At 42.4% G+C, this 121,896-nt stretch overlaps 3 protein-coding genes and 1 pseudogene across 11 annotated transcripts; 1 reads left to right on the plus strand and 3 right to left on the minus strand.

Annotated features, from left to right (window-relative positions):
- The first annotated feature begins 34,965 nt into the window (after window positions 1-34,965).
- Window positions 34,966-35,674, plus strand: LOC101967089 (U2 small nuclear ribonucleoprotein B'' pseudogene; annotated as a pseudogene).
- On the minus strand, window positions 35,630-77,730 carry Wbp2nl (WBP2 N-terminal like). Its single transcript, XM_078052651.1, has 9 exons — window positions 77,669-77,730; window positions 59,971-60,079; window positions 59,586-59,727; window positions 59,288-59,380; window positions 52,806-52,913; window positions 40,819-41,369; window positions 39,692-39,772; window positions 39,274-39,379; window positions 35,630-38,374 (listed from the first exon to the last, which is right to left on the minus strand). The coding sequence occupies exons 1-6, from the start codon at window positions 77,728-77,730 to the stop codon at window positions 40,930-40,932; spliced, it is 954 nt and encodes a 317-aa protein (XP_077908777.1). The 3' UTR covers window positions 35,630-38,374; window positions 39,274-39,379; window positions 39,692-39,772; window positions 40,819-40,929.
- A 2,082-nt stretch (window positions 77,731-79,812) lies between these two features.
- On the minus strand, window positions 79,813-104,291 carry Septin3 (septin 3). Of its 4 annotated transcripts, none has more exons than XM_021724377.3 (11): window positions 102,980-104,291; window positions 95,040-95,231; window positions 91,447-91,575; window positions 90,992-91,073; window positions 90,287-90,424; window positions 88,825-88,942; window positions 87,835-87,930; window positions 85,764-85,860; window positions 83,763-83,814; window positions 83,380-83,473; window positions 79,813-81,129 (listed from the first exon to the last, which is right to left on the minus strand). In XM_021724377.3, exons 1-11 carry the CDS (start codon window positions 104,289-104,291, stop codon window positions 81,064-81,066), a joined length of 2,376 nt encoding a protein of 791 aa, XP_021580052.3. In that variant the 3' UTR covers window positions 79,813-81,063. The 4 variants fall into 4 exon arrangements, with proteins under 4 accessions (XP_021580052.3, XP_021580051.3, XP_040133190.1 ...); XM_021724376.3 differs by having other exon boundaries at window positions 85,764-85,863; XM_040277256.2 differs by lacking the exon at window positions 102,980-104,291 and adding an exon at window positions 99,566-99,749.
- Window positions 104,292-104,294: 3 nt separating this feature from the next.
- Window positions 104,295-117,414, minus strand: Smim45 (small integral membrane protein 45). Of its 6 annotated transcripts, none has more exons than XM_078052656.1 (4): window positions 117,110-117,413; window positions 116,885-116,939; window positions 114,425-114,668; window positions 104,295-104,311 (listed from the first exon to the last, which is right to left on the minus strand). In XM_078052656.1, the coding sequence occupies exon 3, from the start codon at window positions 114,652-114,654 to the stop codon at window positions 114,448-114,450; it is 207 nt and encodes a 68-aa protein (XP_077908782.1). In that variant the 5' UTR covers window positions 114,655-114,668; window positions 116,885-116,939; window positions 117,110-117,413; the 3' UTR covers window positions 104,295-104,311; window positions 114,425-114,447. The 6 variants fall into 6 exon arrangements, with proteins under 6 accessions (XP_077908782.1, XP_077908779.1, XP_077908781.1 ...); XM_078052653.1 differs by lacking the exon at window positions 104,295-104,311 and adding an exon at window positions 110,409-112,187; XM_078052655.1 differs by lacking the exon at window positions 104,295-104,311 and adding an exon at window positions 113,472-113,651.
- Window positions 117,415-121,896: the final 4,482 nt, after the last annotated feature.

Consider the following 121,896-nt stretch of genomic DNA (forward strand, 5'->3'; position numbering starts at 1 on the left):
CAATGGTACCAACCTAAGACAGGAGGCTGATGCCCTGAGATCAGCTCATCGGAAGACAGGTAAGGACCATATGTAGTATTGGACAACCTAAGGCAGGCACGGTCCCTAAGCCACATGCTTGTTGTTTAAACAGAGAGGGGGAGATGTTGAGAGCCACAGCCGAAGAGGCCCCAGCAAACTTCCAGCTGCCAGCTGATGATTGGCTCACAGCGGCCCCAGCAACATCTAGCTGATTGGCTCCTCTGCAGTGATGTTCATTGGGCTGTTTCCCTGCCCTTCAGACTGCCAGCTGATGATTGGCTCACAGCGGCCCCAGCAACATCTAGCTGATTGGCTCCTCCACAGAGCTGCTCATTGGGGGACTTCTTTGGCTCCGCCCAAGCAACCCAGCCAATCGGCCTCAAGAGTAGGAGGATTGTGGGAGGTGGAGAGGTTGGTGTGGGTGAGAGGCTTGTTGAAGCCGGTGGTGGCAGTTGGGCTCTGAGGGTTTTTTCCTGAGGAGCTGTTTTGTTTGGCGTTTGTAGTTCTAAAAATAAAGTTACTTTCTTTTTTGACACGTGGCTCCTGAATTGTGCCTAGCCAGACTGCGGCACAATTCTTTAAATTTTCATCGAGATTTTTTTTCTCTGTTTAATTGTGACATTAATGGTTCATGGACATTTATTCATATTCATATTTTTTCTCATTTCTAACATTTTTAAAGCCAGTTATTTTTCATGGATCAGTATTTTGAGGACTAGGAGGTTTGATTAGTATATTTCAGTTTTGTATTCTTTTATTTTTAATTTTTAAAATTCTTACTTTATATATATATATATATTTTTTTCTCTCTCTCACTTATCTGTTTCCATTGATTCTCTCTCTTTTCTTCTGCTAACAGCCAGTTTCTATTGTTCTCTCTTTCACTCTTTAATTTTTTACTTCTATCTTCCCTCCTCCTCCCTCATAATTATCACATACTACATTTCTGTTCTCTCCCTGTCCACCATTTGAAATTATAAAAACTTTTGCAAACTTACTGTTTTTATTATAGGCAATAACTGATCATATCGTTTCTGTTTATTGGGACAATTAACACTGTAGACATCATAGCAGGAACTATTTGGTTTAATGCAGTATATTGTTTGTGTTGGTTGTTGTTATCATTTCTTTCCCCCTAAATGGTGAGGTACTGGAAACATTCAGGGACACTGTAAGCCCAGACAGTAGATCCTCTACTGCCTCAAATCTATGCTGTTAGATGGGTAGACACACAAACAACATGAAAAAGCTAGGAATCAAACTAGTCCAAACAAAACAAGACACTTCAATAACATTGACACCACACTGCAAGAAATGTCAAAGAAGGAGTTTAGAATGCATATAGTTCAACTGATCTGTGAGGTGAAATCAGAGATAAAATACAAGTTAAAGATCACTTCAATAAAGACACAGAGATTCTTAAAAAAAAATCAAGCAGAAATCCTCAAATTGAAGGAACCAATAAATCAAAAAATTCAATGGAAAGCATCCCCAACAGACTAGACCAATTGAAATGGAGAGTTTCAGGCAATGGAGACAAAATATATAATCTTGAAAATAAAGTGGACCACAGAGAAAAGATGGTAAGAGATCATGAATAGAAATTCCAAGAAATATGGGATAAACAGAAAAGACCAAATTTAAGATTTATCAGGATAGATGAAGGCTTAAAGATACAAACCAAAGGAATGCATAATCTTTTCAATGATATAATATCAGAAAATTTACCAATCCTAGAGAATGAGGTGGAAAATAAAATACAGGAGGCTAATAGGACCCCAAGTATACAAAATTACAACAGACCCACACCAAGGCGTATTATTATGAAAATGACAAACATACAGAATTAAAAATAGAATTTTAAAGGCTACCGGAGAAAAATGATAGGTCAAATTTAGAGGGAAACCAATCTGGATCTCAGCTGATTTCCTTACCCAGATCCTCAAAGCCAAGGTCTAATATATACCAAGCTCTAAAAGAAAATGGATGCCAGCCAAGAATACTATATCCAGGCAAAATTAAGCTTCAGAATTGAAAATGATATAAAAACTTCCATGAGAAACAAAAGTCAAAAAATCACAACTAGAAAGCCTGCACTACAAAACATTCTCAATAAAAATTTCATGAAAAAATGAAAAATAAAAGTGAAAAACAATTCAAAAAAACTCACCAGAAAACTTCTACAATTAATAAATGAATTCAGCAAAGTAACAAGATATAAAATCAACACCCATAAATCAAATGCATTTCTATACATCAGTGATGAACCCTTAGAAAGAAATTAGGAAAACACCCCATTCACAATAGCCTCAAGAAAATAAAAAATTTGGGAATCAATTTAACAAAAGAGCTGAAAAACCTATACAATGAAAACTACAGAAAACTAAAGAAAGACATTGAAGAAGACCTTAGAAGATAGAAAGATCTTCCATGTACTTGGATAGGAAGAATTAATATTGTCAAAATGGCTGTACTACCAAAAGCATTACACAGATTTAATGCAATTCCAATTAAAATCCCAAAAACATTCCTCATAGAAATAGAAAAAGCAATCATGAAATTCATTTGAAAAAAATAAGAGACTCAGAATAGCCAAAGCAATTTTTTAGCAAGAAGAGTGAAGCAGGAGGCATTATAATACAAGACCTTAAACTATACTATAGAGCTATAGTAACAAAAACAGCAGGTATTGGGACCAAAATAGACATGTATACCAATGGTACAGAATAGAAGACATAGAGACAAATCCATATAAATACAGTTATTTATACTAGACAAAGGCACCAAAAACATATTTTGGCAAAAAGATAGCCTTTTCAACAAATAATGCTGGGAACACTGGAAACCCATATGTAGCAAAATGAAATTAAACCACTATCTCTCACCATGCACCAAGCTCAACTCAAAGTGGATCAAGAACCTAGGAATTATACCAGAGACCCTGCACCTAATAGAAGAAAAAGTAGGCCTAAATCTTTATCATGTTGGATTAGGTCCTGACTTTTTTAATCAGACTCCCAAAGCACAAGGAATTAAATCAATAATTAATAAATGGGATGGATTCAAACCAAAAAGCTTCTTCTCAGCCAAGAAAACAATCAATAATGTGAAGAGAGTGTCCACAGAGTAGGAGAAAAGCATCTTAACTACACGCACATCAGATAGAACACTAATCTCCAGGATATATATAAAGAATAAAAAAACTTACACCAAAAAAGTAATCCAATCAATAAATCAGCTAAGGAACTGAACAGACATTTCTCAGAAGAAGATATACAATCAATCAACAAATATATGAAAAAATGTTCAACTTCTCTAGTAATTAGAGAAATACAAACCAAAACTACTCTAAGATTTCATTTAACTCCAGTTAGAATGTCAATTATCAAGAATACAAGCAATAATAAGTGTTGGTGAGGATGTGGAGAAAAAGGTACACTCATACATTGCTGGTGGCACTGCAAATTGGTGCAGCCAATTTGGAAAACAGTAAGGAGATCTCTTAGAAAACGTGGAATGGAACCACCATTTGAGCTAGCTATCCCACTCCTCAGTCTATACCCAAAGGACTTAAAATCAGCATACTATAGTGACAAAGCTACATTAATGTTTGTTACAGCTCATTTCACAATAGCTAAATTGTTGAGCCAATCTAGATGCCCTTCAACAGATGAACAGATGATGAAACTATAGTATACATACACAATGGAATATTACTCAGCATTAAAAGAAAATAAAATTATGGCATTTGCAGGTAAATGGATGGAGTTATGGAGTATATCATGCTAAGCAAAGTAAGCCAATCAGAAAAAAACTAAAGACTAAATGTTCTCTCTGATAAGTGGATGCTGATCCATAATAGGGGGAACTTTGATTGAGCAAAGAAGAGGGAGGGGAAGGGTGAGATAGGGGCAGGAACAATGGTGGAATGAGATGAACATCATTCCCCTAGGTACACTCCCCTAGGTACACATGTGGTGCAACTCTACATTGTATACAACAAGAGAAATGAAAAGTTGTACTCCATTTGTGTACAATGAATTGAAATGCCCTCTTCTATGATGTATAACCAATTAGAACAAATTAAAAAATACAAATAAAAAATTTTAAAAGTGAAAATCAGCAAATGGAGGAATTATACTAGAAGAATAGTCAATCAAAGGAGAAACAAATTCAAATTAAAAGTCAGATGGGCTGGGTTTACAGGTGGTAGTAGAGTACTTGTCAAGTATATGTGGGACACTAGATTCAATCCTCAGCACTATATAAAAAAATTTTTTTAAAAAAAGTATTGTGTTCATCTACAACAAAAAATATATTTTTTTTAAATATTAAAAGCCAAGGGGCTGGAGTTGTGGCTCAGTGGTAGAGCGCTTATGTGAGGCACTGGGTGTGATCCTCAGCCTCACATAAACATAAACAAAATAAAAGTAATGTGTCCGTTTACAACTAAAAAACTTTAAAAAAAATTAAAAGCCAAAAATAAATCAAAATAACAGGGATAAAAATCATTTGTCAGCAATAACATTAACTGTAAAGGGCCTAATCTCATCAACAGAAAGACATAAACTTGCATACTGAATTTTAAAAAAAAGACCCAACAATATGCTGTCTCTAAGAGACTCACCTCAAAGGCAAAGACATCCATAGACTGAAGATAAAAGGATGGAAAAAAAATATTGTTCATATGGATCTCATAAATAAGCAGGAGTTTCTATCCTTACATCAGATAAAGTGTACTTCAGGCCAAAGGTAATCAGAATGGACAAAAAGGACATTTCAAACTGCTTAAGGGAATTACACATCAACAAGACGTAACAATCATAAATATTTATGCCCCAAATTGTGGGAGACCAACCTCACACGTGACTGAGTTAACTACCCTGCTGGGCCAGGTGGTATCAGGCACCCATGCTGCTAGACTGCCCTGCTCTTCTAGGGTTTGAGTGACTATGTCTTCATGCCTGGGCATGGCTTCCTACAGCCCCATAGGTGGAGCTATGCTCACCTGTTCCTTTGTAATATAACCCCTTGCCCTGTTTAGGATAGAATGTTCCATGGAAGTGCCTTGTGTGTGTTCCTTTATCTTACTGTGACCTTGGGTGTGGCCTACATAGATGTCAGTCAACCTGCTGACAGTGGACATCATGAAGATAGACTCAGCTCCCTGAAACCTGACCCCTTGCCTCATTTGAATAGTTTCTCCTCAATAAAAGGGGTCAGCACCATGCTCTCTCTCTCTCTCCCTGCAGACCCTTAAGGTCAGAGGTGCCGTCACAGAGACCCCAAAGAAAAAGGTGTTTGTGTCTCTAGTGTGGTTATTTTGCTCAGCCCAGTTAGCCCAGTTTACCTGGAATGACCCCTGAGCCTTTTAGTTTCGAAAACAGAAACCCGGCAATAAAGTGTATTTCAGGTCAAAGGTAATCAGAATGGACAAAAAAGACATTTCACACTGCTTAAGGGAATTATACATAAACAAGACATAACAATCATAAATATTTATGCCCCAAACAATGAAGCTTCTATGTACATCAAACAAACCCTTCTCAATTTCAAGAACCAAATAAACTACAACACATTAATATTGAGTGACTTTAACACAACTCTTTCACTACTGGATAAATCCTCCAAACAAAAACTAAATAAAGAAACTATAGAATTCAATAATACAAACAATAACTTAGACTTAATAGAAACATATAGAATATTCATCCATTGTGGGAAGCCATTCTAACACGTGATTGGGTGACTCCTGTTAAAGGTCTGAGGCACTTTGGCAAAAGTCGATGTTTTTCCTGGCCCTTTCCTGATGAGAGAGTCCATCTGTGTGGGGGTGTGCCTGACCACTGACCCCGGGGACCCAATCACTGACCCTGACCTTGGAGTGCAGCCCCCCCTCAACCTTCATTGGATGGAATTCTCCCCTGAATCTCTTGTTCCCCAATAAAAGGCTGATCCCGGGCGTGCTCGCCCTCTCTCTCCTGCTAGCCCTGAGTAATCCCTGCTGCCCTGCTGGGCGGTTGGAGGAGGGAACCAGAGGGGAGCCATCTCGGACCTAGCAATAGAAATAAGGTAATTGAGTCTTGTGTTTTTATTTTGATCTCTTCTAACTAACTTTATGCCTAGAACCTCATTAATGAAACCACTGCACAGGCCGCATGGTAGAATCCATCAATGAATGAATACATTTTCTTCTCAGTAGCATGTAAATCCTTCTCTAAAATAGACCATATTTAGGCCACAAAGCAAATCTTAGCAAACATAAAAAAAACAGAGATAATACCTTGCATTCTATTAGATCATAAGAGAATGAAATTAGAAACCAATGATAACAAAAAAAAAACAACAAAAGCTACTCTAACACCTGGAGACTAAATAATACACTATTGAATGACTAATGTATAGAAGAAGAAATCAGAGATGAAATTTTAAAAAATACTTCAAGGTAAATGAGAATAATGATAAAAACATATAAAAATCTCTGGGAAACTATTAAGGGAGTGCTAAGAGGAAAGTTCATTACCATGAGCTCATTCATTAAAAGAATAGAAAGTCAGCAAATAAGTAACCTAATATTACATCTCAAAGTCTGAGGAAAAGAAAAACAAATCAACACCAAAACCAGTAGAATACAGCCAATAGTGAAAATCAGAGCTGAAATTAATCAATTAAAAAGAATCCAAAAAACTGTCAAACTAAAAGTTGGTTCTTTGTTTAATATTTATTTTTCAGTTTTTGGTGGACACAACATCTTTATTTTATTTTTATGTGGTGCTGAGGATGGAACCCAGTGCCCTGCGCATGTCAGGTGAGCACGTTACCGCTTGAGCCACATCCCCAGCCCTAAAAGTTGGTTCTTTGAATAAATAAATAAAATTGATAAACCCTTAGCCAAGATGATGAAGTGGAAGAGAGAGAAAACTCAAATTACTAAAATTCATGACAACAAAGGAAACACCACAATAGACAATATTGAAATACAGATGATCAGAAACTATTTTGGAAATTTATAATCTAATAAAATTGAAAATCTTGAAGACATCAACAAATTTCTAGAGACATATAACCTACTCAAATTGAATCAGGAGGACACAGAAATTTATACAGATCAATTTCAAGCCATTAAAAGCCAACCAACAGGGGCTGGGGATGTGGCTCAAGTGGTAGCACGCTCGCCTGGCATGCGTGCCACCCGGGTTCGATCCTCAGCACAACATACAAACAAAGATGTTGTGTCTGCTGAAAACTAAAAAATAAATATTAAAAATTCTCTCTCTCTCTTTAAAAATAAAAAAGCCAACCAACAAAAAAGTCTATGGCCAGATGGATTCTCAGCTGAGTTCTACTAGACCTTCAAAGAAGAACTAATTCCAATCCTCCTCAAATTATTCCATAATAATTTATGAACCTAGTATCACCCTGATACCAAACCAAAGATACATCAAAGAAAGAAAACTTAAGACCAATATCCCTGATGAACATAAATGTAAAAAATCTTAATAAAATACTTCAAGTCATATTCAGAAACATATTAAAAAGATAGTGCACCATGATCAAGTTGGGTTCATCTCAGGGATACAAGGTTGGTTTAACATTGAAAATTTAAAAAACATAATTCATCACATTAAAAGGGTTAAAGACAAGAATCACATGATTATCTCAATAGATGCAGAAAAAGGCATTTGAAAAAATACAGCATCCATTCATGTTCAAAACACTAGAAAAACTAAGGATAGTAGGAACAGACCTCAATATTGTAAAAGCTATATATATTAAACCTAAGGCCAACATCATTCTAAATGAAGAATAATTGAAAGCATTGCCTCTAAAAACTGGAACAAGACAAGAATGCCCTTTTATCCCATTTATATTCAACATAGTCCTTGAAACTCTAGCCAGAGCAATTAGATAGAAGAAATAAATTAAATGGATATAAATAGGAAAAGAAGAAACCAAACTATCCCTACTTGTTGAGTACATGATTCTATATTTAGAAGACACAAAAAACTCAACCAGAAAGCTTCTAGAACTCATAAATGAATTCAGCAAAGTAGCAGGATATAAAATTAACATTCATAAATCAATTGCATTCCTATATATCAGTGATGAATCAACTGAAAGAGAAATTAGGAAAACTACCACGTTCACAATAACCTCAAAGAAAATATTTGGGAATAATCTAACAGAAGAGGTGAAAGATCTCTGCAATGAAATCTACAGAACACTAAAGAAAGAAATTGGAGAAGATCTCAGAAGATGGAAAGATCTCCCATGTTCTTAGATAGGCAGAATTAATACTGTCAAAATGGCCATACTACCCAAAGTGCTATACAGATTTAAAGCAATTCCTATTAAAATTCCAATGACATTCTTCAAAGAAATAGAAAAAGCAGTTGTCAAATTCATTTGGAAAAATAAGTAAAAATACTTACCAAGAAAATTGAAGCAGGAGGCATCATAATACCAGAACTTAAATTATACTATGGAGATGGGCTTCAGTTGTAGTTCAGTGGTATAACGCTTTCCTAGCATGAGTGAGGCACTTGGTTTGATCCTCAGCTCCATATAAAATAAATAAATAACATAAAGGTATTATGTCTATCTACAACTAAAACTTAAAAAAAAAATACTACAGAGCTATATTTACAAAAATGGCATGGTATTGGCACCAAAACAGACATGAAGACCAATGGTACAGAAAGAAGACACAGAGTAAAACCCACATAAATACAATTATCTCATACTAGACAATGGTGCCATAAACATACACTGGAGAAAGATATCCTCTTCAACAATCCATGCTTAGAAAACTGGAAATCCAGATGTAGAAAAATGAAATTAAACCCCTATTTCTCACTCTGCATAAAACTCAACTCAAAATGGATCAAAAATCTAGGAATTAGACAAGAAACCCTGTACTACCAGAAAAAAAAGTAGGCCCAAATCTCCATCGTGTTGGTTTAGGAACCAAATTCCTGAACAAAACTCCTAAAGTGCAAGAAGTAAAATCAAGAATCAATAAATGGGACAGTATCAAACTAAAAAGCTTCTTTGTGGCAAAGAAAATAATCATGAATGTGAAGAGAGAGTCTACAGAATGGGATAAAATCTTTGCCACCTTCACCTGAGATAGAGCATTAATCTCCAGGATATATAAAGAACTCAAAAAACTTAAACATTCAGACAGTATTACAGAAAGGGAGATACATAACTATAAACAAACTATATACGAACTCTGGGACAACATTAAGAGGCCCAATTTAAGAATCATTGGAATTGAAGAGAGTTATAAGATTCAGGATAATGGAATAGATAACCATATCCAGGAAATAATAACAGAAAAATTTTCAAACATTGAAAATGAGATGGCTATCTGGATACAGGAATCATTCAGAACCCCAAATAAATAAGATCAAAACATAACTTTTCTATGACAAAGTATAATTGAAATGCCTAACATACAGAGAAAAAAGGATAGAATTTTAAAAGCCTCAAGAGAAAAATGTCAGGTCACATTTAGAGGCAAGCTAATCAGAATTATTGCTGATTTCATAGTACAAACTCTCAAATCAAGGAGGGCTTGGAATGATGTGTTCCAAGACCTGAAAGAAAATAAATTATTAACCAAGATTACTACATCCAGCAAAGCAATCCTGCAGAATTGAAAAAATTAAAACCTTCCCAGGTAAGCAAAAACTAGAAGAATTTGTGACTACTAAGCCAGTACTACCAAAAATTAAAGAATACTTCACACAGAAGAAATTAAAAATAAACTCCAGAGGCTCACAAACAAGTATCACTTGAAGAGTAGTGGGATAGGGATATAGCTCAGTTGGTAGAGTGCTTGCTGCAATCAGTTGATAGGCTCTCTCTTCACGTTCATGATTGTTTCCTTTGCCATGAAGAGTACTTATCTCGCATGCACAAGAACCTAGGTTCAATCCTCAGAACCACACACACACACGAAAAAAAAGAGTAGTTAAGCAAATGAGAAACAGGACCAAATTAATCATTAGAAATAAGTAAAAATGTCAGGAATTAATAAAAATATATGTATAACAACCTTGAATGTAAAAGTTCTCAACTCTCCAATTAAAAAACATAGGCTGGCAGAATTAATTTAAAAACAAGACCCCCATGATATGCTGTTTGCAAGAGTTCCACTTTACAGGCAAAGACAGCCAAAGGCTAAAATTCAAAATATGGACATTTTTTATACCTTGCAAATATAGCCTAAAAATAAGCAGGAGTAGTTACTCTCATTGACAAAGCAAATTTTGAGCCAAAATTAATCAGGAGAGACAAAGAAGGTCACTTCATGCTACAAAAGAGAAAAATCTCACAAAAGACATAAGGATAGTAAATATTTATGCCCCAAACATCGGTGCACCTAATTACATAACTGCACCAAATTCCTTCTCTTTCAATTCTGCATGATAGCTTTACTGGTTATAACAATCTTGGTCACTACTTGACTTAAAGGCTCAGACAGACCTTTTTACAATAATATTGGCTGATTTCAACACATCTCTCTCAGCAAAATATAGATCATCCAGACATAAGCTCAATAATTAAGACTCTACAGAAATAAAAAAAATCATCAATAAAATGGACTTAACAGACATCTATAGAATATTTCATCAACAACAGTTGAATACACTTTCTTCTCATCTGTTCATGAAACTATATCTAAAACAGACCATATTTTAGGTCACAAAGCAACTCTTAGCAAATAAAAGAATTATGTAATTCCTTGCATCTTATTAGATCATAAAAGAATAAAATTATAAGAACACCAAAAAACCCTACCAAAAATTATATAGATGCATGAAGATTGAACAATGTACTTTCATTTTTTTATTATTTTTAATTTTTAAAAATAACTTTATTTACTTATTTTTATGTGGTGCTGAGGATTGAACCCAGGGCCTTGCATGTGCTAGGTGAATGCTCTGCTGCTGAGCCACACTGTACTTTTAAATGATGGATGGATTCCAAAAAAACTTGGGAGAAAATTTAAAATTCTCAGAATCAAATAAATATAGTGTTACAATATACCAGAACATCTGGGACACCATGAAAATGGTTCCATAAAGAAATTTTGTAGATATGGGTGCCTACATAAGAAAAACCAGAAAAAATCCAAAATAAACAATCTAATGATGCGCGTCATGATCCTTGAAAATAGAACAAACCAATTCCCAAACCATAGAAGAAAAGAAATAATTAAGATCAGAAATGAAATCAATGAAATAGAGAATTAAAAAAACAACACAAAGGATCAATAAAACTGAGTTCTTTGGGGCTGGGGATGTGGCTCAAGTGGTAACGTGCTCGCCCGGCATGAGCAGGGCACTGGGTTAGATCCTCAGCACCACATAAAAATAAAATAAAGATGTTGTGTCCACCGAAAACTGAAAAATAAATATTAAAAAAATTCTCTCTCGCGCTGCTGGGGATGTGGCTCAGGCGGTGGTGTGCTCGCCTGGCATGCGTTCGGCTGGCATGCATGCAGCCCAGGTTCCATCCTCAGCACCGCATACAAACAGGGATGTTGTGTCCGCCGATAACTAAAAAATGAATATTAAAAATTCTCTCTCTCTCACTCTCACTCTCTTTAAAAAAAATTCTCTCTCTCTCTCTCTCTCTCTCTCTCTCTCTCTCTCTCTCTCTTTTTCTCTAAAAAAAAAAGAAACTGAGTTCTTTGAAAGGATAAACAAGATTAATAAAACCTTAACCAAACTAACCAAAATAAAAAAGAGAGACAATCAAAATTAATAAAATTGGGATGAAAAGGGAGAAATCACCACAGACATCACAGAAATACAGAAGATCATTAGGGACTATTTTGAAAACATATATATACTCAAATAAATTGGAAAACATAGAAAAATGGATATATTTCTAGATACATATGATCTGCCAAAATTGAATCAAGAGGACATAGAAAACCTAAACAGGCCAATAAATAGCAAGGTTATAAAAGCAGTAATAAAATGCCTTCCAGCAAAGAAAATCCCAGGTCCACATGGATTCTCGGCTGAATTCTAGCAGATCTTTAAATAAGAACTAATGTATTTCTAGATACATATGATCTGCCAAAATTGAATCAAGAGGACATAGAAAACCTAAACAGGCCAATAAATAGCAAGGATATAAAAGCAGTAATAAAATGCCTTCCAGCAAAGAAAATCCCAGGTCCACATGGATTCTTGGCTGAATTCTAGCAGATCTTTAAATAAGAACTAATGTCTATGCTCCTCAAATTATCACATGAAATAGAAAGGGATGGAACACTTCCAAATTTATTCTATGAAGTCAGTATCACATCTGTACAAAACCAGGCAAGGACACACCAAAAAATAAAACTACATCAATATCTCTGATGAACTTAGATTTTTAAAAATCCTTAATAAAATATTAGTAAATCATATTCAATAACATATTCAGTAGACAGACTACATCATGACCACATTGCCATCATGATGTTGAGGAAATTTCCTTCTATTCCTAGTTTCTTCAGTGTTTTGTTTTGTTTTTAACATATTTTTAGTTGAATATGGACATAATATCTTTCTTTTTTATTTTTTTTAAAGAGAGAGAGAATTTTTTTAATATTCATTTTTCAGTTTTTGGCTGACACAACATCTTTGTATGTGGTGCTGAGGATCGAACCCGGGCCGCACGCATGCCAGGCGAGCATGCTACTGCTTGAGCCACATCCCCAGCCCCACATAATATCTTTCTTTATTTTTATATGGTGCTGAGGATCAAGCCCAGTGCCTCACTCATGCAAGGCAGACGCTCTACCACTGAGCTACTCAGCCTCTCTTCAGTGTTTTTTATCATGAATGGTGCTGAATTTTGTAAAATCATCTATTGAAATGCCTAAGCAACTCTATTTATGTGATGAATTACATTTATTTATGTGTGTATTAAACTACCAGTGCATCTCTCGGATAAAGGCAATGTACAAAAATCAATAGCATTCCTACACACCAATAATGAATCTGCTGAGAAAGGATAGAAAAAGAATCCCATTCACAAATGCCTCAAAACAAAACAAAACAAAACAAAACAAAACTTTGAATAAATCTAACCAAAGAGGTGAAAGACTTCTACAATTTGAAATAATAAATATTATAGAATACCAATGGAAGAAATTGAAGAAGATGCAATGTGGAAAGACCTCCCATGTTCATGAAGAGGCAGAATAATGTTAAAAATTGTCATACTACCAAAATCAACATACAGTCACTGCAATCCCCATCAAAATGACATTCCTCACAGAACTTGAAAAAAGTCCTAAAATTCATCTGGAAGAATAAAAGACCAAGAATACTGTTATGAGGTGCCACCAAAGCTCATGTGTGAGACAATGCAAGAAAGTCTAGAAGTAAAATGACTGGTTATGAGAGTTTTAACCTAATCAGTGCATTAATCCCCTAATAGGAATTAACTGGATGGTAACTGTAAGCAGGTAGGGTGTGGCTGGAGGAGGGAGGGTCTTTGGGGGATGTGCCTTTGGGGTATATGTTTTATTCTTGGTGATCCAGGTGTGTGTGTGTGTGTGTGTGTGTGTGTGTATCCTTCCTAGCACCATGTCCTGAGCTGCTTTCCTCCACCACACTCTTACCATGATGTTCTGCTTCACCTCAGGCCCAGAGCAAAGAAGCAGGCTGTCTATGGATTGAGACCTCTGAAACCATGAGCACCAAATAAACTTCTTCCTATAAAATTGTTCTCATCATGTCTTTTTGTCACAGCAGCAAAAAAAAAAAAAACTGACTGAAACAAACAGTTAGCAATTCTAAGCCATAAGAGCAATGCTGGGGGCACCATAATACCTGACTTCAAATTATACTACAGAGCTACAGTAACAAAAACTGCATGACACTGACATAAAAACAGACACACAGACTAACCATACAGAATAGAAGACAGAGAGACACACCACACATCTAAAGTCATCTGGTCCAACAATTGACAAAGATACCAAACTCTGGAGAAAAGACAGCCTTTAAACAAATGCTAGGAAAACTGATTATCCATATGTAGAATAATGAGAGTAGATACTTATCTCTTACCCTGCACAAAAGTCAATTCAAAATGGGTCAAAGAGCAGTAGTGTATACCTGTAATCCCAGCAGCTGGGGAGGCTGAGGCAGGCATCATGAGTTCAAAGCCAGACTCGGCAAAAGTGAGGCAATAATCAACTCAGTGAGACCCTGTCTTTAAATAAAATTAAAAAAAAATAGGTTGGAGGGCGGGGGCGCTGGGGTTGTGGCTCAGTGGTAGAGTGCTGGCCTAGCATGCGTGAGGCACTGGGTTCCATCCTCAGCACCACATAAAAATAAATAAAATAAATATCTATCAACAACTAAAAACATAGGGTTGGGTATGTGGTTCAGTGGTTGAGTGCCCCTGAGTTCAATCCCTGGCACCTCTCCCCCAAAAAAACTGGAACAAGGACCTAAGAATTAGACCAGAAACTATGAAAATTCTAGAAGAAAGTATAGGCACAGCAATGACTTTCTCAATAGAACCCCTAAAGCTCAGAAAATAATGCCAAGAGTTATTAATAAGTGGGATGGTATCAAATTAAAAAGCTGCTGCAGAGCAAATGAAACAATTAGGAATGTGAAGAGAGAACCCACAGGATGGGAGAAGATCTTTGCTGGCTATTCTTCCCCCTTTACAGAGGATTAATATCCAAAATATATAAAGAACTCAAAAAAACTTAACACCAAAAAACAAATAACCAAATTAAAGGGGAAAATGAACAGACAGTTCTTAAAAGAAGAAATACAAATGGCCAACATACACTTGAAAAAAAATGTATAGCAACTAGGGAAATGTAAACCAAAACTACACTGAATGTTATAGGGGAGATGCCTCAGAAAGCACCCTAAGTCCGAATTCAAATCAAGAGAGCTTTATTTACCTGGCCAGGGACTGTCACCCACCACAGAGACTCAAACTCTGTGGGAGGACACAGCTTCCTGGTCCAGCCAAAGAGTGACAGCAGCTTCCTGGTCCAGCCACAACTTGGTGACTTGCTTATCATCATGTAAGCTAGCCAATCATAGAAATTAAAATATTGATAGAGGGACCTGTGGGATCTAGGCAGGACTGGAATTTTCCAGTCAGCAAGCAAGCAATGAACAGAAGCAAAAAAAAAAAAAAAAAAAAGCATTAGCTTTGCAGTTCAATTGACCTCAGTCCTGGATTCAAGCAGGTGCTAGACAGTTGTATCTGAATTTGGGCAGGGATCAGCGGGGCAAGAATCTACTTCAAAGTCATGTAGACCCACAAGGGCACTCAAACCCAGGATGTAGTCCACCATGACCACTGCTGCATCCTAAGAAGGGTACAATTTTTGGGATACAAAGTACAGAAAGACAATTTTTTATAAGAAAACAGCTTTCATTTCAGTTTCTCAGAAACAGCTCTTGTAACAGACGGCAGCAAAATGGAGTCTTAGGCCCGTCTATGACAGTTCTTGCTTTATAATTGCCTTATCTCACTTATCAAAGTCTTATACTTATAATCTATATTTTTTGCTAATCTATAACCTATAACTTACACTCTTATTGATTGTATTATCAGTTCACACCACAACATGAGACTTCATCTTTGTACAGTTAGAATGGCAATCATCAATAAATGCTGGGCAGAACGTGGAGACAAAGGAACACTTTTCCACTGTGGATGGGACGGTAAATTATTACCACCACTATGGAAATCAGTATGGAGGTTCCTCAAAAGACTAGGAATGAAACCACTATATGACCCAGCTATACCACTCTTTGGCATTTGTCCCAAAGAATTAAAGTCAGCATATGATAGCAACACATGCATACCTATGTTCACAGCAGCACAATTCACAATAGCCAAACTATGGAACTGGCCTAGTTGTGTTTAAATGGATGAATGGACAAAGAAAATGCAATACACATACACAATGGAGTTTTATTCAGCCATAAAGAAAAATGAAATCATGTCATTTGCAGGAAAGTGAATGGAACTTAAGAACATTGTCAAGAAAAATAAGCCAAACTCAGGACAAGGGCCTTATGTTGTCTCCCATATGTGGGGACTTGAGAAGAAAAAGAAAGGTGGGGAGCATGTCTCATGAAAATCAAAGAGAGATTGGTAGAGGAAAGACACCATGGGAGGAAGGGAGGGGGAAAGAAGAATTACTGGGGAATGATATTGGCTAAATATTGTTTATATGTACAAAACATTTTAAACATATAATTATAATGCACCAATAAAAACATGAAAATAAAAAACTAACAAAAAATAGTTCTTACCTTATAGGACTGGTCCTCAGTAATTAAGTGAGCTAGTTTATGTAAATCACTTAAAATGACACTTGAATAAATCAACTATCCAAGCCTGGCTCTTCTATATGGCAGGTTGTTTTGTTTTTTGTTTCTGTTTTTGTTTGTTTTGCTTTTTTGTCTTTTCTTTTTTGGAGCTGGGGGTCAAACCCTGGGCTTCATGCATGTATATGGCAGTTTTTACCGCTAAGCATAGGGGCCTTCTGGCATCTAAAAGCTGTGAGAAGTAACAAGCTCTCCTCCTAAAAGGACTTCCAATCCCTCACCACCCTTACCAATGCCATTTAAAGAGAAGTTTTAGGTCTTCTGGAAAATTGATACATATCAATTGAATATTGAATATCATACAAAGTTCCCACCTACCTCTCTCCCCAGAGGCTCTTGCCACTCTTTCTACTTTATTAGCATCTTACATTAATGTTGTATATTTGTTATAATTGATCACAGTACTGATACATTACTATTAGCTAAAGTTCATAATTTACATTAGTGTTCACTCTTTGTGTTGAGCATCCATGGGTTTTAACGAATGTTTGGCTTGTATCCACTGTTAAAGTATTATGAAATAGTTTCACTGTCCTAAAAAAAATATCCCCTGTGCCTGTTTCACCTATTATTGCTCCCTCCTCCCTGCCCAACCATAGTTTTTGCCTCTTCCACAGTGTCAGAGAGGTAGAATCGCAGAGTAAGTAGCTTTTTTCAGATTGGCTTCTTTAACTTAGTAATATGCCTTAAGGTTCTGCCATGTGTTTTCATGGCTTGATAGCTCATTTCTTTGCAGTGCCGAATAATACCTCCTTGTATGGATATACCACTGTTTATCCACTCAACTATTAAAGGACCTCTTTGTTGATTCCAAGTTTGGGCAATTATGAGTAAAGCTGCTTTAAATATTTGAGTGCATATTTTTATGTGGACACAGATTTCCAACTCATTTGGAAAAATGCCAAGGAGCATTATTGCTGGAACATATGGTAAGAATATGTATAGTTTTATAAGAAGCTGCCAAAAGACTTAAATCTGTCATGTTGCTATTTGTTTTCTATTTGCATTATAGCTTTTTTTGTTCCTTATTTCCTGCATTACTCTTTGTGCTCAGCTGTTTTTTTATAGTGAAATTTTTCAATTCCTTTCTCATTTTTTGTGTATATTTTACATATATTTTCTTTGTTATTACTATGGGATTTACATTAACATCCTAAAATTATAACATTTTAATTTGAATTTATACCACTCAGCTCCAATGACATACAAAAACTCTGAGGCCCCTTTAGCTCCATTTCTATATCTTTGGTTGTTGATGTCACAAATTACATTTTTATACATTGCCCCCCAAATAAAAACTAATACTTCCTTTAAATTATGTAGAAAACAAAAAGTGGAGTTCTAAACCATCCTTACAACAATGCTAACTTTTATAATTGCCTCTGTATTTGCATTTGTTGAAATCTTTATTTCTTCATGTGACATCAAGTTGCTTCTGTCTAATGTCTCCCATTTCATCCTGCAGAACTCCCTTAGCGTTTCTTTCTCCTCCCCTTCCCCTCTTCTCCCTCTTCTTTATCCCTTGGCCATTTCTTGAAAGGTAGATCTAGTAGTAACAGACTCTCTCCACTTTGGTTTATCTGAAAATATCTTACTTTTCTCCTCACTCTTCAAGGAAATTTTTGCTGGATATAGGATTCTTGGTTTGACAATATTTTTAGCACATTGAATATGAAGGTCTATTGCCTCTGGCCTTCAAGCTTCTGATCAGTAATTCTGCTGATAATTTTATTGAAGAGACTTTCTCTCCCTTCTCTGTGACTCCTACAATGCATGTTGGCCCACTTGATGGTGTCCTACAAGCCCCTTGATCTTTATTCCTGTTTCTCAATCTTTTTTTTTTAATTTCTATTCCTCAGATCCAATACTTTCCACTGTTATATCTTCAAGTTCACTGATTCTTTCCTTTATCTGCTCAAATGTGCTTTTGAACCCCTGAAATTTTTCATTTCAGTTATTGTAATTTTCAGCTCTAACTTTATTTTTGGTTTGTTTTCTCTTTATTGATATTTCCATTTTGTTCATGTTGCTTTCATGACTGTACCACATCATGAATATAACATGATGTGGTACAGTCATGAAATAAAGATATAACAAAGCCTTCAGTACTGCTCACTCGCATCATTAGACAGCTCTTTAAAGTCTTTGTCTAGTAGATCTGCCATCAGGGATAATCTATTTCAGAGACAGTCTCTCTTGATTTTCCCCCCTCTGAATGGGCCATACTTTCCTGTTTCTTTTGTATGCTTTGTGATTTTTATTGAAAACTGAACATTTGAAGCAAATACTATGGTAACTCTGAAACTCAGATTCTCCTTCTTCCCCAGAGTTCCCTGGATTTTGTTATTGTTTTTAATAATTTTTTGTTTGTTTTGATTGTTATAGACTCTCTCTTTGCTAAGGATCTGGATAAAGTATAAACATAGGACTTCTCAGATTTTTTCTGAGCCTATACCTCTCCTAAATATGCATAATTTTCCTTGTATGCTCAGTTGTTTCAAATGCCCAGTCTTATATCAAAAAGGCAAAAATGTGAAAAATGAAGAGGGAAGAATGAAGACCCTTTAATCCCCTGGAAGTCACTACAGCCGTAGGAGGAAGGGCTTGCAAAAGGAGGGGGAGATACAACAATGGCCTTCTGCTCTTTGTCTGAACTTCAATGATCAGAAATAGAAATTACCAATCAGAACATGCACATGTGCACACATGCCACTCTATTGTTATTTTTATTATTATTGTTATTTTTAATATTTTGCAGTGCTAGGGATCAAATCCAGGGTCTCACACATGCTTAGAAAGCTCTCTACCACTGAGCCTCATCCCCAGCCCTCATTTCACTATATTCTTGTATGTTTCCTAATAAAATATTATTATTGTCCTTACTTTTCTTTTTTTAAAAAAATTTGTTCTTGGGATCTGCAGTTGTGGCTTAGCAGTAGAGTGCTCGCCTAGCATGTGTGTGAGATTTTATATATATATATATATATATACACATACACACAGACACATACATACAGATATATATACATGTATATATAAATATATAGGCATATATATACAAGTATATATATGCCTACATTATATAAATATATATATATATGTGTGTGTGAGTGTGTGTGTGTGTGTGTGTATGTGTATATATATAATATTTTCTTTATCCACTCATCTGTTGAAGGACACCTAGGTTGTTTCCATAGCTTGATTATTGTGAGTTGAGTTGCTATAAACATTGATGTGGCTAAGTCACTGCCAATATAGTGTTTTTAAGTCCTTTGGGTAAAGATCAGGGAATGGGATAATTGGGTCAAATGGTAGTTCCATTCCAAGTTTTCTAAGGAATCTCCACACTGCTTTCCATAGTGGTTGTACAAATTTTCAGTCCCACTAACAATGTATGAGAGTACATTTATTGTCATTTTTATTCTTTATAATTGCCACTCTAACCCTAACCCCAGGATCAGAAGAGCAGCCTGCCCTAGGCAGACCCAAAGGCTCTTTGGCCCAATAAACTCTGGAGCCAACCTGGGCTCATGTCCTGCCTCCACCACATAGCCACTATGGCTTCTCTGGTTTCTCACAGTTCCCAAGCTTCGGTACTCTTAGCTGTACAATAAAGATATTCACAGTGCCCATCTCACTGGACTGAGAGAGATGATAGCTTAGCATATTTCCTGGCACCCACCTATAGCAATATCACTTTCAATGGCCTTTAAACACCAGATGAATTCCATGGGAACTCCTTGCTAACAGTGGGTTTGGCCAGGCAAACCACATAAACCATGGGGAAAGGGGAGATATAACAAAGCCTTCAGTACTGCTCACTCAACCAACCAGAGCAGACAGCTTCAAAATATGAAAATTTTATTTGTAATCTTTGACAGCCTGCCAGATAAAACTGCTTCTGCAAATTATGACCTTCAGAGGGTGAGGAGAAGTCAGTAGTGTATATGTGTTGTGTGTATGTGCAATAAATCACACACAATTTTTTTTGGTACTGGGAATTGAACCCTAGGGGCACACTACCACTGAACTGCATCCTCAGTCCTTTCTTTCTTTCTTTCTTTTAAGATAGAGTTTCCCTAAATTGTGGAGGCTTCTTGAATTCACCATCTTCTTGCTTCAGTCTCTGAAATCAATGGGACTACAGATGTGCACCACTGCACCTGGCATGAAATATAATTTGTAATTTTTTTTCACTCAACAAATACTTAATAAGACACCAACTCTGTGCCAACCCTGAGATCCCTCCACTGGCATACAGCCTCTGTCCCCCAAATGACAGATTATAGGGGAGAGAACACATAAATTATCCCTACAGGATCAGCACAGTAATTTGTCAAAAGCATACAACAGATATAAACAAGCTCAGCAGGGCTTTTACCCCAAGGAAGAGCTTAGAAAAAGCTTCTCTGAAGAAAAAACTGTGTGATGTTTTGAAAGTTGGGCAGAGGGTAGTAAGTAGGGAGGAAGGCCCAGAAGCAAAGGCCATGCCCACTGCAGCTTCTGCTCATACTTGAGCAGAGTCGGATCACACAGCTGAGGAAGTCACTGCAGGGGCAGATGTGACCCAAATATTAAGGAGTATAATGAGATCCTTATTTATGTGAGAACTATGATTCTACCTTTACCATGAAAGGTGAGTGGTGCCAGTGTGTAATTTTTAAGTAAGGTAGAACCTGGAAAATTATTATTTTTTAAATCATTCATTTCCAAAAACAGATTTTGCATGAACATAAAACAAAATTCAAAAGATTCAAAAAGGAGATTCCCAAGATGGCCCTGAATAGAGTGCATCACATCCCGTGTACCACGCCACTGTGCGGGTGAATAACAAGTTAGAACGACAAAAAACTATCTTGTTAGGAACTTACAGCAAAATGGGGGTGCACCGAAACCTAGAGGAAGGATTTCCAGCACCAAGGTCCAGTAATTGAATCTCATACACTAGCCAACTGTGTGACCGGAGATCCAGGCTGACTGATCCGGCCCGGCTCCGGGGGAGCCGCCAAGAAGCGACCAGCAAGCAGGGAGAAACGTTGCTGCAGATTCTGTGGAATCCTGCCACCTGAGCACTCACGGAGACCTGGGCTGAGTTTGGGATTTCAGACGGGGAAGGAAGCGGTACAGTTCTATCCCCCACAACAGAAACTCCACCAAGGAAACCAGCGGCCACCATCTTGGAGAGCTGAAGTAACCACCACCACTCTCCGACAAATTGCAACGATAAAACAGGTCCGTGCTACTCAGCTCATCTCCCATATAGTGGGGAATTCACATAAACTCTCTCCTAGGCTCTCCGGGGGAGGGATTATCAGAGCAAGCCTGCATAAAGACGCGGGGGGGGGAAAACTAGAGACAGCAGACCGTCAACTCCCCCTCCCATCAATGGGGAAAACGAAACCTGTATTGCTAGCGAGGGCGGAGGGGCAATCAGAAAAAATCAAAACAATAGAGTGCCGGGGTTCTCAATAGCCACCCTCCACGCCCAACAAACGGCAGGCCCAGAGTACAGTTTGAACTGCCGAGAGGCATCACTCAGGGGAAATATGGTCTAGCAGGAGAAACCAGGAGATTAGAGGCCAGGCCCTCGAGACTGGGCGGCTGGAGAACACACGCCCTCCGGCGAAACTCTACCCGCTGCCCGCACGACTGGGTGGCTAGAGATTGCCCGCCCACCAGCGACAGCCAGCCCATTGCCCCTGCGACTGAGCAGCTGGAAACTGCTCGCCCACCCGACTGGGCAGCTGGAGACCGCCTGCCTGCAGGCGACCAACTGCACGACTGGGCGGCTAGAGATCACCCACCCACCAACGACAGCCGGCTTGTTGCTGCTGCGACTGGGCAGCTGGAGACCGCACGCCCGCTGGAGACCGCACGCCCGCCAGCGACCGATCGCCCACTGGCTGCCCGCACGACTGGGCACGCCCGCCGGTGACCGACTGCGCAACTGGGCGGCTAGAGATCGCCCGCTCACCAGCAACAGCCAGCCTGCTGCCTGTGCAACTAGGCGGCTGGAGACCGCCTGCCCACTGGTGACTGACCCTGCGACTGAGCGGCTAGAGATCACCCGCCCACCAGCGACAGCCCACCCGCTGTTCGCGCGACTGGGCGGCTGGAGATCGCCCGGCCACCGGCGTCCAGGAGCTGAAACCAACCAGAGACAGTCCAGTCCCACCCCCATATTCGGACACCCCAGCAAAGAGCTTGGGGCCCGCCATAGCAGAGAGGTGACGTCACTGGAGCTCAGCCGTCGGAATTCCTTCCCAGCAAAATCCACTTTAGCAGGCATAGTCTACCAACACAAAGGAGAGACAACAGAGATATAAAAAACCAAAACAAATTTATAGAAGAGAGCAGAAACACAGCAATCAAATAAAGCTGGAAAGTAGCGTGAACATCATGAAAAAACAAGGAAAAAAAGGAGTACAAACAATGCAGGACAACTTAAATCTACAGGAGGACCTAGAAGCATCAGAAACATGGATAGGGAAAGAACTCAAAGCATACCTAACTCAGATGGAAAGGAATATTAGAGAAGACATGAGACATCAAGTCCAAGCAATAAAAGTATATTTTGAAAATGAATTAAACAAACAAATTCAAATGGCAAAGAAAGAGCTTTACCAGGAGATAGAGATCTTAAAAAAGCATCAAACAGTAATCCTAGAAATGCAGGAAACTATAAACCAAATTAAAAACTCAAACGAGAATATTACAAATAGACTAGATCAAGTAGAAGTCAGAACATCAGATAATGAAGACAAAGTTTATCAACTTGAAAAGAATATAGTCAACACAGAAAAGATGCTTAAATCCCACAAGCAATCCATTCAAGAGATATGGGATGTCATAAAAAAACCAAACTTGAGAGTCATCGGGATAGAAGAAGGCATAGAGAATCAAACCAAAGGAATGGACAACCTATTAAATGAAATAATTCTAGAAAACTTCCCAGAGATGAAAGATGGAATGGATTGCCAAATCCTGGAAGCCTACAGGACCCCAAACATTCAAAACCATAATAGACCAACTCCAAGACATATAATTATGAAGATAGCCAACATACAGAACAAGGAGAGAATATTAAAAGCTACGAGAGAAAGGAGGCAGATTACATTCAGGGGTAAACCAATTAGGTTAACGACTGATTTTTCATCACAGACTTTGAAAGCGAGAAGATCCTGGAACAATGTATTTCAAATGCTGAAAAATAATGGATTCCAACCAAGAATACTGTATCCAGCAAAATTAAGCTTCAGATTTGACAATGAAATTAAAATCTTTCATGATAAACAAAAGCTAAAAGAATTCACAGCCAGAAAACCAGCACTGCAAAGCATTTTGAGCAAAATACTACAAGAAGAGGAATTGAAAAATAGTGCCCAAAACTAACAGCAGGTGGTATCTCAGTAAAGGGGGAGGAAAATAACCAAAAAGTAAAAACTAGCCAAACTAAAATAAATAAATAAATAAATAAACATGACTGGAAGTACAAATCATATTTCAATTGTAACCTTAAATGTTAATGGCCTAAACTCACCAATCAAGAGACATAGGCTAGTATCCTGGATCAAAAAAAAAAAATCCAACAATATGCTGCCTTCAGGAGACTCATATGATAGGAAAAGACATACACAGGCTGAAGGTAAAAGATTGGGAAAAATCATACCACTCACATGGCCCTCAGAAGCAAGCAGGAGTGGCCATACTCATATCGAATAAAATCAACTTCAAACCTAAGTTAATCAAAAGGGATAAAGAAGGACACTATATACTGTTAAAAGGAACCATCCACCAACAAGACATAATAATTATCAATTTGTATGCACCAAACAATGGAGCTACAATGTTCATAAAACAAACTCTCCTCAAGTTCAAGAGTCAAATAGACTACAACACAATAATTATGGGTGACTTCAACACACCGCTCTCACCATTAGACAGATCCTCTAGACAAAAGCTGAATAAAGAAACTATAGAACTCAATAGCACAATCAATAACCTAGACTTAACCGACATATATAGAATATATCAACCATCATCAAGTGGATACACGTTCTTCTCAGCAGCACATGGATCCTACTCAAAGACAGACCATATATTATGCCATAGGGCAACTCTTAGTAAATACAAAGGTGTGGAGATAATACCATGCACCATATCTGATCATAATGGAATGAAACTGGAAATCAATGATAAAAGAAGGAAAGAAAAATCCTACATCACATGGAAAATAAACAATATGTTACTGAACGATCAATGGGTTACAGAAGACATAAAGGAGGAGATAAAAAAATTCTTAGAGACAAATGACAATACAGACACAACATACCGGAATCTATGGGACACAATGAAAGTAGTTTTAAGAGGGAAATTCATTTCTTAGAGTTATTTCTTCAAAAAAAGAAAAAACCAACAAATAAATGAACTCACACTACACCTCAAAAACCTAGAAAAGGAAGAGCAAAACAACAGCAAATGTAGTAGAAGACAAGAAATAATTAAAATTAGAGCAGAAATCAACGAAATTGAAATAAAAAAAAATTGAAAAAAACTAAAAGTTGGTTCTTTGAAAAAATAAATAAGATCAACAGGCCCTTAGCCATGCTAACGAAGAGAAGAAGAGAGAGAACTCAAATTACTAACATTCGGGATGAAAAAGGCAATATCACAACAGACACTACAGAAATACAGAAGATAATTAGAAAGTACTTTGAAACCCTACATTCCAATAAAATAGAAGATAGTGAAGATATCGTTAAATTTCTTAAGTCATACAATCTGCCCAGATTGAGTCAGGAAGACACACACAATTTAAACAGACCAATAACAAAGAAAGAAATTGAAGAAGCCATCAAAAGACTACCAACCAAAAAAAGCCCTGGATCGGATGGGTATACAGTGGAGTTTTACAAAACCTTCAAAGAAGAATTAATAACAATACTTTTCAAGCTATTTCAAGAAATAGAAAAAGAAGGAGCTCTTCCAAATTCATTCTATGAGGCCAACATCACCCTGATTCTGAAACCAGACAAAGACACTTCAAAGAAAGAAAACTACAGACCAATATCTCTAATGAACTTGGATGCAAAAATTCTCAATAAAATCCTGGCGAATCGAATACAAAAGCATATCAAAAAAATTGTGCACCATGATCAAGTAGGATTCATCCCTGGGATGCAAGGCTGGTTCAATATATGGAAATCAATAAATACTATTCACCACATCAATAGACTTAAAGACAAGAACCATATGGTCATCTCGATAGATGCAGAAAAAGCATTTGACAAAGTACAGCATTCCTTTATGTTCAAAACACTAGAAAAACTAGGGATAACAGGAACTTACCTCAACATTGTAAAAGCTATATATGCTAAACCTCAGGCTAGCATCATCCTAAATGGAGAAAAACTAAAGACATTCCCTCTAAAATCTGGAACAAGACAGGGATGCCCTCTATCACCACTTCAATTTAGTTCTTGAAATACTAGCCAGAGCAATTAGACAGACAAAAGAAATTAAAGGCATAAAAATAGGAAAAGAAGAACTTAAATTATCGCTATTTGCGGATGACACGATAATATATTTAACAGACCCAAAAGGGTCTACAAAGAAACTGCTGGAGTTAATAAATGAATTCAACAAAGTGGCAGGATATAAAATCAACACGCATAAATCAAAGGCATTCCTGTATATCAGCAACAAAACTTCTGAAATGGAAATGAGGAAAACCACTCCATTCACAATATCCTCAAAGAAAATAAAATACTTGGGAATCAACCTAACAAAAGAGGTGAAAGATTTATACAATGAAAACTACAGAACCCTAAAGAGAGAGATAGAAGAAGATCTTAGAAGATGGAAAAATATACCCTGTTCATGGATAGGCAGAACTAACATCATCAAAATGGTGATATTACCCAAAGTTCTCTACAGGTTTAATGCGATGCTGATTAAAATCCCAACAGCATTTCTTGTAGAAATAGATAAAGCAATCATGAAATTCATATGGAAAAACAAAAGACCCAGAATAGCAAAAGCAATTCTAAGCAGGAAGTGTGAATCTGGAGGTATAGTGATACCAGAGTTCAAACTGTACTACAAAGCAATAGTAACAAAAACAACATGGTACTGGTACCAAAACAGGCAGGTGGACCAATGGTACAGAATAGAGGACACAGAGACCAATCCACAAAATTACAACTTTCTTATATTTGATAAAGGAGCTAAAAGCATGCAATGGAGGAAGGATAGCATCTTCAACAAATGGTGCTGGGAAAATTGGAAATTCATATGCAACAAAATGAAACTGAATCCCTTTCTCTTGCCATGCACAAAAGTTAACTCAAAATGGATCAAGGAGCTAGATATCAAATCAGAGACACTACGTCTGATAGAAGAAAAAGTTGGCTACGATCTACATACTGTGGGGTCGGGCTCTAAATTCCTTAATAGTACGCCCATAGCCCAAGAGTTAATAACAAGAATAAATAAATGGGACTTACTTAAACTAAAAAGTTTTTTCTCAGCAAGAGAAACAATAAGAGAGGTAAATAGAGAGCCTACATCCTGGGAACAAATTTTTACCCCTCACACTTCAGATAGAGCCCTAATATCCAGAATATACAAAGAACTCAAAAAATTAAACAATAAGATAACAAATAACCCAATCAACAAATGGGCCAAGGACCTGAACAGACACTTCACAGAGGAGGACATACAACCAATCAACAACATGAAAAAATGTTTACCATCTCTAGCAGTCAGAGAAATGCAAATCAAAACCACCCTAAGATACCATCTCACTCCAGTAAGATTGGCAGCCATTATGAAGTCAAACAACAATAAGTGTTGGCGAGGATGTGAGGAAAAGGGAACACTTGTACATTGCTGGTGGGACTGCAAATTGGTAAGGCCAATTTGGAAAGCAGTATGGAGATACCTGTGAAAGCTGGGAATGGATCCACCATTTGAACCAGCTATCGCCCTCCTCGGACTATTCCCTGAGGATCTTAAAAGAGCGTACTATAGGGATACTGCCACATCAATGATCATAGCGGCACAATTCACAATAGCTAGTCTGTGGAACCAACCTAGATGCCCTTCAATAGATGAATGGATTAAAAATTTGTGGCATCTATACCCAATGGAGTACTATGCAGCACTAAAAAATGACAAAATCATCGAATTTGCAGGGAAATGGATGGCATTAGAGCAGAATATGCTAAGCGAAGCTAGCCAATCCTTAAAAAACAAATGCCAAATGTCTTCTTTGATATAAAGAAAGCAACTAAGAACAGAACAGGGAGGAAGAGCATGAGGAAAAGATTAATATTAAACAAAGACGAGTGGGGGGAGAGAAAGGGAGAGAGAAGGGAAAGCATATGAAAATGGTAGGAGACCCTCAATGTTACACAAAATTACATAGAAGAGGTTGTGAGGGGAAAGGGGAGGGAACAAGGGAGAGAACTGAACAACAGCAGATGAGGTAGAGAGGGAAGATGGGAGGGGAGGGGAGGGGAGGGGGGATAGTAGGGGATAGGAAAGGTAGCAAAATACAACAGTCACGAATATGCCATTATGTAAAAATGTGAGTGTGTAATCGATATGATTCTGCAATTTGTATTGGGGGTAAAAATGGGAGTTCATAACCCAATTGAGTCAAATGTATGAAAGATGATATATCATGAGCTTTGTAATGTTTTGAACAATAAAAAATATATATAAAAAAAAGCATGTGACCCTGCACCAGAGGGACTTGTGTCCACAGATCAATCAATAACATCCCTGCCTGGCTACCTATAATTTCAGAAATTTATTCCAGAACACTTTCAAAAATTCTAGGAAAGGAACACCTTAAAGACACCAATTAAATTATACTTCTGTACTAGAGGAATGGAGCTTCAAAATGCAGATTATTTCAAGGGAGAGGAAATAAAATTATATTTTTGTAACCTCATTCTGAAGTCTTAGAATCATGCACTTTAATTAAAACCCAACAAAATCTTCTGTTACTGTAATTGCTTCTTATACAATAAAGTGTAACGATCCGATCCATAAAAAAAAAAAAGAAATAACAACAACCTGAGAATCAATCTAACAAAAGAGGTGAAAGACCTCTACAAAGAAAGAAATTGAGGAAAACTGGAGAAGATGAAAAGACCTCCCATGTTCTCCAATAGGCAGAATTAAAATTGTAAAAATGGCCATGCTATCAAAAGTTCAGATTCAATGAACTTTTCATCAAAATTCAAATTACTTTCTTCACAGAAATAGAAAAATAAGTCATGAAATTCATTTGTAAAAATAAGAAACCCAGAATAGTCAAAGCAACCCTTAGAGAGAAAAGTGAAATAGGAGGTGTCACAATACCAGACCTAAAATTATACTATAGAGCTATAATAACAAAAACAGTATTATATTGGTTCCCAAACAGGCAAGAAGACCAATGGAACACATTAGAAGACACAGAGACAAACACACAAAAATACAGTTACCTTATTCTAGATAAAGTTACCAAAAATATACTTTGGAGAAAAGATAGCCTCTTTAACAAATGGTGCTGGGAGAATTGGAAATCCTCATGTAGTAGAATGAAATTTAACTCCTATCTCTCACCCTGCACAAAATTCAACTCAAAGTGGATCAAAGACCTAGGTAGTAGGACAGAAACCCTGCACATACTAGAAGAAAATGTAGGCCCAGCACTGCAACATTTGGCTCAGGAACTGATTTCCTTAACAAGACTCCTAAAGCACAAGAAGTAAAATCAAAAATCAATAAATGGGATAGATTCAAACTAAAAAGTTCTTTCACAGCAAAGGAAACATCAAGAGTGTGAAGAGAGAGCCTAAGGAATGGGAGAAAATTTTTACCACCTGCACCTCAGATACAGCATTAATTTCCAGGGTATATAAAGAACTTTAAAAAAAAAAGAAAAAGAACCCAATCAATATATGGGCAAAGGAACTGAACAGACCCTTCACAGAAGAAGAAATATGAATGGTCAACAAATATATGAAAAAATGTTCAACATCTTTAGCAATCAGAAAAATGCAAATCAAAACCACTCTAAGATTTCATCTCACTCCAATCAGAATGGCAATTATCAAAAATCAAAGTAATAATAAATGTTGGTGATAATATGGGGGAAAAGGTACACTTATACATTATGGGTGGGAGGACTGCAAATTGGTGCAACCAGCTCTGGAAAGCAGTATAGAGATTCCTCAAAAAACTTTGAATGGAACCACCACTTGACCCTGTTATCCCAATTCTTAGTATATATCCCATGGATTTAAAATCAGGATACTAAAGTGATGCAGCGACATTAATGTTTATACCAGCATAAGTCACAATGGCTTAGCTATGATCCAACCTAGGAGCCCCTCAACAGATGAATGGATAAATAAAATGTGGTATCAGAATATTTAAATAAAATGGCAAGAATGGTAGTTTTTGGCTATAAAAAAAAGATTCAAAAGGCTTTACAGTAAAACACAAAGTCTCCCTTTGATCCTTTCCCCCATTCATATAGCTCTCCAACCCGGAAGCCACCACTGCTTCTATTTTCTGTGGATCCCTCCAGAGATCTGCTAGATCACTCCAGATATGGGAAAATGACAGCATAGTAAATGATGTGAGAGCTGTGCCTTACTTTTTCTTTTTAAAGAACCCAGGGGTACTTTACCGCTGAGCCACATCCCCACCCCTCTTATTTATTTGAGACAGGGTCTCACTAAATTACCCAGGCTGGCCTTGAACTTGCAATCCTATTGCCTCAGCCTCCCTAGTCGCTCTAATTATAGGTGTGTACCCCTGCACCCAGCCTTACTTTTAAAATTTATTTTGGAAGTAGTTTCTTATTAGTACATTGTCACTTGCTGAATTCTTTTTAATGGTCCTCCAGTATTCCAATCAGAGATATTTAGACTGTTTCAGATTATCATTTCATAAGGTATCTCCCTTTTGGTTGGAGCCTGAAGAACAGAGGGAAGCCAGACTGGAACTGGGGCCCCAGTGACAATGAACAAAGTTATAAGTGAGGAAAGGAGGACGGATGGTTATAGGGAAAGGAAAGAACTCTGGGAGTCAGTAAGAAGCTGAGTGGTCAGATTAATCACCTACTGAATGTTGGAGTGAAAATCAGGATAGAGAATGAGCAGAAGGCACAGGCAAGAAAGTCCACAACGGAGGACTATAATGACCAAAGAGTAGCTACAACAAAGTATGGGCCCATCAGTAACCAAGAAGGTTCAAATTAAAACCATGATACAGATGTCTCACTAAAATCCTACAAGTGAGATTATGTCTAACTAAAAAGTTTCTTCATAACAAAGGAAATAATAAAAAGTGAAAATATCGCATAATAATGGGGAAAGTGTTTACAAAACACATATCTGAAAAGAAGTTAATGTTCAAAAGGAGTTCATACTTACAGGGGACAGACAGACATGAGTGGTGGGAATCCAAGAATAAGTCAATAGTTCTATATATTGGGGCTCACTGAGCTGACCCTCTCAGGTTTTCACTTTTTTAAAAAATGTTTTTAGTTGTCAATGGACCTTTATTTTTTTATTTATTTATAATGCAGTGCTGAGAATCAAACTCAGTGCCTCACACATGCTAGACAAGTGCTCTACCACTGAGCCACAACCCCAGCCCATACTTTCACTGTTTTTTTTTTTTTTGTAGTTTGTCACAATACCTTTATTTTATTTATTTATTTTTATGTGGTGCTGAGGATCGAACCCAAGGCCTCGAACGTGTTTGGCGAGCATTCTACCACTGAGCACAACCCCAGTCCCATGCTTTCACTTTTAAAAATCAATTTACCTAAAGTCTTGCCTGGTTTAAATCTACAGGATATGTTATATTTCTCAGCAAACTACCTATCATCTGCAAAATGTTAATAATATAATGTCCCAAATAATAAGAAGAATACAAGTTACCCTGAAGCATGGGACTTTTGTGACACTACACAGACCAGATCCCAGAACTCAGGGAGATAAGGATAATTCTCTTTAACCATAAAATTTGTAAGAAAAGGTCCCAATTAGAAAGGGTCAGCATGGGCCAAAGTTACCTAGAGTTGTCATGGCAGTGGGGACTTGAAAGTCTCATGTCATTCCACTGTCAATCAAAAGTCAAGAAATGGACCTGGGAGGGACTCTGGAAACCTCAAGGGATCCCAATAAAACCAGAGAGCAGGAGAGGAGCTCCGTCCTTCTCTCTGAGAGGACCACTCTCTCCCTTAAGAGTGGTCCCTTTCCCCTTTCCTACCCGCTCTAATAAACTCATTCCTGATACTCTGAGCAACATGGCTGAAATCTTTCTGGCCTGATCACAAGAATGAGGGTTTGTAGGCATGGGGGTCTCCCTACTGCTTCAGTTTTTCAGAATGTCCCAGGCTTGTAACAATATAACTCAATACAAAAAGTACAATAACCCAATTCAAAATTTAGCAAAGAATCTAAATAGATACATTCAAAAGAAGAAATTCAGAATGTCAACAAGCATGTGAAAAGATGCTCAATATCTCTAATCATCAGGTAAATGCAAATCAAAACCACAATGAGATGGGATTTCAATTATATTATTATCATTGACAATAATAAACATTAGCAAGGATGTAGAGAAATGGTACCTTGTACAATGTTGGTGGAAATATGAATTAGTAGAACAATTATGGAAAATAATAGGGGGATTTCAAAAAATTAAAAATAGGCTGGGCACAGTGGTGCATGCCTGTAATCCTAGCAACTCCAGGAGGCTGAGGCAGCAGGATCACAAGTTTGAGACCAGCCTCAGCAACTTATAAAGCTGTCTCAAAGTAAAAAATAAAAAGGGCCAGGAATGTAGCTCAACTGGGAAGCACCCCTGGATTCCATCCCTAGGATCACAAAAAACAAACAAACAAACAACAAAATAAAAACTAAAACTAGAACTATAATATGATTTAGCAATCTCACTTCTGGGATACATATCCCAAGGGGACTGAAAATAGGATCAAAAAAAAGATACTTCCACTTTTATGTTCATTGCAGCATCTTGCACAAAAACCAACATTCGGAAGCAATCTGAATGTCCTTTGTTGAATGAATAAAGAAATACACACACACACACACACACACACATACACACACACGCACGCACGCACACGCACGCACGAACATTAGTTCTAAAAAAGAAAAAAATTGGGGCTGGGTTGTGATTATAGTGGAGTACTTGCCTTGCACGAGTGAGGCACTGGGTTCGATCCTCAGCACGGCATAAAAATACATAAATAAAATAAAGGTATTGTGTACAACTAAAAAATAAATATTAAAAAATACTAAGAATATGAAAAAAGAAACAAATACAGGGCTGGGGATGTGGCTCAAGCGGCACTGCGGCCCGGGTTCGATCCTCAGCACCACATACCAACAAAGATGTTGTGTCCGCCAAGAACTAAAAAATAAATGTTAAAAATTCTCTCTCTGTCTCACTCTCTCTCCTCTCTCACTCTCTCTTTAAAAAAAAAGAAAAAGAAACAAATACATATGTATGTTCCTGAACCAATCAGCAGAGCAAGAACACACCCACACCCACACATACACACAAAAAAGAAAGCAAAAAGATTCTTTTTTAAAAAATTTTTTTTATAGAGATAGAGAGAGAATTTTAATATTTATTTTTAGTTTCTGGCGGACACAACATCTTTGTTTGTATGTGGTGCTGAGGATCGAACCCGGGCCGCACGCATGCCAGGCAAGCGCGCTACCACTTGAGCCACATCCCCAGTCCCAAGAAAAAGATTCTTAATGAAAAATGAAGGAACTATCTCTACTGGGATAGTAAGACTAGTCAACCAGAATGGCTGGTCATTTCTATGCTCATCTGTCTCTTTCTGCTTCTTCTTGAGCACTGTAGAGAAATAGAACAAGGGCTTGGGGTTATTAGCTCCCTTCCTCTTTTTGTGTTGTTTTCTGAGCTGCCAGTTGGAAGCATGAGGTAGGATGGGATGGGAAATACTATCAGTTGCAATTTTGTCCACACAGACCAGACTGGTGCACTCCCAGGGTGGAGCTGCTGCAGAGCTCTATGAGGGCAGTTCTGGCATGTGGGGCTTAGGTCTGATCAGACTTCAGGGGCTTTTTTTTTTTTTTTTTTTTTGAGAGAGAGAGAGAGAATTTTTTAAATATTTATTTATTTTAGTTATCGGCGGACACAACATCTTTGTTTGTGGTGCTGAGGATCGAACCTGGGCAGCACGCATGCCAGGCGAGCGTGCTAAACTACCTCTTGAGCCACATCCCCAGCCCAAGAGGCTTTGTTGTGTCAGATCCGGAAAGATTAGATCAACACCCCCATAGAGCCTGGAGTTGCAAATCTCTGATAGGAGTCTGGAGCCTCCTAAGAATTCTACTCTTGGAACAGGGAAGCGAATCCTCCACCCCTTTGCTGCCCCAAAATACAGCCTTCCCAGACTTAGCCCAAGTGTATTCACACCTGCCTGTTCAGATTCCTGACCTGCTTCAGCTGGTCATGGGAGCCATTAGACTTAAAGGAGAAGGAAGGTAGGCTCCCCTTTGCTTCCCCCCCCCCTTGGTACTGGAGATCGAACTCAGGGACACTTAACCACTGAGCCACATCCCCAGCCCTATTTTGTATTTTATTGAGAGACAGGGTCTCACTGAGTTGCTTAGTGCCTTGCTTTTGCTGAGGCTGGCTTCAAACTCATGATCCTCCTGCCTCAGCCTCCGGAGCCACTGGGATTACAAGCGTGCACCACCTCGCCCAGCTCCTCTTGGCTTTTCTGACTTGAATCCCCTGGTACAATTTTCTCTATTTCTGTTCTGCTAGGTACATCCTAGGCCACATGGTAGGTGCCTGAGAGACAGTATGGCAGTGTTTATTATGATCTTCCACAGCAGCTGCAGCATGGCTATGATGCCTCCCACCTCATGATGCCTCCCTCCTCAACTCCCCATAGCCAGTTGAGAAACACCGAGCACTTTCAAATACCAGTGCACAGTATAACTGAATCATCTCAGTTCAGGTTGCTTTTCTGATCTCAAGTTTTTTCTATACCAAATAGTTTCTGTGTTCTCCCTCCCTCATGCTGAATCAGTGCTGCTACAGCTGCTGCTACCATTAACCATTTTAGCTCTTCAATGCACCTAAATTTCTGAGTCTCTAAGACACTCTGATGGTCCAATATTGAATTTTAGTGAAATCCCTCTTTTACCCACCTCACTGAGAAGCAGTACTCTTGCTGCTTGAATCCTGAGCCATGGGAGAAACTAGGAAATTATCTTTCCTCTAATCTGCCATCTTGAATCCTCCCATACAAGATTTTCAAGCAAGCAGCCAGGCACCAGGCAAGGAAGATTAAGCCAAATGTGAAGAAAAGGGATATTAGCTTTTGCGGAAACTCAAATCCTGAAATTGGGATTAAGACCAATGCTCAAGCCGGTACCTGCCTCTGTTTCCGGCTTTGGCTTCTTAGACCTCAGGTGGGTAGAAGCGGCTTGTATCTTTCGGTTGTTGTTGCTGGCCCGATTCTAACCGGAGCAGACAAGACACGAAGGCTACTTGAAGAATCTGACCCAAACATGGACATCAGACCAAATCATACAATTTATATCAACAATATGAATGACAAAATTAAAAAAGAAGAATTGAAGAGATCCCTGTATGCCCTTTTTTCTCAGTTTGGGCATGTGGTAGATATAGTGGCTTTAAAGACTATGAAGATGAGAGGGCAAGCCTTTGTTATTTTTAAGGAACTATGCTCATCCACAAATGCTTTGAGACAGTTACAAGGATTTCTATTTTATGGTAAACCAATGCAAATCGAGTATGCAAAAACAGATTCTGATATAGTATCTAAAATGTGAGGCACTTTTGCCGATAAAGAAAAGAAAAAAGCCAAAACTGTGGAATAGACTGCAGCAACTGCAAACAAAAAGCCTGGTCAGGGAATACCAAATTCAGCTAATCCCCAAGGAAATTCAACACCAAATCCTCAGGTCCCTGATTACCCTCCAAACTATATTTTGTTCCTTAATGATTCACCAGAAGAGACTAATGAGATGATGCTGTCCATGCTGTTTAATCAGTTCCCTGGTTTTAAGGAAGTGTGTCTGGTACCTGGAAGGCATGACATTGCTTTTGTTGAATTTGAAAATAACGGACAGGCTGGAGCTATCAGGGATGCTTTACAAGGGTTTAAGATCACACCATCCCATGTTATGAAAATCACTTATGCCAAGAAATAACATTTAGGATAGTCATCTTTAATGGACTTGGTATTATTTATGGTGTTTGTTTTGATAACATTTGGCCAGGTCATTTTAACGGTTGGAGGTTGGGGAGAAGTGAAAGTGAAATTTTGATGAAAGACTTAAAAATTCAACCATTCTTTCTTTAGCCTGAGTGAACTATGAAATGCGAAGACCTTAATTTTGTACAATAAACTTCTCTTTGTATTCTGTAAAAAAAAAAAAAAAAAAAAAAAAAAGACCAATGCTCAAAAAGTAGAGGGGATGCAAAGAGGATAGCAGGGAAATGAAAATCTGGGAGGTGGGGGAAGGAATTATGAGTCTCTCAAGGAGCAGGTGTTGGGCTCCAGCTCCACAGTCCTCAGGGGCAACGTGGCACATAGAGTCACAACTATTCGTAATCTTATGTTACAATCCCACCCAAGATTCTGGGGTAACAAGGAAAATGCCACACTCTCAGACTTGATGGGACTGCCAGACTGGACAGTGCTGTTTCAGAAGTATTGTGATGACTGGCAGTGCCTTCTCAGCAACTTGACACCACATAAAATCTGGATACTTTTGCATAATCTTGGAATTTGTGAGGAGCCTACCAACTAGGTAGATGATGGGAGGGGTCCTGGTAACAGAATTAAATTTAAGGAAAACAGACATGAAATATTTCTTTCTTCACCTAGTGTTCTACGGATTGAAAAAAATCACACCAGCTATACCTTTTCCCTGATTCCTCATTGTTGAGAAAGGAAAGTTCTGGTTAGCAGGCTGGTGGGCATGCACTCACTCATGGAAAGAAGTATTTGGGGGTTCATGTTTTGGGTCCACTCTAAAATGCCTTCTTTCCATCTCTGTATTTCTAATACAAAATGAGGAGACAGAATAGACAATAGAGCAGTTTCTGTATCACAGCCAGGGAAGAGTTAGGAAGAAGAGTGGAATCCACAAGCACAAAAATAAAGTACCCAGGGGCTGGAGTTGTGGCTCAGAGGTAGAGCACTTGCCTAGCATATGTGAGGCACTGGGCTCAATCCTCAGCAACACATAAAAATAAATAAATAAAGTAAATGTATAAAAAAAAAAAAAGAAAGAAAGTACTCAAAATTATCAGTGGGTGTCATAAGGACCCAATGAGTACTTTGAGATTGTAGCAGGCCCAGCTAAATTCTTACTGAGTTTGTCCTAAACAGAACAAACAGTCCCTTTGAATATACAGGACACAAAGCACTTCTCATAAAAAATACCTCTTATAGAAAGAATTTGACTCAATCTTTTGGAAATAATTGTACCAGGCAGTGAGAGCTAACAGTAGGTATGCCACACAGTACTATGTGGAACCACACTTGGTTCTGCTTGGTCCCAAATAGCCAGCTTGGTGGAAAAATAGCAGCTTGGTGGACCAGGTGAACAGGTACCTTTAGCAGAAGAGAACATGAAAGTCTCCCACTCTCAGGAGACTCAGGCCTGCTACACTTTCTAGATAATTGGACCTTACCTCAAATCTACTGGAAGGAAGAGGAGAAAAGTTGAATTTTTACTTTTTATATTTCAAGTCCCTATATGTTTGCAAAATATCAGTTATTTAGAGAACTATTAAGGTATAAAAGAGGCCACACCCTGTTCCCAACTCACCGTCACATTCCAGCAGACACTGAAAAGTTGAACATGGGGAACCTTATTCCTGCTCTAGTTCAAAGAATCTCTCCTTTCTTCCTCTTTTGTCATTTTTGCCCATGTACAGTGGTTTGGAAGTAAGAAGAAACATTCTTATAAGAAAAATATGTCGTCAATTTCCTGTAAAAACTTTGGAGAAAGAGTCAGATCTGTGGCCTGTGTTCAATATGTAGCATGGTCTGGATTCCCTGTTTGGAGCTTTGAGAAAGGGTTATAGCTATATTTTCCCTTCTCCTCTGTCAGTTACCTAGGCAAAGTGACAATCTCCATGCTATTGACATTCCAGCTGCCTAGACCCATGACTCTGTGACAATACTTTCAAAGTGATAGCAGCAGCTACTTTCCATATTACCATATGTATTCTTTTTTTAAAATATTTTTTTACTTGTAGATGGACACAATACTTTTATTTATTTATCGTTTTATGGTGCTGAGGATTGAACCCAGTGCCTCCCACATGATTTAAATGTACCACTGAGCCACAATCCCAGTCCATCATATATCTTTTTAAAGAAGGTCTCCCATTCTCTGTAAATTGGAATTGAAGTTCTTTTTCTCTAGAATGGAAAGAAGGTCTTTAACTTCTCTTCACTGTTAGAAAGAGCTTTAAGGTTCAGCAACTCCAGACAGCTGCAATGGATAATAAGCCATAGGGACTGTGGAACCTAAGGGCCCAACAGCCACAGACTGGGCCATTCTAACTCTAATGTCTCATCATTCCAGAAAGTGTTTCCTAAAGTTTGTTCACTAATAGTTTTTCTACACTATTTAGTGAATAACATAATCTAATGTCAAATAACTTTGGAAAAATAAATTTTGAAAATCTCTCCTTCTTAGAGATTTATGGCATTCATTAGCATATTCGAGACTCTGAGAAGCTATGAGGAAACCAGATAGATTTTGACCCAATAACCCCCTCTTCACATAACACCCAGTAATATTTACCTGACTTCCTTGGGGAAAGTGGTCCTGCACAACATAGAAGAATCTGGTTTCCTAATTCTTACATGGAGAATCAATGCCTCTAACCTGTTTTAAGGAAATCATTCAAATATTTTAAAAGGCTCTATATACAAAGAAGTTAATTACAAAGTTGTTCATAATAGCAAAAGCCTGATAAAAACTCAAATAACTTAAAATAAGGTTGAAAAAATATATTATGGTACAACTGTGCCAATATATATTATGTACCCACTAGCAATATTTCTGAGACATTCTTAACCTATGCAAATGTAAAATAATTACAGGTGAAAAGCTGTACATATAGCATAGCTTCAACTATATACAAAACATACAGAAAAAAATATTGATTTAAATGTACAAAGATGTTGTGTCCGCTGAAAACTAAAAAATATTTTTAAAAAACCTTAAAAAAATGTCTTGTGAGTCCAGTAATATTACAGACTTAGAGCTCCTGAAATACTTCTGCTTCTAAATACTTGGTATAATATTTTTAAAGCCTCATAGTTGATGAGCCTATAAGATAATTAAGAAAGATTAATGAAATTAGAAACTTGGTCAGAGTGGAAGAATAGTAGCTCTGAAGGGATGAAAACTTTGGAATAGTCTAGAATGGTGGTTCTCCACAGGGATGATACTGCCCCCAGGGGCAATGGGGAAATAAGCCCTCCTTCCACCAGCACTGTTGAACCAGGTGAGACCAACTGGATAATAAGCCATAGGGTCTGTGGAACCTAAAGGCCCAACAGCCACAGACTTGGCCATGGGAAGATACAGAGAGGTGCCAGGGATGCAGTTGACATGGTAGGGAATGTGGTGGCCCCTGGGGGCACAAAGCTCGGAAGATAGAGCTCTGAGTGAGCAGGTGGAGCATCAGCAAGGGAAGAGCCTGAGGAAGATGCAAGGTCTGAGGGTGTACCAATTCCCAGGAGGCTGCACTGAGTAGGCTGGCTGCACTGGATACTGACCTTTGCTGTTCATGGTAGCAGCGGGTCCAGTTTGACTCCGTGTTGCTGACGGTTATTTTTTTTTTTTTGTCCTCTTCTTGTTCAGAGTCACTCGATATCTATAAATCTTTAGAGATTAAAATGATTTCTTATTTCAGGTTGCATTTTGCTAACACTAGTCAAGTTGAGTATCTTTGGAAATATTTTTCAGTCATGTTATTGCCTTAATTGGAAATTCATCTTTTGTCCATTTTTTCCCTTTGGGGTTGATTTGTGGTTCTTCACATATTCTGACTATAAATCATTTGTTCATTAATCTATATGTTGGAAATGATTTTCTCCAAGTCTGCTGTTGCTGCCCCCAACTCTCGCGGGTAGCTGAACTTAAGCTCGTATGAATCTCCAGGGACACCAAATAAAACACAGACAGACACTTTACCTTTAAACAAGCTTCAGGATGGTTTCTCCTCTCTCGGCCTCAGGCTCCCCAAATGGGAGAGCAAGAGAAAGTCAGGAGAGGCTGGCAAGAGAGAGAGAGCATGGTCGATAGTGGGCTTTTACTGGGGGGGGGGACCTCTTGTTCTTAGAAAGTTCCATCCAAAAAAGGCCAGAAGGGGCAGGGTTACAAGGGATTATAATTATAATTCAACCCAAGGGGAGTCACCTACATCTGAAGACACGCCCTCAACTTCCTGAACCAGGACAATGCCCAGATCACTACAAAATGTAGTGGTCAAAGCCTCTCGCTTCAGGATTGAAGGCGTGAGTCATTCAGAGTGGCTCCCCACATGCTGTCTTTTTTTAAAATATTTTTGTTGTTGTTGATAGACCTTTGTTTTATTTATTTATGTGTGGTGCTGAGAAGCAAACCCAGTGCCTCACTCATGCCAGACAAGTGCACTACTGCTAAGCCCCAGCACCAGCCCCTGCTGTTTATCTTTTAACTTTTATTACACTTAAGTTTTAAATTTTGACATAGTCAAGTTTGATACTCTTTCCTTTTCTTTTTGGTCTTCTCAAAAGCTCCTTTCTCTACCTCCAGACATCATTTTCAACAGCTGCATAATACTTCATTTATAAATATATCATAATGTATTAAATTTTCTCTTATTACTTGAAATTTAGGTTATCCCATCCTTTCATTAATGTACAAAATAATGTGAAAAATAACTGTGTTCATCATGATATTCTTAGGACATGTCTCAGTGCCTATAAAGAAAGCATAATAAATGTTTCTTGAATAGGGATGAGGAGAAAAGCAGGAAGCTTTTCCAAACTCTTATACAAAATGTCAAAAATGCAGCCTAAAATCAACCAAATTATTGGCAATATTGGCAAAATAGCCCTGCAATGCTCCTTTAGCCTAGATAATCAAATGATGAATCTGCTTCTAAAATCTAGGAGGGTTGGGGGAGCAGATATATAGCTCAGTGATAGAGCGTTTACTTAGCATGTACAAGATGTACGAGGTCCTAGGTTCAATGTCCAGAACTGTGATAACAATAATAATTAAGTAATTAGTTTAAAAATATAAAATATAGGCATAGAAATAAAGCCTAGTCTTACCTTACGATTGCCCTTTCAAGGAGTATAGGCCTATTATCAGTATACATGCATCCTCTCCCTTATTTTGACTTCAATGTTAGGGTACTGCTTTGCTTGATAAGTGGTCAAGGTTTACATTTTAGAAGTGGGAGAATAGGCCGGAGAAGCTGAGGTAGAGGGAGAAGAAGCTTCATGTCCAGGAGGCTGTGCTGTTACAGTTTTAGGATTCTGGACTCCAGATCCAGCAGGTGGAGCTGGGGATCTAGAAGGGGGGGCTACAGGTCTTGAGCTTCTCGCAGACGGGTCTTCATATCCAGGAGGTGGGACTCCATATCCAGGAGGTGGGACTCCATATCCAGGAGGTGGGACTCCATATCCAGGAGGTGGGACTCCATATCCTGGAGGGGGTGCTCCATATCCTGGAGGGGGTGCTCCATATCCTGGAGGGGGGGCTCCATAACCCATAGAAGAAGCTCCATATCCTACAGGAATGGCTCCATATGCCATAGGAGGGGCTCCATATCCTGCAGGGGAGGCTCCATACCCTGACTGGGGGCCTCCATAGACCAAAACTGGGAATGACAAAGAGAGAAAAAACAATTCAGTTATTCTAGGGACAAAGAGTAAATGAGAGGAAAGAACATCAAAACAAAAACAGAAAACACTGAGGCAAACTAACAGAAGAAGAGAATTCAGGTAGAATAATGCTAAAACATTTTTCAGCCATACCAGCTAAAAGCTTTATCATTTCCTATTTTGGAGAGACGCAAAAGAACATAAAAACAATCCTATAGTTAAATTGGTACATTATTTATAGTTGTGCACAGATACATATTTTATTTAACAAAGTTTGTTTTGATTATGAATAAGGTACCACATGCTCAATGAGAAAAATTTATTTGGACTATAGAGGGTAAAAGATGAATAAAGAAGAAAGTCATCTATAATTTCATTATCAAAAAACAAATACTAGGGCTGGCGTTGTGGCTCGGTGGTAGAGCGCTTGCCTAGCATTTGCCAGGCCCTGGGTTCGATCCTCAGCACCACATAAAAGTAAATTTTTTTTATTGTGTCCAACTACAACTAAAAAAAATAAAATAAAATACTAATTTGATGTATTTCTTCATAGAATCTTGGTGAAAATTTTTATACAATCATGATCATGTTGATATGTAAATTTTACTTTTTTGTTAATATTATTTAAAATTCTTTACATTATTAATTTACTTCATACATTGAAAGCAGGATGATAATTTGTTATATGGATTGATGCTACTTAATTTCCCTGTTGTTATAAAGCCAGCTGTTTCAAGGGCTGGGGCTGAGGCTCAGTGGTATAGCACTTGCCTAGCATGTGTGAGGCACTGGGTTCGATCCTCAGCATCACATAAAAAAATAAATAAATAAGTAAAATAAAGGTATTGTGTTCATCTACAACTAAAAATAAAAAATAAAAAATAAGCATGTTGTATCCAAATTTCCAATTACTATTATAATAAACAGGAGCTTCATTTCCTTGGGCCACATTCTCCAAAGTGACTTAAATGAGCCAAGGTGAATGAACAACTATAAAGTTATTTTATAAATATATAAATTCATACATATATTTAAGCTAACTGATTCTATAGTAGATGACAAATATATAGTAGATAACAAATAAATAGCATTTCATTCATTCTTCATTATGAATTCAGCTCTTCTCAACTAATGTATTTGGTCTTATAAAATCTTTTTAAAATAAATCTTTCAAGTATTGTAATAATGACTCAACCAACAATTTCAGTGACAAACTTAGTGTTAAAGCAGGTAGCTCCAAATAGATTGATGCCTAAATGAAGTATGTCTGGTGAAAAGCCCTTTTGAACTTGCCTCTCATGTGAACATGTGTAAGGTCATTACCCATTTAAAATGTCCAGCCTGAGAGATATTACAAGCTTAGAAGCTAGCATTTTCATTCTCACTGAAAATCAACGACTTTTCCTACATCCATCAAAGAACTGAAGTCACAAGGCAACTTAGCACCCCTAAACATGGAGAGAAAAGTGAATACAGAGAATCACAGTAGAGATCACCTTACCCAGAGAAGCCAGTAACTGGACTTTTTTCCTATTTGATAACAATGGACAAAGAAATGCAACACACTTTAAGATGGAGTTCTTACGGAAAACTAAAGACAACAGAAGGATGGAACAGGGTTGGAGAGGAACTAAGAGGAACCAGAGCAAACAATAAACACTGTTTAACTCCTAGCCAGACTGATTTTTAAAAACTCACATTAAAAGCCTAAATACCTTAGTTACTATAACTTAACAGATCATGTCCAACTTTTCAACAAAAAAACACAAGTCTTAATAAAAGGCAAGAAAAAAAACAGCCTAATGAGCCAAAGAAAGAAAAAAAACAGCCTAATGAGCCAAAGAAAGAATAAAAACTAGTCTCAGATGTGATGCAGAGTTTGGAACTATCATATTGGGAAATTAAAATAATTTTGAATAATCTAGAAAGAACTCCAAAGGAAAAAACAGATATCACATAAGAACAGATTATAGTGTATGCAGGGTGCTATCATTTGGATCCTGAATATGCTTCAAAGGTCCATGTGTTAAAGGTTTGGTTCCCAGGGTAGCACTATTAGGAGGTATTGTCAATCTTTTTTTTTTTTTTAAAGAGAGAGTGAGAGAGGAGAGAGAGAGAGAATTTTTAATATTTATTTCTTAATTCTCAGCAGACACAACATTTTTGCTGGTATGTGGTGCTGAGGATCGAACCCGGGCCACACACATGCCAGACGAGCGCGCTACCGCCTGAGCCACATTCCCAGCCCAGTATTGTGAATCTTTAGGAGAAGGAGCCTTGTGGGAAGACCTTGGTCATTGAGGGGTAGTCAGGAGGAGACTACAGGACTCTCATCTCTTCCTCTTTCTTTCTGCCTCTGAGGTTTTGCTCTGCCACACACTGCCATGATGATGTGCTGCCTTGCCACAGGCCCAAAACAGTAAGGTAATTATCATGGACTGGACCTCCTAAACCGTGAGTCAAAAAAAAATTCTTTTATTTTTAAAAATTAGTTATCTCAAGTATTATATTACAGTAACATTAACTTTCTGTTGCTATAACCAAATACCTGAAAATTTTAGCTTAAAGAAGCAAAGATTTATTTTGGCTCACAGTTTCAGAGGTTTCAATCCATAGTCATTTGACCCCATTGCTCTTGGGCCTTTAGCAAGGCAAAACATCATAGCAGAGAACACAACATGAAACACAGCTGCTCACCTCATGGCAGCCTGGAAGAAGAGGGGGTGGGCAAGGACAAGGTATACCCTTCAAGGACATACCCCCAGTGACCTACTTCTTCCAGCTAGGTCTCACCTCCTGAAGTTCCACCACCTCTCAATACTGCCAACAGCTGGGGACCAAGCCTTTAATACATGAGCCTTTGGGTGACATTCCAGATCCAAATTATAACATGATAAAAAAACTAACATATAGGGAGATGGAAATTCTTAGAATCAAATGAAAATGCCAGAAATAAGAAACAGTAAAAGAGAAATTAAGAATGCCTTTTTTTCCCCATTGGATCAAACTAAACGAAAATGAAAATACAGCCTATCAAAATTTGTGGGATGCAGTGAAATTAGTGCTGAGAGAAGAACTGATAGCACTGAATTTATAGCACTGTGAACACACACACTCATATACATATGGAAAACTTTGGAGATTATATATACACACACATATATATATATATATATATATATATATATATATATATATATATATATATATATCAGAGCTGGGCCCAGTGATGCATGACTGTAATCCCAGCAACTCTGACCAGCCTGAGAAACCATATAAACAAATGGAAATTGAACAAGACTCTCTTAAATGAAGAATGGATCAAAAAATAAAGAGAATATAGGTGCTGGGGTTGTGGCTGAGTGGTAGAGTGCTTGCCTAGCATGGGTAAGGCCCTGGCTCAGCACCACATAACAATAAATAAATAAAGGTATTGTGTCCATCTACAACTAAAAAATATTTTTAAAATAAAATAAAATAAAAATAAATGAGAATATAAATCAAGAAATTCTTAAAAACAAATAACAGAAATACAATGTATCAAAATTTCTAGGAAGGTATGAAAGCAATTCTAAGAGAAAAATTAATAGCACTGAGTGCTTCCATTTAAAAACAAATGCCAAATAAATAAGCTATACCCTACCTCAAGGTCTTAGAAAAGAATAACAAACTAACTCCAAAACCAGTAAAAAATTAAGATCAGAGCTGAAATCAATGAAATTGTAAAAATAAGAAAACAATACACAGTATCAATGCAAAGAATTGGTTCTTTGAAAAGATGACTGATGAACCCTTAGCCAAACTAACCAAAGAAAGAATGTGACCAAATAAATATGATCAGAGATAAAAAAGGAGATATCACCACAGAACCTTCTGAAATCCACAGAATTACCAGAATTTATTTTGAAAATTTATACTACCATAAATTGAAAAACCTAGAAGACATTGACAAATTTCTAGACACTATAATCTGTCCAAATTAAATCAGGAAGATCTAGAAAACCTAAATAGATCAATATCAAGTAATGACATTAAAACATCAATTAAAAGCTTTCCAAAAGGAAAAAGCCCAGGACCCATGGAATCTCAGCTGAATTCTAACAGACCTTTATAGAAGAAGTAACACCAGTCTTTCTCAAATTATTCCATGATATTGAAAGGGAGGGAACACGTCCAAAAACATTCTATGAAGCTAGTATAACCCAGATACAAAAACCAGACAAAGACACATCAAGGAAAGAAAAGTACAGACCAAGGGCTGGGGTTGTGGCTCAGTGGTAGAGCACTTGCCTAGCTTGTGTGGGGCACTGGGTTTGAGTCTTGCTGAGACTCAACTGACAACTAAAAAAATAAAGAAAACTACAGATTAATATTCCTGATGAACACAGATGCAAAAATTCTTAATAAAACATTAGCAAACTGCAGTCAAAAACATATTAAGAGGCTGGTGTCATAGCTCAGTCGTAGAGAACTCTTCTAATATGTGTGAAGCACTGGGTTCAACTGTCAGCATCACATATAAATTAATTAATTAATTAATTTAAGGCCCACTGACAACTAAAAATTTTTTTAAAATATTAAGATGATAATACACCATGATCAAGTAGGCTTTATCCCAAGTTGCAAGGTTGGTTCAACAAACACAGATCAATAAATGTAACTCTCATAGCGGCACAATTCACAATTGCTAGACTGTGGAACCAACCCAGATGCCCTTCAATAGATGAATGGATAAAAAAAATGTGGCATTTATACACCATGGAATATTACGCAGCACTAAAAAATGACAAAATCATGGATTTTGCAGGGAAATGGATGGCACTAGAGCAGATTATACTTAGTGAAGCTAGCCAATCCCTAAAAAACAAATACCAAATGTCTTCTTTGATATAATGAGAATAACCAGGATCAGAGCAGGGAGGAAGAGCAGGAAGGAAAGATCAACATTAAACAGATACAATAGGTGGGAGGGAAAGGGAGAGAAAAGAGAAATTGCATGGTAATGGAGGGAGATGCTCATTGTTATACTAAAGCACTCATAAGAGGTTTCGAGGGGAATGGGTAAATAAACAAGGAGAGAAGTGAAATACAGTAGATGGGGTAGAGAGACAAGATGGGAGGGGAGGGGGGGGATAGTAGAGGATAGGAAAGGAAGCAGAATACAACAGATACTAATAGAGCATTATGTAAAAATGTGGATATGTAACAGATGTGATTCTGCAATCTGTATTTGGGGTAAAAATGGGAGTTCATAATCAATTTGAATCTAATGTATGAAACATGATATGTCAATAGCTTTGTAATGTTTTGAACAACCAATAAAAAAAAATAAAAAAATAAAAATAAAAATAAATAAATAAATAAATGTAACTCACCACATAAATAGAATTAAGAATCATATAATCATCTCAACAGATACAGAAAAGGCCTTTGATGAAACCCATCACCCACTTATGTTAAGAACACTGGAGAAACTAGGGATCTATGGAACTTACTTCAACATCGTAAAGGCTACTTATGACAAACCCAAAGCCAAGAGCATACTGACAGAGAAAAACTAAAAACATTTCCTCTAAAATCAGGAACAAGACAAGAATGTCTACTCTCACCAATTTTATTCAATGTAGTTCTTGAAACATTAGCCAGCATGATCAGACAACAAAAGGAAATCAAACAGATACAAATTAGAAAAGATGTCAAACTCTCTCTGCCAATGACATGACCCTATATCTAGAAGACCCAAGAAACTCCACCAGAAGACTTCTAGAGCTAATAAGTGAGTTCAGCAAAATAGGAGAATACAAGACCAAACCTCATAAATATATAGCTTTCTTATACTCCAACAGTAATTCAGTGGAGGAAGAAATCAAGAAAACAATTCCATTCATAATAACCTCAAAAAAAATCCTTGGAAATTAATCTAATCAAGGAGTAAAACAGATATACAATGAAAATCACAGAACAGTGAAGAAAGATATTGAAGAGGATAGGGCTGAGAATGTGGCTCAAGCAGTAGCGTGCTCGTCTGGCATGCATGCGCCCGGGTTCGATCCTCAGCACCACATACAAACATAGATGTTGTGTCTGCTGAAAACTAAAAATATATATATATATTAAAAAAAATCTCTCTCTCTCTCTCTCTCTCTCTCTCTCTAAAAAAAAAAAAAAAAGAAAAAGAAATTAAAGAGGACCTCAAAAGGTAGAAAAATCTTCCATGTTCTTGGATAGGTGGAATTAATATTGTCAAAATGACCACACTACCAAAAACAATATACACATTCAATGAAATCTCCATCAAAATACCAACGACATTCTTACAGAATTATAAGAAATTCTTGGTGCATTATAGTTGTATATAGTAATAGAAATTGTTGGTACATACTGATGGGATTTGTAGGTACATACCATGGAGTGGTTCCAAGCCTAGTATTTTGAGGAGTTTCTACTAATTTTCATAGCAGTTGTACTAATTTACAGTCCCACCATCAGTGTGAAAGTGTTCCTTTTTCTCCACATCCCCTGCAGCATTTATTATTCTTTGTATTACTGATGACTGTATTCTGACTGGTGCGAGATTAAAAAAAAAAAAACTACACTGAGATTTTAATATTTATTTTTTAGTTTTCAGTGGACACAATATCTTTGTTTGTGGTGCTGAGGATTGAACCCGGGCCACACGCATGCCACGCAAGCGCGCTACCGCTTGAGCCACATCCCCAGCCCTCAGTGTAGTTTTAATTCTCATTCCCTCCTGAGCTTTAGGGTTTCTATAGACAAAGTCATTACCTGTACCTAAAATCTAAAGTATTGACCCTACGTTTTCTTCTAGGAGCTGCACAGCTTCTGGTCTAATTCTGAGGTCTTTGATCCATTTTGAGTTGATTGTTGTGCAGGGTAATAGATAAAGGTGTAGTTTCATCCTTCTACATATGGATAACCAGTTGTCCCAGACCATTTGTCTAAAAGGCTGTCTTTTCTTCAATATATGTTTTTGGCACCTTTGTCAAGAATCAGATGACTGTATCTGTGTGGTTTGTCTGTGTCTTCTTTTCTGTACCATTGGTCGATGTGTCTATTTTTATGTCAGTACCATGCAGTTTTTGTTACTATAGATCTACAGTATAATTTGAAGTCAGGTGCTGTGATGCCTTGAGCATTGTTTTTTGGCTTAAAATGACTTTGGCTATTGCAATGGTTGTTTTGAATTGCTGATTTGATTGGATTAAGAGATGCCAAAGACTAAGAGGTTTCTGGGTGTGTCTAGTAATGATTGACATGTGGGATAGCAAACAGAAGTGGAGACCCTCCCTAAGTGTGGGCAGCACTGTTCCCACAGCTTGGGTGGAATAAAGTTGGAAGAACAAGAAAGCAGCAGTAGATGCAAACTTGATTCTTCTTTAACGGGTTCTTGATTGCTGCTGCAATCACCTGAGGATATCAGACTCACTCCTTCACTCTTCCAAAGGGAATAATGCCAGTGATTCTCCAGGGAGTTTCCAGAGCGTTAGGTTCCAGACCTAACGCTCTGGAAACTCGGATAGCACTATTTATCCCTCTTGTTCTGAGGCTTTAGCATCTTGGATTGTGCAGCTACTAGTTCCTCCAGATATCCAGCCTGTAGACGGCCACTGTGGACTATCAAGCTTCTAGTCATATAAGCCAATCTAATAAATTCCCTTTTTATAATTATACTTCCTATTGATTCTGTTCCTCTAGAGAACCCTAATACATCTATTCTGGGTCTTTTATTTTCCTAAATGAATTTTAGGAATGGTTTTTCTAGTTCTATGAAGAATGCCTTGGTTATTTGATGGGGATTGCCTTGAATCCGTATATTGCTTTTGGTAGCATGGTCATTTTGACAATATTAATTCTGCCCATCCAAGAATGTGGGAGCTCTTTCCATCTCCTGGAGTCCTCTTCAATTGCTTTCTTCAATGTTCTATACTTTTTGAGGTCTTTCACCTCCTTGTTTAGATTTATTCCTTGGTATTTCAAAGCTATTATGAATGGAATTGTTTTCCTGATTTTTTTCTTAGCAGATTTATTCTTGATATATAGGAATGCTATTGATTTTGTATGTTGAATTTGTAACCTGCTACTTTGCCAAATTTGTTTATTAGCTCTAGCAGTCTTTTTGGTGGAGCTGTTTGGATATTCTAGGTATAGTATCATATCATCTGCAAACAGTGAACATTTGATTTCTTCCTTTCCTATTTTTATCCCTTCTCTTGCCTAATTGTTCTGGCTAAAATTTCTAGCACTATATTAAACAGGAGTTGTGCGAATGGACATCCTTGCTTGTCCCAGATTTTAAAGAAAATGCTTTCGATTTCTCTCCTTTTACTATAAGGTTGGCTTTGGGTTTAACCTATATAGCTTTTAATGTTGAGATAGGTTACTCTTATCCCTAGTTTCTTCAATGTTTTTTTATCATGAATAGTTGCTGAATTTTATCAAGGGCCTTCTCTTTCATCTACTGAGATGACTAAGTGATTTCCGTCCTTAATTCTATTAATGTGATGAATTAGATTTATTGATTTGCATATATTAAATCATCCTTGCACCTCTGGAATAAAGAAAAAACAATTCCTAAATTCATTTGGAGGAATTATAGACCCAAAATAGCCAAAGCAATACTACACAAGAAAAGCAAAGCAGGAGACACCACAATACCTGATCTGAAATTATACTACAGAGCTGTAGTAACAAAAACAGCATGGTATTGGCATCAAAATAGCCATTAAGAAGACCAAGGGAACAGAATAGAAGACATAGAGACAAATATACATACCCACACCCATTTTATACTTGGCAATGGTGCCAAAAATGTATTTTAGAGAAGAGATAGCCTTTTTAATAAATAGTTCTGGGAAACTAGATAGCTATATTTAGAAAAATAAAACTAGACCCCTATTTCTTGCCCTGCACAAAACTCAAATAAAAATGAATCAAAGACTTCATCATACAGATGCTGACATTAACTTCCTTAACAAAACCCCTAAAACTCAAGAAATAAAACAAAGAATTAATAAGTGAGATGCAACAGAACTAAAAAGCTTCTACACAGCAAAGGAACCAATTAAGAACATGAAGACAGAGCCTACAGGATGGGAAAAAATCTTGGCCAACTACCCCTGATAGGGGTTTATTGTCTAGAATACATAAAGAACTCAAAAAACTTACACCAAAAAAAAAAATAACCCAATCAATATCTGAGCAAAAGAATTAAACAGAAACTTCTCAAAAGAAGAAACACAAATGGTCACAAATACATTAAAAATAATATGAAAAAAATATCTCTAGCAATATATGAAAAAACATGAAAGTATATGAAAAAAACATCTCTAGAAATCAGGAAAATGCAAATCAAAAGTATAGCAAAACTTCTTACTCTAGTCAAGAATGGCAATGATCATGAATACAAACAATAACAAATGCTGGCAAGGTTGTGAGGAAAAGGTACACTTGTTCATTGCTGGTGGGACAGCAGACTAATACAACCACTTTGGAAAGCAGTATGAAGATTCCTCAAAACACTAGGGATAGAACCACCCTATGACTCAACTAACGAAAAGAAGAAGTCAAACTATCACTGTTTGCTAATGACATAGTCCTATATGTAGAAGACTGAAAAACTTCCACCAGAAGACTTTTACAGATGATAAATGAATTTGGCTAAGTAACAGGATATAAGATCAAAACTACCATAAGATTTCATCTTATCAAGAAAACAAACAATACTAAATGCTGGCAAGGATGTGGGAATAAAGATGCACTCATACAATACTGGAAGGCTGCAAATTATACCACTATGGAAAGCAGTGTGGAGATTCCTCAAAAAACTATGGATCCCGGAGGCTGCAGCTGTGACTCAGTGGTAGAGCTCTCACCTAGCATGTGTGAGGCAATGGGCTTGATTTTCAGCACCACATATAAATAAATAAACATCCATCAACAACTAAAAAATTTTAAAAATGAATTTTAAAAAACTATGAATGGAACCACTTTATGACCCAACTAGCCTTCTCTTCAGTGTTTATCTAAAAGAACTAAAATCAGCATATTATAGTGATACAGCCATTACAATGTTTGTAGCAGCACAATTCACAATAGCCAAATTATGGAATCAACTCAGATGCCTGTCAATAGATGAATGTATCAATAAAATGTGGTATATATACACAATGAAGTTTTATTCAACCATAAAGAAGAATGAGATCATGGCATTTGTTGGTAAATGGATGAAAATGGAGAAAATCATGCTAAGTGAAATAAGCCAGACTCAGAAATCAAGGGTCAAATGTTCTCTCTCATATGTAGAAGCTAAAGCAAAATAAGGGGGGAAAGGTTATAGTGGTAGAAAGAAGATAAAGGGAGGATCAGTGGAATAGAAGGAGGAGAAGGAGGAAGGAAGGAAGGGAAACAGGAAGAAATACGGAATGAATTTAACAAAATTCTTTATATACATATATAAATGTACCAAAGGTGATTCCATCTTCTTTTTTATATACTGGGGATTTAACCCAGGGGTGCTTAACCATTGAGTTATATCCCTAGCCCTTTTTTAAAATATATATATACTTTATTTAGAGACAGGATCTTTTTAAGTTGCTTAGGGTCTCACTAAATTGCTGAGACTAGCTTTGAACTCTCAATCTTCCTGCCTTAACCTCCTGAGCCACTGGGATTATAGGTGTATGCCATCAAGCCTGAAAATTCCATCTTTATATATGGAATATGTTGAAAGTACCAATCAAAAATAAATAAATAGGGCTGAGATTATAGCTCAATGGAAGAGTGCTTTCCTAGCATGTGTGAGGCACTGGGTTCGATCCTCAGCACCACATAATAAATAAAAGTACTGTGTCCATCTACAACTAAAAAAAATATTAAAAATAAAAAATAGTGGCTAGGGTTGTGGCTCAGCGATACAGCGCTCGCCTAGCATGTGTGAGGCACTGGGTTTGATCCTCAGCACCACATAAAAAAATGAATAAAATAAAGGTATTGTGTCCAACTACAACTAAAAAGAAACATTTTAAAAAATAAATAAATAAAGGAATGAAAGGAAGATCACTAGAATGGAGGGAGGAGAATAAGGGGAAGGAAAAGGAGAAAAAAGATAGGGGGGATGGAGATTAAAATCAAATTCCTTGCACATATGATTTTTTTTCAAAATGAACACAAATACTATGTATAACTATAATGCTCTAAAATAAAAAATTAAGCCTGAAATGCAAGCTCAGTCATCAGCTGACTTGCTACTGGGTTTCAGTCTGGAAACAGTCACAGATTCAACCATTTTCCCAGCCCCTGAACCTCTGCTGGTTCTCCTGCATTAGAGCTGGGATAAGGCTGCACTGAATAGGTCTGTGAGCCTTTAACATACCTTTCCACCTCCTAGGAATAACCTTTCCACCATATCTCACCTTGACAAGGTGTCTGTTGAGTGCACATGTTTCCCTCTCCAGTAACAACATAAATTCCTGGAGTGGAGATCCAGTAATTCATAATTCGAAGTGGAGTTCCCCGGGCAGCTGTGAAGACAAACATGGTAAAATAGGAACTCTTTTAATTTTTGTAAGTCAGATATATAGCAGCAATCAACTGAATAATCAACAGCATTAAACACCATTTCACATGTATGTCCTACAAGACTCCTGGGATATGAGATAAAAAATATATATGACACTATCCTGAATTATATGCTTTGAGATAGATTGTGTCTCATTTTTCTATGATTATTCAAGGTCTCTATCATAGTAGAGATTGAGAAAAAAGCTTCCTCATGAAGATTTATTAAGATGACCAGGCATATCCATTAAAGACGAATATACCAGCAATGTGGTAGAGAAAAAAGCACTTCTGTCTGTCCCCTCTTTATGTCTTAGAAGAACACTTGTGACTGCATTTGTGGGCTGCTAAAATAATCCAGGATGATCTTGTCATTTCATGATCCTTAAACTAATTACATCTACAAACATTGTTTTTACAATTAAGTCCACAGGTTCTGAAGGATTACGATATAGATATATCTTTGGGATCCATTATCAGTTTCCCACATTGAGTTCTGGGCTAAGGCATGTGACCAGAAGTAATGTACACAAGTTCCAGGCCTGGCCCATGAAAACTTCCCAGGTAAAATCTTAACTCTCTTTCCCTCTCTGCTGGCTGCCCCCAAGAAGCTATGGAAAGCAAGTGGTGAAGATGGCAGAAATCCTATTAACCTAGGTATCCAAATGACTATATGGAACAGTGCCTCTCTTGCCCCTGCTGATTAGCCCTTCTATAAGCCATAATATCTACAGTCTGAGCATTTTTAACTTGGGGTTTATCTTTTTCAGCAGCCAGCAGCATTTATCCTAACCAATTCATTATAGAGTTAACCTCTTTATCTAAATAACCTTCCTTTTCAATATCTTAATATGTCTTTTATAGTATTTCCTCCAATAAGTAATTATTTTATTCACTTATATGTTTGCCTATTTTAATATGACTCTCACCAGACTATAAGTTTAATAAAGGCTGGAACTATGTGTGCCTTGTTAACTGTTTTGTTCCCAATTGTCTCATCTAGGTTTTTTAAAAAAATATTTGAGGGCTGGGGTTGTAGCTCGGTGGTTGAGCTCTTGCCTTGCATGCATGAGGCACTGGGTTCAATCTTCAGCACCATGTAAAAAAATAAAATAAAGATATTGTGTCCATCTACAACTAAAAAATATATATATAAATATATGTGAAATACATGAATCAAACAGCCCTTACATACTGGGTGTGGTGGCACGCACCTGTAATCCCAGTGTCTCAAGAGGCTGAGGCAGGTGGATAACAAATTCAAACCTAGCCTCAGTAACTTAGCTAGGCCCTAAGCAACTTAGCAAGACCCTGCCTCAAAATTTTAAAAAGTACAACCAGGGACTATAGCTCAGTGTAGAACATTCCTTAGCACCCCATAAAAATGAAACAAATAAAATAAAGGCATGCTGTCCATCTACAACTACAAAAAAAATTTTTTTTAAGTAGAAATGGCTGAGGATGTGGCTTAGTGGTAAAGCCCCCGGGTTCAAACCCCAGTACCAAAAAAAAAAAGAAAAGAAAGAAAGAAAGAAAGGAAGGAAGGAAGGAAGGAAGGGAGAGAGAGAGAAAGAAAATAAAAAAAAAGAGAGAGAGTGAGCCCTGACACATCAACTCTGCAGAGGGGAAGGGCATCCTTCCTGGTCACAGAATTAGATCACAAAACATAATTAGTAGTTAACTCCAAGGGTCTCAAAGGAGTCTATCTCACAAGCTCCAACTCAGGATGGGAGGAAGGGGATGGTAGTTTCCAATCAGACCCAGAGCAGTTCCAGACACTGGGCCAAGTTCGTAGAAGTTGCTTAAATTCTTTCTAAGTGGCTATACAACTGCTGAGACTCTGCACCTAGCTTTGCAGGCCAAGAAGCAGATCTTAATGAGAACACAAATAGGAGTTGAGTTGCCTGTTAACACATAATTCTAAAAAGAGGCTCTTCTCAGTACTCTGAGGCCCAAACTAAGAGTGATTTCAACACTCAGTAAACTATTTTCCTGAGTTCCCCAAACACCTCCAACATACAAGGACTAGACTTCCAAGTGTCCCCTGACCCTGAATCTCCCACAGTGTACTTCCTCCATCTGCCAGGCACCTTGTTATCTGATTTCAGGCTCCAGATCTTGTCTGCCCTCTGTACCACCAGGGAGCATGCAGCTGGGTATGGTTTGTGAACTCCTCAGCCCCTCTCTCTTTATCCTGCATCATTACAGTAATTGTAAAACCTGTTCTCACTCCTCTTCTGTAATGTGGCTCTTCTACCATCTCCCTTCCTCAGCATTTCACTGAAATCTATTTCCACATGCAGTGCACACTTCTCAGTCTTCATTTTACCAAACACCTCTGAAGTTGCTGATCAGCCCATATTTTTTGAAAATTTCTCCCTCCTTGGCTTTCAGATAATAAACTAACTTGATTCTCCTCCTCCCTTTCACTTGGTCCTTTTTCAATCTTTTTTTTTTTTTTGCATATCACTCATTCCCTTATCTTCCATTCTCTTCTCTTGCCTTTCCATTCTTTAATTTTGAGGACTCTTGGAATCTATCTTCAGTTCTGAGACAGCCCACTGCACACATGGCTCCAAAGAAGTTCTGTGTGAGAAGATATCCAAACGAGTCTGTAGATACAGCTCATTTTGGGACCCCCAAGCTCCATGTCCAGTGGCCTCTAGCATCCCCATGTACCTCACAATTAATATGGCACAGAGCTTAATAGTATAAGGTCAAAAGGGACATGACATCACTTATGTAGTATACTTGCCAAAATGCATGAGCTAAATATAATCATTAGGAAAGAAACAAACCCAAACTGAGAGTCACTGTAAAAAACAATAAGTTCCTTTTTAAAAAACAGTGATGGGATTAAACTCAGGGCCTCACGTATGCTAGGCAAGCTATATCCTCAACCCAACTATGTTCTTTTTAAAATATCAATGTCATAAAAGACAAATAGAGCTAAGTTCCAGATTAAACTAGACAAAAGATGTAGAGCAATTAAATTCAATATGTGACCCAGGATTGATTCTAGAGCCAGTAGGGGGAGTTCTATTAGAATGAGGAATAGTAATTTTTGAATTTGAAAAACACATTGAGCTAGAATAAGAGACTTCAGATAGAGCCCTAATATCCAGAGTATATAAAGAACTCAGAAAATTAGACAATAAGATAACAAATAATCCCATCAACAAATGGGCCAAGGACTTGAACAGACACTTCTCAGAGGAGGACATACAATCAATCAACAAGTACATGAAAAAATGCTCACCATCTCTAGCAGTCAGAGAAATGCAAATCAAAACCACCCTAAGATACCATCTCACTCCAGTAAGATTGGCAGCCATTACGAAGTCAAACAACAGGCGAGGATGTGGGGAAAAGGGTACACTTGTACATTGTTGGTGGGACTACAAATTGGTGCAGCCAATTTGGAAAGCAGTATGGAGATTTCTTGGAAAGCAGGGAATGGAACCACCATTTGACCCAGCTATCCCCCTTCTGAGTCTATTCCCTAAAGACCTAAAAAGAGCATGCTACAGGGACACTGCTACATCGATGTTCATAGCAGCACAATTCACAATAGGAAGACTGTGGAACCAACCTAGATGCCCTTCAATAGACGAATGGATAAAAAAAATGTGGCATTTATACACAATGGAGTATTACTCTGCATTAAGAAATGACAAAATCATAGAATTTGGAGGGAAATGGATGGCATTAGAGCAGATTATGCTAAGCGAAGCTAGCCAAGCCCTAAAAAACAAATGCCAAATGTCTTCTTTGATATAAGGAGAGTAATTAAGAACAGACTAGGGAAGAAGAGCACAAGAAGAAGACCATCATTAAACAGGGTTGAGAGGTGGGAGGGAAAGGGAGAGAGAAGGGAAATAGCATGGAAATGGAACGAGACCCTCAGGTTTATAGAATAAGAGAATGACCCTACTCTAAGGAGATCATACTTGAATATTTATAAATAGTTCAGCAAAAGCAATCATTCAGCAAAACAAAAAGAAAAAAGAATATTATAAAGCAAATATGAGAATATGTTAATAATGGGGGTAAATCTAGATAAAGGAAGTCATTGTAACATCTTGAAATTTTTCTTTAGATTTATTTTATTTATTTTATTTTTATTTTGGTGCTGTTGGTTGAACCCAGGACCTCATTCTTATGAGGCAAGTGCTTTCCTATGAACTATATCTCCAGCCCCTAGATCTATTTTATTTTTTATTTTTTAAATTGCCAATGGACCTTGGGGCTGGGGATGTAGCTCAGTGGTAGAGCACTTGCCTTAAATGCGTGAGGCCTGGGTTTGGTCCCCAGCACCATGTAAAAATAAACAAATAAAAAAAGAATAATAAAAATATTGTGGGGGCTGGGGATGTAGCTCAAGCGGTAGTGCGCTCGCCTGGCATGTGTGCAGCCTGGGTTCGATCCTTGGCACCACATACAAACAAAGATGCTGTGTCCACCAAAAACTAAAAAAAATAAATATTAAAAAATTCTCTCTCTCTTTTAAAAAAATATTGTGTCCATCTACAACTAAAAAAAATACTTTAAAAAATTGCCAATGGATCTTTATTTATTTATGTGAGTGCTGAGAATCGAACCCAGTGCCTCACAAATGATAGGCAAGTGCTCTACCACTAAGCCACAACCCCAGCCCCTAGATCTATTTTTATAATAAGAAGTTTAAAGGAGAGGGGGGGTGGACAGGTTGAGTTTTTGCTAACTGTATAGTCTTGGGAAATTATATAAGCATCATTCACTCAGTTTCCCCATCTATAAGTATAGATAATGATAGCACCTACATCATAAGATTTTTATAAGGGTTAAATAAGTTGACACGTATAAAGGGGCTTGGAAGACTACACAATATATGGTAGATATTCAATAAGTGTTAATCAATGTAATTAGGTTCTAAAATTGAACTCACTTTGTCTCCAGTTAGATTGATTCATATTCTTTTTTCTAATAGCTTTATTTTACATTCATGTGGTGCTGAGGATCAAACCCAGTGCCTCATGCATGCTAGGCGAGGACTCTACCACTGAGCCACAACCCCAGCCCTGACTCATATTCTTGACCATGGTTTATAGCATCATGATCTATTTAGTCTTCTGAAAGAAACTTCATATCATCCTTCTTTTTAAATATTATTTAGTTATTGATGAACCTTTATTTTATTCATTTATTTATATGTGGTGCTGAGAATCCAACCGAGTTCCTCACACATGCTAGGCAAGTGCTCTACCTCTGAGCCACAACCCCAGTCCTGACTCGTATTGTTGACCGTGGTTTATAGCATCATGATCTATTTAGTCTTCTGAAAGAAACTTCATATCATCCTTCTTTAAGTCTCTAATACTATATGTTCATGCCATAAAATATAATATGTATCTGCATATATCTGTCTCTAATAGATTGTGTTTGCCTCAACTAGATTGAAGTTGGGGGTAGAAGGCAAGGGAGGAAGGGAAAGAGCATTCTAGACAAAACAAAAAGTATTAAGGTTCAGAGATAAGAGAATAAGACACAAAGAAGTCTAGTCTTATTGAAAGTATAATTCTAGTATAAAAGTTGAGAGAATCCAGGCATGGTGGTACACACCTGTAATCCCACGAGTTGGGAAGCTGAGGCAGGAGGATAGCAAGTTCAAAGCCAGTCTCAGCAACTTAGCGAGACACTGTTTCAAAATTTAAAAATAAATAAATAAAGAGGACTGGAGATGTGGCCCAGCAATTAAATCTACTGGGTTAGACCCCTGGTACAAAAAAAAAAAAAAGTTGAGAGAGTAAGTGACCTGGAGAGAGAGGCTAAATTAAATAAAAAATACATCATAAAAGGAGTATTTGTAGTCAAAGTTTGAAAGAGTTTTCTGGTACATCTATTAAATCAGTGCTGTAGGGTAGTAAGTACCTATACTCCCCTCTCATGGAAGACAAAGACTAAAGCTGAGAGAAGCAAAGACAAGGCCACAGAGAGCAGGGAAGATCAAAAGTCATGCCAGGGCAGAAAAGCTAAGCCACCTGGGGTTGACCAAGAGAAGAGACTACTCAAAAGGTCCGTGAAACCAGTATCTAAAGAACAAATACTATCAGGTATAATTAGGCTTGCGGGTGTCTAACTGAAAGGTCCTTCAGGACAGGAAGGGACAGAATAATCTTTGTGTTCCCAACACAAATTATGGGACTTGGCACACATTAGGTAAGTCCAGGAAATGCCTGCTGAATACATGTGCAAATACCAACTACCTGATCATAGAGGCCAGCAAATTTTGGCTAACAGTCCTACTTCAATTCCTCCAAACTCCACACTGTTTAATAGCTTTATCAGCAAAGCTCACCAGCAGCGGCAGCTTGTATCAGCAACTCAGCAAATTCGATGGCACCTCCTTTTTTGAAGACTAATTTAAAAGTAGCCTGTCCTTCCCAGCCACCTGTGGGAAGAAAGGGCATACACAGTTACTAAGAGACTGACACAGCTGGCAACAGAAGGACGGCCACAGTCACTGAGGAAGCAATATTCAAAGAAGCAGGGCAGCTTCATGAATTCCAACGTGAACCATATCTGAATCTTAGCCTTCTAGAACATTTAGAATCTTTCGAGGGAAAAAAGAAAAACACCTGAGGTGAAAGATTTACCATCTGGAGCTGCATGAACAGTCCCTTGAATGTAGTTGGCATTAAAGAGTGGTTGTTCAACAGTGCAGTTCTTCATCAGATCAAACGGCATCATAAAGGACAGCATGGGATCACTGACTGAGCGTGAAGTCACGAAAATCACCTAAGTGAGAAAAGAAACTCTGGGAAAGGACGCAGAATTCCTCCAAAGATTCAGACTCCTAAGAGCAAGGTCATTCTGGCATCCAAAGAACATCACCTGTTTTCTTCCATCTCTCTTTAACATGCAAAATCTCAAAGTGCAAATGTTTAAAAACTCTATGAAAGTCACAGTTTAAGTTCCATCCAGTTTTCAAAAAACCAAACATAGAATTAATTGGCAGATCAAAGGAGAAGTAGAAATTACCCGGTATGAACTAAGAAACAACGTTCCCCTCTTTACACCACTAAAGAGGTTGGAGTTCTGTGGATGCTGTGGGAAGGAGAGTTCCACATCTGGACTCTGCTTCAAGACACTGGAAAAAAGCAGACAGCACACAGTTTAGGGTTCACATAAAATGACACACATAATGTTCTTAGCACATCTTCTAGTTCAGAGCAAGCACTCAATAAATGTTAGCTACTGCTGCTATTTTAATGAAATAAAAATTTGTCAATTCACTCTTATCTTCTGCCTTTTTTTTTTAAACAGGCTCATTTTACTTGTTCTTCCCAAAACAGACATATTACTGGTAACATGGACTTTTTCCAGTCCTGGTTATATAACTTTTGGATTTAGATGCCAGACTCATGTTGCTTCTTATTGAAAAGTGCTTCTGTTTTTCTTCTCCCTCTTTATCGCCAAATTAATTTTCTTTTTCTTGTTGAGCATACACCTATTCTCAATGTTTGTTCATTAATTTTTACTCTTGTGCAATAAATACAAAGCACTGGGCTAATAGAAATATTTTGTTGACTCTGGGAAAGAAGGTATTATGGTTTAGACATGAGGTGTCCTTCAAAAGCTCATATGAAACAATGCAAGAATGTTTGCCAGTACAATGATTAGGTTATGAGCTTTCACCTAATTGGTGAATTAACTGGGTGGTAACTGTACACAGGTAGGATGTGGCTGGAAGAAGTAGGTCACTTGGTTTATATTTTGTCCCTGGGGAGCAGACCTCTGTCTCTACTTCCTGTTGCCATATACTGAGCTGCCTTCCTCCAACATGCCCTTCCACCATGATGTTCTGACTCACCTTTGGCTTTGAGCAATGGAGTTGGCCAGCCATGGACTGAGCCTTTGAAACCATGAGCCAAAATAAACTTTCCCTCCTCTATATTGTTCTTGTCAAGTCTTCTGGTCACAGCAACAAAAAAATTAACTAAAATACAAAGTAGGAATACAGACTGCCTCAGCACCCTAGTACACGTTGTTCTCTTAGCCTCTCATATTCTCCCTTCACAGTGAACCTGGAAAATTTAGATGCAGCTTTTCTCTCTCATAAAATCCTGTTGGGAGCTGGGCATGATAGCACATGCCTGTAATCCCAGCAGCTCAGGAGGCTAAGGCAGGAGGATCGCAAGTTCAAAGCCAGTCTCAGCAACTTAGCAAGGCTGTAAGCGGCTCAGCAAGACCCTGTCTCTAAATAAAATATAAAAAGGGTTGGGAATATGGCTCAGTGGTTAAGTGTCCTGGGTTCAATCCCTAGTACCAAAAAAAAAAAAAAATCCTGTTGAGGTTTTTTGCTTTCTCAATAATTATATAATTATTATATAATAATTATGTAACTATTACATAATTATAAGTATATACTAATCATATAACTATTACGTAATAATTATTAATTATCAGATAGATGTATTGTTCAATTTTTCCTACTGGCCCTGGCAAAGACTAATATTACCAAATATTTACTGAAAGAAAGTAATAGGTGATGAAAACGTCATAGCAGTTTAGTGGAAGTGTTAGGTAGGAGACAGACAGGGCACCAGGATCGGACATAAGAGGCAAACGAGAGGACCTTTACCCCTAGGACCGCAGCACTACCTGCAACTCCTCAGAGGGGAAACGGATCAGCCTAGGCGCGAAAGGAGGAAACCAGACAACCACAGGACGGAGAGTGAAAGTCCCGGATCTTGGGCATGCGCAGTAGCCCAAAGGACAGACCAAGTAAACCTGTTGCTAATTGATCCATCATCAGCATTGTGGTTTGCGCCAATTCTGTGCGTTTTCTTGCTGGAGGGGAACTAAAGCATACACAGTAGAAAAATAAATTTTGTCGGGCTCAGCTGTCAATCAACCCCAGATCACTCAATGGAGAAATGGTAGAACTAGCACAGGAATGACCTCATAGAAACACTTTATTTAAGTTGATTCTTAAGAGATGGGTAGTGTTTCAGTAAGCAGAGGTGAGGGTAGGGGTCAATCCAGATGTGGAGCAAACAGCATTAATGGAGATAAATGAGTGGATAGTGGAAAACACATTGCATACTTGGGAGAAGCTAGTGGCGTGGCTTCATCAAAGTATGTGAGGTCACAAGGAACAGTGAGAAATCTGGAAAGCCAGGCTAGGACTGGAGCCTGGAGACATCATTTGACACATAAGGAGGAACTGTGAACTTTCTCAGTAGGGAAGTCACAGAATTGAAGAAGCCCTGATATACTGGAGAGGTCAGTTTAAGAGTTCCTAAAATAGACATGATGTAATAAGAACTAGAACTAGAGTGGTATTGTGCAGCTAAAAAATAGATGAATTTTTTAGGTTTATTAAAGTATAGGGTATCAAAAAACAATAAAATAGGGAATTCCAAATATCAGTCTAGTCAAAGCAATGAACAAACTGGAAAGAAAAAACTGTCAGGAACAACTTTTTCAGAACAACTTGAAACTAATCAAAAGCTTACTACCAGACATAATGGCCCATGCCTGTGATCCCAGCAACTTGGGAGGCTGAGGCAGGATCACCAAAAAAAAAAGCTTACATGCTCCTGCCACTATCATCTACCATGATATGATGTACCTGAGAGGTGGTCACACCAAAGGTTAGCAAATGTCAACAGTTTCACAGAAAAATAACATGTATACCAAATGATCTTCAGAATAACAGAATGGAATGGAAATCCCTAGCTGATGAGTACCATGCGAAGACGAAGGCAAATGAGGAAGCAAAAAAGCAGGAAGCAGTAGACACACTGAAAAGCTGACAAAGATTCAGGAAGTGGTTCTGGATGTGGTGGCATAGGCTTGTACTCCAAGCTACTCAGGAGACTAGGGCAAGAGGATCACAAGTTCAAGGCCAACCTTGGCAATTTAATGAGACCCTGTCTCAAAAATAAATAAAAAGGGCTGAGGCTGTAGCTCAGTGGTAATAGTATCCCTGGGTTCAATCCCTGGTACCACACATGCACATATATACACACAAAATAAAAAGATTCAAGAGGTGGAAGTGATGACAAAAAATCCAAAACTTGTTTAATGTTTGAATACAATCCAACTATCTAAATTTTGAATAGCATTTAACTTTCAAAGTAAAAAAGAGGATGTAGAAAAGCTCAAGATGTGGGCTAGATGCTCATCACTAGTGTTCTTAGTTGGAAAATAAGCAACAGGTGTCTAACTGCTTGTGGAGGTGAGCAGCTATGGGTGAACGCTGGAAATTGATGGCACAGAAAATGAAACCTGCCGACTCCAGAAACTAGTGATAATAACAAAGCAAGAGAAGTGGAAAATCCCAATTACTGACACCTGGGATCTTCGTCAAGGGAAAAGGATCGTCCAGGGAGATAAAGGTAAAAGAGGGTCATAGCAGAAGTCTGTACCTGGCAGACAAGCAACTTAAATCAGTAGGTGACCTGGAGCCTAAACAACAAGCTAGATACAGAAAAGAAATTTATTGCACCTCAGCAAACTCCCAGAGTACTCCCATCCAGTGGTCATCTTGAAAAGAGCTCTTACGTTAGGGTTAAACTGCTCTGGGCATCAGAAAACCCAGCACAATCACATCTCAGACTCCCACACACACCTCATTGCCCTGACTATGTTGGCAGCGGCCACACAACTGAATGGTGGCTTTCAGTATTCTGACACAAACTTGCTCAGAAGTTTATGCAGTGGAGAGCATAAGCTAGGATGGGGAAGGACAGGGAGGCCATCGTGATTCAATAATCCTGCCCTCTGTGTTGGGAAGCAACACTACTCACGTGTGGTTTCTGGTGGGGGGCGGCTAGGCCCTGGGACTGAGGATAGCAAATTGTTCAGCTCTTGCTCACCTGCCCCCACACCACAGATCCCCACCCCAGCACAGAGCTCAGTGGTTCAATTGCTCCCCTCACCCTCAGGGCCAACTTAGCCTAGACATTGCCATGCCCCTGCGTATGCAAACTAAAATCTTCTAGAGAGAATACACACCTGGCACAGTCAACATTATCTTAACCTGTTCAACAAGAAACAAGGGGTGCAGCCTGTACTCCATCCCAACTCACTTGGTTAGAGTTGAGAGGACTTGCAAATGCTACCCACTACCCACCTGCCACATACCTGGCATATTCTTACCTTAGAAGAATCCCAGAATTTCCGAAAACACCAAGAGGAGGATTTTTTTATATTTTTCTCCATCTATTCAATCTTTTATTATTATTCTTCATTTCTCATTAATATTTTCCTTATTTTATTTTACCTTTTTTGGGGGGAGGCTACCAGGGATTGAACTCAACCACTGAGCCACATCCCCAGCCCTACTTTGTATTTTGTTTAGAGACAGCATTTCACCAAGTTGCTTAGTCTTGCTTTTGCTGAGGCTAGCTTTGAACTTGCAATCCTCCCGCCTCAGCCTCCCGAACTGCTAGTTTTACAGGCATGTGCCACAGTGACTGGCTTACCCTATGTTTTTATTCTTTAGTTGGATTTTTCTCTTCTTTCTCATTTTTCCCTTTTTATTTCTATTCATAATATATATTTTTATTCTTTATTTTTTTAGCCCTCTGTTTTCCTTCTGGTACCGGGATTGAGCCCAGGGTCTCATGTACATTGGGCAGGTGCTCTGCCTGATTCCCAGCTCAGCAGAGAGGAGTTAAGCCCAGTTTTGACCAAACCCAGTCCACTTGAACCCTAGCACACACTTCTACTGAAGGAAAATGGGGGACATAAGCTTTCAACTGTTGACTCATTCCTAGGTAAGCACATATGGGTGAGGCTGAGGCCAGCTCCTGAGAAGATACCCACAAAACCCCAGCAAAGAGAAAAACTTAACAGTAGATGATACTTCATCTTCACAGTTTCCTTACACAGCCATACCAGGTCAGGTGGCAGAGAGATGATAAATTTGAAGGTGAGAATCATGTGATTTCAGCCCCGACCTCCCCCCATGAAGCACCTGGATCTTCACCAGTCTCCAATCTGAAGGTAAGCACTTCAGGCCCTTCAGTGCAACTGGAGCAACCAGCATCTGAATCACTTCTTTTTTAAAAATTATTTATTTGTTCTTTCTAGTTATAAATGACAGTAGAATGTATTTTGACATATCATACACACACAGAGTATAACTTCCCATTTTTATGGTTGTACATGATGTGGAGTTACACTGGCCATGTATTCACATTGGAAGTGATGTCCAGTTCATTCTACTATCTTTCTTATTTCCAGCCCCCACTCATTCTCTTCATTCCCCTTTGTCTAATCCAGTGAACCTCTATTCTCCCCCGCCCATTCTCTCCTTAATGTGAGTTAGCATCTGCATATCAGAGAGAACATTCAGCTTTTGCTTTTTGGGAATTGGCTTGTTTCACTTACCATAATAGTCTCCAGATACATCCATTTACTGGGAAATGCCATAATTTCATTTTTCTTTATGGCTAAGAAATATTCCATTGACTATATGTACCACATTTTATTCATCCATTCATCTGCTGAAGGGCACCTGGTTGATTCCATAACTTAGTTATTGTGAATTGAGGGGCTATAAACATTGATGTGGTCACATTACTATAGTATGCTGGTTTTAAGTCCTTTGGCTATATGCTGAGGAGTGGTATAACTGGGTCAAATGGTGGTTCCATTCCAAGTTTTCTGAGGAAACTCCATACTGCTTTCCAGAGTGGTTGCACCAATTTGCAGTCCCACCAGCAATGTACGAGTGTAACTTTTCACCCACATCCTCGCCAACATTTATTGTTACTTGTATTCTTGTAATGGGGGATGGGGGTACCAGGGATTGTACTCAGGGGCACTCATCCACTGAGCCACATCCCCAGCCCTATTTTGTATTTTATAGAGAGACAGGGTCTCACTGAGTTCCTTAGTGCCTTGCCATAACTGAGTCTGGCTTTGAATTTGCAATCCTCCTGCATCAGCCTCCCAAGCCTCTGGGATTTCAGGTGTGCGCCACCACACCCAGCATCACTTGTATTCTTGATAGTTGCCATTCTGACTGGAGTGAGATGGAATCTCAATGTAGTTTTAATTTGCATTTCTCTGGTTGCTAGAGATTTTTTCATATATTTGTTGACCATTCATATTTCTTCTGTTATGAATTGTCCATTCAGTTCCTTTGCCCATTTATGGATTGGTTTATTTGGTTTTGGTGTTAAGTTTTTTGAGTCCTTTAATATCCTGAAGATTAATGCTCTATTTTAGGTGCAGGTGGCAAAGATTTTCTCCCATTCTGTAGGCTCTCTCTTCACATTCGTTTTTCTTTTTAAAAAAAAAATATTTATTTTTGAGTTGTAGTTGGACACAATACCTTTGTTTTATTTATTTATTTTTAGTGGTGCTGTGGATCGAACCCAGGGCCTCGTACATGCTAGGCGAGCACTCTACCGCTGAGCCGCAACCCCAGACCCTCTCTTCACATTCTTGCTTCCTTTGATGTGAAGCTTTTTAGTTTGATACCATCCCATTTATTGATTCTTGATTTTACTTCTTGCACTTTAGGAGTCTTGCTAAGGAAGTCAGTTCCTAAACTGATGTGATAGAGATTTGGGCCTACTTTTTCTTCTAGTAGGTACAGAGTCTCTGGTCTAATGCCTACATGCTTGATCCACTTTGAGTTTTGTGCAGGATGAGAGATAGGGGTCTGATTTCATTTTACTACATATGGATTTTCAGTTTTCCCAGCACCTTTGTTGAAGACATTATCTTTTCTACAATGGATATTTATGGTGCCTTGGTCTAGTATGAAATAACTATATTGGTTTTATCTGTGTCTTCTATTCTATACCATTGTTTTTATGTCTGTTTTGGTGCCATACCATGATGTTTTTGTTACTATAACTCTGTAGTATAATTTAAGTTCTGGTATTATGATGCCTCCTGCTTCACTTTCCTCATTAAGTATTGCTTTGGCTATTCTGGGCCTCTTATTTTTCCAAATGAATCTCTTTTTTTAATCTTTTTAAAATTTTTTAAAAATTTTAGATGGACACAATATCTTTGTTTATTTATTTATTTATTATTATGTGGTTTTGAGGATCAAACCCAGTGCCTCACACATGCAAGGCAAGCGCTTAACCACTGAGCTACAACCCCAGCCTCCAGCACATTCTTATACATAATGTGAATTAGAAAAAAAAAAGATCCCAAACATGTTAAACATGTGTATTTATGTACAAGAGAAAATGAATGAAAACAAAATAAGATGCAAATAAAAATTAGAAAATAATATTTTGTATTTTATAAATGTTCTATGATAAATTCATTCCTTTTTTAATTAATTTTTGAAACAAGATCTTGTTCTGTTGCACACTAGGCTTGAATTTAAAATCCTCCTGCCTCAGCCTCCCAAGTAGCTGGAATTACCATGGTGCCCAGTTCCTTATATTTCTCTTAAAACTAGAGGAGAATAGATTTGAAGAAGGACGACCTGCTACAATAGCAGGTGGAAAGAAAACACAAGTCAGAGGTGCTCATCCTTTTTTTTTTTAACCTTTCCTCTTTTTATTAAATTATTTATTTATTCTAATTTGTTATACATGATGGCAGAATACAATTCATTTCATATTACACATATAGAGCACAATTTTTCAAGTCACTAATTGTACACAAAGTATTTTCACACCATTCGTGTCTTCATACATGTACTTAGGGTAATGATGTCTAACTCATTCCACCATCATTCCTACCCCGTTACCCCCTCCTTTCCCCTCCCTCCCCTTTGCCCTATCTAAAGTTCCTCCATTCCTCCCATGCTCCCCGGCCCCCCATCGCCATTATGAGTTAGCATCCTCATACAAAAGAAAACATTTGGCCTTTGTTTTCTGGGGGATTGGCTTGCTTCACTTAGCATTATATTCTCAAACTTCATCCATTTACCTCAAATGCAATGATTTTATTCTCTTTTAATGCTGAGGAATGTTCCATTGTTTATATATACCAAAGTTTCCCTATCCATTCATCTACTGAAGGGCATCTAGGTTGGTTCCATAATTTAGCTATTGTGAATTGTGTCGCTATAAACATTGATATGGTTGTGTCCTTCCAATATGTTGTTTTTAAGTCCTAGAGTATAAACGGAGGAGTGGTATAGCTGGGTCAAATGGTGGTTCCATTCCAAGTTTTCCAAGGAAATCCCCATACTGCTTTTCCTATTGGCTGCATCAATTTGCAGTCCCACCAGCAATGTATGAGTGTGCCTTTTCCCCCACATCCTCACCAACTCTTATTGTTGTTTGTACTCTTAATAGCTGCCATTCTGATTGGAGTGAGGTGAAATCTTAGAGTAGTTTTGATTTGCATTTCTCTAATTGCTAGAGATGTTGAACCTTTTTTTCATATGTTTGTTGATTTATTGTATACCAAATGAATTTCATGACTGCTTTTTTATTTCCATGAAGAATGTCATTGGAATTTTAATAGGAATTGCATTAAATCTGTATAGCGCTTTTGTAGTATGGCATTTTGACAATATTAATTCTGCCTATCTAAGAACATGGGAGATCTTTCCATCCTCTGAATTCTTCTCCAATTTCTTTCTTTAGTGTTCTGTAGTTTTCATTGCAGAGATCTTTCACCTCTTCTGTTAGATTGATTCCCAAATATTTTCCTTGAGGCTATTGTGAATGGGATAGTTTTCCGGATTTCTCTTTCAGTTGATTCATCACTGATATATAGGAATGCAATTGATTTATAAATGTTATTTTTGTATCCTGCTACTTTGCTGAATTCATTTATGAGTTCTAGAAGTTTTCTGGTTGATTTTGTGTCTTCTAAATATAGAATTATGTTATCAGCAAATAGGGATAGTTTGATTTCTTCTTTTCCTATTTGTACCCTTTAATTTATTTCTTCTATTTGATTGTTCTGGCTAGAGTTTCAAGGACTATGTTGAATATAAATGGTGAAAAAGGTCATCCTTGTCTTGTTCCAGTTTTTATTATTTTTTTAATTTTATTTATTTTTTTAGTTTTCAGTAGACTCAACATCTTTGTTTGTATGTGGTGCTGAGGATTGAACCCGGGCCACACACATGCCAGGCAAGAGCACTACTGCTTGAGCCACATCCCCAGCCCCATGCTTTTAGAGGCAATGCTTTCAATTGTTCTCCATTTAGAATGATGTTGGCCTTGGGTTTAACATATATAGGTTTTACAATGTTGAGGACTGTTCCTACTATCCTTAGTTTTTCTAGTGTTTTGAACATGAATGGATGCTATATTTTGTCAAATGCCTTTTTCTGAATCTACTGAGATAATCATGTGACTCTTGTCTTTAAGTCTACTGATGTGATGAATTACGATTTTTTTATTTCAAAATATTGAACCAACCTTGCATCTCTGGGATGAACCCCTCTTCATCATGGTGAACTATCTTTTTAATGCGCTTACAATTTGCCAGTATTTTATTAAGAATTTTTGTATCTATGTTCATCAGGGATATTGGTCTTAAGTTTTCTTTCCTTGATGTATCTTTGTCTGATTTTGTCTGAAAGTGATATTAGCTTCATAGAATGAGTATGGAAGGGTTCCCTCCTTTTCTATCTCATGGAATAATTTGAGGAGGATTAGAATTATTTCTTTTTTGAAGGTCTAGTAGAACTCAGCTGAGAACCCATCTGATCCTGGGTTTTTTTTAATGGTCAGCTTTTGATGGTGTTTTCAATTTTATTGCTTGAAATTGATCTGTTTAAATTTTCTATGTCCTCCTGATTCAATCTGGGTAGGTCATATGTCTCTAGAAATTTGTCAAGATTTGTCAAATTTGCCAAATATGTTCGAGATTTTCTTGAATGTCAAATATTAAATTCCAGTAAAGTCCCCCTTGGCCCTTTTTCTTTTTGTTCACTCTCCTTGCTGAGAAACTGCCTAACTGCTTTCTTGGTTTCACGCCACAGAGCAGCCAGGAAAGTGACCTTCTCTATACTGCCATCTTTTTTTTTTTTTTTTTAAGTACCAAGGATTGAACCCAGGGACGCTTAACCACTGAGCCACATCCCCATCCCTTTTTGTACTTTATTTAGAGGCAAGGTCTCACTGAGTTGCTGTGAACTCACAATCCTATCTCAGCCTTCCAAACTGGGATTACAGATTTGTGTCACCATCCTGAGTTATACCACCATCTTGAACTTCCTCTGAATCACTTTCAAGTAACAGGGAGGGCCAGGTGTGATGGGCCCTGTGGAGGGCCAGGCATTATGGCACACTTCTGTAATCCCTGCCTGGGGAGGCTGAGACAGGAGGATTGAAAGTTCAAAGACAGCCTTAGCAACAGAACTCAGTGAGACCCTGTCTCTAAATAAAATATAAAATAGGGCTGGAGATGTGGCTCAGTGGTTGAGTACTCGGAGTTCAATCCCAGGTACAAAAAAAAACAATAGTACCTATGGAAATCCCCAAGTCCTGATAAGGACTACCACTTCTACAATAGGAGTAATCACAGAAGGCACATCCCACATACTCTGCTGCCTACAGCACATCTACCTGAAGTACAAGAGTTTCCCCTATCTTGCAAGACTTGCAGAGGCAGTAGGTTATTCTGACCCTAATACAGTACACTCCAAGACCAAACTCATAAATCACAACCAAAAATGTTTATTACACCATGGAGTCCAGTTGAAAATGAACTCAACATTACACAACAAACCAACACCCCAAGTCACATCAGCATTATAAAGCCACATAAGGCCACCACTAAAAGAAGAGAGATTCTTCCAAAAGATATATAAATCCCAACATAGAAACACAAGAAATATGAAAAACAAGGTAATATTTCACCTCTTAAAGTTCACAACTCCATAGTAACAAATTCCAAAGATAACAAAGTGTATAAAATGTCACCCAAAGAATTCAAAAGATTGATTTTTTAAAGTTCAATGAAGTCCAAGAAATTGAAAAAATACAGTTTGATGAATGAAGGAACCAATATAGTATATGAATGAGCAATTCAATAGAGATAGGGATTTTAAAAACAAACAAACAGAAACCTCGGAAATATAAAGCTCAAGGTCAAATTAAAAAATCAGTTGAAAGCCTCAACAGCTGACCAGTTCAAGCAGAAGAAAGAGTATCAGAGCTTGATGATGACTCTGCCAATACAGTACTTTCAGACAACAATGAAGAAAGAAAATGAAGAATGAAGAGAGCATGCAAGATATCTGGAACATCATTAAAAGACCAAACACCTAATCATCATACAGAGGAAGAAGAATGACATGCTGAGAATATACAAAACTTATTCAGTGAAACAATAGCAGAAAAGTTCCCAAATCCTAGAAAAGGCCAGACAACCAGCACAGGAGGTATTCAGAACCAAATAGAAAGAAAAGAACCTCTCCATAACATATTATATAGTTAAAATTCCCAAAGTACAGAGCAAAGGAAAATATTAAAGTCTAAGAAAGAATCACCAAGTCATTTAAAGGCAAACTTATAAACTAATAGCATATTTCTCAACAAAAACTCTAATGACCCAGAAGGCATGGAATAACATATTTTAAGTACCCCCCCAAAAAAATGCCAACCAAGATTACTATAACTAGCAAGATAATTCTTCAGAATTGAAGAAGAAATAGAGACCTTCCAGATAAGCACAAATTAAGGGAATTAATGACCACTATATCAGCTTTAGAGAAAATTCTTAAAGGAGTTCTACACCCAGAGGAAGTAGTAAGACAAACATAATCGAGAGAGCATGTTAAAGAATAAATCCCCCTAAAAGGGTAAAAATACAGATGAAAAATGGGCAAGAATCAAACATTATTAATACAGTACACCATCAGATTTCTAAAATGAGTAAGACACTAAGAAATAAACACTGAATATTCAAAACAACAAGAAGAAAAGCAACAAAATAACAAGAACAACACATACCTTTTATAACTATGTATGAAAATGGTCTTAATTCTCCAACTAAAAGACACAGACTGGCTGAGTGAATTAAAAAATAAAACCCAAAAATATGCTACAAACAAGAAACTCGGACTCAGGTTGTGGCTCAGAGGTAGAGTGCTCACCTAGCATGCGTGAGACACTGGGTTCAATCCTCAGCACCACATGAAAATAAAATATATTGTGTCCACCCATAACTAAAAAATAAATATTAAAAAAAAACAAGGAACTCGTCTCACCTGCAAAGACGTATATAGAATTAAATGAATATCTTTGAAGAAAGATATTCAAAGCAAATGGAATCTAAAAACAAGCAGAAATATCTATACTTGTTTGCCAAAATAGAGTTTAAGACAAAAGAATCAGCTAAAAAAAGGACAAGAAAAGTCACTATATATTGATCAAGGGAACAATACATCAAGAAGACATAAGAGTTATAAGTATATACGTACCAAATATTGGAGCAACCAGTTTTGTAAAACACTACTAGATATAAGAGGTGAGACAGATCCCACTATAATAGTGGATGACTTCAATACCCCACTCTCACCAATAGATATATCATCCAGATTCCTCCAAAAAAAGAAATTTTTTTGTCAGAGTTAAATTATACTACAGATCAAATGAACAGACATCTACAGTCCATCCAACAGCTGCAGAATATACATACATTTTTAAAAATAAATAGCATAATGATGTATCTGAAGGTCTAGGGGGAAAATGAACAAGACAGGTGTGGTGGTACATGCCTGTGACACCAGCTACTAAGGAGGCTGAGGCAGGAAGCTCACAAGTTCATGGGCAAATTAGTAAGACCCTGTCTCCCAAAAAAAATTTTTAAGGGTCAAGGATGTAGCTCAGAGGTAGAACACTTGCCTAGCATGTGTTAGGCCCTGGGTTTGATCTCTAATATCAAAACAACAATAACAGGAAAAAAACAGTAAAAGAAGAAAGAAAAGAAAAAATCAGTACAAGGAAAGAAGCAATAAACATCAGAGTAATGACAAATCATATATAGGCTAAAAGAACAGTACAAAGGATCAATGAAACTAAGAGTTGGTTCTTTGAAAAGACAAACAAATTAACAAATCTTTAACTAAACTAATCGAGAGAGAGAGAGAGAGAGAGAGAGAGAGAGAGAGAGAGACCCAAATAAATAAAATTAGAGGTGAAAATAAAAAGACTTTATAACAAATACACTGAAATACAAATGACCATTGGGGAATATTTTTTAAGGCCATATGCCAATAAATTGGAAGATCTAGAAGAAATGACAAATTTCTGGACTCATATTACATAACAAAATTGAATAAAGAGGATATAAAAATCCTAAATAGATCAAGAGCAAGCAAGTATACTGAAAGAGTAATAAGAAGTTTTCCAACAAAAAAACCTAGGACCAGATGGATTCACAGCTGAATTTTATCAGACTTAAAGTCTAAAACCAATGTTTCTAAAACTATTCCATAAAATAGAAAGTGAAGGAATCCTTTCAAACTTATTCATAAAGCAAGCACTATCCTGCTACCAAAAGCTGACAAGGACACAACAACAAAAGAAAATGACAGACCAACATCCCTGATGAACAGACACAAAACTCTTGCAAATTGAATTTCAAAAGCACAATAAAAAGAGCATAGACCATGATCAAATTGATTTCATTCCAGGGATGCAAGAATGGTTCAACACATGCAGATCAATAAATGTAAAACAGTACAAAGACAGAACGAAGGATAAAAGGCACATGATCAACTCAGATGCAGAAGAAGTCTTTGATAAAATTCAACACCCCTTCATGAAAAAATTATCTGATTAAATTATATATATAAGGGTCATATCTCTATATAATAAAGGCTATATAGTACAAGCCCCTAGCCAACATCATACTGAATGGGGAAAAATGAAGCATTTCTTCTAAGATTAGCAACAAGACAAAGGTGTCCTCTCTCTTCACTTTCATTCAATAAACTAGAAATTCTAGCCAGAGCAGTCAGGAAAGAAAAAGAAATAAAAGACATATAATTAAGGAGAAAGTAAAAGAAATCCTAAAAACTTTTAGAAATAATAGACTAAATTCAATAAAGTACAGAATATAAAATCAACATAAAAATCAGTAGTTTTTTTAAATACACTAGTAATGAACTAAGAAAGAAATCAGGAAACATATCTCATTCACTGAAACAGGAGTGGAAGAAGAGGAGAAGTGTTGTGGTTTGGATAGGTAGTGTTCCCCAAAAATCTCACGAGACAATGAAAGAACGTTCAGATGTATGATGATTAGATTATAAGAGTTGGAACCTAATCAGTGGATTAATTAACTGATATGAATTAACTAGGTGGTAACCACACGCAGGTAGGATGTGGCTGGAGGAGGTAGCAGATTCGGAACATGCCTTTGGGAGTTTTACATTTTGTCCCTGTGAGCAAAGCACCCCCGTCCTTCCTCATTGCCATGTTGTGAGCTACTTTCCTCCTCCATACACTTCCACCATAATGTTCTGCCTCACCTCTGGGTCAAAGCAATGAAGTCAGCTACTAATAGACTAAGACCTCCAAAACCATGAACCCCAAATAAATTTGCCCTCCTCTGTTTTCTCATCAGGTCTTTTGGTCACAGCCATGAAAAGACTGATTAAAACAGACATTGATACCAAGTATAGGATCTTGCTGTCTAACTTCACCATGCAGTTCAGAAGATTTGGGACTTTTGGAATTTGAGGGAGGCATTTTGACAAGTTTAGAGATGCAAGCTGGAAAAGCTTTAGAATGCTTTAAGTGGAGCTTAATGGGAGATTCTGGTGAGAGCTTAAAAGACCAGAATGGCCATAACATTGTGGACAGTAAAGACGAAGCTCATGAGGCTTTAGAAGAGGATGACTCTCCTAGAAATTGAACTAGAAGCCATTCGTATATGTTCTGTCAAAGAAGTTGTCTACATTTTACTCATGTCCTGACACTCTCTGTGAGTCTAAATTTAAAAATGATGGACTAATTAATCTGTCAGAGGAAATTTCAAGGCAGCACAGCATTAAAATATTGGCATGGATATTGCTGGCAGCTTTTAGCCAGGTTTACTGTGACAATCAGAAGAAGAAAGCAGAACTTTGAAAAACTTGGAGTTTGGCCAGAAAACACAAGTAAAACTGGGATAAGGAAGTTGTGGTTATTAAAGACATTACAGCCACTAAAAAGATGCTAAATACTTTCTTTACCCAGAGACAACAGAAAAGCTCACTGAGGGCATCTCAGGAATTGACAAGAACATACTCATCTTAGACTCAAGGATGTAAAAGTAAAAATTCCTGTGAGAAGGGACCATGGAGGCACCCTGCTTTTCACTGCTCAGCCATCCAAGCACTCAAAGGCTACTGCAGCTATAGTCTTAGAAAGCTTGGCTACGCTTGAGATGGTGGCAGACCTTGGCATCAACCACATGGTGATGGTTCTGCAGAAATGCAGGATGCTGGAGTTAGGGACTCATGGAGGCTTCCACCAAGCTTTCAAACGAAAGCCTGGGAGGGCAGGCAAAGTGGAGCAGGGTTAGAGTCTCTTCAGGCTACCCCTGAGCAGATGATGAGTGAAGGTGTGAGAAGGAAGCTAAAGTTCTAGCACCGTGGAACACTTGCTGAGGAAAACTGCAGGGATCAAGCAGAAACAAGCCAACAGAGAGGCCACCTGGACTGCAACTGGCAAAGCCCGAGGGGCAGGGCTACACAAGCCCTTCGAGAACATCACAATGTCGTGTACTCCAGACGTTGAACACGAAGCTACAGGACTTGTCTGCCTGGCTAGATTTTGTTCTTGCTCTGGTCCCATCCCTGCTTTCTATGACCCTATTTCTCCCTTATAAAATGGAAATGCTTACTCTGTGCCATTACATATTAGATATACGTAACCTGCTTTTGATCTTGGCTCACAGTCCAGAGTTTGCCTTGAGTCTCAGATGAGATTTTGGACTTGGACTCTGGATAATGCTGGAACTGTTAAGATTATGACGACTCTTAGAAATGGATTAAATGTATTTTGCATTGTGAGATGGGCATGAGCTCTTAGGGGACAGGGACAGAAGGTTATGGTTTGGATATGTGGTATCCCCTAAATCTCATGTGTGAGACAATGCAAGAATGGCATTCAGAGGTAAAATGATTATGAGAGTTGTAACCTACCTGGTGGATGAATCCATTAACATGGATTAACTGAGTAACTACAAGTTGGAAGGGTGTGGTTGGAAGACGTAGGTCACTGGGGTGTCTCTGGGTTTTATATTTTGTCCCTATGAGCAAAGCTCTCTGTCTCTGCTTCCTGGTACTATGTTCTGATTTGCTTCCCTCCACCACTATTCAGTCTTGATGTTCTGCCTCACCTTGGGCCCAGAGCAACAGCATCACCATCTGTGGACTGAGACCTCTGAAACCAAGAGCTGCAAATAAACTTTTCCTCCTCATATTATTCTTGCCAGGTCTTTTGGTCACAGCAGAGAAAAAAAAACTGACTAAAACAAGGAGGAACCCCCACCACCTAGGAATAAACCTAAGGATGTGAAAAAACTCTACTGACATTCCTCACAGAGCTAGGGGGGAAAAAAATCCAAAATTCACATGGAAACACAAAAGACCCCAAATAGCCATGGTAATCCTGAGCAAAAAGCAATGCTGGAGGCATCACAATTTCTGATTTCAACAAATATCTATTACCTAAAGGGATCTACAGATTTAATGTAATTCCCATCAAAATCAACAGCACTTTTTGCACAAACAGAAAAATTCATCCTAAAATTCATATGGAATCCCAAGGGACCCCAAATAACCAAATAATATTGAAAAAGAAAAGAGTTGGAAGATCTACACTCCCTGATTCCAAAACTTGTTACAGTATTACAGTAATAAAAACAGTGTGGCACTGATACAAAGATAAACAGATCAATGGAACAGAATAGAGTCCACAAACAAACCTTCACATACACTGTCAAGAGATTATCCACAAAGGTGCCAAGACCACTCTATAGGAAAAAGACAGTCTCTCCTTTTTTTATTTTTATTTTTTAAATATATTTCTTAGTTGTCGATGGACCTTTATTTTATTTATTTATATGCAGTGCTGAGGAATAAACCTGGTGCCTTACACGTGCTAGGCAAGTTCTCTACCACTGAGCTACACCCCCAGCCCCCAAAGACAGTCTCTTCTACAGATGAGGCTTCGTGGGAAACACAAATGGCCAACAGTTAGCAGATGCAAAGGTTCTGGGGCTGGAGATGGAGCTCAGGACCTCAGCGGTGGTGCTCTTGCCTAGCGTGCGTGAAGCCCGGGATTCGGTCCCTAGTATCCCAGAAACAGAAAAAGGTCATCGCTGGAGCGGACAAATGGGAAATGAAGGCAAGTCAGCGCAGAGAAAGGAGCCCATAATTCAGAACTGCTGGGCTGGGAGACAGGCACGACCCAGCAAAGCAGGTGGGTGGAATGGGGAGTGGGCGCCTCGGTCTTGCGAGTCTGGCAGGGCCGGCTCCTCCCTGCTCAGAGGCCGCGGGTGCAGCCCCACAGCGCCCTATGGGCGAGCCCGGGGACACCAAGCGCCTGCGAGGGCAGACACAGGCGCTCCCTTCACACGCGGGAGACCACGAGCTCCGGCCGCGACCCTCCCTCAGGGAACACCAGAGGGCGTGCTCCTCACACCCCGGGCAGAGCCGTGAGTGACAATCCCAAAAAAGGCGGGAAGGCCCGTGATTCGCTGAAAGCTGGCGATCCAGCAGGTCTAAACTTCACTCGTCCCCTCCCTTCTCTGACGGCAGCCCCCGTGTCCCCTCCGGCACCTTTCACCAACAGGAATGATGGCCCCACGGCGGTTCTCGGTGTGGCTCTGGTTCACCGCCATCTTGCTCCAGGCCCCCTCCCGCCGCCCCTCAGGTGGAAAGGGGCGGGGCCTGCGACAAGCTGTGGGGCGGAGCCTGAGAGGGAGGGCGGAGATTATGGCGTAAAGACCCAAAAGGACAGGGCGAGATGGCAGGTCACGTGGTGGGGCGTGGTCACGTGGTGGGTGTGGTCAGCGTTGCCTTGGCCTGGGAGAAGGGGAGGGGCCAGGGGATTTGCTCCGCCCCGGGAGCGCGGAGGGCAAGAGGGATAGGTGAGTGATCTCTCCTGAGAGGCTGCAGAATGGCTGTTCCCCTGACCACGCTTAAGATAGACCTGGGTTGGTCCTTCCAGGAATGGAAATTAAAAGCAGCCATCCCCAGAACATCAGCCAGAATGACCCCCAGCCTTCCCTGGCTGTAGCCTTTCCCAGAAAAGGGTCTGGAACTATTCCTCTCCTTTCCTGAGAACCGCAGAACTGTCTTCCATCTGAAAAGTCTTGGAATCAGAGCTGAATGTCTTGTGAGATGGCATCCAGGAAAGGGCAGGTGAGATGAGTCAGGACGTGGAAGGGGAATTTTGAGCCTTGAGTTAAGAGAGCCTTTGTGGGTCATCCTTCATATGGCCATGCCTCCTTCAAAGGTGTTTTGAGGATCCGAGGGTGACACTGTACCATAATACCTATGAGGACTAGAATGTTGCACATATTCTTTTTTCCTTTAAACTTCACAAATGGCACCAGAGCTCTTCAAATAAACATTTTTTTTAAAAAAATGAGGTTATTATATTTTTATACCCTTATTTTATTCATTTATATTTATGTGGTGCTAAGGATCAAATTCAGTGCTTCCTGCATGCTAGGCAAGTGCTCTACCACTGAACTACGGCCCCAGCCCCAAATAAACATCTTCTTGACCACTGTATTTTATTAAATTTAAAATGCTATCAAGTATAAAACACATCAATTATTAACATGCCAGGGAGGAAAAACGTTGCCAGATAAACTGACATGCCATCAGTTGTAGGGCATATCCTGATTTCAGGGAAAAAATATTTTTTAAAGTATGACTTAGTAGAACAAATAAAATACAATAAGGATGGTGAGGAGTGGTAGAATAAGCAGAGATAGTCTTTACCCTACCATAGTAACTAACTGCAACCTTGGGCTTTAGTCCAGGATTATGTTCTCTGTACCTGTTTCTATATCTGTATGATGGCATTGAGCTTTTATATTTCCTTTAGCTGTGGTATTTGATTTCCACTAAACTTCTCTGTCACTCAAATCTCAGTGTTGTGTTGCCACTCTGTTTCCCACCCTCACCATTTTACTTGAATGATTCCAAGAGTCTGACTTGTCTTCCTCAGACTCTGACCCCTCCAAACCACTTCCCACCATTTATCTATACCTCGAAACTTTTTAGTTGAGGTCCCAGACATAATTGCATACAACTATTACTTTTAAACTCAAAGAATAAGACACAGGTGAGAGTTGTGTTTGCTTGCTATAAGAGTGGGCACCTCAAAGACAGGAAGGATTTGATTTAAGTACAAGAAAGATATAAACTAGTGCTTAATTTTAAATTCTTAACTCAAAACATTCCCTGGATAATAGGGAGGCTTTTAGACAACGTGAGTCCACTCCTTCATAGACTTGGTGCCTGTGTCTTTAGGGAATAGAAGCGGGGAAACTAGGAAGTAAACTGAATGAAAATAAATGTTTTCACTGAGGAAGGCAAAGCATAGCATCCCTCAAGGTCAAGTGTGAGAGCTTTATCATTTGGGATAAAAAATCCCAGGAAATAATGACTTGAGGTCTGCAGATAAACTGACTTCACAAGATATTTCCATCTCTAATATTTGGGACTACTGAGGCTGGGGTTGTGGCTCAGTTGTAGAGTGCCCGCCTAGCATGCACAAGGCACTGGGTTTGATCCTCAGCACCACATAAATGTAAAATAAAGATATTGTATCCACTTAAAACTTAACAATAAATATTTTTTAAAAATTGTGATTACTTCTTACCAAGACTATTCCTGCTCACTCTCCACATGAGTTGATCTAATAGATGATTTGATCAAGGAGCACAAATAAGGTACAGGCCAAGCGATTATTGTTCAAACATCAATGTTTAGTTGTACAACACATAAAGTCTAGCAACATTTACACATCCAGTTTGAGTGTTGGCTCGTTTTCAATTGGGAAATTTAACCAGAATGTCACCAAAAGGTTGACTGGGACTGGTATCATTTAAGAAATGGGTCGTTCTTGCATCCCCTAGGCTTGGGCCTCTTGTTCCATCAGGACTTGGTTAGAGATGAATGGCCCACAAGTCACCAGCCTTTGAGCAATTTGTGTCATGGTGGAAATTGGGAGTTGGAGGGGGAAGTAGGGTCAGGGAGGATTCTATAAAGACACTGAGTGGGGCAGTGGCAGCCGACATTCGCAAACATTCATGCATCTGATGGGGTCTTTTCCCTCCATTTGGGTATTTTCCAGAGCCTACAGTGACCACCTATGGCAGCTAATTCATTACTCACATTAATGAGGTGGGGATGGGGCAGGGGTGGGAGTAGGGGTAAGTGGGAAAAGATCCCTCTTATTGCTAAGTGTACAGAAGGGTGCTTTTTTTTCTTTTCCTAGAGTGTATAGCTTGTAGGTTTCTGAGATTTTGTGTATATTTAGCTGTTTTTGTTTTTTAGTTTGGAGATAAGGAAGTCAACTCCAGCAAATTCTCTTCAGGAAGACCACTCTTCCTAAGTGGCTGCATTATGGGGTGGGGAAGGTGTGTACCCACACTCTGGGCCAGCCACTAGTGGTGATTTTTTAAAAAATGATGCTAGCCCTTGTTCCCCTGGTCACGTGCAGTGACCCACCCTTCTAAATACCTTCAAGCAATGAAGGGGACACCCTTGTCCCACAGGGGCTCACACAGCTGGTCTCAATGAATCTGACAAGCAGAAAAATTGCTTTCTTGGCCTCTTAGGGAAGCCAAGAGGAGCTCATGCAGATGAATGGAGAAGGAGCCATGCCGTTTCCCTTGGAGATGGTTACAAACAGCTGGTATGGGTTGCGAGGGCAGAAGCGGCTCTTGTGAGTTTTTTTCTCCCTAGAGATGGGCTGGGACCAGCTGAATAGACGATGGAGCAGGGCTGGCAAGGGCTCCATTCCACTGGGAGGAGAGGAGTGGGCTGGCTAAATGGAGGAAGCAACTGTCCTAAAGGGGCACCTGGCCCCTCCCACCTGCTGAGGACCAAGAGGGGCTGTGGCGGTGGGCTAGACAAGCACAGCACTGAAAAGGGTAGCCCTGCAGCAATAACAGCTGAAGGAATGGAGGGAGAAGCAGCGCTTGAAATGGCCTTCATTCAGCAGTGGGGCAGGGGGTGGCTGGCACAGGTGGAAGGACAGTGCCCAGGAGACCTTCTCCCTGCAGGAGGGTTGAGAACGGTTGAGGGTGCGGAGACCAGCAGCTGGCAGCAGACACATAAAACAGCTTCTCCAGGGAGGCTAAGACCATGGTTTGGCGGTGCCAAGCACCTCTCTCCTCTGCAGCCTCACCAGTGCCCCCGCCCTCACCCCACAATCTTCCCCTACTGGCACCAGGTACCCAGTCCCATATCTCCATACAGAACCACTCGCTGTCGGAGCCTGGGAGGCCTCTTTGGTTGATGTGAAGTAAGCTCTGGGTATAACACTGCTGCTGTTCTGTCCTGACAGGCGCCTACCCTGGAGTAACTTTATGGGCAAAGGAAGACAAAGGGCAGATTGATAAATCAGCCTCCAGGAAAGACTGAGGCTGCAGGGTTGGGGTACCAGTGACCCGGTCACCCCTCCCCTTTTCTTGGTCCACCAAGCTTGGATCTTAAGTCTCTATTTTATTTGCCTAGCACCTGAGTGATAAGGACTGGGATTGTAAATGCTGGCATTCAGAGAGAACCAGTTGAAAACCTACGTTAGACCAGGCAGTGGGACAGGAGGTTGAATAAAGTTGTAAACAGTATTATTTGGTGGTTTTTTTTCCTTTCCTAAGGCTAAATGGCTCCCTCAGCCCCAAATTTCAGCAATCTTACAGATTAAAGGAAAAAGAATAACTTATTTGTATAATAAACAGGGGAAGTATCTGTGTTAATAAATACAGGGTTATGGGAAGGTAAGAAAAGGCTGAATGTCTGATTAGGGGTGTCACCGGGAATGTCTACAGGAGTCAGGAGGAGGGGTGTGGAGTGAGGAAGAGAAAGACAAACACAATTGCAATTCACCTTAGAACAAGAGCAAAGAACAGAGAAGAGGGAGTCAAGTAAGTCTGAGACAAAAGGAGCCACAGAGAAGCCAGCTCGCCAGGGACAGAAGTCTGATGGAAAAAGGGAAGTGTGGTCTAAAATCCATCCTGGAAGCCAGACCACTGAGAAATGGTGTACATTGTACATTTTTCTGATACTTCATTGGAACTGATTGTTCTAGAATTTAATGCCCTCACCCCTTCCCCCCCAAAAAAAAGCTGCTTCATTTTACCAGCACATGTGTTCCTCTAATTGTCAACTGCAGAAATCCCCCCCCCCCCGACTTCTTTCTTTGCCTTTGCTGCCCCACAAGTTCACAGCCAATTTCGTGTCTCAACTGGGGAAACTCTTTCCCATTTATCTCTATGGCTCTGATTCCTCCTGTAATCTCAGATTGTACTTCGAAGTGCTTTTACTTGTGATCTTACTTTAGGGTGACCTAAAGTTATTTTTTGGTAGTAGACTGGGCATAAATTCTAAATATAGAAATGAAGCTAAGTGGACTCCTCTAAAAGGAAGTGAAAGATGTCAGGGACAGGCCGGAGAGGGAGGGAGAAGGGATACATGAAGAAGGGAGGGAAAGGGGGAAAGAGAGAAAGCAGAGGCAGGAGACCAGCAGAGGCAGGAAACCAGCCTGGGAACAAAAGCCAGGTGAGCAAGAAAAAGCAGCAGTCTTTGATGGTGACATGGTAGCTTTTGAACAGTGACCCTGACACAGACCAAAGGGTGTACTCCACTTTCAGGCACCAGTTCTTTCTGCAGGAACCCAGCTCAGACACAGTTCTGTGCTTCCCTGTGAACGTCCTTTTCCTTTTCCCAGGACGTCCCCACCTTACCCAGGCCTCCCCAACTCACAGGAAAGATGCCCTGAACTCCCTTCCCCCACCACCCAGTCTAGCTCAGCCACCTGTCCTTGGAGAATTTCTGCAGCCTCAGTTTGTGGACAAGGACAGAAGTAAAAAGGAGTTTACTGTCCTGTGGGTCACCTGCTCCCAGCATCTGTGTCTAACCCTCCCAGACCTCTGGAGTGAGGTGCACAGCTTTGTTCTGGGACATGAGGAAAGAAGACATTCATGAGGAACCACACTTACAGGGGACTTTCAGGGAAGGCAACAAAAATACCTCGTCCCTGGGCACACACACGGGCGCGCACGCACACACACACACACACACACTCATTTTCTCTCTCATACACACACATGCACACGCATACACATACACAATGTAGACAAGATGTTCCACAAATACCAGACAGGCCTGTGGGACAGAGCTGAAGGAAGAAGTGGTTGGAGGTGGTACTTGGGATGTGTGTGTATGGAGAAGTGGGTATGTGTGACGACACAGAAAAGGGGTCATCAGGGGTTACTCTCGTGGCTTTCCTCTGTGTCCACGCTCACCGGAGGGAGGCCTCCATTGTCATTGAGCCGCTTGGCCCTGTAAGTCTCATAGTGGATGTTGTGTGTCACTTCCTTGAGGTCCTGGAGGTGGGTCCTGAAGGACACAGGGCGAGAAAAAAGGGGGATGAAATCAGGGGCAGCAAGGAGGAGATGACCCACCTCTGAGGTTAACACTTCACCTCAACAAACCGGACCCCGTGATTGGGACCCACTCCAGAAAGCCCCTTCTGAAGCCCCTTCTGCTTTGAGGCAGGAGCTGGAACTGGAACAGAAAGCTCTACCAGACACCTGGAGTCCCAGGAAGTAGTAAATCTGAACAGATGGCCCTGGACACCAAATAGTTAAGCTGACATCTGGGTCAAAACCTGATGACAAAGTCTTACCTGATGACAAAGTCTCGAAGCAGGGCAAACTCACAGTGGTTGAGGTTTTCCACTAAGAACAAAACAGAAGAAAACAGGTGTCATTTCATGAATCAACATCCAGGAGGTAAACCTCTGTTTGGGTCACGGAGGCATTTAAAGAGAGCGTGGGGGCTGGGGTTGTGGCTCAGTGGCAGAGCGCTTGCCTAGCATGTGTGAGGCACTGGGTTTGCTTCTCAGCACCACATCTAAACAAATAAAATAAAGGTCCATTGACAACTAAAAAATATTAAAAAAAAAAAAGAGCATGGGACAGGTTGTTTTATATTTTGCTTACTTCAGTGTCCTGGATTTTTTTGTGTACGTATGGTGCTAGAGATCAAACCAGGGCCACTCTACCACTGAGCCACATCCCCAACCCAGTTCCCTGGATTTTTTTCATTGAACAGGTATTTATTAAGCATCAGGATACAACAGACAGGATACTGTTCCAGACTCTGTAGAGTAACAGGGACTGTTATTCTTCTCATTTTATAGAAGAGAAAACTAACACACAGGGAGTCTTAAGAAACTTGTCAAGACTGAAGATACAATTCCTATCCTTGGAACTTATAATATGACTGAAAGAAAGTAATACACATAGAACAATCAAGCCATCTTTAAAAGTTGATGCTCGGTCAGGCATGGTAGCAAGCACCTATAATCCCAGCTACTCCTGAGGCTGAGGCAGGAGGATCATGAGTTTGAGGCCAGCCAGAGAAAATGAGCAAGATCCTGTCTTAAAATAAAACTAAAAAGACTGGATAATGTAGTCTGTCAGTGGTAGGGTAATTGCCTACCATGCACTCCCCGCCACAAAATTTTTAAAAATAAAATATTTAAAAAATAAAAATCCCAAAAGTGGGTTACAGGAAAACAAGAGATAATTCAAAACAAAGGGGTGAGCTTTGGTTTGGGATCATATTATCTGAAATCCAAGAATCACCACTAAGTTCTGTGATGGCACGTGCAAAGCTATGGGTTTCATTTTCAAAAAATTATTTGAGAAATTCAGCTCTCAGCCATATAATTGTATGCTAGTTAATATATAACCTTGTTCAGTTTTACATATAATGATATTAAAGTTTGACTTTTGCCAGGCAAATAAAATTAATCTTTACCCATGTATTGAGGTTTCAAAGGCAGGCAGTTGGATGGATGTCTTTAAAATATGATTTTCTTCAGATTCAAAGTAAAGTTACAAGTTTAATTTGATTAATTAAGCAAAATGTAAGTTTTCTATGAAAATTTAAATGAGTATCATTACTGTACTTACTGCAATATTATTGATGTAAACATTTAATTTGCCAGTAATACATACTACTTCTTGTTCAAATGAAATTGTTGAATATCGAGACAATACATAAAAATAAAACTTCTTGTGGATTAGCAAAAAAAAAAAAAAAAAAAAAAAAAAAAAGCTATGGGTTTACTCCCCAGAACCACACACACAAAAAGTTATGTGACGCTGGGCAAGGCTCTTAACTTGTCTGAGACTGCAGAACGAAAGCTTCTGAGGCAGGAACCCCTGCCCTGCTCCCCTTGTAGGGTTATCATATCAACTGAGACCCCTGAAGCAGTTCTTGGCAAACTTTCCGAATCATCATGACCTGTCTGAGGTCACATTAATTCACAACTAAATGGAAAAGGCAACATCCAGCCCGCCCTTCAGTACTCTGCCAGATCACATCCTCCTTCACATGAAACCTTCCTCTGTTTTTTCTAGTCCTTGCTAATCTGTGTTCTGAATCCCTCTGACACACCAAGTTGGTGCCCCCTGGTCAGGTACTAAATGGATCTCATTGCTTCCTACCTGTGAGCATCATCTTCTCAATTAGACTGTACACACCTTATGGACAGGATCTGATGGGCATTTGTTGTATATCACATTATCTCAGGACACAGCCCTGACCCCAGATGGTTGGAACAAATGACTGGATAATTGATCAGCAGCCGGTTCTTCCAGAAAATGCATTTAATTACCTTCAATGATCCCCCAGGGAGTTTTTCTGCCGAGGACCCTCTTGCCATTCACTTGGTACTCCTTGTCACTTCCTACCACAGCGAAGGGCATGCTCTCCTGCTGGACAGGGGCAAAAACACAAACCAGACACATGTTCACAGTCATCCCCCTATGACCAGAATGTCCAAGTCAGGACAGCAAATGGCCTTGGCTGCCTACCCTTGAGCCACACATTTATGATGCTCATTTGGTGATACTTTTGATGGCAAGAGAAAGGCTCTCCCTTGAAAAGAGCACTGAGCTAGGAGGCAGAAGTCCTGGGTTAAACCCTGAATATACTGCATGGCTGGCTAACCTCAGGAAGTCACTTCCCGGAGTGCACTTTGTACATTTCATAGTGCTTTAAAACACATTTTGCTTGATTTGGAACAGCCTTGCAATCTAGCAACACCCACTCAAGAGTCAGCCAGACTCACTGATGCCTCATGCTGTCTCCTATGAAACCTACTGGCAGATACCCGCGTCTGCTGAACTCTCAGGCACCAGGCCCCTTCTGCTCCACCGGGTGAGTTGTACGTCTGCCAAGTGCCAGGTGTTTGTTCCCAAATGTATTTGCCTGAGGTACTTATTATTGTCATTGGATGAATTAACTAGTCAAGCATCGCTTAATGACAGGGTAAATTCTGAGAAATGTGTCCCTGGCTGATTGTGTTGTATAGTCGTCATAGCATGTACTTACACAAACTAAGAGACTCTTTCACTAGGTGATATCAATGTATGGGATGATTGTCACTTGCATCATAGTTATGCAGCACATGACTATAGGTGTAGGCTGAGGTCATATGCACGTAGAGAGCTGTTTCTATAAAAATTAAGTTAAATGTTTCAGAAAGACTTTACAAATGTAAACTGCTTTGACATTGAGTAGACTTTGGGGGCTGGAGGTACCTCAGCTGAGGTTCAGTCCTCAGCACCTCAAGAAAAAATTCAAAAGAGTGGACTTATTCTCAGAGAAGAGGCCTTGGATCTACATGAAAAGTGTTTGATAAATATGATGTATGTTTTGTTAATTTAATTTCATAAAATATTTATTTTTAAACAGTCAAGATTTATATACCTCTTTTTTAAAAAGTGATTCCCTCATTCAAGTTGATTCTTTGTTTTTTCAATTAACTACCTGTTCCAACTATATCAGGTAAGGGGCTTCTGCTAGATTGATTATCCACCCTTGATGGAGGAGGGAACTCAAAACCAAAGCAGCGAAGGTTGTATCTCAGGTTTCAGTTGCGAATCTGAAAAAAACCCAGACTAGATTCCAGGATTCTGATATAGAATTATGGAATTGTAGAAATTTGGAATTGAGAAGGACCCTGGGAATCACACAGGCTGACAGTTTCTAAGCCAGTTCCTGAAACATGTCGTGCCCAGGGGTCTCCTTCAGGTCTTCAGCAGGTATCCTAGAAGCAGCTGGGAAGGCAGGGCTCAGTGTCAACGCAGCTTTGCTCTTAGGTTTTGTATATGGGCGTTCTGAGATTTAATTTTCTAAGAGTTCTTTAGCTCAGTGGTAGAGCACTCATCTAGCAAGTGTGAGGCACTAGGTTCGATTCTCAGTACCACATAAAAATAAATACATACATACATAAAATAAGGGTATCGTGTTCAGCTACAACTAAAAATATTTTTTTTAAAAACAGGAATTCTTCTAAGGAGTGAACAAGCCAATAAGCCACTCACCTAGTCTAGCCTCTGCATTTTACAGAGGAGGAAACCCAGGCAGCATCTGAGTAGAACCCAGATTCCCCGTGTTTCTGTTGTTTGGTTCCCCGCCTCACCACACACGGACTTTGCCAGACTTGTGGGGAAGAGGGTGCTTTTGTGTGGTCTGGGATTGGAAGGGAACCCCTCTGAGGGTTCATAGTCCTGGCCAGGACCATTGTCCTCCTTGTCCCATGTCACTTCTGGTCAGACAAGGTGGCACAGGGATATAGAGAAAAGACAGAGGAGGAAAGGTGGAAAGACAGAGGAAGCACATGACACACGTCCCAGGGGCATGAGGAGCATCCGTGGGATGAACAGAGCCCGGACACCCACCCTGATTTTGTCGTTCTCCGTCTTATCCTCCAGATCCTCATCGAATTCCTTCTGTGGGTAGAATTCAATCCCATTTACTTCAAGCTCCTTTCGAACCTGGTGGGGGGAAGTAAGGTGGTCAAGTGTTGTCATAGAAAAAAAGGGCATGTGAGTGTGAGGTAGGATGTGTGTGTGTGTGTGTGTGTGTCCATAAGCACATACACAGTGTGTGTAGTGGAGTCAGAGATGCACCCAGCCTTTGATGCCAGTCCCCTCTGCACTCTGAGGCTGTGGACAGCAGGAAGATCCTACATAACGGTAATTACCACCGCCCAGCCCAAGAGGAGGAAGTCTCAGGCACACCAGTGCGCTCATCCCAGGGTCTAGGATTTGAACAAGTAGCACACACCTAAGTCCAAATGCCACTGGGTGGTGCTCATGGCCTGCAGGCTGTATTCCTGCCCATAAGGAAGAGTGGTGAGGCTCCCGCCCCAAGCCTCTGTTTGCTTTCTTTCAAGGCCTGTTTAAGTCCCCTCCTCCAGGAGGTCATCCGGGACCTCTTCAGCATTCCGTTTGACTATAATTTTCTTAAAAGCAGCAACTATCTTTGCACTGGCTTGTACACACCCTCCTCTGCCCTCCAGGGCATCCAGCCAGTTGTAGGCGGGGTGTATAGATGATGTCACTGAGGACTAGCAGGCAGTTGACTGACTGATTAGTCTAGTCCTTCAAGTAACCTGACTTCTCAGAAGTAAGATACTTGTGTATCCAGTGGTCTCCTCAGCCAGCTGTGGAGTGGAAGGCAGCAGGAGCAGCGCTGGCTTCTTGCCTTTGGTCCCCAGAACCGCCAGCCCCAGCCTTCTCAATGGTTCATTAGGTGCTGGGGGAGGAGCTGGGGACGACTGGTGGGGGGGGGGGGGACGGAGATGATGAGAGCTAGGAGATGGCTTAGATCTGGAGGAGAGCAAGGAAGTGTTGGAGGCAGGAAAAGGAGAAAGGGGGCCTTCTTACCCTCTGCTTGAATTCAGACTTCTCCTCCAGGGTCATAGTGTCAGCCTTAGCAATGACAGGGATGATGTTCACCACCTTGCTGAGGTGTTTCATGAACTCGAGATCCAGGGGTCGCAAGCTGTGGCCCAGAGAAGGCGATAGTGTCAGAACCACCTGCCCTAGCCACTGCTACCTCTCGGGGCACCTCCTTGGGAGAGGACTGGGCTAGGAATCTGGCTGAGGCCACGAGACTGCGGCCTCTCCTCTGACACACCATCACTGACCATCTGCAGACTGGCCCCAATTCTTCCACCTGCACGCAGGCCCTCCCCCACCTTTCTTCCCTATATCCAGGCAAATTCTGCCTCTCCTTAGGTTCTCCCCACACCACTCCTTCCTGACACCTTTTCTGACCTAAGGATTTCTTTCTCCTGGAGACATCTGTGGATGGTTATCCCCATCCATGTGTCCTTGTGTCACGGTTACTTGTGTGTCTTATTCTGCCTGTGGGACTGCTCTTATGTATGGGCCTCCTCCCAGGTCCCAAAGTTAGTTCTGCAGGGCCCAGCTGGGGGCTTTGTCCCTCCCCTAGTCTGAAGGCCTGCTCCTCCCCAACCTGAGGCTCTGGGGCCCCAACCTGGCTTTAGTTTGCAACTGGGGTACTCATTAAGTCAGTTTTTCAGATGGTTCCCTCTGACCATGGATCAAGGTCTAGGGAGGGATAAAGCCAACCTTTACTGAGGTCCTGCCCGGCCCAAGGTTCTTGTTTCATATCCCTCCTTCCCCATTGCTGAACTCTGCTGAGTATGTTTTCTTCAAACATTGGGGCCTGTCTTGCTGGTGCTGTTCTCAAGAACTGAACTCTGCCCCAAGACTCGTAATGAGTTATGAGACACACGCTGGTCACATAGGAAGGCTGCTTGAGATACCAATAGGATCTCTGACCTCAGCCTGTTCCCACACCTGACCATCTGGGGCCCACCTGCAACTCATAATCTGAGTTCCCAGCACGTTCTGCGTGCTCAGCCTTCTCTAGACTCCTAGCTCCCAGCTGGCCACCTTTCAGATGCCTATGGCTAGGTCCCACATCCTACCAAAATATCATCCCCAATCTAATAGCCCTGCCTCTCCCTATTTCACCCCTTTTGTTTCCCCTAGACCCCAAGCTTTATTCAAAGCAAGAATTTGTTGGACTAATGGGATGCCTTCTGCTCACATATAGCAACTTCTCCGGTACAGTCATGCTGTGCTGGGATACCAGTGGGCAGTATGGAGGCAGATGATGGTTAGTTTTACCTTCCTGGTAAGAAAGTGAGACTTTCTTGTGGAAATTCTGGGAAATCCCAAGGTCATGACTGTATTCAAGTCCCTCTGGGCCCCTGAGATGGCCCTTAGCTGGTATCCAGGTATTGATTTCCCAATTCAGGACAGGCTGATACAAACCAGAGTCAGGCCTAGCAGCAGAGGTGGGGGTGGTACATACGAGTGTCCTGTGGGGGAGATGAAGTAGAGGCAGCAGTGGACGCGGGTGTCAGGGATGCGCTTCTTCCTGGCGATGTTCACCTCCTCCTTCAGGAACTTCTCATACTGTTCATTGATGTACTTCTCAATGGGCTCCCAGCTGAGAGGAGAGAAAAAGTTGATGGAATGTAGCGGGGCGTGGTGGCACACACCTGTAATCCTACTGGCTTGGGAGGCTAAGGCAGGAGGATCAAAAGTTCAAAGCCAGCCTCAGCAAGAGCAAGGCCCTAAGCAACTCAGTGAGACCCTGTATCTAAATAAAATACAAAATAGGGCTGGGGATGTGGCTCAGTGGTCAAGTGCCCCTGAGTTCAATCCCCAGCACCCCCCCAAAAAATAATAAATAAATGGAATGTAGCAGAAGGACAGGATCCAGGAACTCATCTTGACACAGTCAGATCACAACCCCTCACACTTACCCTGTGTCCTACCTCCCCTGGTGGGTCTAGGATATCTGCCTATTCTCCATCTGCCCACCCCCTCAAATGGCTTTCCAAGGATGGTTGGCAAGGGTAGAACTCCCCAGGGAACCTAGCCTCTGCCTGGACTCTAGGAACCTGCAGAACATGGAAGACGCAGATGGTTCCCAGCATGAATGAATCTGCACCATGTTCATGTCTTTCCCAGCAGAGGACTCAGGGCAGAAATCTCAGAGGCAGACATATACCAGTTTTCGTTGTTGATTTGGTCTCCAAAGCCCGGGGTGTCGATGACGGTCAGCTTCATTTTGACACCACCTTCCTCAATTACTGAGGGATGAATAGAAAAGGCATCAGAGAAGTCAGTCCTATAGCTGACCCGCAGTGACCCGCAGCCTATGAGACAGGCCTCTTTTCTTCAGGACTTATTATTGGAAAAGGTAAGTTTAGGGTCTCCCCCTCTCCGTTTCTTCCTACTTCTAGGTCTAAATCCCACCTGTGCTTCACCACCCAGCTCAAGGCCTACTTCTTTCCATCCGGGCCCTCTCTCCCTTCCCTGGACTAGCAGTCTAAGGGGTTGGCTTTGTGGAATTTAGTGCTTAATTCTGCTCCATCATGAGGTTTTATTCCCCAATATGCCTCATTCCTTCCCCAATCACCCACCTCTGAACAAAGCCCAGAGGGGTCCCCGCCTGGTCCTCACCATGCCCAATAGCTTTGATCTCCACCGTCTTGGGGATCTTCTCCTCCCGATTCCAGCTGGAAGCCTTGCGGCTCACCTGGGATTTGAACAGCGTGTTGACCAGCGTTGACTTGCCCAGTCCACTCTGGCCTGCAGCAAGGCAGGAGGAGGAAGACAAGGTAGGGAGAGGCCACGTCCACCTCCTGAGCTCTCAGTTCTCCCAGCTTCCAGAATTCCAAGGCTATGATCCAGGCCACTCACCAAAGGATGGAGGGGCTGAGTGGGGACAGCAGGCAGATGGGAATGCTACCCTGCTTACTGGAGAGGGCCTTGGGATTCGCCACTGGATCATATAGTCTCTCTTTCCTGGGGCCCCAGAACCAGGAGAGGGGACAGCATCTGCATCTGTCTAACGTGGTGGGTTTTTGTTTTGGTTTGCTCTTTTGCTTGACTCAAGCTTTCTGTCTTTAATATACTAAAAGTAAAAGCAGAATTACTTTGCATTTCTGATGCTGCCTCATAGTGCCTAAGCACTTTCACATCTGTTAGCAAAATCTGTCTTTTTATCAGGCCTGTAAGTCGCACAGCAGAGCTATCTTTATCCCCAGTAGAGAAGGCCCTAGAGAGATTAATCCTCTTCTGACACACAATGTGTGTAGGGCAACTTAACTAGTAAGTACAAGACCAGGGACTTGAACCCAAGAACCTCGTGGCTCCATATCCACTCTTTATTCTAGCGTAGCGGTTTTTAAATTGTGCTAAGGCCCTGGGTTCAATCCCAGTACAACAACAACAAAAAAGTCCTGTTGGAGATCCATGCCAGAGTGGGCACCGCAAGAGAAGGGGAAGCAGGCAGGCAGGGTCTCAGCGTCCACCTGCAGCTCCTTCACTTTGGCTCTCTCTGCACCTGTATTCCCCATGCAGTCTTGCCGCAGTGTGTCCTCCAAGAAGTTCTACCACTAAAACACTTTGGGGAACCGTGGGTCTGAGCAGTGCTTCCCAACTCTAACATGCACGAGAATCACACCAGGGAGGCTTGCAACTGAAGAGCAGCATCAGCGTTCCCTGCACGCCCCGCCACGGATCCATGACTCAGAACCTGCAGCTTAGCTGGGCTTCCAGAAGAATCATATGGACACTAAAGTCCAGGAAGTTCTGGTCTGGAGTAAAAAGACCAGAATGGGAGGCAAGAGCCCCTAGGTTTAGACCCACCTGTGCTGTCTTCCCTGAGTACCTTGGAGTCAAGTTTGCCCCCACAACACTGCGGGGTCTTACTTTCTTTACTGATAAGATGAGGAGGGAGGGAACTGCATGAGACCAATGATGGCAAGTAAGGGGCCTTCTCTCATTCTAGCTGGTCAGGGGGCAGAAGCCCCTTAGACCATTATGTTAAAATGGCTACAGCTGGGCTCAGTACTGGACATGACCCTGAGTGACCAGCAAGGTCTGCCATGGGGGAGGAGTGTCCCACATGTCTTATACAGGCTGGACATCTCAAACTGAAAATCGGAAGTCCAAATGCTGCAAGATTTACAACTTTTGAGTGCTGACATGATGCTCAAAAAGTTTTAGATTTTTGGAGCATTTCAGATTTTAGATTTTCAAATTAGAGACATTAAACTGGTAAAATGAACGAAATTAATCTAAGAATTTCTTTGAATCCCAAATTAGAACATAACTGGTTCTAAATATTTCAGATAAGGGATACACAACCTACATTTGCTATTCTTGGTCTGGGATATTTTCTAGGATCATTTGTTCATTCAATATTGGAGTCTTTCTTTTTCCTTTTTCTTCCTTTTCTTTTTAGGTAGTACTACACGGATGAATTTTTTTGTTGTTGTTATTTTTTCTCTTTTTGTTTTTGGGGGTTTGTTTGCTTATCTGTTTGTTTCCTGTGCTGGGGACTGAACTCAGGGGTGCTCTACCACCAAGCTGCACCTCTACCTATTTTATCATATTGAGACAGGTTCTCACTAAGTTGTCCAAACTGGCCTCAAACTTGCAATCCTTCTGCCTCAGCCTCCCGAGTTGCTGAGATTGCAGGCATGGACCACCACAGCACCTAGCACTCATTAAGTATTCTTAAGTGTTGTCCTAGAATTGGGCTTTCACAATCCCACTCAGACCTGCCTCAGACACCATCCCAATTCTCAAAGAGCCCTTTGTTGCAAGGGACCAAAACATAAGCACACAGTTACAATATGATAAACCCTATGAAAGAGAGAACCACCAGGTGTTATAACAGCATTATAAAGGGAATACAATCCAGTCTTTCTGGGATTAAGGAAGACAGACTTCTAGGAGTAAGCAACAATGAAGCTGAAACCTGAAAGGCGACTTTGAATGAGCTGTGAGAAGCAGGAAGGGAGTTCTAGACGGAGCGAATGGCACATGCAAAGGCTCAGAGGTAGAAATGAGTGTGGCAAGTCGAGGAGAATTGTTCCGCAAGAGCAAGGAGTAAGAATGCTGGGTGGGATATGGTAAGAGATGAGTTAGAGCAGGAGTAGAATAGCGGTCTTGAGTTAGAGCAGGCCAGAATAGGAGTCTTGAGGTTAAAAGAGGGATAGTAATGGGATGTAAATAGCATGGGTAACTTGATGATGAATTGGAGGGAGAGACAGAACCAGATGGACTGGTGTCACTCCAACTATGGCCTATGGTCTGGCTTCCTGGGTCCACAAATAATTTGTTACTGGTTCTTGAGATAAGAGTTTTGTGCTACAAGGTAAATCAACTCTGTCCCTGTTTGATGTTTCACCCTGGGCCAAGTTCTTAAGCACAAACCTGAAGGTCAGCACTTTGAGCAGTACAAGTGGCCATGGAAATCCAGGTGGCAGACCTAGCTTGACTAGTGGGGGATGAAGAGAAGAGGGCAGACTTGGGATATGTACTTAATACAGATATATATAAATATATAGAAAGACATATATATATATATATATATATATATACTCACACATATTTTAGTTATAGATCGACACAATGCCTTTATTTTATTTATTTCTTTTTATGTGGTGCTGAGGATCAAACCCAGTGCCTCACACATGCTACTAGACAAGCACTCTACCACTGAGCCACAATCCAAGCCCAGACTTGGAAATATTGACCCTGGAAAAGGGACAGGACTCCCTGATTGATTATACTGGGGATAAGGGAGGAAAAGGGAAGAAAGAAGATGCCCAGCTCCCTGTTTCAGCACTGAGTGACCCAATGATGCTATTTAGTGACCAAATCTCTACAAATTCCCTTTCAATTTTAAAGCTCTAGGAAAGACTCTAAATAAGACCACCTTTCACCAATCCTCCCACCAGCTCTTGGAGGCGGGGAAGGGCACTAATGATCCTCCCCTGCCACAAACCTGAAAGCAGCTTGGAGTGGTAGAGAGGCTACTTGTCTGAACCCACTTGAAGGCAGAACAGGCTGGCCACCCACCCAAGCTGCCATCCCTAAGGGAAGAAGGTGCCCAGGCCTTTGTGGTCAGCATGGCAATATTCTCACTCCTAGAGAGAGTTCTTCCTAGAGAAGCCAGGGCTGAGGCCATTCTGGGGAGAGAAATAGGATCCTTAGTGCTACCTGCTGCCAGGCCCTCCAATGACCCCATGGCTTCATACCAACTACCATGATGTTGAAGTCAAAACCAGTCTTCATGGTCTTCTTGCGCATCTGCTCAATGATGGTGTCTATGCCAATATAGCCCAGCAGGTTGGAGTTGATGCTGACGGGCTTCATGGGCACTGCCGGCTTAGGCCTGGGCTCAGGCACCAGCTCTGACATGGCTGTGTCCGTCCTGGTCTCTGGGAGCCCTGCAAAGCCAAGGTGGGAGGGGCAGGTGGGTGGGAGGAAAGCAGAGGTCACATGGAAGCCACAGTATTTTTCTCTTCATATGGAATAGTATGGAGTTGGGACTAGAAGGGACCTTAATATTACCTAGCCTGAACCCCTCAATGCATACATGAAGAGTCAGGCCCAGAGAGGGAAGGACTTGCTTAAGAACACAGGCCAGGTCACGTGGAAAACCTGCTCCAGCACTGGGTTCTCTAGCTGCTGATCACTTTCAAACACACTCCACAGCACCAAAGCACATCTGTGCATCTAAACCCAGGGCTTCTCCACCTTGGTACTCCTGACATTTGGATAATGCTTTATTGTGGGGGCTGGCCTGCGCCCTGTAGGATGCCTAGTGGTATCCCTGATCTCTGCTCAATGCCAGTAGCCCACCATTTGTGACAATCAAAAATGTCTCTAAACAGTACCAAATGTCCCGTGGGGGGGGGGCATTGCCCCAGTAGAGAACCACTGACTAAGAGGTGCCTGAATTTTTTCAGACCCAAGTCCTGTCTTGACAAATAAAGGATAAAGACTCGAGAATCCTGCAGCTCACATCTACTGACTGTCACTGACCTCAACTATTTCATGCTTCAGAAGCAAATAGGGCCACCTTTCTCTGCAGAGAGCATCTCTTTCACCTCCCAGCCTCAATGTCCCCTCTGTTCCATAAGCTGCAAAGTAGAGGTATCTGTAGGAGCCCCAGACACCCTCCTAGCTATAGTTTAGAGTCAGTGGGTCCAGTGAGCAGGGGACGATACTCTGATGAAATCCGTCATTTGCCTAAGATTACATAGCATGGGAGAAACGTGAGGCTGAGGAAACAGCCCTTCCCCCTGGGTCTGGCAGACCCTGAGTATGTTCACACACAGCAGAAATCTGTGAGTGCCTCATCAGGCCACTGTCCACCAGGGTAGGTTCTAGAATAGAGCAACTCCATTTCCCCATCCATAAAATGGATGTGTAAGTGAAGCAGAAAGAGACTGGCTTTGCCACTGGTCAGCTTTGTGGACCTGAGCAGACCCCTGAGTCTGCTTCTTCCTCTGTAGAACGGCAAGATCATGACTAGGGCTGTGATGAGCATTGCACGAGATGTGATGCTCAGAAGCACTGAGCAGGTGCCTCAAAGTCCCAGACCCACTTTCCCCTGCCCCTTTCAAGGTCACCAGCTTACTTGGAGGAGAGATGAAGCAGTGCCTGTGAAATCACTTGTGAAAGAAGGTGCCCCAGATGCTAATTTCACGAGCACAGTTACTAGACTCCCTGCTCTCTGGCGGATGCCTTCCCAGCTTTGCCATTCTAGAATTCTGTGGTTCAAAATCACCATCCTGCAGTCTCAGCCTTACAGGAAGGCCTGCTGGAGCAGCAGATGGGCAGGAGGGAGAGGGGACAGGAGTGCCTCCCTCCCTACCCCCCAAGCCCAGTCAGGAGTCTGCTCTTGTACCCACCCCCTACCTGGTCCTTTCACTGGTACTGGCAAGACCCTCTCTCCCCACAGGAAACTGTCGCTCCCCACTTTCTCCTGTCACTCCCAAACACAGCAAGATCTGACAAAGCCTTAGGACCTCCCCAGGGCTTGGCGAAGCTCCTTCTTGCTTCCCAGGAAGGTACGCCAGCCAGGCTGCTCCAGACGGCAGCAAGATTGGCTCAGCCCTGCAGCAGCTGACTCCAAGCAGCCTGGCCCTGCTCCTCTGCTCACCCACGTGGCTCATGCCCTGAACACAGCACACCTGCATGGGGGGGCCAATGCCCCATTTCTCCTGCCCAGCTGCTCATACAGGCTGGTTCCCATTTCCCTCCTGCTCATCAGCTGAGCCCATTTGGCCTCTACAGTCTGTATTGTGAGACCCACTTGGTGGTAAGATGGGGCAGGGACCAGAGGTTTTACTCCAATTACAGACCTGGTAGGTGAGCCTTAGACTTATTCATGGGAGGGGTAAGGATCCCTGTAAAGCATTTGTCCTCATGGCCTGTTCAGCCCTGGCTTGTCAACTGCAGCATCCTAAAAAAGCATTCCCAAAAGACAGACCCTTATGAGAGACTGGGCTACCAGATTCCCAAATTACTTCCATGGGTAGAGCAGGCCTGCTGCAGGTCCAGGCTGTGGGCAGATCTCACATTTTACTCCTCTAGTGAGGACATATTAGCACCCACTGTGCCCCATCCAGAGCACCTACTGGCAAGTCAGCCTCCTCCTGACCACATGCCAGTCCTAGACTATAAGCACCCACTGATCAGCCTCAAGTCCTAAAAATGTGCTGCAGGTCACTGTGCCACAAACTTTGATGGAAGACCCTGTGCCTTCTCCAACTCCTGGCTAACTCCTACTTTCTATTTTCCTGTCTGATGTGGGTGTCTAACAAAGCCACCTCTTCTGTGCTGTCCCTCATCTGTTCACACATGACACTCATTCATTCCATCATTCCAACCCCAACCAGGCCATTTCATATGCTGTCAACTGCAGGCCTACTTCAGCCAAGCCCTACACTCAATGCCAAGGACACTTAAGTACACCAAGCAAGGTCATTGCCCTCAAGGGCCCACTGTCTGGTGAGGGTGTCTAACAAAGCCGCCAAGACCTCTGGGGCACCAAATAAATGTTGCCCTGGAGTTGGATTCTGTAGTTCCATCCTCTGCCCCATAGCTCTCGTGGTCATACCAGGCCAGCTTCACATGGGCAGCTAACCCAGGCTTAAATTCTAGCAAGGTGACTTCTGGAAGCCTCAGTTTTCTCCTCCAAAAAGCAGGGACAGTACATGCCTTTCCAGGTTACTGTGAAGGCTATACAAAATCATGGACAAATAAATAAAAGCAAAAACAAAATCCTGAACATAAGTTCTCTGGCACCAAATATATGCTGGCTTCCACACTTCTTCAGGACAGGGCAAGGGCCGTGTCTTATTGATCTTGGTGCCTAATGTACTTAGCATTCCACAGTGAGCACCCATGAATGAATGGAAACCCCAGGGCAAAGCAGGTGTCACTTCAGGACCATCACCTTTCTCCCCCCTCAGATGCTGCCCCTGAGCAGAGCAGCTGACACTCAGCCACAGTCAAGGAGGGCAGACCTGTTAAGAGAGATCTCCTTGCCCAGCGCCCTGGCTCAGGCACATAATCCCAGCAGCTTCGGAGGTTGAGGTTGGAAGACCTCGAGTTCAAACCCAGACTCAGCAATAGAGAGGCCCTAAGCAGTTCAGTGGGACCCTGTCTCTAATAAAATATAAAAAGGGCTGGGGGTGTTGTTCAGTGGTTAAGCACCTCTGGGCTCAATCTCTGATACCGAGAGGGGAGGATATCTCCACCCTCCCCTGTAACAGAAATTGAAGGAAGACCCTCCAGGGTGGGGAAGAGCTCAGGATGGGGGTCATAAGAGGATGAAGCTCAAGTATGTCATCTGGCTAGATGGTTCTTTAGACCCCTCCTAAGATCCCAGCTCTTCCAGGGGCCCTGGAGAGGAGGGGATCTGTCTGAAGCACCTCCTGCTAGGAGCTACCTGCCCCATCAGTGCTCCAGGGAGAGGCACTGTCCACCTGACTCAGCTCTGCCCCATGGAGCAGCGCCTCCATCTCCATGGCACGCACACATGCTGGTGCTTTCTTGTACAGGAAAATGATTGGCTTTGTCTTTGTCTGGCTCAGGGACCCCACCCCTCTGTTGGGAAGGTGACAGTAGGAGGAGGGGACCTTTCCAGAATAGCACCTGCCTCCCTGACTCAGAGATGCCCCCTTTTCCCTCCCAAGCTGGGGGTCTTCCCTAGTCCCCAGCAGTCTTCAAGACCCCACCTCCACCGCAGGGGCAAGTCCAGTCCATTGGCTCCAGCCTTGGGAGTTGGGAATCACAACAGATGCCTTAATCCTTCCCATTCGCAGAAGCAAAGGGCCTCTGGGACACCCCCTGTCGCCTCCCAGAACTCAGAAGGCCAACGAGTTTCCCTGGAGACCACCAGCTGGTGCCTGTCTCAGCTGAGCCTATCTGTATTGGGGGAAGGGGACTGAAGTGTCAGCGCACAGGTCTCTTATAGGCTGGAGGTGGCCCTGGTACCTGTGCATGGTGTACATGTGTGTGCGTGTCTTGGCGTGCTCCAGCGTGGGGTTTTTGTTGAGAATACGGGTCCCTGCTTGCGTGCGTGGGTCTCCGCGTTCTTTGTGCTTTTTTCCGAGACTGTCTCGAGGTGTGTGCGTCTGTCCATGCATATGTCACCGCGCGTGGGCTCCTCGGCGCTGCAACCCTCCCCCTAGTAGCACCTCTGGCCGCGCTCGGGGGGCCACAGCCTCCTCCCGGCGGGCGCCGGTGGCCCAGCTGGCCGCCCTACCTTTGGACATGAATCCTCCTTTGTCTCCGTTCCTCCGGGAGATGCTCAGGGCGCGGGGATGCAAGGCTGAGCGGGGCGCAGGCTCCCCTGGGCCGAGCGGCCCCTGCAGCCGGGCCTCGCCCCTCTGCGCTCTCGGCCCACCGCCCGGCCCGCCGCCCCGCCGCGCCTCCCTGCGCCCCGCGCCCGCCCGGGACCTCGCCTCGGCTCGCTCGGCGCCGCGCTGCCCTGCCCGCGCGCACCGATGCCGCCGCCGCCGCCGCTGCCACCCGCACCACGTGACCCGCGCGCCCGCCGGCCCCGCCGAGGGCCCCTCCCCTTCCCGCGACGCCCGAGCCCGCACGCGCGAGCGGCCACCGGGCCGGCTGCGGGCTGCCAGGGAGGTGCGCGGGACGCCGTGTCCCCGGACTCCCGGTGCCCGGCCGCGGAAGGTGCTCGCAGCTCAGTCCGGGTTCCTCCCGCTCGATACTGCTCCCGGCCCCTTACCCTCTAGTCTGGGGCGGGGCGGGGGGACGAAGGGGACCGGTGGCAGCTGCGGGCAACCGTGCGCGCGCGTGAGTCACGCGGTGGTTGGGATATTGCGCTGGCTCACCGCAGTTCTGCCCAGGCGCGGGCGCCCTGAGAACCCTGAGTCAGGGACCCAGATTCCAGGCCCAGCTCCCGGATGATCAGCCCTATAACTTGGGCTAGTCGGAAACTTCCCTGAGCCTCAGTTTACCCACCAGAAAAATCTTTCATGCATTCGGTCAAAATTAACGGACAATATATTACCAGACTCCTAGGGAAAGGGGGCTGAGGATGACCGTCCTTGCCCTGAAAGGTTCTAGATCTAGTGAAGGAAACAAAGCGGGAAGGAGTTTGCACAGGATGGACCCAGGTGGGCACCCAGGGGAGAGGGGGGTTGTGGAAGACTTCTTGGAGGAGGTGAAGCCGAGATGGAAAAGGAAATGGAAGGGGTAGAGAAACATGGAAGGGCATTTTGTACAGAGAGGGCAGTAGTGGTGAGAAAGCACAGAGGTGAGAGCTGCGGGACCCCAGAGCTCTGGGCTAGGCTGAAGCAGACGAGAGTGCAGATAGGATGTCCCCCTAAGGCTGGAGGAGACTGCAGCCTTGGAACCAGGCTAAGGAACTGAAGGGAAGGCAATGGTGAGACACTGGCGAACATTAAACATGAATCCCTGTGGCAGCTGTGTGGCAAGGAGGGGGACAGAGAAGAGGCCCCACAGTAGCAGAGGGATGGAGGAGACAGACAGGGGAATGGTCAGGTGCTATTATGGTTTGAATATGAGTTATGCCCCAAAAGCTCCTGCTTTAATGCAGGAATGTTAGGAGGTGAAATGATTAGGAGAGCTGCAACCTGATCAGCCCATCCTAGTACAAACGACTGACCAGGTGGTAACTGTAGGCAGGTGGGGCGTGGCTGGAAAAGGAGGGTCACTGGAGGATGCCCTGCAAAGGTCCATCTTCTCTGTGGCCTCCTGCCCCCTCCCTCCCTCCCTCTCCCTCCCACTCTGAGTGGAGCAGCTTCCCTGGGCTATGCCCTCCACCATGATGTTCTGCTTCTCCTTGGGCCCAGAGCAATGAACTTGGCTGACCATGGACTAAAGCTCCGAAACCATGAGCCCCAAGAAACTTTTTCTCCTCTTAAGTTGTTCTTTTCAGGTATTTTGGTCACAGTGATGCAAAGCTAACTAATTAGCACTGAAAAGGTAAAGCAATAAGATGGGAAATAGACTGGATTGGATGTAGGAGAAAGAAAGATGAGGAAAAGGAGGACACCCAGGTTTCTCATGAGGGGATAAAAGGCTGGTGTGTCTTTGGCTGAGAGAGAGCTCAGGGAGGGCAGGAGTCTGTTCAAGAAAAGTGCTGCCTCTGGACATGCCCAGGAGATGTCCTGGTAGAGAAGTTGAACAGGCCTCTGGCTGACTATGTCTGTGTTTCAGGAGAGAGATCTGGACTGAAGATGAAGGGACAGTTGAAGTCACACAGAGAAGAATAAATACCAGGACTTGGGGAGGTCCCCAGAAAGATTGTGCAGGGTGAAATGAGAAGGGGGCTGACAAGCCACAGAACCAATTCAGGAACTGGACTGGATGTTTTCAAGCCTTTTTCCTGACCCAGAATCTCTTGAGCCTTTGAAATGTAGGGAATGCGACTGTCGGAAGCAGAATCCTAATGGTCTAGGTTTCATTCAGCTTACTGATAAACTGGGAGATATACTCAGCAATGAGCACTTGCCTGGCACGCAGGAAGCCTCAGGTTCAAATCCCAGCACCAAAAAAGAAAGGAAAACCCTACCAACCAGCCTACTGCCACAAATAATCCATTTTGGTGAGACTTTAACATGCCACAAACTCTCTGAGGGAACTTCCAGCCCTTGTGTTGACTTCCACACATCTCCAGTGAGGCTGGGGACATAGCTAGCATGCATGAGAACCTAGCATGATCTCCAGCTTATCTTTCAAGACTAAAGGGCTGAGAGTAGGGGTGCCAAGAAAGAGAATCTCAGGCAAAGCAATTTTTTAACAACAGATATCTTCCTGAAAGGCAGAGTGTGAATAGATTTAGAAGATCTTGGGCAAGGTCATTATCTCACATGCAGGAAAGCCTGGCTTGGTTGTTCCTGTGGTAGATAAGTCTGCGGCTATGTCTAACTTGGTATCCAGAGCAGAGAACTACTATGGCAAATCGTGGGTTACTGAAGTGCTAGCCTGTATTTCCATGCAGTGGTTTGCTTTTAAAACTAGACTTGGGGGGCTGAGGTTGTGGCTCAGCGGTAGAGCACTAGCCTCTCACCTGTGAGACCCTGGGTTCGATCCTCAGCACCACATAAAAATAATAAACAAAATAATAATTTAAACAAAATAAAGATATTTTTTTAAAGAGAGAGTGAGAGAGGAGAGAGAGAGAGAGAGAATTTTTAATATTTATTTTTTAGTTCTCGGTGGACACAACATCTTTGTTGGTATGTGGTGCTAAGGATCGAACCCGGGCCACACGCATGCCAGGCGAGCACGCTACCACTTGAGCCACATCCCCAGCCCCATAAAGATATTTTTTTAAAAAACTAGACTTGGCTATTGATGGCCTGAGCGTTCTAGCTCTTTGGAGAACAAGGAAATAACCATGGAGATGCTCACTGAAGGACTCAGCCTCATGGCTCCTCCACAAGTTACCTGCAAGCCTTCCTTGTGATGGCTTCCCTCAACCTGACCTCTGGCAGGCTAAATTCAAGTCAAGGTACCCCTCCTGTCATCAGCTCCTTGATCCCTGTTCCTTTCTGGCTGATTTATTCAATTCCCAACTCTAGAATCCTCCTTCCCTTTCCTAACCTATCCAAGCATGATATTCAACCCATCCCAGACTCACATACCTCTCACCCCCTCCAGCACCACCCAACAGAATACCTGCACTTACCTTGGAATTCTCTGGCCAGATCCAGTGTGACAGGCTTGGTGGCTTGGTCTGTGGCAGTCTCCATTGTGGGGTGGTCCTGGGCTGCTTCGATGCTAGGCATTAGTGGGTAGGTAGCAATGTCCAGCTCACCAGTGGCTGGGTCTGTGGCTGTGCCCAGACTGCTTGTGTCCAAAGTAGGAGAATCCATAGTTGTACCCAGCTTGGCTTTATTTGCTCTAACCAAAGCCATGGTTGTATCTGGCTGGGCTGTGCCCAGCTTGACTGGATCTGGTATTGTCAAAACCATGGCTGGGTCCCCTGAAGTCTTATCTGGTTTGGCTTTGTCTGCTGTAACCATGACTCTGCCCAGCTTCTCTGGATCTGTAGTTATCAAATCCGTGTCCTTGCCTGGCTTGGTTGTACCTGTGGTAGATAAGTCTGTGGCTATGTCCAACTTGGTATCCAGAGCAGGAAACTCTGTGCCTGTGTCCCATCTGGATGTGTTTGTTGTAGCCAAAGTAGTAGCCAAGCTAGATCTGTTGGTGGCCATTGTGGCTAAATGTCTGGCTGTGTCTGGCCTTGCTGTGCCCACAACAGCCAAATTCATAGCAGGGGCGGCCCTTTGGAGTAGCCGGGGTCTGGGAATACCCCTGGACCGGGACTTACCTCTTCCTGCAGAGGCTCTGATGTGCCCTTGGCCCACCAGCCCTGGCCCCGCAAAACTTGATGAGCTCTGGGTTAGCCGAGATTGGAAAGGTAAGGCCAGGTACGAACTCATAAGGGGCTTCTCCACTGTGGGCATCCTGCTGGGTTTGAGCAGACCTGGGTTCCCTGGACCCTCAGAGTGGACTCTGCCTTCTGGCACTATAGTCATGGGTGCTGAGCTTTGAGCAGACAGCCTCCCTCCTCCGTGAGTGGCAGCCTCCCTGCCCAGGGTATGCAACTCTTCCCAGTGGGAAAGTGGGGGGTTCAGAGACCTTGACTGGCTCTTGTGATGGATTGTTAGGGAGATGGAGCTCAGCTTTCTGGGCACAAGGCTGTTGGCAGGCAGAGGGCTCAGGACAGCCCCTGGGGCAATGCCAGTGTCCTGCTGAGGCACACTTAAAGTCCTGGCTCTAAGGCCCAGTCTGCTGGAGGTCTGTGAGACATGGCTTTTGGGAAAGGCATCCAGATGGACAGTCTTTCTGACGACAGGGATGAGGGGGGATACCCCTCCAGGAAGCCTTGAGGGGTGAGGATGGCGCCCCAGCATGTTGCTGCGGGAAAAGGAGGTTCCAGAGCCTGAGGCTCCATGTGGTTGCATCTCTGGAGGAGCAGGTGCAAAGTTGTCCATCGGCTTCCCCTGGGACAGTCCTGGAGTGAAGGTCCGGCGGGGTGAAGTGCTCAGGCTTGGAGGTTTCATCCCTCCTCATCCTGACCAGCATCTGGCACTGCCCTCGGAAGGGCCCTCATCTGGGGGACTCCTTAGTGGAGTGCACACATTTCTTCCTACCTTCCTACAGCTCCCACCCGCCATAGTCCTTCACATACCCACACAACACCCAGCCAGTCACCACACGGGACAGCCCATACACACTGCCCCTGCATGAGAGAACGCAGGGTCAGGGATTCCTCTCCCTCTGCTTGAGCCTGGGTGTGGCCCCCTCTCTGTGGACAGCTCCATGGAGGTCACATGCATGTTCAGGGACCCTGGAGGAGAGCGGTGGCTTCTGAGGTCCTATCTGCCTCTTTCTTCCAGAAGGAGCCAAAGGGCTCCGGGTTCCTACCCCCAGCCGCCAAAATAAGAGTTCAGGCATCCAGGCCCGAGGTCCAAGGAGGACCAGTTGGCTTGAGAACAGGGTCTCCATCTGGGGCTTCTGCCCCCAACCAGGAAAGAGCCCTGGGTTGTCCTGGTGTGGAGACAGAACCAGAGATGGAACTAGAGGGGCCCTAGAGAAGGCAGGGCTTGGGAAGTAGAGAGGTGATGAGTATTCACAGGAGACATGTCTGGTGAGCAAGCGTGGGGAGACTGCCATCCCCAACTGCCCAGCAGGGAAGTGGGCAGGGCTCTAGGGAAGTAAACATTGGGCATGCGCCCAAAGTCTGTGTCAACAGAGGGAGGGGGGCCTGGCACCAGGCAGTTCCTACAGACACCCAAGGGTGGGAAAGTGAAGGCTCCTTCTGAAAATCCAACACGGAGCTCCTAGGCTGTACCTCTGCATGAAGAGGAGACAAGGCTGTGGATAAAACCAGGCTCCAGGCTACAAAGATGCTCAGGCCTGGAAGATCAGAACTGCTGTGGGACTGGTCACACAGAGGCAGGGTGACAGAGGGATAAGAGGGGGACAGAATTAACTCAAGGGCCTCATGGGGACACAAATGAAAGCCTCTGGGCTGTGGAGGTATCTGGGAGGAGGCTGGAGAAGGCTCCCTGGAGGCAGGGAATAGGGAGAGAGGGAAGTTGAAGATGAGGCTCAGGCCACTGCCTGGTGGTCAGGGAGGTGGAACTCCTCCTGAGTGTTCTCTAGGGCCCCAGATGGCTGACTGGGGCCCACTCCGGGATCCATATAACTCATCCTTTGGGACAAAGTTGTTTCTGTTGCTTTCGACACTGTGAACTTGACCTGCTGCATGGGGGGGGCAGGCCCGGGTGGTAGGAAAGTCGGTTTCAAATGTGAGGGCTGGTGGGGGGGGAGAGCAGTTCTAGAGCCAGCTCTCTCAGGGCTGGAGCAGGGATGGGGAGACAGGGCATCAGAGGGGTCCTAGTCATGTCTTAAAGTGTGTCCCCAGACACATATTTGTATCCAAGACTGTCCCGCCTCAGTCCCCTCCCCATGGGCATATCCCTGAAGCTCTACCCTTCTGTCCACTTATTTACAACCACAGGCTTCTGGGCGCACTGTGTTCACTTTGCACGTAACGGCAGACATCTACCCTCAGTGTGCAAGCCACGCAGGGAGCTGGTCAGGACTGGGGAGATCTGTTCCTCTGTGTTCAGATCCCCATCCCCTCACTGAGCCAGGTTCCCCATGGCCCTTGATCCTTTTCCTGCCCCTTTGTCCCCATGGCACAAACACCCTCCTACCTTGATCAGAAGGTAACACAGGCTGCGGATTCTTGGCCTGAGGAGCTGGGGTGAGTGCAGGCCCTCACCTCCTCTGTACCCAGAAGCTGGCCATGGTGGCCTCCTTCCTCTGGTCCCCTTCTGGTCTCCCACTCAGCCTCCAGGCCACAACCCCAGGCCTAGGGCCCAGCTCTCTCCTGACCTGTGCCTCCAACTACATCTGGCAGCTGGGCTGGGCTCTGGGGCAGGGAGGGGCTGGTTCCTCAGGAGTGGGTGTCAGTGAATGGCTGCTCTGAGCTTCTGGAATCCTAAAAGGTCATGGGAGGCTCACAACAGCCAGGCTCAGCTGCTGTGAACTCAAGGCCACCTGGGAGGCGGGGGTGTCCTGCTGGCTGCCCTCCTCAAATGTGCTCTGTCTCCCACAGATTGGCCCCTGGTGAGATATCTCCAGTAAGAATAGGGATACTCCAAAAATAGTGTTCCCCTGGTTATCCCCAGGCCACCTTACTCTGCGTTCTGTGACCCTCAGGCACCTGGCCTACACACCTGGGGTCTTTTCTCAAGCAAGCTGAAATTCCTGGAACTTAGGTCTGTCCCCTCGATGACTAATCCCTAAGCCCCAGCTCGTTCTGGCTGGACTCTCTCCACTCAGATCCTGAGGGAAGGAAAAGACCTGGGCCAAGGCCTGGCCGGGAGGAGACCCACGAAGCCACCCATCCTGGCAATGAAGATTTTCAGCAGACCCTGGCTTTGGGCTGGGTGTCTTCTTCTCCGTTCCCAGGTGACCTCTGTCTGAGGAGTGCTCTCATAATGGTGGCAATAAGAGTCGCCACTTGTGGGCACATGCTCTAGGGGTGTGGAAACATCCTTGTAGCTGTCCTGTGATGGGGACATCAGCATCCTCAGAGCACTCACCCTGCACCAGGAACTAGGCTAAGCCCCCTCCAGGCATCTTAAAAACTCTTCACCTGGCCCCCTGCCTTTTGCCAGTGAGGACCCTGCAGCCCACACCACACTGGTCTATATCCCTACGTGCCACTCTCTTTGGCCAGTGAGCTTCTGGGCCACACTGGCCAATGGAACTTTCTGTGATAATGGAAATGTTCTATATCTGTACTGTCCAATGCAATGGCCATTAGTTACAGGTGGCTCCTGAGCTTCTTAAATGTGGCTACGGTAAGCAAGGAACTGGATCTTTTATTTCATTTTAATCTGTAGCTCCTGTATTAGACAGCACAGTTCTGGATTTTATTTTTCTCTGGGTCCCAGGCCTGGTAAGAATTGCCCTCAGTAAGTTTCTGTAAAATTAATATAATAAACGAAACAGTTGGATGGTAAAATGTGTAGACCCGGTGCCCTTCCCCCTTCTTAACCATTGTCTCCCCTTCAGGCTTTAGGTTTTCAGACTTGTCTATATTCTGGTTACCAGGGCAACTGGCTAGAAGTCCCAGGGGAGGGGGAGGGGAGCTGTCTGGAGTTCTTCCCCCTCCCTCCTTTCTTTAAGGCTGTGGGGAGGAAGAAGGAGGTTGATGGGAGGAAAGAGTTCAGCTCTGCCTGGACGGATTGGGGGTGGGGGCTCTACGGCCCACCCCGCTGGATTACATTACTTCTGGGAGACAAAGCACCCTGCGCTGAAGTCAGCAGCCCTGGGTTCTCTTTTCACTTTGGCCAATGACTCTCTGTGTGACCTCTATCAGATCCCCCACCCTCCTGGACCGCAGCAGTGCCTTTTCCAATAAACACCAGGTGCCCTCGTGTGGTCTGTTCTAGCTTGAAGATCCAGAATTCCTCCTCCTTGTCCCTTGAAAGCAAGGTCTGAGTCTCCTCCAACTCTTCCTTCCTCTTGCCCATCTGCCCCTGAGCTCTCCTCCTTTGAGCACCTTTGCGGACACTGCCTGCCTGTTAATTACAGGCCTGGGTCCAGCTGCCCTCTAGTGGCCCTTAGTGACAATGACCTCCTTGCATTTGTACACATCCTTCTTTCCCAGTGAAGAAAAGACTGACTCAAGGCCGGGAAGTGTCCTCAGAAGGCAGAGATCTCCACTCAAGCACAAAATCATTGTGGTGACCTTCCAGACAAGGGGGAAAGGCCCTAGAGTCTCATATGTGGGCTTGTTACAGCTATGTGATTTTGAACAAGTCACTTCGCCTCTCTGAGCACCAGTTTCTTCTCTGTAAAATGGGGGTTGGATCAGGCAGGATGGGGTAAGCTATGCTGCAGTAACAAACCATTCCAAAATCCCAGTGGATTTTAATCCCAAAGGCTGATTCCTCATTCATGCCTCCTGTCTACCATACTTTGGGTCAACTATGGCTCTGCTCCATGTCATCTTCCCTTGAAGGCTCGGGATGATGGAGCAATGGCCCTCCAGAGCATTGCTGGTCATCTTGGCAGAGGGAAGGAGAGACTGGTGAATTGGTGACTAGCTAGCAAATGCCAGCTAATTACAGCTCATTAACTAGACGGCCCCACCCATCACAAGGACGCAGGGTAGAACAATTCTACCATGTGCTAAGAGCTGGGCAGCCAGAAATACTTGGTGAATGGTACTGAGCACCTGCTCACAGGTTGCTGTAAAAAAAAGAGGTGAGAGGTGCTGGCCCAATCCCCAGGAAGCCACCAAACCTCTCATCATGCACTGGTAGTGTGCTGTGAACTCAATTCATGTGAGCCATGAAAACCGTCGCCTTTGGGACTTGGGGTGAAGCTCAGTGGTATTGCATGTGCTTAGTGTGTGAGGCCTTGGGTTCAATCCCTCCCCAAAATGGTTGCTGTGGAATTCCAATCTCCTTGTTTATTTTCCTCCCATGATGTCCTCTGACATCCACACCAGTTCCAGCTGTTCAGAGCCACAGAAACAGAGTGGGACATGGACTTGCCACTGTATTCAGAGAGCATTGGCAGCTGGACATCTAGGTTTCCAGGCTCCAAATTCTGAGACCCTCGCCACCACTTATGGGTAGAGAAAGCGCAGCTCTGTCTACCCAGAGTCCTCTGGAAGGACTGTCGAGCTTGTCACCGTCTTGCAGGGAAGCCTACAGCCTCTGCCCTTCTCCTAAAGCTGCTCTCTCGGCCTTCCCAAGCCCTTCCCACTCGGCCAGAGTGGAGAACTGCGGAGGTGAAACAATGAGAAGCCTGTGCCTCCCTCCCAGCTAGAGTCCGAACATTGCAACCATTCCCACGCAGGGAGCCTGGACATTCCCGCCTCCGGTCCTTCTGATCTGGGTGAAGCCCAGACACACCCGCCCTTCCTTACCTGACAGCTCCCAAGATTCTGCAAAACCTCCCAAAGCATAAATTAAAAACCGGCACACAGCCTGACCCCCTGATAGTTCTAAACCACTCAAAAATCTTGGCCTCTGAGTAGAATTTCAAAGAGACTGGCCCCATTCATCCAACAAGCAAGCCTTCAAGGGGAACCTGCCAAGTGCCAGGCAGGCCACAGACAGGACGACAAGCTGCGGTGGCTGCTTCTCACTGTCATGTGAACAAAGTCCCACACAAGATGGAGGCTGAAATGGAGAAGGCCTGTAGTGGGGTCAAGGAGGACTGTCTGGAAGAGGTGACAGAAAGTTCCTCAGGCCGTCCCCTTGATTCTAAGCCTTACTTGTCAAGTCACTTTCCATCTCCCTCGCCCCACTACTTGCTTACTGGCATTCTGAGCTTTAACTCACATCTCCCCGAAAAGGCTGGGCTCCTCTTCCTCTAACAAGGGGAACTCATGCACCCTTCAGCTGGGTAACCCCCTTCTCCAAGAAGCTTTCCTGACAACTCTTTCGCTGGGAGTCAGGCACTCCTTCGGCTCTGTTTTGGTTTCTCGCACATATTTCGATAACACTGTATGCATCCCTCTGCCCCTCCGGTTAGTGGGCTCTTTGGATTCAGGGACTACATCTTCACCTTTGCACTCTTGGAGTCATGTGGGTGGGATGGAGCTGGCGTTTGACATGCTCCTGGAGAGCTTTTCAGGAGAGTTATGTGATGGTCAGCATTTATTGGGTGACTTTCACCCCAAAATCTCCTTTGACATTTGCCATCACCCAGCGAGGCAGGGCAGGAGGGATAGGAAAGTAAAGAGATTTCTGTGGAGCCACAGACCTGAGTTGAGCACAATGTTGGCACCAGTCGGGACCTTGTACCTGGACTGGAATCAGCTGTGATTTCAGGGCCTGGCATACAGAAATGTGAGGCAAGTTCAAGAAACTTGACCAAGGATGCATAATTTAACTGACTTGTAGAATTTACTATCGTTGGGCTCTGGCTTCAAGTTGCTCCCCATCCAGTCTCTGGCATGCCCTAGAAAATGGAAAGGTCCGGCCTCCGTGAGCACTGGTCCGTTTCTGTAGCCTCTACCCTCTGGGTCAAACCTCTCTCCAGCGCCCCCTTAGACAACACTAAAGACACAGTCAGTTATGGTTTTAGTTTATTCGTGTTGGCACTAGGTGTTGAACACGGGACATTTCGCCACTGAGCTACATCCCCAGTCCTTTTTATTTTGAGACCGGGTCTTGTTAACTTGCTGAAATTCTCACTAAGTCGCTAAGGCTTAATAGAAAAGGTAGGAGAAAGGAAAAAGGGGACACTGACAAGGGAAAGAGCGGGTCCTCTGAGAGAGAGGAGGGATGCACGTTCCTCCTGCTCTCCAGTTTTATTGGAGGCCCCAGGGAAGTATCCAGGGAGTGCAACCCAGGTTCACCTCTTAGCTTTTGACGGACAGCAGAATTGTATCAGACTTCCAAGTCCCCATCACTAGCCTTCCCCATAGAGGGGAGACAATGTTAAAAGTCCAAGGCAACTCTGGGTCACTTTGGCCCAAGTTGGTTGGTTCTAACTGGAACTTGTTCTTACAGACTCTATGGTTAAGGGGCTTGCTCCTAATTATCATATCTCTCTGAGTTCTGAAATATAATCTGTGTAAAGGTCACAAAGCACCTTGGGTAACTTGCATTCTTATCAGCAGGGAAGAGTCTTTCAGACCTGCATTTCTACTACAGATAACAGGTTATTTGCTGAGCAACACAGTGTATCCTATTGATCCAAGCCAGGCAGGACTACAGGTAAATTTCTGTATAAAAGAAAGCATGGGGGGGGCTGGGGATGTGGCTCAAGCGGTAGCGCGCTCGCCTAGCATGCGTGCGGCCCGGGTTCGATCCTCAGCAGCACCACATACCAACAAAGATGTTGTGTCCGCCGAGAACTAAGAAAAAATAAATAAATGTTAAAATTCTCTCTCTCTCTGTCCCCCTCTCTCTCACTCTCTCTTAAAAAAAAAAAAAAAAAAAAAAAAAAAAAAAAAAAAGAAAGCATGGGGGGCTGAGGTTGTAGCTCAGGGGTAGAGAGCTCGCCTCACACGTGCAATACCCTAGGTTCGATCCTCAGCACCACATAAAAAGAAATAAGTGAAATAAAAGTATTGTGTCCAACTACAACTAAAAAAAAAAATTTTTTTTTAAAAAGAAGCATGGACCAGGTGCCATGGCCACACACCTGTAATCCCAGTGGCTTGGTAGGCTGAGGCAGGAGGATCATGAGTTCAAAGCCAGCCTCAGCAATGCTGAGGCACTAAGCAACTCAGTGAGACCCTGTCTCTAAACAAAAATACAAAACAGGACTGGGGATGTGGCTCAGTGGTTGAGTGCCCCTGAGTTCAACCTCGGTAACCCCATCCCCCCAATAAAAGAAAGCTTAGGGGTGGGGTGTCAGTACAGTAGGCCCAGTTCACAGAATTCTCCTCTTAACTTCATGTTCCCACCACTCACATCTGTATACTACTTATTAGTAAGAAAAAAGACTTGTGAAACCAGAACTTCAAATTCAGAAGTTTGCTCACTGGGGGAAGGGAGCCCAGAATACATCGGGACCTGACTCGGTCAGAGAAACTGAGGCAGAGCAGAGTAGCTACCCAGTGAGTGGTGTTGCCCCCACCCCAATCTTGCATGGAGTGATCTGAAAGGCATTGGAAAGGCCCTACCCTCCAGTGGGAACCCACTTTGCCCACCTACTTCTGCCACGTCCTGCCTGTCCTGCAGCCCAAACTCAGATTCTCATGCTCCAACTCAACCCAGATTCTTAGGCTTACCAAACTCTAGGGATTCCTGTCCAGACACGCAGACCCCCAACATCCAGTCTCAAACCCTGGGTGATCCTAGACGGTTTTCTCCTCCTCTCCAAGCTTGTCCCCTCCCCTGTAAAACAATGACCTCAGTTCCTCATTCAGCATCCCTTCCCCTTCCCCTATCCCCTATCCCTCTCAGCCCGTGGGAGGCACGTGTGCATGCTACTCCACCCCTAGCTCCAGGGGTGGGAACAAGCACTCCCTGGCCAATCAGAGAACCCCATTCCCAAGCACATGCGTCCTGGGGGCCAATGCAAATCCACGGAGCTTTCCCACCGCTGAGAGATTAGCTGTGCTGAAATCAAGGCACTGGAGGGCTGTGGATACCAGGGGCTATTGGGGGGGGGCACCTAAAACCTACACAGAGGAAGGCAGGACTAAGAGAATGAGAGACAAGGACAGAGAGATGGAACACACAAGTGACATGCCCAAGCCCTGACTCCAGCCCATTTCTCTATGCCCTCAGGCAAAGCCACACTAAAATAAACTGGCAGCAGTCTCCATTATTGTCCCACTTTAGAGGTGGACTTTTTAATTGAATACACAGTCACCAAGCTAAAGGCTTCTTTGCAGCTAGGGTAGCCATGCAACTAAGTATTAACCAATGGGGGGTCATGATTACAGCCATCAGTGTCCCTCAAGGGCAGGGGCATGCTTCCCACCATCCCTCCCTCCTGCTGCTCAGGATGCAGATGAATCAGCTCAGGTCGTGTAAACCAGTCAATGTTTTTTGCCCGGCAAAAACAGGGGGAGGCGCTGGGGTCCCTGAACCCTGGATGAGAACTAACCACCAAACTGGTTCTGAACAAACTCTTGTGAATTGCACCATCCATAGGAATAAAATTCTCTTTGGCTGGGCTGAGGTTGTGGCTCACTGGTAGAGTGCTTGCCTAGCATGGGTGAGGCACTGGGTTCGATTCTCAACACCACATATAAATTAATAAATGAATAAAGGTCCATCAACAACTAAAAAAAAATTTAAAAACTCTCTTTGGCTTTAAGGCCTATTGTTTGGCCTCTTGGTGCTTGAATTTATATTCTAACTGTACACTATCCCCAGGGATTCCAGTTGACTTTTTTTTTATTGTTCTGACAGGAGAAGGGGCGAGTGCTATCGGTTTCTAATGGGTAGAAACCCTGGATGTTCAACATCCTGCAATGCACACAACAGCCCCTTATATCCAAGAATGACCTTCTCCAAAATATCAATAATGCTGCCATTGAGAAACCCTGCTCAACCTTTACTGGGGTTTGGTGTTCCCATCCCTAAAATGGAAAGTACTGAGCTAGCCTATTTTTTTCACAAGGACCCAGTGGGTGAGTTGATATCCTTTCAAAAAAGGATAGTCCTGCAGAGGTGATCATGAAGTCTTTATTATTGGGAATAAATGAAGATGGAAGCCCCAGCAAAGGATAGTGAGACAGACTGTCAATCTACATCCAAAGGGAGGCAATGAAGACTCTGCACAGGAGGAGGGCTCCAGGGTGGGCTTGTGTTCTGGGCATCCTGGCTCAAGAGGGGCTGGGCTCAATCCTGGAAGTGCAGCATGGGATAGGGAGGGTGGGTGGCCAGGGACTCCTGTCAGCTGCCTTAGCAGGCAGGAGGAGGGAGTTGGAACCAACTGAGGACAGTCCTCACACCCACAGAGCCCTGGGACTCCCACACACGGAATACACACACACACACACACACACACACACACACACACATACACACACACACACACACACACTCCCCTTCCCATGGTCCTACCCTCTGCATATACCCTACCACTCACCCTCAACCATTCCAAGCCTAAGCCCGAAGGGTGGGGCTGGGCTGGACCCGGCAGGCAGCCTTTAAAGGAGGCCCTTTCCCTGAGTCAGCTTTGAAGCCTTCCCCAAGTAGCTGCAGGGCCGGTGCCTTTGTGGGGCGAGGGGAGCGAGGGAAACTGGGGATTCAGGGGGAAAGGGGGATCCGCAGGCACAAGACAAGCAGGAGCAGCCATGTGGACTCCAGGTGGAGGGGGAGAATGTTGGGCAGCACGAAAGCCCAGGGGCCGGTGGGGGATATCCCCAGAGCTGGGGAAGGCCGCCGCGGAGAGAGCTGGCTTGACCCAGGGCCCCGCAGAAGCGATCAATACCTTAAGGCTTCCTCAAGACCTCCAGGTGCCCCACCTGTACGGCCAGGGGCCTCCCGGAGGACCAGGTGGCTCTGCTGGAAGCCCGGGCTACAGAGAGATAGCTGGAGGACCAAGGGGTCATCCTCCCTTTGCTTCGAGAGTCTCCAGGCTCGGCGGGTCGAGCGAGGACACCGGGTACCCTCACCTGCGACCAGCGCACGTCGGCTCTTAGACCTCGGGGCCACCAAAGGCCAGGTTATCCCGCACCATCAGTGTCTTGCGGAGGTCCCGGTCCACCAGGGGGCGCTGCATGCGCCACTTGTGCGCCTCCTGCAGCCCCGGCTCGAAGTAGTAGATGCAAGCGCCGAAACCCACCAGGATGAGCACGGAGATGACCAGGTAGACAGGCACGAACCAGTCCAGAAAGTGCGGCATCGCGGCGGCTTTGGCTGCCAAGACACGGGCCATGAGAGCTGGTGGAGGGGCCCCTTGTGGCGCCCACCCAGAGAGACCCTCAGAGACCGGGGCCCCAAGCGCCACTTTTTCACATAGGGAGACTGGGGTCCGGGAGAGCGAGGGGCAGTGCCGGCCTGATCCAGATCATTTGGTGCCTCAGCAGCCCAGGCCTTCTAACCACGCACTGACCTGTCCCCATCAACTGGAGACACCCAGCTCCTACTCACCCTATAAGAGGAGGCTTAAGCACAGCTCATAAGCACAGCTCTGACCCTGTCCCTGTCCAGCTGTGTGCCTTTAGGCAAGTTGCCTAACCTCTCTGGTGTCCACTTCCTCCCCTGTAGAAGGAGAAACTAAAACAGCCCTGGCACAGGTCCCAGTGAGGATTTAGTGTGGTGACCCATCCCCGGATGAGGCCCCAGTAAAGGTGGGGAGAAGCCTCCTCTGGTCTCCCTGTGTCCCTGCACCCAGCTCTGATTTTGCAGTTGCAATGTCTGCTGTTTGCCAGCTCCCCCATTCCAACAGATGCATGGGTTCCTGGCTACCTACACACCCTGACCAGCTGTGGCCTCGTAAAAGCAAATATCCATCCCCAGGGGACCTGTTTCTTTGTAACAGGGTCTGAGCAGGCCAAATTTCATAATTATAAGGCCATAGATGCTAGAATCAAAAGTCCTGGCAAAGTCCTTAGAACCTTGGGATGATAACAGCACCTGGCTTCTAGGGTTTTGGGGACTGCCGAGTGAGTTGATTTATATGAAATGTTGGCACATAGTAGGTTCTACATAGTAAGTTTGTTCTTCTACTCTTACCTTCAGTTTCTTTTAGCTGCAAAACAGGCACAGAAATAGGACCTGTTTCCTAAAGGCACTGTGAATTTTTAATAATTGCCCAAAAGATATCTGAAGTCATGCTGCCTGGCACAGAATCAGTGCTCAACAAATATTAGCTATTATTATTTCCAGTGAACTAGAGGTGAAGAAAGCAGGAAAGTGGGTGGTAGCAGTGGAAGGTGCTTTGTGCAGCCTGCCTGCTCTCCACACCCTCCGTTTCATCGTGGAACTGCTTGTCAGTCACCTGTGAACACTGCATGTTACACAGTCCCCAGCTTTTTGTCTGCTTTCATTTTCCCTGGAATGTTCTTTGCGTTCTTGGTCACTGGGCAAACTCTTGTTCACACTTCAAAAGCCAGATCACAGATTATCTCCTCCAGGGAAGAAATGAGCAGGACCCATTTAAACCTCCTAAAACTTGCCCAAGGTATAAGAAAGGGGTGGACCCAGGAGCCCCTTCTGTCTGCCTGGCAGGAAGAGCACCACTAGGGTACTTCCACAGACCTCAGGCCAGGCCTGTGGGGCAGGTGTCACTGCCTGTAACTTACAGATAAAGAAACAGAAGTCCACACAGGATCACTAACTTATCCTGGGATACTCAAATGGGAAGTAGAGGAGCTGGACCCCAAAACCCAGTGAGGTCCTATGGCTTGAGCCCTTCAGGACAGGGAAAGATACTGAGCAGGATGAAATGAGCACAGACCCACCTGGGCTTCTGGGGAAGCAGGGATGAATGAAATGGCCCCGGAGGGCAAGTTAAGGAGAAGCCCCAGCTCCTCTGACCTCTGTCTCCAAACCAATTTCTCTTGTCCCCCTAATCCCAGGTGGGCCACGATCCCCCGGAGGAGGATATTGCCACATCCTGGTCCTGCATCTTTCTTGAGCTCCTCTGCTCCCTATCCAGGGCCCCTGTTGGCTATTCAGAAACACAGGCATCTTAAGGTGCCCTATTCATGGAGGAATAAAATGAAGAGTGCACTGTCTAAAGTCAGTGCGGAGGGCCCAGCACCCTCCTACCCATCTACCTTTCTGAGCAAGTTCAGAATTGCCCTATGCTGCCAGGGTTGCTGAGAAGAGGAAGAGGGGTCCTCAGGCAGGGAGGCTGACCCGAACTGGCTTGACTAAGGCCAACATGATTCATGCCCCTTCCCCATACCCAGCCCCGACTTTTGTTCCTTCCGGCTTAAGTATGAGAACGGGGGCTAGGGCAGAACAAACCACTTCAGCTGCAATGTTGTAGATCTGGGGGGCAGAGTTCAAGATCTCCAGCTCTGCAGACAAAATTCTAGATATTCTGGGGCAGACAAAGGACTCCCAGACCTTTTCCTGACTTCAGGGGGGCAGGGGAGGGCTAAGTAGAGATGCAAAACACTCACAGGCCTTCTGGGTGACCTTGGACCATTCCTCACCATCTCTGGGCTCCAGGGTCTCCTGTACACAGTGACAGGGTGAGGATGGGGTTACCAGATGATCTATAAGAAATTTTCCAGGCCCATTTCAGCCACCGTTCTGTCCAGGACAGTCTGAAGGCTGCAGAGCCCTTCTCCCTGCCTCCCAAGCCACTGGTACCATTCAGTGCCCCTGCATGCCCGTGGACCCACCTCACGCCCTGCGGTTGCCTGTTCCAGGGGGCTCTGTGCTGAGCACACAGCCTCGGCCTGAGCAGCTCAGCATCGGCCTGTAGACTCAGTCGCAGCTGCTGTCCCCAGGGACACTGCCATCTGTGGCCGCTCTGGGTGCTGGAGGCAGAGATAGGGCGAGGCCAATGCCCCCCTTGGGAGACAGAGCTTCTCCGGCTCTGAGTGGGCCAAATGGGGGCAGTCCTCAGCTGGCTTAGCACACTGGTACCTCTCCCTGCCCATCTGAGACCCTTCCCTCTACTCCCCACTCTCAGAATGGCAGGAGGTGGGACCTGTCTTAGCCAATCAGCAGCCTGGCAGAGCAAGGGCTTTATCCTCTGTTGCCTTGGCAACCAGCCTCCTTTTCTGGATCCCTGTACTGTGCACGTGGTACAGCAGATGACAAGGAGGGCAGGATTGGGAAAAGGCAGTGAGGAATGAGTTACCCAGCAGGCTGCTGGGCCCCAAGACTAGTGGCCCCAGAGAGGAGAGGACCCCAGCTCAAAACGGAGGGTTGATAGTTTGCTGATTGGGAGTCACGAGAGATTGGGGGTCTCTGACAAGCAGGTGTGGCTGCAGAAGCAGTGACCAGTAGAGCCAATGAGGGTCACAGGTTATAGAGGGAAGAATCAAGTCTGAGACTGAAAAGTCTGGGCATATTAACTTAATGCAGCACTTGGTGCCAGACATTATTTACAGGTGCTTGATTTCTATTAACTCATTTAATCCTCATCCAAGGTCATATAGCAAGAAAGTAGCAATTGGATTGGAGTCCTAGCCTGGCCCTCAGGCCCCACAAAGCACTGCCCTCCCGTTTCGGACTCAGCAGCCCTGGCTGGGGTTCAACCTGTGCTAGTTGAAGCTCCCAGGCAGTGCACCCCCACCCCCCAGGTCTGGCTCTTCACGCTTCTTTCAGTTATCCCCACTGGGTGTGTTTTGGGAGGTCCACAGGGGGTGAGGCAGCTGAGGTTCCAAGAGGTGAAGCTGTTTACCTTCTCCAGTCACTCAGCTGCTTGGAGACTGAGCTGGAATTCAAAGCTAAGGGGTGGGGTTGAGAGTGCAGGGTCCACCCCCAAGCCTGGACCCTCCCCCTTGGGCTACAGAGGAAGGTCAGCTAGGAGCCTCGTAGCCAGTGGGCACTCTGCAAACAGCAGTGGCTGCCGGGAGGAGGAAGAGCAGCCACTGAGGTCCATAGAGGGGGACGAGGCTTCAAGAGACTCCCAGGGAGTTCATTCCCAAAAATCTGAGGAGAGGCACGCCCAGAAGACTCTTGATGAAGCGGCTTCAGGGTCTTGGGTATTCCACCCCACAGACAGCTGACAGCTGGGACCATCTGGGGCCCCTGCGAGGGTGGTGGGTCCTCTCCAACATACGTGAGGCATGGAGGTGATTATGTTCACAGAAGGATTTTTAAAATTCAAGTGTAAGGTACATGCGGTAAAATGCTCAAATTCTAAGCAATGGATTTTTATCTGTGTATACATCTGAGCAACCACCGTACATCTCCCCAGAAAGGTCCCTCCTCTTGCCAGTGAATACTCCCACCCTCAGGGGCAGGGGTGCAGCTCAGGGTAGAGCACATGCTTAGCATGCAAGAGGCCCTGGGTTCAATCCTCAGCCACAACTCCATCCCCAAAGGGACCCAGGGCTCTGACTTCTGACGTTTGGGTTTCGTGGAAATGGAATCCCACACTGGCACTCTCTGTGCCAAGCATAATGCCTCCAGGATTCAATGTGAGTAGTTGCATGTGTCAGTCCACCACAATTTGTTTGTGTTCACTGAAGGGACAGCTGGGTTGTCTCCAGGGTGGGACTATGATGACCAAAGCTGTCATAGTCCTTAACAGTTTGGTGTGGGAAGGCAGTGGGGAGTCAGGGGAGGCTTAGGGGGGAGTATCAGGAGACAGACTGGTGGGAACATGAGGTTAAAGAGATAATTATGTATATTGGGCCCACTATGCTGACCCCCACATGCTTTCATTTTTAAAAAGCAATTTACCTGAAGCCCTGCCTTAAGTCTACAGGATAGGTTATATTCCTCAGCAAACTACCTATTATTTACAGGAGAAATACAGGCCCCAAAATGCTGATAAGAAGACAACAAGTTACGCTGAAAGGGGAGACTTCTGTAATCCTTACACAGACCATATCCCCAAATTCAGGGAGATAAGGATAATTCCCCCTAACCATAAAATCCATAAGAACAGGCTCCAATTAGAATTGGTCAGCATGGGCTAAAGTGACCTAGAATTGTCACAGCAGTGGGGACTTGAAAGTCTGATGTCATCTTCTGTTAGTCGAAAGTCTGGACATGTGTGGGACTCTCTGGAAACTTCCTTGGGACCCTAATAAAATTTGAGGGCAAGAGAGGTACACAGTCTTTCTCTCTGAAAAGACCCACTGTCTCCCTTGACAGTGTCCCCTTTTCCCCTTTCCTAATCCTTCTAATAAATTCATGCCTGTTACTTTGAGTGACATGTCTGAAATCTTTCTGTCATGATTGAAAGAATCAGGGTGAGCCAGGCATGGTGGTCCATGCCTATAATCCCAACTGCTCCCGAGGCTGAGGCAGAAAAATCGCATGTTCAAAGCCAGCCTCAGCAACTTAGTGAGACCCTGTCTCAAAATAAAATATAAAAAGGGCTGGGGCCAGGTGTGGTGGCACAGGCCTTAATCACGGCAGCTGGGGAGACTGAGGCAGGAGGATCATGAGTTCAAAGCCAGCCTCAGCAACTCAGTGAGACCCTGCCTCTAAATAAAATACAAAATAGGGATGGGGATATAGCCCAATGGTTGAATGCTCAAGTTCAATCTCTGGCACCCCAAAAAAAGGGCTGGGGATGTGGTCTCAATGGTTAAGTGCTCCTAGGTCCCAGTACCAAAAAAAAAAAAGAATCAGGGTGAAAGGGGCCTTCACATTGCCTTAATTTCCCAGAAGTCCCCAGCATCGTAACAACTGGAGGAAAAGTAACAGCAGTGGGTGACGGACATATTTTGGGGGTATTCAGCATCTTAGTTGTGATAGTGGCTTTCTAGGTACCTACTCATATGTCAAAACATCAAATTGTACACTTTAGATATGTGACCAGTATATCTCATTTTAGAAGCTAAGCAAGGTCAGAACTGGTTAGTACTTGGAGGAGAAATACATGTACAAGTTTTTTGCTGTTGTTGATTATTTGTTTGTTTTTGGTACAGGGTCTTGCTATGTTGCCTAGACTGGACTCAAACTCCTGGGCTCAAATGATACCCCTGCCTGTCTCCTGAGTAGCTAGGACTACGGGTATCCCATCACACCTGGCTTAGACAGTATTTCTTGTATGTCAATTACACCTCAATTATACCTCAATAAAAACACAAAATTAAAAAATAAAAGGGCTGGAGTATAGCTCAGTGATGGAGTGACCTTGGGTTCAATACCATGAATAAATAAATCTGTAAAATATGTGATCAATGGCCTGTATGAATGTGTTCAGTGCCTTGATTGTGATAGTGACTTCATTAATCATGCTTACAAAAATGACTACCTGTGAACTTATCAAATTAATCAGAAGCACATGGATGCACGGGTACATCAAACTCATACTGGAAAAACCAGACCCAGGAGCTTATCGAACATTCCAGTACCCCAAGATTGAGCATAGCAGTACACTCTCCCATCACCAGGTGACCCTGCCCGCTCTGGATGTTCATGACACAAGATTCTCCAGGCCTGGGTCTGACCTTCCCAACAATCCCTGTCCTTCATCAGAGCATAGGGCCTGCACACAACTGTCTACTATTCCACTGCCCATGTGACAAGTACCAACTCACCTTTGGCATTTCTGCCCAGTGAAGTGCAGTAAGGGCTCCCCAAGGACACTCCATTTGGGCACCTGCACCTGTTGCTCCCTGGCTGATCCCCAGATGGCTCTCATCCATTGTACTGCCATTGATTTTTTTAAAATCTGCTTCTGATAATTCACTGAGGCAAGAGGACACCTCTGTAGCCTGGGTCCCACGTGCCCAGCACTGGGCCTGGCCCAAGGCAGACACTCAGCACCTGGGTCTCAGATTGGCTCCTCCTAGAAAGCTCTGACCAAGTTCCAAAGTTTTTCCATGGCCTTTGACCCTTTAAGGGTGTCAGTCACCCCGTTTCCGTCTCTGCTCTGACCCTGTCTCCTCCCACTTTCATGCCATCTGCCTTGCCAGTCCTCAGAAGTGCCAGGAGTGTTCCCACTGGGGTCTTTGTACTTCCTTCTGCCTAAAGTCTCTTCCACATTAAACTTACTAGGTTCCTTTTTTACTGATTCAGGCCTCTGCTCAAAATATTACCTTTGTGGGGATGTCTCCCCTGACTCAAAGTAGCTTCTTCCCATCTGTCCCTCTTCCAGGCTGCTCTACTTGATCTTCAGAGTACTTACTGCTACCTGGCTTTCAAGGAGAAGTCTACACATCCCATGCCAAGAGAAATCAACTCCATCTGTGCTGAGGGCAGGGACCTGGCGAAGCCATTTACTTCCTGCTCTTTCTGAGTAAGACATCTGGTTTAGTGTGCAGTAAGAAGGATTTAGGATAGATGGGGAATATGCCTCTGTGAATATGATCACAACAGCGATCACTCTGTCAGATGGTCTGTCTTCCTCATCACAGGGTTGATCAGTAAGGTCTGGTTTGTGTGTTATTTCCACCATGGGTCTGGAACTAATGAACAGATAACTAACTGCTGAGAATAAATGAATGGATTGGAGTCAATCCATTCATCCAGCAAATGCTTATTGAGCAACCAC

Source organism: Ictidomys tridecemlineatus, chromosome 6 (genome assembly GCF_052094955.1).
Source record: "Ictidomys tridecemlineatus isolate mIctTri1 chromosome 6, mIctTri1.hap1, whole genome shotgun sequence".
NCBI classification, from domain to species: domain Eukaryota; kingdom Metazoa; phylum Chordata; class Mammalia; order Rodentia; family Sciuridae; genus Ictidomys; species Ictidomys tridecemlineatus.

What these genes read in the sequence shown, in the direction of transcription:
- Smim45 (XM_078052656.1), bottom strand. Translation starts at nt 114,654, where the DNA reads ATGCCGCACTTTCTGGACTGGTTCGTGCCTGTCTACCTGGTCATCTCC.
- Wbp2nl (XM_078052651.1), bottom strand. Translation starts at nt 77,730, where the DNA reads ATGGCGGTGAACCAGAGCCACACCGAGAACCGCCGTGGGGCCATCATT. An exon ending in GATACAAGCTGCCGCTGCTG is followed by an intron (nt 52,914 to 59,287) that starts GTGAGCTTTGCT and finishes TTGTCTTCACAG; the next exon opens with CTGCCCGGGGAACTCCACTT. An exon ending in TCAACAGACACCTTGTCAAG is followed by an intron (nt 41,370 to 52,805) that starts GTGAGATATGGT and finishes TGTCATTCCCAG; the next exon opens with TTTTGGTCTATGGAGGCCCC.
- Septin3 (XM_021724376.3), bottom strand. Translation starts at nt 104,291, where the DNA reads ATGGACAACTTTGCACCTGCTCCTCCAGAGATGCAACCACATGGAGCC. An exon ending in GATCAAAGCTATTGGGCATG is followed by an intron (nt 91,074 to 91,446) that starts GTGAGGACCAGG and finishes TTCATCCCTCAG; the next exon opens with TAATTGAGGAAGGTGGTGTC. An exon ending in CTTCGAGACTTTGTCATCAG is followed by an intron (nt 83,474 to 83,762) that starts GTAAGACTTTGT and finishes TGTGTCCTTCAG; the next exon opens with GACCCACCTCCAGGACCTCA.